General features: G+C 35.5%; 1 protein-coding gene across 1 annotated transcript; it reads left to right on the top strand.

Annotated features, from left to right (window-relative positions):
* Positions 1-27030: 27030 nt before the first annotated feature.
* On the top strand, positions 27031-90146 carry LOC115453998. The gene is made up of 8 exons (XM_037442221.1): positions 27031-27850; positions 30530-30716; positions 46506-46605; positions 53232-53340; positions 71325-71416; positions 75692-75884; positions 77637-77791; positions 82190-90146. The coding sequence occupies exons 1-8, from the start codon at positions 27031-27033 to the stop codon at positions 82319-82321; spliced, it is 1788 nt and encodes a 595-aa protein (XP_037298118.1). The 3' UTR covers positions 82322-90146.
* Positions 90147-120750: the final 30604 nt, after the last annotated feature.

The raw sequence follows: 120750 nt of genomic DNA, 5'->3' as shown, positions 1-120750 counted from the left end.
CGGACTGCCGAGAGGAATGTCCGCAGGTTCAAACCCCAAGGGCACACACCTCTGAATTTTCTAAAATCATGTGTGTATTCTTTGTGAATTTTTTCGCTTTAACGGTGAAGTAAAACATCGTGGAGGCACCATGATCCTCATCAAGGATGGTGTCTCTCACAAGGATAGGCAGGATATTGTAAAACTTTCTGTAGAACGAGTGTGTGAGGTCGCGTGTGCAGAGACCAGTGGTTATATTATATTGTGTGTATATAGGCCTCCTTCATCAAGTATATTGGCATTTATTTCTAAAATGGAGGATATTCTTAAAAACTTAAAATGAATAATAACATTTTAGTCTGTGGGGACTTTAATATAGATTTGCTAGTGGATTCCACAGATAAAAGACTTTTTGAATTTACTTCAATCATTTAATCTAAACTGTCAATTTCTCGAGCCGACTAGATTAACTACAACTTCAGCTACCTGTATTGATAATGTTATTTCAAATTTTAAAATTAACTCTAAAGAATTATTAGCTGGCGTTCGCTCAGACCACACATGTCAAATGGTCAAACTGAATTGTGAAAGCAATAGAAGTAAGAACATAGTACAATTTAGACCCCTAACCCAATATAATCTACAGAAATTTAGTGCTAGGCTTAATTTGGTGTTGCCTATGCTGACTTGCGGTTCAGACAACCCAAATAATATGTTTAAAACATTATTAAATGGTATTACAAACATATTTAATAAAACATGTAGTGTAAAATCAGTGCCACTAAAAAATAAAATATCATTCAGTGCTTGGGCAACAAACGGTATTAGACGTAGTAGAGATGTTCTCTATGAATTATATGACAGAAGGTCCTTTACACCCAATGTCGAATTTAATAATTATGTGAGAACGTACTCTCAAATTTTTAAACGTGTATGTAGGTATGCTAAAGCTGCCCATATCAGTAGTCATATTAAAAACTCAGATAATAGAATTAAAACTACTTGGAAAATTATTAATACTGAAACTGGCAAAAATAAAACTAATGACAAGATTTTATTGAACATTAATGACGAGCTAGTTTCAGATAAATATAGAATAGCTAATTACTTTGAACATTTTTTACTAACATACCTTTTGAAACGACAAAATGTCTGCCATCCTCACCAGGGGCAGCTGAGTCGTTCTTAAAACAAAATGTTGATCTGTCGATTCCAAATTTCGAATTTGAGTTTGTCACGCACTCTGATATAATAAAAGTATTTAAGAGCTTAAACATAAAAGCACTGAAGACCTATGGGGTTTATCTGTTAAAGCGTTGCAGTCAGTAATAGACAACATTGCCCCAATTCTTGCGGAAATCTTTAACTGCTGCGTCAGAGACGGCATATTTCCTGATCTTATGAAGGTTAGTAAAGTAGTACCAATTTTTAAAGCAGGTTGTTCTAACACCCCTCTAATTTCAGACCTATTTCTATTTTACCAGCCTTAAGTAAGGTATTTGAAAAACTAATGCTTAACCAAATGCTGGTGTTTTTAATAAAAATGGGATCTTACATAATAGACAATTCGGCTTTACAAAAGGCAGATCCACGCAAGATGCTGGACGTGCTTTAGTCAAAGCTGTGTTAGATGCTTGGGAGGGATCCCAGGATGCACTGGGGGTCTTTTGTGATCTTTCCAAGGCATTCGATTGCGTCGATCACAAAACCCTCATTTTAAAGCTTCATTATTATGGTATTAGAGGAATTGGACTTAAACTAATATCTTCATATTTATCAGGTCGAAATCAAAAGTATTTATCGACAACGTCTCCTCTGCCGGGTCCGCAGTTAGAATTGGGGTTCCCCAGGGTTCCATATTGGGTCCATTCCTATTCTTAGTTTACATAAATGACCTGCCTTACATGGTTGATAATATGGCAGATGTAGTATTGTTCGCTGACGACACTTCGATTATTTTTAAGTTAAATAGAAGGGATGAGAATCTCGGTGAGCCACATAAAGTACTTAGTTTGATTTCTGACTGGTTCTCTTCTAATAATTTACTTTTAAATGCCGCAAAAACGAAATGTGTCAGATTTTCGTTACTGAATAAAAAAAAGGAACTAAATATTGATTTAGATGGGGATAAATTAGAATTAGTTCCCTCAACGGTCTTCCTCGGGGTTTCAATCCATAGTAAATTGCAATGGGGCCCCATATTCAAAAAAATTCTAGTAAACTGAGCTCTGCCGTGTTTGCTATTAGGAAGATTAGACAATTAACTGACGTGGCTACGGCAAGGCTAGTGTATTTTGCATACTTCCACAGCATTATGTCCTATTGTATTCTTCTGTGGGGCTCTGCTGCAGATCTGCAGACCATTTTTATCTTGCAGAAACGAGCGATTAGAGCTATTTACAACCTTCGCTCTCATGATTCCCTTAGGCAAATGTTTAAGGAGGTGAATATACTGACTTTGCCGGCCGAATATATTTTTCAGAATATAATGTACGTACGTAAAAACCTTAGTACTTTTATTAAAAACAGTGACTTGCATAGTCTAAATACCAGAAATAAAAATAAATTGGTTGTCCCTAATCATAGGCTCTGTAAAACCAATAAATCTTTCTTAGTTAATAGCATTAAGTTCTATAATAAACTTCCCTTCGAAGTTACCAATTTGACCGAACAAAAATTCAAGTGTTATGTTAAGCGTGAATTAATGTGTAAAGGATACTATACTGTATCTGATTACCTTAATGATAAGACGGTTTGGAAAGTTTGTCCTGCACACAATGACCCACCATGTTAGCACACATTAGTAATTAATTAACTGCCTAAAATGTCTTTGTTACATGTCTCACATGCTTTTTTATAATAATGACATTTCTATAGTTCTAATTTGACATAATCATATCATATCTTAATGAAATGTAATTTTGAAAGACGACCACCCGATCATGTTGTGTTTTGCCTGCTCAATATCACTATTTTTTTCTTTTCTCATGATTGAAAACTATGATTGTAAATGTAGGCGAATGCACGCTGTACGCCGTTATTTAAGTATGAATCTATGTTCTCTTTTATTTGCTATCGCTAATTTTATTTTATGCCGCTCCAGGTTTAGTCGATTGGATTTCATCTTATCCCATGTTAACGGTGATGTGCGTGCATTAGCTTATATAACTATTGTGACTATGTACAAGAAAGACTTGGAAAAAATACAAAAGAAGTACTGAACAATTGATGACAAAAAGAAAGCCCGGAGTTTCTTTCTGCCTTTCTTCTTCGGGTAGTCATCACTTAGGTAGCTAGTGAAAGGCTGGTAGGTTAGCTAGGTTAGGGCTCATGTCCTCGCCGGTGAGGATCGCGACGCGTTACCCTTCTATTCCCCCTACTTGCCAGCCCGAGCTGGTTACTTCGGTTTGTACCTAGTCTTTTGTATAAACTTTATCCCTAATTTAAAATCACCATAGTTATATAAGTGATTTTAATAGTTGTTTAGAAATAATAATTATTCTTATTCTTTGTTTTGACGTATCATAAGTGCAACTTTGTTCGCCTACGTGATAAATAAAGTATTTTATTTTTATTTTTTATCGTGAGGAAACCTGCATACCTGAGAAATTCTCTATAGGAATTTTCGAGGGTGTGTGAAGTCTACCAATCCGTACTAGGCCAGCGTGGTGGACTAAGGCCTAATCCCTCTCAGTAGTAGAGGAGGCCCGTGCCCAACAGTGGGACAGTATATTACAGGGCTGATATTATTATTTATTAATTATTGAGCAATGTAGCTGTTGGACTCAGTTTAAATTTACAAACTAAGATCCCCACGATTCACGGCTTACACAACCCTCTCTATGAGTAAAAAAGCACGTGTATAATAATAATAATAATATCAGCCCTGTATTATATACTTGCCCACTGCTGAGCACGGGCCTCCTCTACTACTGAGAGGGATTAAGGCCTTAGTCCACCACGCTGGCCTAGTGCGGATTGGTAGACTTCACACACCTTCGAAAAAGCACGTGTACTACATGATTAAACATTATATGATGTTGCGCTTCGGAAACAATTTATGCAAACGGTATATGAAGTAAATCTAATTCCCGCCGAGCGTAGCGTTGTTTACATCGTTGTTAATTAGTTGAAAATTGTTCTACAGACCAGATAGTGAGCGAACTAGCTAAAGTTTTGGTCTGTGGGTTTCTGATTCAGAGTTTGGTTACGTTTAAAACTATTGAAAAAATAATGTTTTGTTTCGTTGTTTAATGTTTATTAGTATAATCTGTACTATTATAAAAAGTTGAAGAGTTTGTTTGGACGCGTTAATCTGAGGAACTACTGGTTCGAATTGAAAAATTATTTTTGTATTGGATAGCCCTTTTATCGAGGAAAGCTATATAATATCACGCTGTGACTAGTAGGAGCGGAACATTAATAATAATGTTGCATAAACGGGGAAAATTGAATTTGAAAGTTTTTTTTCTTTAGGTATCCGATGGCGTACATTTTACTTAAATACCTATATTTTACTAAAGATTGTCAACTACCATATTACAGAAACCTGTATGAAAATTTGGCGACATTCCAACCTACACACATGATATCACTTACGTTAACAATTTCACGTTTTAGAACCAGCAATGTGAAATGAACCGAATATGCGATAAAATCACTCCATTATCTAGATCATTTGGTAGGCGTGTGTAGTAATATGATTGTCTTCAATATTGGAGTTAATGACATTTATAAGTTACTCATATTTCTTACTATGATTTTGATAATTAATGTTAACGAAATACATAAATATTTTGCAAAAGAATCATGTCATAAATCTTTTATAACATAAACATGCATCTATGCATCAGTGGCGAAGGGTGAATTGTTTCAAAAGGTAATCTAAGGCAAACAAAATTGCTTTAAAAACATATCGCGGCGAATTTAACAGAAAAAATGAAACTAAGACAAACGTAAGCAAACCTAAAAGGGAAGCCGATGGGAATCGAGGTGTCGCTTCGCCACTGCTATGCATATTACTACCTATATTGTAACGGGTTCCTTTTCGAAAAATTTCACCGTTCACCACAGAGAGTATTTACAATTATAATTCATGCGATTGTATTGTATCAGCCTATAATTTCCCAATGTTGAGCAAAGGCCTCCCCAAGATTCTTCCATGAATCACGATCCTGCGCTGTAGTGAACCAGTTATTTTTAAATGAATCCAGTTCGACCTGCCATCTCTTCATTGGTCTGCCGTGACGCCAACGAGCAGTGTCAGGGCTCCATAAGGTAGCAATCTTGGCCCAAAATTCGTCAGGCATACGACGTACGCGACCAGCCCAGTTCCACTTAAGTTTAAATAATAATTCATGCACACCAACAATTTCCGGAACGGGATAGGCTTTCATAAAACTCACCACGTGACGTTTGCAATCAATATTTTTATCAGATATCGTATCTCGGATGAATATTGCGTGATATTGGACGCCAACGAAAACGCTCGCGTCGCCTGCAGATTAGATTTTCTCTATAATTATGTTGCGCAGTTTATAAAATTCTGCGTTTATAACAATTTTGTAACTACGCCATAGATTGTAGGAACCCTTTTAAATAATTACAAGATACGGTGGAACAACACGGTAGTTTTATATACAGGGCGGCCAATTCCGTCTATGAAGGCAAATGCGTCTTTTTGCAACTACGTGACTTCCAATTGAAGAAAAGCTTTGTTAGCCGTATAGGTAAATAAGGGATTTTTTACCCTTTTACCTACATGGCTACCAAAGCTGTCCTTCGATTAGAGTGCCCGTAATTGCAAAAAGACGGATTTGCCCCAAAGGCGAAATAAGGCCCTTTGATCTTATTTTGTTTTTTAAACAATATTTTTAAATGAGGCACGCTTGTTGGCGATTTAAAAGAAATACACGAAACTATAAGTTTGAGTAACTTTTCTAAACCCACAGTTGCGCAGTATGCGAGTAGTAAATGAAATGAATCGCGAATTAGATTCTTGTTTTTCTACTCACCCTTATCCTCATTGAATTAGAGGTCAATATATTACAAGCATGTAACAGGACGGAATTTCACTTAGTTGTTAAGACTGGTCGGACTTCAACAACCTTTCTAGGCAAATCAGTCCGAGGAAAATTAACATAAAGTGTTGTCCGTACTATGTTTCGCAATCCGGAATCCGCCCTACACAACCCCTATATCTATATTTATAAGTCGCGTTGCATATATGTATAGTTGCGTCCTTATATTGGGTATTTATATATAACTTTTGGTTTTTTTATTGCTTTGAATGACGAGACGAACTTGCCGTTCGTCTGATAGTAAGCGATACGACCGCCCATAAACAGTAGAAACACTAACACCTTGAATTACAAAGTATTGTTTAGTATTCCACTGCGCTCGCTATCCTGAGACATGAGATGTTAAGTCTCAATATGTCCAGTAGTTACACTGGCTACAATGTCTATTAAGCCAGAACACAACAGAAATTTAAAAGAGTATTAGAAATATAGCATTAATTTATTTTTCTTGCTATTTACAAATAATATTTTGTAGGTGGCCTCCCTTTTGCAATACATTGGGAAAGTCGAAATCTAAAGTTTTTGTTTACTTTATCTAGTACTTCAGCGTCGTTCTCGGCAATAGCAAATGTTATTCTTTAGCTCATCCAGGGTTTAGGGACCGAACCAAAACTTGTATATACTTATATGTGAGTAATGTACGATTAATTTCTTATGTTTACGCGAAAGTTGATATGGAATTAAATTAATTAACTAGTTTTCAGATTTTATTGCGGTTTTTATATTATAATTTACTTTCGACGTTTCGAAGACTGCAGCCTTCATGGTCACGGGGCAAACTGAGGTGTAAGTCGTCTAAAAATTCAACGTTACAATGTCTAAATACAATGGTGTAGACAGTGGTATAGGCAGAGGCACAAATTTCAGATTCCGGACTGATACTGAATAGAAAGACCCAATATCACTTCGATCAATCATCGAACATCAACACTGCACGTATTGATACAACCACATCACCAAACATCAACATAAACTCTTGCATTTATTCACTTTGGTATAGAAATATAAATACATTCAAATTTCCTTTCGCCAGCGGATCGGAAACTAACCGAGTGCTTCGATCTCGAATGCCTACGCGCGAACGCGAAACGAGTCCGAAAGTTAATTACGAGGTGACGAACCCCAAGCGGAATATTCATTGGTTTTGTAATTGCGTTATCGAAAATTTTGAGGGCTATCGAAATTATATTTAATTTTTATTCGTTTAAAATGTAATTTAATCTTTGCTTTCACAAGCTGGTTGGATATTTAAAACTAAATTTGATCTTTTTATATTTGAATTGATTTTATTATCAAATTGGTTTTATCATAAAGATTTATGTTTACGTGAATGTTAGACATTGAAATAAAACTATTTTATCACGGTTTTTTATATTATAATTTTCTCCCGATGTTTCGAAGACTTTGCAGCCTTCGTGGTCAAGGGGCGGACTGAGATGTTGGTTACCAGAAAAGTCAAAGTTACAATATCTAATATTAAATATGTTTCTAGAGGGAGGAACTTCAATTTAATATATAATAATTATATTTACTTTGTATTGTCAGAAAGATCATCTCTAGAAAAATATTATATCTAGCTTTTGTTCGTTAATAAAAGTGCGTTTAATAGTATAGCATTTAGGAATAATGCAGCAATCAATTAATGAAAAAAAAAAGTAGATTTGTAATTACAAAACTACTTCTAACTGAAAATACTGACTGTCTCGGTGGCGTAGTTGTATTCCATGTGCAGTAATACACCATTCTGCGGTCCTGGGTTTGAATCCCAGGTGGCCAAAAGTGAAATGACGTTATTCTACTCAATATGAGACGAAATCTAGAATTTGTGACCTAGCGATATGCTCGCCACGTATCATAAATGGGACGGAATTCCAGCGAAAAGTTGATGCCGTGGTTGCATCCCTGCCTACCTTTTCGGGAATAAAGGCGTGATCTCAGATTTGTATGACTCATAATTAATTATAAAAAAAGAAATGATATGAAAGAGAAAGCCAGAGACTTTCCCGCCCTCACACCCACCACTACAACTCCTGTAAGCCAGGATCAACAGTGGCACGCATGATGACACCGAGCGGTGAAGCTCCTCGAGTCACAGGGAACACTAATATGTCATTATCCCGCAACGAAATCAAATAGAAAGATAGGGAGGAGTTGGAAATATACAGAAAGTCAGAGTTCAATATTTAATATATCCTCCGAGGCAATTCTTGTGCGCTCGGTCCCCACACCGAATGCACGCCCATGCACGGGGGGATATTTGATGCGGCCTTAGGCGCACAGTTAAGTGTGTATACCTCATGGTTGTAAGTACACATCGAGGCCTATGAGGGACTCGCGAATATTTCCCTTGTTCCGCTCCGTCCAGCCTAGGATGATCCCTTCTCCTTCCTCAACATTTCCTTCCGATTTTCCTCCAGAGCCCTACAGTCGCTAAGCTGGGCGATTCTAGTATCCCATTCGCTTTTTTCCGCCGCTGTTGACTACGGAGTCGCTACCTATAAAAAAAAAATATAAAAAAAACTACTGCCTTCTATTTTGCGTCCAAAAACAGTCTCAGGTACAAAAAAATGTTCAAACTGATGGCTAAATTGAAATTTTTGTTTACCATCCGTTCTCGATAAAACAAAACTTGTCAACGTTTCATTTTATGTAAATAGCCCCTTTGTGGAAGGAGAATTGATAATTTTTTCGTTTTGTGAAAACGGACCGATGTGGATTGAATTATGTGCCTTTTGTCACTTTTGCAAATCTTGTTTCTGGATGTTATGAAATGGAATTTCTCTTTGGCACGTTGATGCTTTAAACTTAATTAAAGCGGCGATAGCCTAGTTGGGTGTGGAACGGACTGCCAAGACGAATGTCCGGTAGTTCAAATACCAAGCGCACACACTCTGACTTTCCTAAAATCATGTGTGTATTCTTTGCGAATTAATCGTTCGCTTTAACGGTGAAGGAAAACATCGTGAGGAAACCTACATATCTGAGAAGTTCTCTATAGGAATTTCGAAGGTGTGTGAAGTCTACCAATCCGCACTAGGCCAGCGTGGTGGACTAAGGCCTAATCCCTCTTAGTAGAGGAGGCCCGTGCTCAGCAGTGGGCAAGTATATAATACAGGGCTGATATTATAAAGCGTTGTGGGGTGGTAACGTCTTTTTCTTTATTATTAAGCAGACATTAAATAGTATAAGTTGTAGACTGGATATCAGGACCAAATTCGTACTCCATAAGTTATTGCCAATTGGTAATAAGTCGTGTTATTTAAAATGTCCGTGTGACAAGATGTCATAGCGTCCTTAGGTTTTAATACAAAAACAACATATTTACAGAAAATGTGTTAAACTGCGCATTGAAAACGTGTAAATCACACGGGAAACAATGTGAAGTATTTTACATTGGTGTTTTGCTATTTCACGGTAGATTAAGTAAACGTAGCACGAGCGCAACATTTTTGTATGACAATCTTTCCAATGTCCATATAATCTAAGAACTCTTTGTTATTAGGCCTTAATTAGTTAAAGTATATGTTTTATTTTTGTTTGTATACTGGCATAACTGTTTTCTTCTTCCTTTTAATTTTACACACCAAAAAAGAAAATTACCCAATGCGTCCATTTTATGTATTTACATCGACAACTATTTACGTCGTCGTCCGATTTCAATGTTTCTTTTTGAGTTAGATTCAGTATAGATCCAACGTGGTCCCATTTAAAAATAATTTGTATTTATCTCTTACAGTTCAATATTCAGACGTTTAAATGCCAGAGAAGGTTAAGTAATAGGACTCTGTATCGGGTAATCCTAAATCCTTTATTAGGTACCTTTATACAAGTCTATTTAATATGCAAGCCCGATTTGTAATAAATAGACGCGTGCACAATTTATCAAGCTAGCAAGTTAAGTCACCTGTCTAGGTCAGAATCAATAATGTCTGCATTAAGATGTGATCTCATTGAAGTCTCACCTTTAACGACCTAGACTATTGGGTCTATTTTACGTTGCTTTGTTTGATTATATTAAATTATTAATGTTTTTGTAAAGCGTTCATCCAGTTAAATGTAATTAAGTATTATAATGTAATATGTGACACAAAATAAGCAAAATTAATTCTGAATTGATTAAATTTATGATCACTTATTTATTGTGGTTTGTGGAAGAGACACTTAAATATTTTCGTTATGAAAGTCGACCGACGAGCGATGATTGCCTGTCTTCAGTCGACACAATTATGCCAGCCTTTTGAAACCGGGTATACACAGGCTGATCCCGGAGCGACACACTTACGTGGGCCATGTGGCCGGAGAGAGATCAGGTGCAGGACCAACGGCTTTACGTGCATACCGAGGTACGGGAGTTTCATACCTCTAGCTTTCTGATTCTGAGCTACTGAACAATTTTTAAGATGGTAAAACCCAGTCACAGTTATTTTGGCATAACCAGGGATTCTAACCCAGGACCTCAGCGCGGTAGTCGTATCTTTACCGTTTCGCCACTGAGACAGTCAAATTATATACAAATAAAATATATGTAACAGTAATTTGTCTAACTGCATTAAGTTCTCAATCTCACCTTCTAGAAAGTTCATTTCTAAACCCATCTAGCAATGGTATTTTATCTACACGTGTTACTTGTGAAGTAGGAATGGTATATTCTTCGAGACTCCATTTGAAGATTGCGTAGTGTACCGAATGCAATATCGTGGAGTACTTTACACAATGTACGTTCGTGGCTATAGATTGGTTCGTGGTTTTAAAACAATTGTTAAACGCTCTTTTCACAGTAAACATTATATTAGCAAAATAATTACAGAATAAAATTTTAGACATTTTTTTGTCTACGTGCAACCAGAGATAATAATAGAATAGTCGCCGCGTGACATATCTTCTCCTTTGCCAGCCTGCCCGCGCAGCCGAATACTTCCGGAAACGCCCGATGTCATCGGCTAGGATAGCGGCGCGTAACACAATATATTTTAGTGGCGAAAGGCGATTTTTTCCGAAAGGGAACTCGACTAATATGGGTAGTCTGCAAATCGTTCTAATGATAATTAGATTTTACATAAAGGAAGGTAGGAATCGGGTTATATGGACCTATCGCCACTGATATTTATGATAAACTAGCTGCCCCGGCGAACTTCGTACCGCCTAACAGTAATTCTTCAATATTTTTTTAATACTTTTTACACTTTGCTGTTCGGGACACCGAGTCAGCTAGTAAGATAAAAAAAGAAAAAAGAAAGTTGATAAGTCAACAATTACATTACCTATGTAAAAAAAAAAATAATTATTAAACACTTAAAATTCTTTCCATCGTATAAATATTGACATTAAGGCGATACCTCAAGGTCCATTTTCATACATTTTGTTTCACCTTTAATCTGGGTAACTAAACAAGTATTGGCAAGTAAAGAATTTAAATTCACGTCTAGTTAGTGATTAGTTCTCGCAGTTGAAAGAAAAACGTAAAAATAATTAATAATCATGGATATTTCGGCCTTTAAAATTTAATATGACGAAATTTAAAGGTGAAACAAAATGTATGAAAATGGACCTTGAGGTATCGCCTTAATATTTATAAGATACAAATCACTCAATTGTTTTGCTTTCCCGGAACCCCTCCACTAACACTTAAACTTTATGGTATGATATTAAAGTTCAAATTGACTTTTAAGTATTATTACGAATATTTTGTATGGGAATATAGAAAAGTGTTGTTTTTAGACTTTTTCAGGCATGTTTTATATTTTTCTCTCCGTAAGAACCATCCTTGTACTTAAAGGAATATTATAAAAAAAGAATTAGCGAATTCGGTTCAGCTGCTCTCGAGATTTGCGCTTAGTAAGACATTCGGCGATTCATTTTTATATTATAGATTTCTGTTTCTGTAGCGTAGTTCCTTACAGTGATAAAATATCCCTAAAAAATCCTTATTGTATATTGGAGAACAATTGTTACATTCGATGTAGAACTTGGTGATGTGGATATGTGCAGAGATGAAATATTTTAGCCTAATAAAAAAATAAAAAAATAATCTTATTGTATCCATGAACATTCGAATTAGAACCAATTCGATCCATTGGTGGCAGGTATCTCATATGTGTGAGTCCGCCTGGGTAGGTACCGCCGCAATGTCTATTTCTGCCGCCAAGCAACAGTGTGTAGTCACTGTTGTGTTCCGTTTTGAAGAACATTGTAGCCAGTGTAACTACTAGACATAATAAGACTTAACATCTCATGTCTTAGGATGGCGAGCGCAGTGGAATACAAAACAATACTTTGTAATCCAAGTTTCTGGATGTTGTTTAGACCACACCTTAGGCGAACGGCAAGCTAGTTTCGTCATTAAAAGCTATAAAAAAATAAATATATAAATTAAAAAAAAACTCCAAGAAAACTACAACACCTCTTTCTGGGAAATATATTTATAACTTATCAAATTTACAGTCATTACTTCGCTCTGATAATTCCAAGTTTAAATTGCGTTCAACGAAAAAGGTTCTAGAATGTGTATTTTTATCACTTATAACCTATTAAGGCTATTTTGAGGCAATTACATACCACTCAACCTGACATAATAGATCAATAATGGAGCTTCGTATTGTGAAAATACGGTCTGAAATTGCGTGTTAAGCAAGTTAAGTATATGTATTTCATTAAAATCTTAAATTTAAGGCGCCGAGTATACATCATCATACAATCATCATATTTCACCATATACCAAATATATAAGTTGAGTAATTAGTTAAAGGTTGAAGCAATTGAATTTATAGTAATAAAAGCGGAATCAAATGTCTGACTCTGCTATGCAAAAAAATATATCAACTTCTATCAGTATCTATCTACTGCCTTTCGTATTACATTTTGATTTTTATTATTTTAAGGAACTGCTTTGGCTAAATAAACAATCAAAGGTTTAGGTTGAATATTTCTTCCTGACTCGGCAAAAAAATCTGATCCAGATATTAAGTACTGCGTATTATGAATTTAAGGACCAAAATACGTTGCTACGATAGTCGCAAATATTATAGCGGCCCACTAGATAAACATTGGCAGACCCGAATGCAAATTCTCAGAACGACCGACTATCCGCCGATTTCAATAAACGATCTCGATCCCAATCCTTTTTTTTGTTCGTGAACATTATTAAATCAGAATGAACATCTTTGAAATGTTTACTAATTAATTAATTTATTGGTTTTTAAACATACAAGCCATAAAGAATAACATAAAGTAAAGCAAATTAGGTAGCACATGGCTAAATTAACTTTCCACATATATGTGTATTATGCATACGGTGGTTCTATGTACGCTTGAGCAAAATATATCAACGGGTGAAAGACTAATTGACTGAAGCGATATTGTTTGCGACACTTAGTTTCATATATAACTAGTTGACCCGACAGACGTTGTCCCGTATTTACTATGAATTTGCAGCGCGCATTCTGTCAATCGCTGACAGTTATTTCAAACAATTGACATGTATATAAAATTAATATTTTCGTAAGTTTTCTAATTCCCCGCGCAATTTTTTGATTTTTTACTTCCATAAGAACTTTCTCCCGACAATAACAAACACAACAAAAAAAAGCAGTGAAATCGGTCCAGCCGTTCACGCGTGATGGCGTGACCAAGGGAAATAGGGACTCATTTTTATATTTATTGATAATAATAATAAATAAGTAAAATCGACAATTATATATTTTTTTAACCTTTTAAAATTTTCAAAAAAAAACATATCGCTAAGTCAATTAGCCTTTTTACCGTCGATATACGTTTACTGAAATTCGCCATTTTATGTACGGTGGTAATTTGGCGTACATAATGTACACAATACATTAACTATGAGTTTCGCAATCGATCGCTAGAGGAGACCTATCGCCATGGATATGTACTATGCCTATCTCAGCTTGTCCAACATGTTATTCGTCCATTTAATGTAATAAAAGTTGACGGCCCGTACAATATCTGACAGTTATTTAGGTGTTAAAAGGTCGACAAAGTTTTTAAACGTTAAAATGAAAATCCAAGGTATCGACTTATATAATGTTGCCTGGTTGTAAACTAGGAAAGGTCGAAAGTGGGTGTTGTAAATATTATTGAAGACAAAACATTTTTGTAGTAACTACTCTTCTATTATTAAGTTTGTTTAGAGGGCAATATGTAGGGAATAATATCCCCGAGATGGATTGCATCGTGACTGGCGAGTCTCATACTGCTGCTGACGCAAAGCCGCTTCTGAACTCTCCACAATAGAAGATAGGCCACACCGGGCGGAGGCGGTTGCGGATGATGACGAGACACTTTCCGTCAGAAGAAGACTGCAGCCGTACCTAAAGCGCCTGAAGATGGCCGCCACGGAGTTTTAATTGATATTGCCGTGTATAGAGTGTATATAGTATTTAAATCCCGGCGCGGACCTACGCGACGGTCGCCTGATGTTTTCCATCTCCGGGGGGTTTAACGGCTGGTCGTAAGGCTGTCAAACCCAACATAACCGTCCAGTAGCCGCCCATGAAAAAAAGAATGATGTGTAGGAGAAAATATCTGGAACTGTTAATCCTATCCTAAACGAAATCTTTTACTAATAAATGAATTTCACTTTATTTTATAAATGTAAGATCAGTAGTGGCCCTAAACGATGCAATGCTCTAGGCGAAGCAAAAAAAGTTCCCCGGTTTTAGAAGTTTCGTCGGTAACAACGAATTAATGACATTGACATTACAAGAATAAAATGACTCATAATTAAAACATAAACGTTAAAAGTTGTTATTTCGCAAATTATTTTCGCCAGTTGGTCAAGCGTAACCTTATACATTTTCTAACTGAGAAGGATGAAGGAAAATATTAACTTTGGCCCACTAATTAAGCCTTGAACCCGTTGGATCCCGGATGTAATGTTATTTTAACCTGCCTTGGCAAAATAATGTCTACGTATTTACTAGTTTATTTTTGGACGGCAAAGTTACAAAAGGATTACTGCATAATAGTGTAAGAAATAAAACGAGATTATGGAGAAAAGATTGTTATGCTGATAAGAAAGCTGACCTCACTACCGTCTGAAAACCATAGTTGAACAAAAGAGGGAAAGAGAAGGAAAGGAACAAAGAGCCAGAGAGTTTTTCTTGTTTGTATACGTGCGCGACAATGTGACCTCACAGCATTTGAGCAAAAATTTGGCTCTAATGTTCGATCTATAACTATATAATTTAATGTCCTTGGGTAAAAAATACAATACTTACCTTGTTATGTAAAGATGTTAATATAATTTTTGTCTTCGGCCAACGTGCGGACTTTTCGGTCGTGTGGTCTTTAAACATACATACTAATATATAACTTTATAAAACTCACCCCATTTTCTTGTTCCTTTAAAAACATTTGATCTTGAGCCCTTGTTATTCCGATTCCGCAATCGTTTTTTCCAGTAGTAATGTCAATCTGTTTCTTCTTTTTTAATCTATACTATTATATAAAGCTGAAGAGTTTGTTTGTTTGTTTGTTTGAACGCGCTAATCTCAGGAACTACCGGTCCAAATCGAAAAATTCTTTTTGCGTTGGATAGCCCTTTGTTCGTGGAGTGCTATAGGCTATATATCATCACGCTATACCCAATAGGAGCGGAGCAGTAATGGCTCATCTCAGGAAATACCGGTCCAAACTGAAAAATTCTTTTTGTGTTGGATAGCCCTTTGTTCGTGGAGTGCTATAGGCTATATATCATCACGCTATACCCAATAGGAGCGGAGCAGTAATGGCTCATCTCAGGAACTACCGGTCCAAACTGAAAAATTCTTTTTGCGTTGGATAGCCCTTTATTCCTGGAGTACTATAGGCTATATATCATCACGGTATACCCAATAGGAGCGGAGCAGTAATGGCTAATCTCAGGAACTACCGGTCCAAACTGAAAAATTCTTTTGCGTTGGATAGCCCTTTGTTCCTGGAGTGCTATAGGCTATATATCATCACGCTATGACTAATAGGAGCGGAGCAGTAATGAAACATGTTGCAAAACAGAGAAAATTATTAGTTTTGAGAGCTTCCGTTGCCTGCGCTGCGTAAACGGTTAAAGTTATGCAACAATGATGTATGACGGGATTGTTCCTCTTAAAAAGTTCTAAAAAATATATTATAAAACAAAGTCCCCCGCTGCATCTGTCTGGCTGAACGTGTTAAACTCAAAACTACCCAACGTATTAAGATGAAATTTGATATGGAGATAGTTTGAGACCCTGGGATGAACATAGGCTCCCGGGAAACTACTACTTTTATAACGGAAAACTTTAGCCTGAAAAACTTTATAACGCGGGCGGAGCCGCGGGCAAAAGCTAGTAATATATATATTGACAGTTCCTTTGTACCCCCACCGCAAAGAGTTTATATTCGAATACATAATATATATTTATGTGTGTTATGTGTAAATTAATTTGGCCGAATCTGTCCGCGCTTCCAATAATGAACTAATAAAATTGAACATACCATATATAATAAAAAAAAACACATGCGTAAGCCTGCATATTAAGAGTCAGAGGTTAAAGTATATTTTTCGGTTAGTTGACCCTAATTACCATTGTAATGGGATTTTGAGGTCAAGCCATACTCTACCCCATTTCATAAGTAATGATTATAATTTCTCATTGCGACCGGAAAATGTATTCAAAGTAATCCGTTATTTAGGCAGGCAAGATTTATGGTGGAAACGCCACCGGTGACAAAATGTAGCTTTTTAGCCTAAATAAAAAAAACCTTTGGGTTTATAATAATACTTACCAATGGCACGATTACCAGTCTAAAGTCCCGGGTTCGTATCAAAGGTTAGGAAAAATTATAATATTGGGCTTTTCTGCTTAGTTACTCGGAGGCTGAAATTATTGCCCCATATGATAGGATTGCCTATTCTATCATATCCCTCATCACAACATGGGACGGAACAGACATGGCGAAAAGTGGGTGTCCTAGCTGCACCTCTGCGTACCCCTTCGGGTATATAGATGTAATGCGTTTTTATAATGTACACTTTTTTCAAATGGCTAAAGTATTATAATATATGCGAATTGGCCACCGGAAGAAATTAATGAAAATAAGTCATCTGTAAGCGAACAACTTTTATTCTGATTGGACCATTTTCGTTGTCGATCTAAAGGTAGCAAGATCTAGAGAGAGTATTGTGATCGCTTATTGAAATCGGCTGTAAGCTAAGAGTTCAAAGATTATATAGGGATGACATTGTGAAGATTGTCAAACGAAAAAATTTCGTTTATGTGATGTGTGTGGTTATTCAATCTGCCGCGAAATAGCTAAATACCAATGTAAAATACTTCATACTGTTACCATATCTCGACTTTCACGTTTTTTAAATATATTAGGGTTTTTTTTAAGTATGTTTTTTTGTATTAATATTTAGAGACTCTGTGATAAAGACTTATTACCAATCGGAAATAACTTTTGGGACACAAATTTGACCCTGAGGTCCGGCCTATAATTAACTACACTGTTTAATGTCTGCCCGTTAGTGAGTTTCTGGTTTGAAACAGGCGTATCCATTGTCCGGGACTGAGGTCCTGTATGATTTGTAATTTAAGTTGCTCATAAAACAATATGTTACTAAGTACAAAGAACCATACATTAATATATTTAACGTCTTCCCCAGTGCCAGATTTATATTTTTTATGAGTGTAAGCCACTTTATTTCCGCCGCCCCATGTATGTATGTAATATGTATGTAAGTTTCTAAAATACTTAATAATATTCATTACAAAAATATGTTTGTATTGTGGAAGGCACTGAAGTTAAATAAACGAATGATTAATTAAATCGAGTGAGCGTCCTCTGAAATCTGCCGCCTCTAAGAGGCTGCCGCCCATAGGCCGCGGCCTTTACGGCCTATTTACAAAACCAGGACTGGTCTTCTCTATGTTGAGATTATGATGAGGGGAAGTGGATATTGATTTTACTTTATTTAAGTATGAAGCAATGTAAATAATCTGCGGTTTCAGATAAACCATTAAACGAGCCATCGGTCATGCGATTTACCGCGAAGTTTTCATCATTCCAAAATCTATATGTGATTGCTTTTTTATTAAAATAAATATTTTTCATTAGAAGTCAATATTTTTCCGTATTCATTTTACGAAAAGTTGATTGTGTATGTTTTATTTATTTCTCGTTTGTTTGAATTTGAATTAAGAATTTTCTATTTTAAACTGAATCTGTTTCGCTGGCAATTTATTTAAAACAAAAAAATGTAGTCTTTTTTTTACAATTATACAGGCAAAAAAAATTAATTGAGTGTGTTCAGTGTGTAAGTTTGCTGATTTTCTATTCTACAATAATTATAAGTGCCTAAATAAAAAAAAAGTAAGTGATTCTGTTACAGTTTGATTATCTTTTCACTATTCATCTTGAAGTATAAAAACTCATTTTTAAACTTTCATCATACTACCTAGTGCCCACAAAAAATAACACGTTAAAAGGCAGCATTGTTACCTCATAGTTCAGTAGTTTCCAATTTGAGTGCTGAGCAAATGTACACGGTGTTATGTTAGATATGTTTGCTCGTCATATTGGATGCAAGAGCAAACATTATGTTTAGAGTGTTTCGATTATTGGCCTTAAGCTAACAGTGTTAAAGGTTAGTCCACAGCTCATGTTGTTGTTTGGACTTGCGTTGCAGTTCCTTTGCGTATTTGGAAGTTTCGATGTATAAAGTTTCAATGTATTTAGTTATTGCTAACTTTAGCTAGATGTTATTTGTTTATTTTTAATTTAATATATTTTAAAAGAATAAAGGCCGGGTTTAAAAATAAATACATACATCTGAATTAAACTAATTCACTTACGCGTGACTCTTTGAAAGTCTTATGTCCAAAGGAATTGACGCATAAACTCCATTAGACGGCCAAATTAGTCTCACACTTATTTCATTGTCCGTATGATGTCGACAACAGCTGTTACGTAATGGACTGGGCTGTTAGATCTTCCATTTCTTTTTTTACTGACTTGGCTCTATAGGCTTTCATTCCTTTGCCTATTTTTTTAAGAAATAAATTGTTAAATTGTTACTGGCCATTTCACAGACACCGGTTAATTAAGACTATATTTTAAATTTCGAATGTTTACAGAATCAACAGTAATCCACCATGGCACCACATAATAATTATTATGTCAGTAATTTGAAAATTTAATGCATGTAAGTTCCGTAATGAGCGAAAAATAATTAAAATTCACGTAAAGGCTACTTACAATGCAAATAATTAAAATGTCCATTTCGAATTCAACAAATATTTTGCCTTTGTGCTATGTTTCGACTTAATTAAAAGGTACGGGTTAATTTTGTTAACTTTTAAAATAAAAACATATGCACATTGTTTTCCTGGACCCATATTGAAAATTAAAAAGAATCACTGCTATTATTTACCTATCGTATATTTTGTTTTTACATTATTTAGTGTTGAAATGAATTTTTAATTATTGTTTAAACTAGGCCAGTGTGGTAGACTAATAGTAAATAATAATTTATTCTTTATTTAAATAAAATTATATACTTATGGCAGATTTTTAAATCAACAGATAAAATTTATCGTAGGATAAAGTACAACACAAAAGAATTAATCAATCAATAATTTATTCACTTGTGATACATAGGTAATTACATTGTTGAAATAATAATATTATGCTTAGTGCTCTACGATCAGCCTAATATTAGCATACAAGTGTAATTAATATATATAAGACAATAAACAGTATAGTCTGAAATTCTTCATTAAGCTAAATTAATTAAAATAAGTAATAATAATAATCTATACTATTATATAAAGCTGAAGAGTTTGTTTGTTTGTTTGTTTGTTTGAACGCGCTAATCTCAGGAACTACCGGTCCAATCCGAAAAAATCTTTTTGCATTGGATAGCCCTTTGTTCGTGGAGTGCTATAGGCTATATATCATCATGCTATACCCAATAGGAGCGGAGCAGTAATGGCTAATCTCAGGAACTACCGGTCCAAACTGAAAAATTCTTTATGCGTTGGATAGTACTTGGTTCGTGGAGTGCTATAGGCTATATATCATCACGCTATACCCAATAGGAGCGGAGCAGTAATGGCTAATCTCAGGAACTACCGGTCCAAACTAAAAAATTCTTTTTGCGTTGGATAACCGTTTGTTCGTGAAGTGCTATAGGCTATATATTATCACGCTATACCCAATAGGAGCGGAGCAGTAATGGCTAATCTCAGGAACTACCGATTCGAACTGAAAAATTCTTTTTGTGTTGAATAGTCCTTTATTTGTGGAGTGCTCAAAGTTATATATCATCACGCTATGACCAATAGGAGCGGAGCAGTAATGGCTAATCTCAGGAACTAACGGTTTCAACTGAAAAATTCGTTTTGTGTTGGATAGCCCTTTATTTGTGGACCGCTATAGGCTATATATCATCACGTTATGACCAATAGGAGCGGAGCAGTAATGAAACATGTTGCAAAAACGGGGAAAATTATTAGTTTTGAGAGCTTCCGTTGCCTTCGCTGCGTAAACGGTTAAAGTTATGCAACAATGATGTATGACGGGATTTTTCCACTTAAAAAGTTCTAAAAAATATATTATAAAACAAAGTCCCCCGCTGCATCTGTCTGCCTGAACGTGTTAAACTCAAAAACTACCCAACGTATTTAGATGAAATTTGGTATGGAGACGGTCTGAGACCCTGGGAAGAACATAGGCTCCCGGGAAACTACTACTTTTATAACGGAAAACTTTAGCCTGAAAAACTTTATAACGCGGGCGGAGCCGCGGGCAAAAGCTAGTAAAAAATAAAAGTTCAACATTAATACAAAATAAATCAATATCAAAATTACATTTTATAATTAATGTCTCATATAGATAAATGTCTCACATTAGGCATACATAATATGAAAAAAGAATAATTCATACAATTTACAATAGATTATATTCAAAGGAGCTATGTAATGCCCATGTAGAAATCACAATATCAGCCAGTATAAAGTTAAATGAAAGTATCATTTAGAAAGTCGCACACATCATAGTAACACTTGTTGTACAGAAGTTTCCCCAATTCTTTTTTGAATTTATTTACATTTAATACTTTTAATGTAACTTGGTATACTTTAGGTAACTTGTTGTACAACACTGGTGCCATATAAAAAACACTTTTACGGACTAATGCAGTATTACACTTTTGTATATATAGTCGATTTGGGTCTCTTTGTGATCTTTTGTATACTTCTGAGGCCATCTCAAAAAACATGGGTTGGATTTTACAAATACGCACATTTCATATAAATATAAAGATGGTAAGGTTAGTAGTTTGTGCTTTAGAAAGTAAGGTTTACAACTATCATCACTTTTTAATCCAAACATTGCTCTTACACATTTTTTTTGTGCTTTGAAAATAATTTCCTTGTCTGTTGAGTTTCCCCAAAAAATTATTCCATATCTTAGATTAGATACTGCTAGTCCATGGTATGCAGATAACAGAGGACTTCTGTCAGTAACGGTAGCCAGTTCATGCTGAGCATATGCAGTCTGGCTGATTTTTTTTTGTTAGTTTTTCAATATGTTGTTTCCATTTTAAATTACTATCTATAATTAGTCCGAGAAATTTTGTAGTCTTAACTTCATCGACAGCTTGACCATTATAGCTTATATTTAAACAATATTGACTGGTTTGCCTTTGACTGAAGGTCATCATTTTGGTTTTTTCGATGTTAGCCTTAAGATTGTTGTCATATAACCATTTAATTATGGAGGTCAGGGTGCTATTAATATCTTGTTCAAATGTCAATTTATTAAAGCATCTAATAGACACAGTACTATCATCTGCAAAAAGCGATATAGGATTATGGGTTGCGACAAAAAACGACAGTTTTATTTATAAGGCTGTTAACTTGTCTCACTTTCATATTAAGTCGGGTTATAATTCATTTGATGATTAACATTAATCTGACGACTGAGAAATGAGGCCTGAAGGAATTTTTTAGGATAATTTGTTTAATTCTTACTCTCAGTGTTTTGAAGACTTTGTAGTCTTTAAGGTGACAGGACGGCCGAAACGTCGGCAGTAACATTTTTAACAAAACCGTTAAGTATGTAGTTCTCCCTTCCCTCACACTTCACTTCCTCAACAAAATGAAAATTAGCATTTTGCCAAATCGTAACCCTAATATAGTAACATTTGGAAAGAATATAGTTTTATTTCAATGTTGAATATTCGTGATTATAAGAAAGAATTAATCTTTAGTTAAAAAATATCTCACCCAATATTCACTGTAGATAGAAAACTCTTTACACGAATGTAAAAAAAAAAATAACCATTGTACTGTAAGTCAAGCCACTCCGTCCATTTTTGTCCGCAAAAAAATCCGAATACCTAAATGGAAGTCATTAACGATTGATTTACCCAGCTCAGCGCGGACATAATGTCCCATTTCACGCTTGCGTCAGAACGAGTGGGCACGTTGAATAGGCGCGGATTACTTTGATCGCCACAATTTTACTACGCATTCAAATGATGCGAGAGGTTTGGGGAGACTGGGGAATGGTGGAAAATATTTTGAGTAATATACACGTTTAAATGTGTGGTCGTAAGGGATTTAGGGGAAATGTTTTATGTTAGGTGTGTTTTTTATCAAATGACGTTTTTGTGATGAGGTTTGCGTGAGGATAGTGGGGATATCATACTCACGTTTGATATTAGAGAAATATTCATGTGATTTTTTTGCACTAGATTGTTTTGTGGCAGATCTTTATTTCAATTTAATTTTTATTATTATACCTATGACTAAAACAGTGTTTATTAGTTTTATTTTTAAGAACTATGACACACGTTGAAATTTATGCTATTATTGTTCTCTGTTCTGTATATCGGAGTCTGGACTGCCCGATATGGCAAAATACTCCTCTCTATCACATCATGGGACGGAATATATGGATAAAGGGATAAAAGACATAATTTTGAACTGTTCCTTTCCCTAGTTTTTTTTTTTAAAAATGGCGGTGTAAGTACGTCTGTAAGTGTCCAGTGACATTGACTTTGATAACCCACGTGGGACTTGAACTAAAAGATACGTACTTACAAAGGACAAAATAGTTTTGCCTAATTCAAGGTGGTTTAATGCAAACCTCGGGAGGCTGAACGTGTACTTATGAATTAACGTTACTTTAGTACTTAATGTTATAAAGCTAAAGTATTTTTTTGTTTATACACGTTCATTTTGGAAAAACTGGACTGATCTAACTGAACGAGAACTTATAGATTAATGTAACTTTAGTACCTAATATTATAAAGCTAAAGTCTTTTTGTTTGTACACGTTTGTTTTTTGGAATACTGGTCCGTTAATGAAAACAATTTTAAAAGATATATTCATCCTCTTTCTCGTCCACAGGTCTCTCATCAACAACATCGTATCCATCGAAAGTGTGTCGAGCAGGGTAGTGTACCTTATACTCAGAATATCAAAACGATATTCGTTGAACATACAGGTATACGCGCCGACCTCGACACACCAGATGAAGAAGTAGAGGAGATGTATGAGGACATAAGTCGGGCCATACATACTTCCCTAAACCTACTTCAATGTTGTTATGGGGAACTTCAACGCAAAGTTAGGCAAGAGAAGCGATGCAGAGTTGAAAGTGGGGAAATTTGGACATGGGCAACGGAACCTCAGGGGTCAGAGGCTGGCCGACTTTCTGGAAAAAGAGGGACTCTTTGCGATGAACTCTTTTTTCCAGAAGCCGCCGCACAGGAAATGGACCTGGCTGAGTCCTGACGGTTCTACGAGAAACGAGATAGATTTCATCTTGTCGACGAATAGACGGATGTTCAGTGATGTCTCTGTGATCAACAGGGTGAAAACCGGCAGTGATCACTGAATGGTTAGAGGCTCATTGAATATCAACGTCCAATTAGAAAGGCGTCGCTTGATAAAGTCTACGCTCCGACCTACTCGCGTCCATGTCCAAAACCCCGAAAGCTTTCAACTTGAGCTGGCAAATCGCTTTGATTGCTTAAAAGAAAACCTTGCAGTGGACGAGCTAAACAGCGGTTTGGTAGAAGCTGTCCATACGGTGGGATCTAAGTATTTTAGACCTCGCCGTAGAGATAGACCACAAAAACTCTCGATCCACACTCTTGACCTCATGGCCGAACGTCGATCAATGGCGCTGCAGTCTTCCGATGACGCCGAAGCATATCGGCGGCTCAATAGACGGATCTGGAAGTCCTTGCGACACGATGTCCGTGCTCACAATACTGTGAGTATTAAAGAGACAATTGAGCGGAACGGTGGCTCCAAAGTGTTTGCAAGAGCTATGAGCTTGTCTATTGGGCAAAGCCAGTTGTCTAGGCTGAAGACGGACGGCGGCCGCATGGTATCGACGAGGGCAGAGGTATTAAGGGAGATCGAGAGGTTCTACGGACAGCTTTACACCTCGGTTGCCAAACCGACTACTAGCTCGGCTGAAGACCCGAGAGCCGAGTTGATCCGACACTTTAGCGATGATATCGTGGACATCAGCCTGTGTAAGATTGAGATGGCTCTGAAGCAACTTAAGAACAACAAGGCGCCGGGTGAGGACGGAATCACGTCAGAGCTTCTGAAAGCGGGCGGAACGCCAATACTGAAAGTCCTTCAGACGCTCTTCAATTCCGTTCTCCTCGAGGGTTCAACGCCAGAGGCATGGAGCAGGAGCGTGGTGGTACTGTTCTTCAAAAAAGGTGATAACACTTTGCTGAAGAATTACAGGCCCATCTCGCTCCTGAGCCATATCTATAAGTTGTTTTCACAAATCGTCTCGAACACAGGTTTGATGACTTCCAGCCACCCGAACAAGCCGGTTTCCGAAAAGGCTTTAGTACTATAGACCACATTCATACGCTTCGGCAAGTCATACAAAAAACCGAGGAGTATAACTTGCCGCTTTGCTTAGCGTTTGTGGACTATGAGAAAGCCTTTGATTCGATCGAGACCTGGGCTGTGCTACAGTCTCTCCAGCGGTGCCACATTGACTATCGGTACATCGAAGTGTTGAGATGTATATACAATAACGCCACCATGTCGGTCCGAGTACAAGATCAGAGCACGAAGGTTATTCCACTACAGAGAGGCGTGAGACAGGGAGATGTTATATCTGCGAAACTGTTCACTGCCGCGCTGGAAAACGCCTTCAAACTCTTTCAGTGGAAAGGATTCGGCATCAACATCAACGGCGAGTATATCACTCACCTTCGATTTGCCGACGATATTGTAGTCTTGGCAGAATCGCTGGAAGACCTTAGCACTATGCTCGAAGACCTTAATCGAGTCTCCCAACAGGTGGGTCTTAAAATGAACATGGACAAAACGAAGATCATGTCGAATGTCCATGTTGTGCCCACCCCCAATCGAAGTTGGGGGCTCGACTCTCGAAGTTGTAGACGAATATGTCTATTTAGGACAAGTGGTCCGGCTAGGCAGGTCCAACTTCGAGAGAGAGGTCAATCGTCGAATCCAACTCGGTTGGGCAGCGTTCGGGAAACTTCGCAACGTCTTCTCGTCCAAAATACCTCAGTGCCTTAAATCGAAAGTCTTCGATAGTTGTGTGTTACCAGTGATAACATACGGCACCGAGACGTGGCCTCTCACTGTGGGCCTCATTAGGAGGCTCAAGGTCATTCAACGAGCTATGGAGAGGGCTATGCTCGGTATTTCCCTACGAGATCGAATCAGAAATGAGGAAATCTGTAGGAGAACAAAGGTTACTGACATAGCCCATAGGATTAGCAAGTTGAAGTGGCAGTGGGACGGACACATAGCTCGAAGAACCGATGACCGTTGGGGTCGAAAGGTTCTAGAGTGGAGGAAGCCACGTACAGGCAAACGAAAGGTCGGACGCCCGTCTACAAGGTGGACGGACGACCTGGCTAGGGTCGCAGGAAGTCGCTGGATGCAGGCCGCTTCCAACAGGTCGACGTGGAGATCCTTGGGGGAGGCCTATGTTCAGCAGTGGACTTCCTGTGGCTGATATGATGATGATGATGATGATATTCATCCTCAATACCATTGGCTTCTTTTCATGCTGGGGTAAAACCTTACGCCGACGAAACCACGTGCTTAATCTAGTATCTCAATATGGTTAATACATTGACGTATATTCTATAGACACGAACGTCCATATAAACTATTTGTTCAAAATCTGAACTAAAATGGCAACCAAAACGTCACTGTTATAACCTATTCATTCATTTGAACAACAAATAATTTTACTTATTTGACTAATATTTTTATTCACATCCAGGTTCGCATTTAGACTCGCGTTTTTATATTATGAGCGCCACTCCGTATACAACCACAAGCATCAATATTGATACCATACTAAAATCAGTTTGAATGGATGACAGTTCAATTCAGTTGAACACTGTGAATGTTCGTAATGCCAAATCTAGTACGTAGTACATATATATCGATGGGTTAATAAAAGAAATCTCAAGTACATCTTTTATATTTTTAACAAGTTTATTTTTATTTTATACTTAGACAGAGATGTGATTTTGTATACAAATTTATTTTTAGATGATTTATAAATATTATATTACTTATTTTCGTTTCATCAATATGCTAAAAAGGGTTTCGAATAAAGGTCTCTATGAACAAAGCGAAATCTGCATAAAATATGATAATGACATACATGCGTAAATAGCATGTTTTTAACTTTTTCAGGAGTAGGCAGAGATGTAACATTCACTTCTCGCACGCCTAGGTCCCATTGGTCCTATTACCATTTACGGGGCGTAATTTCGGGCTGATATAGACCTTGTAAACTTAATACATACACATGTACTCCACATGGGAATCAAATCTAAACCTCAGTACAGCATTAGCTATTATACTGCGTATGCACAATAACGCGACGGAGGCAGTAATATTGTATTATTTTTTTCTTTTCAGGTCCAAGTGAAATGAGTGTGAAGCAGTGAACATGGCGGTGAACAGCCCTGGTGGATATCCCCCCGTCTCCCCCAAGCCCCACACCCCAAAGAGCCCTCGCCACTTCGTCTTCCCGCAGAAAAGTCCATCCATCACTTCCAGCACCTCGTCTTCTGGTTATTACACTCCGCAATCCGGCTGCAGTTATGACAAGCACGCCCCTCCCCAAATCTCCAATCGCGCATGGACACCGGAGTCCAATCAGTCCAAGGCACTTCAACTTCCCCAAAAATCACCGTCAGGAAGAGCCAGTCCTTGCAACTTTGATCGAGCTCATGGCCTGCAGTACACGACGTCACTCAAACACCACCGCAGAGAGAAGTCCCGCTCGCCGAATCCACCACCAGTGCACATCCACACCAACCCTGGTTACGTGTCTCCAAACCGGACGAGGAAACTATACGGGTCTACTTCCACAGTGAGCTCGCCGCGGCTGGTGACGTCGCCGAGCATCGTGTCAAGCCATACTGACGACTCGATTGACGCGATGCCTGGAACTCCTTCTGCGATTGTGCATGACGCGGATGATGAGGCGACAACTACGTCTTCAAGGATCTGTAGGAAGTCTACGTCTGATTTGACGGATTTGACTGATGATACGCCGCAGACTCGGTCGACGAGCATCAGTCGGCCCTGCTCTCCGATGCGGCGGGGGTCTATGAAAGGTGGACTGGCGTACTTGGCGAGTAGGCGAGGATCTCGCGAGTCGACTGTCTCGAACTGCGACTCTGTGGAGGACATTGGCCCGCTAAACTTCCAAAATACAATGCGCGGCAGACAACGTAGGACTTCGAACTTTCTGGAATTGCCAGGTTAGTAACTTTCAACGACATATTGATGTGGGTTGTCTGGTTAATTATTCAAAAGGGTTCTGTCTATTTTAGATACATTATTCAATGTTATCAAGCGGTAATGACGGTTAATCCCAGTATGTCGGTAAATCAAAAATAATGTTGTGTTTTGACGTATTAGTTTTGCGTGTGCATTGTGTTTATTTGTAGAACCATTTTTCATCAGTCTATTTATTTTAGTGCCTTTTTTATCTTATTATACAAGTCTAAGTTTGTGAAGATTATTAGACGTCGTTAAGTACTTGAAAACTAAAATAGCTGAATGCCTTTTGATTTGCTAAGAATTTTCTGTAAGCGGTAGTTAGCGGAAGCAAACAAAGATCGCCGAATTCAACGAAAGACCTGTACCACACAAGGTCCCTGTAGGCGAAAGGTTTTTTCTAGTGTCGGCAAAGACATGTCTCAGACTTCCCTTGGATTGGATTGCTCCCCCCTAGCTACGTCAATACCTGCCACAAAGATAAACCATAGCCTGAATTAGCATGTCGCGGGCTCAATATTATAAGGTTGTATAATTATATTATTTGCACAGTTTGATTTATAAAAAAGTTAATAGTAGGACTTCTCCGAGAAAAGGCATTCACGGGGAGTGAGCCGTATGCCGCACACCTAATTAATCGTCAATTTATAAAGCATCCTGATTGTTATCAAAATGTGTATATAATTAGTCGAAGTAATTTTAAAATGCCTTTTCGTTACAAAAGTTGTTTTAAAATAGGCAAAGACACGAGAAACACTAGTATAACTCAAACTAAACTCGCAAACGGCAGTTATTTATTTAGATCTGTTTATTAAACTTGATGGATACCGAGAAATTGTAAAAAATATTACTGGCGAAACGGCAAGCGAAATTACACGACATGATCGTAGAGCTAGACTTTTACTTAGGCAGTGAGATGAATAAACTCTGGGCTAAAGATTTTAGTTGTATAGAAGTTTTAGTAATGAAGACGTAGTAGGCAACATCATACTAGATGGATTAAAAATAGGATAAAGTAACTTAACTCTGCTGTTCACATTTGGGCCGGTTATAAAAGTTCAAATAAGGATAATTCGACGTTCAATGATATTAGAAAGTTAGTGAAAATATTATTCGTTTGATTACCATTTATTTGATAGTATAGAGTACTTTGGGTTGGAAAGAAAAGAATGATACTGAGAATGGCGCGTAAAAACACATGAAAACTTTCCAAACCGTCGTGTTTTTTGAACTTATTATTAAATACAAGACAAACATTAATGTAGGTTTCTTAGTAACTGAGTTGGAAACTTGCAAACCGCACTCAAGTATATTCGTATCAATAAATATAAAGTTTCTATACTTGTTGACAAAGTTTTCTCATCATTTAACCAACTTGCGAAGTTACGTGCCTCGCTCAATGTAAAATGTGTATTATTTATGTAAATTTAGGGTTTATATTATAAGTTAATTATGAGTTTTATTGCTTCAAAATATTCGAAAGCGGTTCTTTGTGCACATATTAATGATTAATTTATAAAGTAATGAATAAATTAAGAACAGTAAGTAAAAGGGATCGATGCTACGATAATGTACATCGACTGTAGTTACATACACTATTATTTCTCAATGAAATAGGAAATAAAAAAGTAAATTTAACGGAGATCGCATACAATGCCAATAATCCCCATAATATACAAAAGTTTCCGCCGCATCTCTGTCTTTCTGAATGAGATAAACTCAAAAACTTCTGAACGGATTTCGACGAAATTTGATATGAAAATAGTTTTAGACCCTAGGCAGGACGTAGTCTACTGTTACCCCGGGAAAAAAAAAACATGACTTCCCAGAAAATCTTTTTAATACAAACGAAGCGGTCAAAAGCTTATTATCTCTATAAACAAATTTGCAAACTTACGCAATTAATTTATTTATATTACTGCAACAACATTGGTCATAAAATGAAATCTATTTGTTCTGACAATGATAAGTAAAACTACATTGTAGAAGCGACGTTTCCTGGCTGCTAGAGTTGAACAGATCTCGTTCAACTAAGCCGCCCACTGCGCATCTTCCTTAAGTAAAACTAAATTGGCCAAGTCGAGAGGCAAGCTGAGAAATTACTTGACTATCTTTTATGTTACTATGGATACGACTGACGATGTGTACCTAAATTTTTAGATTAACCTTCATGAAGGTCGATTTAGTTTAAGATATTTTGTATTTAAGTGTTCCAGTGCTCTTATCTTACTAATATTGTATGTTTATTGTTTTGATGTTTGGGTATTTGTTAGAAGTAGGTACATACAGAAACTGCTTAACAAATTTGGATTAAATTTGGCACATAGTTCTATCTATATAGGCTACTTTTATCTCGGAAAAGTCAAGTCGGTATAGGTCTTTCGTGTGGTTGGAGCTGTGACCAAAAGTAACACACAGTCATACAAACAAACATAGGCTCACTTTTAATCTCTGTAGGGGTAAGCAGAGGTGCACCCACTTTCCCCTATGCATGCCTCCCATTATGTGATGGGGATGAAACTACTGCTATATCAGGCACATTTCCAAACTCCTGAATGACCAAACAACCCAATATCACTACAGAACCCAGAATCCTTAACATAAATTCAATCAGTCTTGTTCTTGTTGGAATACTTACTAATATATTGTTTGTTGTTCAGTGGTGGAGCACTCCCGCCCTCGCGTTTGCTCCCTCCCCGAGAAGCCGTACAACCCTCGCGTCTCTGATGACCTGTACCGGCTGAGGACGTTCAGCATCACCACCAAGGGCGGCGTGGTGAACTGCGGCGACTCCATCTGTAACAGGCGAAGTCGGTCGAACACCTCCGTTAATTCAACAAACAGCAGGTGAGCATGCATTCTGTACATTATTATTATGAGGCTTATGTCTTCTGCCGTATAGCGTGAAGAAGTTTGGTAAACCGGCATAATTGTGCTGATCATCAATAGATTTATCTCTTGCCGGTGTCCGTGTCGTTTTTACATTTAAAGCAATAAAAAAATTTACTGTTGTCAACATTTCAAAAGATTCCTCGTAGTTCGCGCGGACTGTATTCAAGGAAGACACTATGCCGAAGGTCCCTAGATTTGTGATTAGGTCGCGTGTCGCGGCGACCTACTTACCCGTTGCTTGATTAATGGTGAGTCTTCAGATAGGAATAGGCGAAGCACGTGTTGGCTACCATAATTAAGATGGATTGGTTTGAAAGGTAGGGTGCGGACGCCAATTTATTATGTTTTGTGTGTTGAATTGTCCGTGTAACTTATTAATGGTAATTTTCTTTATTGACAGTTAGAAAGTTAGTGTTTGCTTAAATTATGACGTTTGTATTTTGCCTACTTTTATGGCAAAATTACTTTAATTGTTCGTTTTACAAACTCGCTACTAGTAATTTTTTGTGGCTTAAAATCATTGCCGAAATTTCAATATAATCTTATTTCAATGTAACTACTGGAGATAATAAGACTTAACACCTCATTCTTAGGACGGCGAGCGCAGTGGAATACCGAACAATACTTTGTAATTCAAGGTGTTGGATGGTGTTTCTACTTTTGTGGGCGGTCGTATCGCTTACTATCAGGCGAACGGCAAGCTCGTATCATCATTCAAAGCAATAAAAAAATAACTAACTACGTAATATTGTGTTCGTTTCTTGATGTTTTGTTGGTAAAAACTGTCGACTTTTTACATGAAATTTGGTAAATAGACCATTTCCTGGATTAACATAGAGGCTACTCTGTCTGCAGGAAAAGTACATTTTGTTATTCCAGGAAACAACATAGTATAACTAAACCCTTACGTCTCATTGGCAGGCGGCCAAGGCCGAACTAGAGCCGCGGGAAGTCAGATACCTTCGACAAGAGGGCTTGATTGAATCGTCCCTTACTAATGTACAGACCGGCCTCCTATTGAGACCGTCCTTCCGGCACAGTAATCACGCCTTTACAACTTAATTATTACACGGAAAAAGTTTTAGTTCCGTGACACGAATAATAGATGGCGTTGTTTGCGATTTATCGCCATTTTCAATAAACGATAATCGCCATTTTCGATCTTATAAATGAACCAATCAGAACAAAGGTTTTAAACATGCTTACAAATGAGTTATTTTGATTGGTTCTTTCTCGGAATCGGATTGAAGATTGAGATGGGAATCGTTTATTGAAAACGGTTGTTAAGGAAAATAGCTCTCTGGATCAAACAGTTTCGTTTTCAAATCTACAACAGTTTTATTTAATAACAAAGAGTGAGAGGTTTCACTCATCGTACCGTCTCCGATTGAGAGGACTCAAACACTCGCGTGCGCTCGAAAATGCTCTTAGTGTCAATGGTATTAGGACTAATTTATACTGCTGCCCATTTCAAAAGTTGCAATGTACTTAGTAGAACAGAGTACTAAGAGCTCTGTTAGTTCTTATTAAGTCCCATTTAAGGCCTTTTAGTCGACTTTTACGACAGACAGGGGAAATCGTGGTGGGTCTCCAAACGCTCCCGAACTACAGGGCACACATTGCGATGATACCTGGACAGGTTGCTACCGATCTACAGGGCAAACATATCGGTGACATCTGCATAGGTTGCTATATGAGACCTAGGTCAAAACGACAAAATTTCACATAAAATGCACGTAATATAAATGAAGTTTATTGAAATAAAAAAAAAAGCGGCGATAGCGTAGTTGGGTGTGGAACGGACTGCCGAGACGAATGTCCGCAGGTTCAAATCCCAAGGGCACACACCTCTGATTTTTCTAAAAAATCATGTGTGTATTCTTTGTGAATTTATCGTTCGTGAAGAAACCTGCACATGTGAGAAGTTCTCTATACGAATTTCGAAGGTGTGTGAAGTCTGCCAATCCGCATAAGGCCAGCGTGGTGGACTAAGGCCTAATCCCTCTCAGTAGTAGAGGAGGCCCGTGCTCAGCAGTGGGCAAGTATATAATACAGGGCTGATATTATTATTATTATTATTATTATATTTTAACAACATTATTCTCCCATGCGAATGGGGTAAATCCATTTAATGCGGGCTTTTTAGCCAAGCGAAAAATGGTTGTTTGTATATTACTGGTGAACAATCTATGTGGACAAAAATTTTCTAACTATTCTGCAAGTGTTAAGAATTGTTGCTTTTTTGGAGGAGTATGTACGAGAGCTTATGCATTCCAAGGGATTGGAGACTGGTGTGTAGGGAGTGAGGTATGACACCTGTAGAAGAAAGAATGACAGGAACAGTTTTAACTGTGTGTACTTTCCATTGGTTTTGAGTTCTATGGATAAGTCGGCATATTTGGCAATTTTTTCTGTGAATGTAGATGCGAGGTTGTGGGTGTTAGGTATAGCAATGTCAATTAAGTATATGGTGCTATTAGTTTTATCGTAGAATAAGATATCCGGTCTGTTATAGTGTATTGTTTTATCAGTAATAATTGTTCGATCCCAGTATAACTTATGATTTGCAGATTCTAATATTGATGTGGGTTTATATTTATAATATGCGGTTTTGTGTGTGATAAGTGAGTGGTTGAATGCTAAATGTTGGTGAATGATAGCAGCAACTTGATCATGTCGGTGCTTATAATCAGTCTGTGCGATTGATTTACAAGCACCGGTTATATGCTGTATCGTCTCCGAGGCACTGTAGCAACGTCGACACTGTTCAGATGTAAGGTTAGGAATTCGGAGGATGTGCTTCTGATAATTGCGTGTGTTTATAATTTGGTCCTGAATAGCACACATAAAAGCTTCTGTCTCTGGAAACAGTTCTCCACGCCGCAGCCACTCGTTCGACGCTACTTTGTCGACGTGTGTTTGGCTCAGATCGGCTGGGTGCCTCCCGTGTAGAGATTTTTGAAGCCATATGTCTGCCTTGTGTTGTGCAGTGGTGATGTGATGATGGGATTCAGTGCTTTTATTGTGTAAGTTAAGTGGCGTTAGTCTTTTATCTATATCGGTTACGTGTTTATGAAGTTGTGTATGCTCAGCTTTCCAGTGAAAATAGTGTCGTAGTTTAGTAATCAGGCTATTGTGTAGGTTGCGTATATCAATTACTCCTCTGCCGCCATTTCTGCGTGGCAAAGTAAGTCGTTGTATACAGGATTTGGGGTGATGTTTTCTATATGTGGTTAGGTGTGTATTAATAATCCGTTGTAACTTTGTGAGATCTGATTGGGACCAGCGTATAATTCCGAATGAATATGTAAGAGTTGGTATAGCGTAAGTGTTAATAGCCTTAATAATATTGCCAGAATTTAATTGTGTTCTTAAGATTTGATTTAGTCTGAGTTTAAATTTCTTAGTGATTTCTGATTTAGCTCGTTTCTGAAGTATGTGTTTAGACTGATGGAAACCTAGATATTTGTATGTAGCGTGTTCATCCATGGGTTCAATTGTTTCACCCGTATCTAGAATGTAAGTATTTTGTATTGTTTTACCATGACTGATGGAGTGGACTTTACATTTATCAACCCCAAACCGCATTTGTATGTCAGCAGAGAATAATTGTGTGATATCCGCTAGTTTCGTAAGTTCGCTGTTGTTAGAAGCATAGATTTTAATATCATCCATATACATTAAATGGGAGATAGTATAGTGTGAGTTTTCGTGTTTTAATTTAAATCCTATACCGGTATTATTGAGCAATTCGGACAAGGGGTTGAGGGCCATGCAAAACCATAAGGGACTGAGCACATCTCCTTGGAAAATGCCTCTTTGTATTTTAATCGGATTTGTAGTTGTAGTTGTATTGTTTATATTTAGTTTTAATTTTGTTGTCCAGTGAGCCATAATCGATTTGAGGAATTCTATTATTTGAGGGTGAATTTTGTACCGTTCTAACACATGAATCAACCAACTATGAGGTACTGAATCAAACGCCTTCTGGTAGTCGATGTACATTGTGTGAATGTTTCTATTTTTTATTTGTGCTTGTTTCATAATTACAGAGTCTATCGTTAGTTGTTCTTTGCATCCTTGACTATTTTTTTTACAACCTTTTTGTTGTTCTGTTAGTATTTTGTGTTCATCTAGGTGTTGATAAATAATGTCACTAATGTATCCGGTTATGATTTTGTATATGGTTGGTAAACATGTAATAGGTCGATAATTAGCTGGTTTTTTTAAGTCTGGGCCTTTTGGTAACATATACGTGATTCCATGGGTTATGAATTTTGGTATTGTATGTGGTGCCTGTAAGAATTGGGTAATATGATAATGAATGTATGGGTGAATGCATGTCAGTTTTTTGTACCTGCATGTCAGTTTTTTGTACCTTATTATTATTATTATTATATACGAAGTTTAAGAAAAATCAAATAACAACGTTTTGCGTAGGTGCCATTTAGAACCAAGAACAGTGCGATTAATTCTATTAAAATTTTAAATGGTTCTTTCATTAAAACTTTTATGTAACAAGAAAACCCTTTTAATGTTATAAAGTGGTGTGATCTGCGTAGGCAATTTAAGCATTTATGTTTAATATAAAATTTATACGATACCATTCGACAGCGCTCTGAGGTCCTGGGTTCGAATCCCGGGACGGGCAAAGTGATGTTTGGGTTTTTCTGCTCAGTATCAGCTTGGAGTCTGGAATTTGTGCCCGATATGGCGATAGACCCGCCCTATCACATCATGGGACGGAACACGCTTGGCGAAAAGTGGGTGCCCTGGTTGCGCCTCTGCATACCTCTGGATAAATGCGTGATGTTGTTATTGTATAAAATTATTATTTCTTACTTTACCCTAATAAAAGATTACTTGTCGCTTGGTAGGCTACTAGTATAAACCTTCTCCATGACCTCTGGAAGTTAGGAGAGGCTGAAAACAAGCGCTGGTGGAACTACTGCCCCGGTCAGCATAAGCTGAACCGCTTCCTTTGCCTTTATACTTTTACAATGTTGCTATATTTAATAATAATACATGTAAATAGATAATAAGTCCATAAACATCAGTGTGTAGTCACTGTTGTGTTCCGCTTTGAATATATTGTAGCCAGTGTAACTACTGGACATAATAAGACTAAACACCTCAAGTAAGCAATAGGATGGCTGTTGGAATTTCTTCTACGATACTTGACTAATTTGCGAGATTAAAAGTACCTGTATATTGAAGGGCAAAAGCGGCATTAATCTATCCTAAAGAGGGGTGATTGGGAAAGGGAAGGGGGTCTCAAATGATAAATATCTAAATCAAAGCCTTTGGCCATTAACTTCACCTATTTCTCTGTATGTAAATTGTACAACTAAATATAAAGTTGAATAGATTTTTTGTTTGTGCAAATTTCAGGAGCTACTAAACCTATATTTTCATTAATAAGCTACAATACTTCTGAATGCTATAAGCTTTTCATCTCGGGAAAATATTTAACGCAGACGGAGTCGCAACCAAAAGCTAGTAAGTAAATAAAAGGTCACCCAGAACTTTAATAATATCTGGACTTATTAAGCAGTTCTACGAAGTTTGTCGGACTTCTACGTAAAAGTAATTAGGTACAGCATGTACTTACTGAGCCATTTTTATAATATTTTTTCTACCACGGCAAAGGCAGTAGGCATACTGACTTGATGTGAAGTTGGTTTTTTAAGTCTGCCTTTATGTTCATTGCAAAAAAGATCCGACATAGTTTATATGTCGGCCGCCATATTGTGAACGTTATTTTGGCTCTAGAGCATCTTATTTACGAATCATTACACTAATCTGTTACTACCCGCTAATTTTAATAATTTAATAAATAAATATGTTATCGTTGGTGAAAATTATAAAACGGAGAATGGTTTCACCTTCTATTTGATTACTTTATTTTGTTGCGAGATACAAACAGATTAGTGGTTCCCTGAGACTCGCTTAGCTTCATCGCTCGCTGTCAAAACGTGCCACTGCTGATCTTGGCTTACAGGACTTGTATTTGTGTGAAGAAAAATCTCTACAACACCATTCAGAACAATTGCACAACAATAATTATAAATTAGCTTTTGCTCGCGGCTTCGTCTGTGTGAAAGAGTTTTTCCGGATAAAAGTCCCGCTATATAATTTCTTGGGATAAAAAGCCTATAAACTTCCTAGGGTCTTAAATTATCTCCATACCAAATTTCATAAGAATCCGTTCAGTAGGTAATTTGGGAAAATTGATAAAATACGGATAAACAGAAAAAGGGACGTTATTTTATAATATGTATAGATTTATTTATTTCCAAACCGTAGTAATACATTAACTTAAGTATGAGTTGAGGGGCATAAAATACAAGTGGCGAAGATGAAATTTACCGAAAGAGAACCGACACAAAAAATTATAAGTATAACAATAGGCATCAATGCGGCCTGCAAATCATTATTTATTCTTATGATAAATAGTTTCTACATAAAAGGAAGCCGACAGGAATCTCAAATACTACATTTTTTATAAAATATAGGAGTATCCGTAGCCGATCTAAAGAATCTGTATTTCGGTCTACAGCGATATTTCTATAATATAATATCAGCCCTGTATTGCCCACTGCTGAGCATGGGCTTCCTCTACAACTGAGAGGGATTAGGCCTTAGTCCACCACGCTGGCCTAGTGCGGATTGGTAGACTTCACACACCTTCGAAATTCCTATAGAGAACTTCTCAGGTATGCAGGTTTCCTCACGATGTTTTCCTTCACCATTAAAGCAAGCGATAATTCACAAAGAATACACACATAATTTTTTAGAAAAGTCAGACGTGTGTGCCCTTGGGATTTGAACCTGCGTACATTTGTCTTGGCAGTCCGTTCCACAGCCAACTAGGCTATCGCCGCTTATATTATATTATTTCTATGATATTTCTATGAGATATAATGATCTAATACTGTCTTAGTTAATAAGTATATTATTACAATTAAAACTTAACCGTATACAAGTGTGTACAATAGTAATTAACTAGTTAGCTCATTCAATTAGTCAGTATCCACCGTCCCGTAAGCTGATGATCAATTGGGCCTTTTGAACTCCAATGGCTCCACGGATCTAATATGCCATAATGAGATGCCTAGTTCAGCGAAATGCGAAATTGGCTTTTCAGTAAATTCTTGGAAACGGTTTTGTTTTCTTTGACGCTGCTTTTTTTGAGGCTAGTTTTGTTTTGACTACCTAGTCGTTTTAATAGGTAATCAGTTCCGCACTCAGACTCACACTCTACTTCAGATTTTACTTAAAGCAGATCACTGGTGGTAGGTTTCTCATATGTGAGAGTCCGCCTGGGTAGGTACCACCGCAATGTCGATTTCTGCTGCCAAACAGTAGTCTGTAGTTATTGTTGTGTTCCGGTTTGGAGCTTGTAGCTAGTGTAACTACTGGACTTAATAAGACTTAAGATCTCATATCTTAGGATGACCGAATACCAATGAATACTTTGTAATTCAAGGTGTTGGATGGTGTTTCTTCTGGTTATGGGTGGTCGTATCAGACGGCAAGCTCATCTCGTCATTCAAAGCAATAAAAAAGAGTCTATTAAAGTCTAATATAGTCACAAATATTATTATTTTTTAAGAATAGCAATCATTAAGTGTTCCGAGTAACATATGAAAGAATAACTAACTGTTATGGGCGGCCGTATCGCTAACATCAGGCGAACGACAAGCTCATCTCGTCATACAAAGCAAAAAAAGCCGCGATTAAATATGACTAGTTTTGTTTTTATGTCTAAAATTCGCGTAAACATAAATTATTATCTATTTGAATGAATAATGTTATTTTTATTCATGGCCTTGTCCTATATACGTAACCCATATCGGAGGCCTCGTAAAGGGTCCGGCAGTCGGCATTGAGTGTATGCGATTAATCTCTTGTGTGTAGTCGTGGTGTGTAATAGTTACGACTTTGAACTTTGTAATTAAGTAATAAGGTGTGATTTTAATGTGTTATATAGTGGTAAGTAGTCGTTGTACAGTGTTCGGTTATAGTTTGAGGCTTTATGAATAGATACGACTTTGAACTTTGTAATTAAGTAATAAGGTGTGATTTTGATGTGTCATAAAGACGTAAATGAACCTAAAAAAATATATTTTAAGTATTTCAGCGACCGAAATTTAGTAAATATATAATTTTTTTAAATAGTTTAGTGTATAGGTAGTAATATTTAGAAGTTTCAAAATGTTTCTAATAACTATTAATATTAAGATATATTCTTCCTGACAGACTACATTGATCTGGTTCTGATTATCTCTTTCCAGAAAAAAATATCAGAAACGATAAAAGCTATCAATACCTCCACTCCAACAATACTAACTAGAAATCTAGTTAACTTCCTCCCACACAACACACTTTGACATCCTCATACTCCGGAACAACTCACAAAAATGAAAGGAACTCTTGAAAAGTCAATCATACCGACTGACGGCGCGAGAATTGAAATTATTTGATAAATAGTGACGTGACATTTCCAATTCTGACTTACGCGAAGGCAGTTTAAGTACTGTCAGCCACAAAAGTCGCTGAATTATTTCAGAACTACAAAACGCTTAACTGCAATTAAACTTCATTTAGTAAAGAAAAACTGTTGTTGATATAACGACAAAAGTTTAAAGGTGATTTGAAATTTTGAATTTGTAAAGTTACTTTTGTCAGTCGACGGTACATAGTCAGAAATTCATAAATCGACGGTCCGTACGTAAAGTATCGAATCTGCAAAATTGCATTTTGCAGATGCAATACTTTATGTAGGAACCGTGAAATAAACACCGCTTGTTTAGTGTTAATTACCATGGCAATAAGAACTTCGATCCTTATTGTCTCAAATAAATGCAGTTCATTTTAATAAGGACCGTTTAAATATCGACAGCAATTTTGGAGATTCGATACTATACGTAGGGACCGTCGGAATCAGAAGTTCCTGAGGTTAGCGTGTTCAAACAAACAAACACTTTAGATTTATGCAATAGTATAGAATATTAAAGGACAGATAAAGATTTAAAAATGCAAGTCGGTAAGTAGTTTTGTATTTTTTTAATCATTCGAACTAGTAGTTCCTTAGATTAATTCTAAAAAGAGTATTAATTTGAATATCAAGTAATGGAAAATATTTTGTTGTGAGTTGATTCCAGTTTGCGTAACCTTCCAATTAAGGTACAACTCTTTTGTTGGGGACAAAGTCTTTATTTGCGTGGGCTAGTAGGCTACCCAACTGTGATATTGCGTTGAATATTTTACTATAAATAAGGTGTCTTGTATACAATGGGCTTTTGTTTGTAACACGCGTGGGTTATTGTCAATGTCAGCATATTATGTTTTATAGTTCATTATATAATAATAATATTAGCCTTCTATTATATACTGTCCTATTGCTGGGCACGGGCCTCATCTAATACAAAGAGGCCTTCGTCCACCACGCTAGCCTTATGCGGATTAGTAGACTTCCACCCTCAAAATTCCTATAGAAAACTTTTCTCGTATGCAGATTTCCTCACGATGATTTCCTTCACCGTTAAAGCAAGCGATAACTCACAAAGAATACACACATAATTTTAGAAAAGTCAGAGGTGTGTGCCCTTGAGGTTTAAACCTGCGGACATTCGTCTCAGCAGTCCGTTCCATAACCAACTAGGCTATCGACGCTTTTACATAAAAAAGATACACTAACTCAACTTAAAGTGTAATTATTTTTAAGCAGCCTGAGCTGCGAAAAGGTATGCCCAGTGGTTTAAGTTATCCGGCATTTGAAAATTGATAACATACGATACATAGCTACACGCCTTTTTCCTGGACAGTTGGCCACTTATGTAAGGTTCCATATAATAAGAGGCAGGACTGTTGCCAGACTATGGGTTGATACTAAGCAGAAAAACCCAGCTTAATAATGCATAAATGTTAATTATAAGTGAATACTTTCATCTTACATAATGCTGTTCACATTAGGATAAATAAAAACAACCCTACATTAAACATACTGCCGACCACAATCAGCCAAAAGACAAAAGACTTTCACAAAAGAACAAACTGAAAAATTCAAAATTCACATCATCCGGACCGCATGAAATAATTTCGCACGACCCTTATGTGACGTCACTACACACGTCGACTGAATAATTTATACAGTGGTACGCACTACATCAAAGACTTACGAATAACTCGAGCTAAAATATTTGCGCAAAACCCGTCCACTTTCTTATACATTAGCTTAGTACTCTATTGTGCCGGGTTATAATGTAGCCAAGGCTAATATATACACTTTCGACTTTTAGTCGTGCGACGGTTTTGTCGTTTGTCAGTAGATTGTAAATTGCAATGTAATTTGGTGAATACATTTTACTTTATTGTCCGGGTATTATGTTAATGTATTTACTAAGTGGGCATCAATAGACATACGAATACTGGCGTAATATATGTAATGTTGACGTAATAGTGCATGTCTCAGGACAAGCCCAAATTAGTGCCATACGGAGTTTGATACAAGAACAGTTTGATGACAGTTATTGATATCTTTCGTGGGTAGTTATTTCGTTTACATAAGGGTGAGAATGTTAAACATCATATCATTCGCCTGTAAATATATCTGAATAATCAATATTTATCATACATCTTTTAAGTCTGAAAAATACTTAAAATAACACAAGTTCAAGACATATTTATCAAACATTTATTATAATCTTATTTTTACACTAGCATTTTCCAGCGGCTCCTAACGTTTTTCCGGGATAAATATTTTCCTAGAATAAAAAGTACCCTATACCATTCAAGAGTAATGTAGCTTCCTATTAGTGAAAGAATTTTCTAAATCGGTTTAGCAGTTTTAGATATTGGCCTCTACAAACAAAAAAAGTTACATACTTTTCTTCTTTAAAATATTAGTATAGAATATAGATAATAATAATGTCGACTAATAATCGCCCGTGTGCGCTATCTCTAAAGCTTTTCAATAAGTTTCCATTAAATAAATCTGGGTGCGATGACCCTTTTTGGAAGCAGCCCGATCTATCACGGCCTAGTGACTAGTCCATTAGCATTTTACGATAAATAACTTGTAACAAATGTTCCCGGTAAGCGAAAGTGTTGGAATTTTACTCAGTGTATTTGCTCACGCAATCATATCTATTCCCTGGGTATTAGGGTATAAAATGTTGATATAATTACTCGTAGGTAGTTGTGGGTATCGGATAATGGTACTGTAGCAGTGGCGAAGCGTCCATACAAGCCGATTCCCGCCGGCTTCCCTTTTAGGTTTTCGGTAATACTAAACAAAATATTTAATAGGCAAATATAAATTTACAACATACCAGACAGTGGACAAAAATTATAATAGCTTAACTTATTAATTAATGATCACTTAATAATGACATCTATCGGCGAATAGCTCATTGTTTGTTAATTTAATCAATATCGATTACCTATTTTAAATAACGTTAGATGGCGCACCTTGTATTTAGTTCCCCAGAAATTCCGTTACCAAAGCGAAATTGTGCCGCCACTGGCGCAAGGTAACCCGCTGTCAAGCGGCTTAATGTCGTAGTATGTTTTTTAATATAGATGGCAGCACTTTGTATGACTTTCTATGCCAGTGTTTGTCGGAATCGCGCGGAAGATATGGGCAAAGGGAACCCGAGCATTTTCGGCTTCACGTTAACCGACTTTGTATAGTTGTCACTTTTACGTCCATTAAGGTTAATTTAATACGACGAAATTTTAAAGGCCGAAATATCCATGCATATTAATTATTTTTACGTTTTTCTTTCAACTGCGAGAACTAATCACTAACTAGACGTGAATTTAAATTCTTTACTTGCCAATACTTGTTTAGTTACCCAGATTAAAGGTGAAACAAAATGTATGAAAATGGACCTTGAGGTATCGCCTTAAACGTCATAATTTATTATGCTACTAAGTTGCGGTGTTTGTAAATTGTCATATTCATTTTATTTTTTGATAGTTTTGTGATATTAAGTAACCAGCGCTTTGTTTATTTAGAAACTACAAGTAAATGTGTATTATAATGGAATTAACTACCTGTGATCAGTTTAATGTCTACCTTTACGTAAGTATATTATTAGTCTGTAATTTCACATATTAGTATTTAGATGGTTAAATATTAAAAGTAGATCTGAAAGTTTTTGATTTTAGACACAAAATGTGTGTTAGAAGAAAATAAGTACTTACTTATTATATTTTACTGAATTTAAAACGATACAAGCAAAAGTTAACGAATAACCTTTCTTTATTATTTTAATTGATAATTATATACGTTTATCATGAAAGTTTCTTTAAACTGTTGGTCTGTTTGACGATCGTGATACCTATTTCTATATGGGGTAATTACATTTAAAGTTTTATTTTGAAAAAAAAAAGAACAGATATTTATTTGGAGGTAGTGTGGTTATAATATGAATACTTACTTTTGTTGCTTTTATAACAAATTAATAGGTAAGTACTTATATTTGTGATTAATGGAAGGAGAATTATCTACATTTATTGTTAGATTTTATAAATGTTTCAATTATTTACGCATAATAGGTAATTTAGTAGGTATGTCAACGTTAGACGATTTCGAAGCAAGACCGATGCGTTGTCTTAGTTTTTGTTTTCCCATAAATTGCTCCCGATATCTTAACTGACGCCAAATATTTCACACCAGGTTACCTTTTGAAAAATTTCACCCTTGCCACTGTACTGTAGACTTAATTTATGTATTAATTTTGAATAAATAACTAGTAGTATAGTGAAAAAAAAATTACTGCCGCCATTTTCTTTTAGTAGCAGAAAATAGTGGGAAGTTCTTGGTTTGCATCATGGGTCGAAACATACTGCGTGGCAGTGGCGAAAGGTGGCTTACCTTTATATAGATTTTTTGTTGAATCTAATTGTCATTAGAACGATTTGCAGATTGCATTCATGCATATTAGTACCTATAAGTTGTGTCGGGTTCCTTTTCAGAAAATTTCACCTTTCGCCCCTGCTGCGTGGGTCTACTTAGGACAGTTTCTCTGCGATAGAATTCTTTAGAGGGTTCACGTCAGGTAGGCGGACGGAAATACACCCAGCCTGCGTAGGCCCATAATATCAATAGTACTAACATAAATATATTGATATTGAAAATTATTATAGTTGTTATTCTTAATGTCGATGAGATTATATTGGATTATATTGCAATATATTGTAAATAAATAAATGAAATTACTCAAAAACTTAGTGTAAGTGCATTGAGACTAAATTATTCTAATGTGTGAATAAAATATAAGAAACTGAACTAAACACAAGTTAGAAATCCTGAAAAATGTTAGATTTTAGAATAAAAATGGCTACATTTCATTAATATCGTAGCGCTTTGTGGTGTTGTAACAAAAGCGCGTAGAGACCAGCATGTAACACGGCTACGAGCTACGGCGTGTAGCACTCACAACGCTGCGTAGGTACTCTTTAGGTTATAACTACATAATATTATAAATAATGGCCCCGATTGCAGTGGCGAAGGGTCCATATAACCCAATTCTTGCCGGCTTCTCTTAACTTATGTAAAATATAATTATGATTGGAACGTAACTGCATTAATGCCTATTATTAGTACCAATTTTATCAGTTTTACCAACAAAAGAACGGCGGTAGCCTATATAGTTAGATAGTTGGTTGTGGAACGGACTGCCGCGCCGAGACGAATGTCCGCAGGTTCAAATCCCAAGGGCACACACCTCTGATTTTTCTAAAAAATGATGTGTGTATTCTTTGTGAATTATCGCTTGCTTTAACGGTGAAGGAAAACATTGTGAGGAAACCTGTATACCTGAGAAGTTCTCTATAAGAATTTTTGAGGGTGAAGTCTACCAACCCGCACTAGGCCAGCGTGGTGGACTAAGGCCTCTCAGTGGTAGAGGAGGCCCGTGCCCAACGGTGGGACAGTATATAATACAGGGCTGATGATGATGATTAGTACCAATATGTTTGTCGGGGTCCCTTTCGGAAAATGTCACCCTTCCCCTCTGCCCGATTGACATTGTTTTGTTATAATAAGAGCATTAAATTAAAAACCCGATTACAGCAACTTATACTGGGTTCAATTGTGAATCTAAACCATCCAGGGACTAATCTGAAAACACATAAAAATTATAAAAATCGGTCCAACGGTTTAGGAGTTTAGTGTACACATGTTACTGAGAATTATATTTATGTATTTATTATAATATTTATCCGATAGTAAAACACAATAACTCTTGTCTGCTGAATTCATATTCATCACACGTGCAAACTGTGAAACGTGCGAAGTTAAAATATTCGTTATATTAAATTTTTATACATTTTTCCTTTTGTAAGAACCTTCTAAAAATATTTAAAAATACCATGAATTAAAGACTTGTATGCCGAACATCTATATCTATTATCGTTCAAATTCACTTCTATTCATCAACATCGAAATAACTTAAAGTTTTATATTTATATCAATAGTAGTACCTTGTTAATTCATAATATAATTTAAAAAGACAATTGCAAATAAAATATATTTAATTCATCAGTTTTCAGCAATCAGTGGCTGTCACACCATGAGCTTCTCTGACATTAAGCGGAAAGATAGATTTATGGGAAACTGTCCGTCTATTGGGACCGCTCCCTTACGTTAAATAACACCCATATGTAAACCATCTGTCATACCTGTCAGAAACACATTTTAAAACAGTGTATACACGCGTGCCTCTGACATGTGAAATATTGATATTGAAAACTAGTTTATATTCCATCAATCATAACGTCTACAAAACGCTTAAAACTCTTTAGCGTTTTACTGAACGATGGATGAGGATTTTCCCTATTCCATTTTCAAAATTTAAAATTCCAGTGACTTATTTCGTAATCCGAAGGTAATAATTTGGTAATTTCAATACTTTACGGACTTAATAATAATTTTTAACTAACCTTAATAATCAACACTACATTTTTTTCTCGTGTTATTTGTCAAAATGTAATTAATAATTGTTATTACCGAATTTAATGGTTATTTAAGTCGCTAAGGTGCGTATAGCGTAAGCAAACAAGTAACAAAGATTACTTCATGTTCAGGGGAAAACTATCCGAGGAGTGGGTAAATAATAACAATGGCTGTTGTTATACCAATAATTTCTCCGAGCCTCTGATTTTTTTTATACGGCCAAAGCAAAGTGAGGCCACTTTTTCTGATTGTAAGTGGAGTGAAGTCCAGATACATTGTCGAGAGATGATTTACATCGCCAGTTGACACAATTATGCCGGCCTGTTTGAAATGATATACATAGGCTGATCCCGGAATTTTACTCACTTAACGTAATATTTGAACGGCCCCTTACATGGACTACTATGGCGGTTTGTACTCCTTGTGTACGGTGGTGACTATCCGGCCGGATATAAAATTCTACCACCAACTTTATGATGGTGGTATATAATTAATTCGATGGGTAGTGTTAGAGTCTCTAATTTATTTATCAATTCACCTTTTTACGCACGAGTACATCAACATATAACAAAAAAATAGAAAGAATAAACATTACATACTTTATGAAAAATGGACCTAGACCGAGACTATAGTATTGGCTTTCATCTAATATTTTGAAGCATCTGAATGATTGCCGGCAAACATGACAGCTACATGACATTACGCGTGTCACCTTATTATGAAGTATATAAGGTTATATTCCCGTGACCAATATATTGACGTATTGTTCTCTGCAGGGCGTCCGACAGATCTCCGTTCGACGGGTCGTGCTGCTCCGGCTACCGGCCCGTGGACTCCGCCAGCCTCACCACGCCCGACGACGACGAGCTCGATCCGGTAAATTATAACCTAGACGCTTATAATTTGGTTTCAATAAGTTCGATAGTATCTGCGTGACGTCTTGCATACGATTTAGCTTTACATCTTTAGTGCAGCCCAAAGAATTAAAAAAATATATTGAATCTTAAGTCATTCATTTCAGGTCTGATTTTTTGATCGTCAGATAAAAGTCCGGAAAATAAATTATAACCCGACTGAATATAAAAGTGACACCATTGTATAACTATATTCGTAAATCAGAAATTTTTAATTCGTTCGTGTTTAACTTTATTCTTTAAATAAGTTTTATTTACCATACACTAACACTGTGTACATACACTAACACTTGACTGCCTCGGTGGCGTAGTTGTATTGCATGTCCGGTACAATAGCGCTCTGAGGTCCTGGGTTCGAATCCCGGGTCGGGCAAAGTGATATTTGGGTTTTTCTGCTCAATATCAGCCCGGAGTCTGGAATTTGTGCCCGATATGGCGATAGGCTCGCCCCCTATCATATCATGGGACGGAACATACTTGGCGAAAAGTGGGTGCCCTAGTTGCGCCTCTGCATACCCCTTTGGGGATAAAATGCGTGATGTTATGTATGTACACTAACACTTTTATAGCTGAAGGGATAAGTAGAGTCCAGAGACGCAACTGCACTCACTTTCCACCGTGATTACTCCGTCCCATCATGTGATAGGACGCGAGCGTATCGCCGTATCGGACACAAAAACAAGACTCCTGTCTGATACTAAAAAGAACAACCCAATATTACTTTACCCGACCCGGGGATCGTACCCTTGACCTCAGCACTCCAGTCGTTCAGTAACACAACTACGCCGCCGAAGAGTCGAGAAGAGTCTGTAGCTTTATTCCAAGATTGAACAATCAACCCTATTGACGTATATTCTATCGCATGCTGTACGTAGTACAAACAATCAACCCTTAATCCAATAAGCCAACTTATGATAACAAATTCTATGTATTACATTTCTCTTATACACGATCAATGATTATAATGTATAAACAAACGTGAAACTGTAAAGTCATTGGCCTCGAGTGTATCAGTCGTCGCTTACCGACTTATCCGTCGCGCACACAGCGGAACCGGAATGCGATTATCGCATTACTAGAGATGGGAAACAAAATCGACTATATCGATAAATGTATCAATTTTAATTATTATTAGTCATTCAATTCCTGCTAAAATTTTACGCATTATAATTGCCATAACAGCTAGGGAATATATGTGAATGATCATGATAATCTAAACAAAAGTGTAAACTGTAAAGTCATTGGCCGCGAGTGTATCAGTCGTCGCTTACCGACTTATCCGCCGCGCACACAGCGGAACCGGAACGATAGGCGACTATCGCATTACTAGAGATGGGAAACAACAGGTACAATATCGATGATTTAAAATTTTATTGAAACTTACAATCTATATATAGCAATAAATATTTTTTACATGAAAATTAATCTGGCTTATTAAATTCAGTATATTACTTGCATATGATAGGACCAAGAACAAGTTTCAACAATTAATATATATGTAAAGACATTGCGAAAGCATTTAATTTCCGAACAGCTTTATAACAATACGATAAACCAAGGGAAATATACTTTTGTGCACTTGCGTTGAAACAAATAGGTATATACTGAAATCGATCGTTGTGATAGTCAAAGTATAAAAAAAGTCTTCAGGAGTCGTACATAAGGTGCCTTCCCACAATCGTTAACACAAACGTTATGTATAAGAATGACATATCCAAGCCATAGACTTATCGATTGGATATGTAATTCCATGCATTTTTCTGTTTTCTATTAGTGTTAACAATTCGTTAACACACTATAACAAGGTTTTGTATATAGTGAAAATTTCCAATAAATAAAGGAGAATTTATACCATTTTTTTTTATCTTCATAATATAAATAAAAATGATCATAGAACTTTGTAGTAATAAGCCAGCGAATTGTAAAAAGGCATCATGGTGCCATCATCTGGAGTTCACAGCGAAAACTGAGCCCATTAACAGTACCACTATCTCAAACATTAATATATTATACACGACTAGCTTTATTATTGATTTATTTATTTATATATTTGGTAAACCTACAATATTTTGACTCTTATAGACTAGTTAAGGCAATTAAAAATGCATAAATCATTATAGTCTCCACTTATAAGAAGTTATTTTATAGTACAGTAGATGTTATTGGTAAAAGTTATTAATCACAAACAAAAAAGATAAAAATAATAATTAATAAATAAAATAACAAGTGAATGCCAAACGTAATTACAAGTTCACAAGATATTAATAATTACATGTAAAAAAGCGGCGATAGCCTAGTTGGTTGTGGAACGGACTGCCGAGACGAATGACCGCAGGTTCAAATCCCAAGGGCACACACCTCTGACTTTTCTTGAAAAAAATATGTGTGTATTCTTTGTGAATTATCGCTTGCTGTAATGGTGAATGAAAACATCGTGAGAAACCTGCATACCTGAGAAATTATCTATTAGGAATTTTCGAGCGTGTGTGAAGTCTACCAACCCGCTCTAGGCCAGCGTGGTGGACTAAGGCCTATTCCCTCTCAGTAGTAGAGGAGGCCCGTGTCCAACAGTGGGACAGTATATTATACAGGACTGATATTATTATTATTTATATGTAAAAGAAAATTACTAGACCAAAGTTATCAGTTTAATTATAAAAATAGATACTTTAATACCATCAGAATAGGAACTAACTGTAAGCTACTACGATATAAGTCAACAGTCCCTTTGAATCCAGCCGACATCGCCTTATCGATTACAGCGGAACCGAGCGAAATGAGAACCCGTGTCGGCCAGTCACAATCGTATTACTAGAGACGTACTCAGAATATCGACTGTTTATCGATATAGCATTTTTAGCTTGGTAACTGCTTTAAAATTGTTTTTATTGATCCATCGAAAACAGTTTTATTGTTTATATGATATTCTGTAAAGTAGTTTAGTAATTTCATTATCGTTTAGTATTTTTACTGTTGGTACTATTATAATAATATAATAATATCAGCCCTGGTATTCGAAGATGTGTGAAGTCTACCAATCCGCACTAGGCCAGCATGGTGGACTAAGGCCTAATTCCTCTCAGTAGTAGAGGAGGCCAGTGCTCAGCAGTGGGCAACTATATATAATACAGGGCTGATATTATTATTATTAATATCAGCCCTGTATTGCATACTGTCCCATTGCTGGGTACAGGTTCCCTCTACTACTGAGAGGATTTACTGCCAGTAGAGCTGGATAATTCTGGTAAAGTTTCATAATTGTAAGAAGATTCATAAAGTAATATAAGAGTGCAGTTACGTTTCGCACTAAACAAGAACAAATATGTCGCTGCGGAATACCTTTGTTTCAATATAGTTTTCTAAGAACATACTTAATATACTGAATCCCTTATAATCAATGCAACAAAGTTCATTTTGAATCACAATATTAATATTATATCGATAAAATTGTACAGCCCTATGCTTAACAGATATAGACGACAGTCGATTTGAAATTTCATTTTAAGTGTAAATTGAGCTTTATTGAAAAAGTCACTACCGACACCCCTGTGCCTGCTGTGTATTTAATAGTGTTGCCACGTTTAAGGGTTTATGATGAATTCCCCCATTATTTAATGTTTTTCTTTTTACATGAAGGGTTTTTTTTTTAATCTAATAGGAACAAATTATAAATCGGGAATATTAAAACACATTTTGAATATACCGCTTTTATCAACAGAGCCATATAGGTTACTATAAGTAAAAAAATAGATGTTTATGAAATATGAAGAAACATTCTGCAAATGACAAATGAGTGAAATTACTTTCCAATTAAATAGCCATAAAAATCATTTGATCAAATATTTAATACACTATTAATTTATTCCTAAATGAAAACTAGATATACATAAAGAATTTTGTAAACAGATATCAGGACTTTTCCCATGATTAATATGGCAACACTAACCGTAAATGCGAATGATAACGGCTTATCGGTAAGCGAGTGGCTTCCCTGTTCCTCGCTTATTTGCATAAAAAATATACTCCAGGATTCTTTTAACACCAAGCTTTCGTAATGTTTTATTTTCACTTACTTTTATATCCAGAGTTAACAGCTATTATGGGGCAATTCTTGATATGGTGACATTATCATTACAAATGCTATGTTATTTTAATTTGCCAAATTAAATAATATCATGATTCTATGTTTTTAAAGTAAAATTTGCAATGATCTGAAGTCATACAAAGGGGGAACCATGACTTATTAATATTATTGCCAGCCCAGTCTAGAATTTGTTTCGATACGGCGATAGGCTCGCCCCCTATCACATCATGAGACAGAAAGTACGGCGAAAAGTGAATGCACTAGTTGCGACTCTGCCTACCCTTTTGGGGATGTAAAGTGTGTTTTACAATTAGGCTATTTTTGTTTGCAAAAGCTATCTGTAAAATAGCCTCAAGGTCAAGTCTGTGTACCATTGCCCCAAGATAAGTCAGTGCTCTTCTTCTCCGGGACTCTTAAGCCAGGTGCCCGTGGCTTTCTCCAGCGTTTTTTTTTATACAGACATATCAAAGTGACCCCACCTGATGGTAAGTGGAGTGGGGTTTAATAAAATGTCGATTGACGAGAGATGATTATCCCTCGACAGTCGACACAATTATACCGGCCCTTTGGAACCGGATATACACAGGCTGATGCCGGAACGCGACACACGTGGACCACTATGGCGAGTTTTAACATCTTGTGTACGGTAATGAAATTAAACTACTTTGCGGATTTTATCGCGGTTTTTTATATTTTAGTTTTCTCCCGACGTTTCGAAGTCTGCAGCCTTCATGGTCATGGGGGGGGGACGACTAAAATATAAAAACTAAAATATAAAAAACCGCGATAAAATCCGAAAAGTAGTTTAATTTTAATGTCTAACATTCGCGTAAACATAAAAAATCATTGTGTACGGTAGTTGCTATCCGAGCGGATATAACATATATCTTACCGTCAGCAAATCCTATGTCATGTTATAGTAACTAAGGGAGTGTAAACTCTGTTTCTAATACGATAAATGATTGTACGCGGAGGAGGGCGCGCTAAATATCAAATAGCAGACCTCGCCCCTCTCCGACACCCCACTGTTGAAGCACAAGTGTAAGATTACCTCTGTAATTTAGCAAAAATTATCTTGTACCCTGTGTATTCATTTGGGAAAATAATCTACGCGTCCGTACAATATTCACATTTAGGATATATATCTATTATTCAAAATATATACTTCCCCTATAATAATATCTACTCTTATTCCGGTCAATCTAGGCCTAAAAATGAGAGCGAAGGTACATAAATTACCATCAAGCAGAAAATCAGTAAGGTTGTTAAAAATATGATTAAAAATAAAATTTTAAAGTTCTTTCCCCTCTATGGAAAAACAATTATTCAAGGTGAAAGGTAACAAAAATGAGTTTTTCGCGATTTTCAGCGAAACGGTAAGTTTTATCATAAAAATATTTCAGACAAAAATTGTAGATCATAAAATAATCTACAAAAAATGTATCAATACTTTTTTTCCTACGAGCTACCGTTTTTGAGATATAACGTATTTAAAAAGTTGTTCATGTTGTTATCATCATCCCCCCAACCTCCTATGTAATGCGCCATAACTTTTCCTGTTCGCCCCCGGCCCTCCAAAAATTATGTAACTCGAAAGTGTCAATTTTTTTGGAATATTCACAATTATTTTACGCGAATTACCGGAAAATCGCTATAATACCTTTGTTATTGTTTTAAAATAAAAAAAATAAATTACATAACGCTTTGTATGAGACCCCCCTCCCGCCCCTGTCACGCATTGTAACGTTTTAGAACACCCCCTAAAATTGCGTTACCTAATACTTGAACGGCCCCTTAGGAGGTAGAGACTTACGTTCAGTGGGGAACTGAAGGCGCTGTTCAAGTACTTAAGGTTATAGCTTAAGGTCCATTTTTCATACATTTTGTTTCACCTTTAATCTGGGTAACTAAACAAGTATTGGCAAGTAAAGAATTTAAATTCACGTCTAGTTAGTGATTAGTTCTCGCAGTTGAAAGAAAAACGTAAAAATAATTAATATGCCTATAAATTTCGTCCTATTAAATTTTAAAGGCCGAAATATCCATGCATATTAATTATTTTTACGTTTTTCTTTCAACTGCGAGAACTAATCACTAACTAGACGTGAATTTAAATTCTTTACTTGTCAATACTTGTTTAGTTACCCAGATTAAAGGTGAAACAAAATGTATGAAAATGGACCTTAAGCTATAACCTTAAGCAGAATTTTAGTATTGTCAAACTCGTCGCCCGCGACAGCAAAAGTAAGCAAGGGTCTTATCTTCCTCTCCCATAAGCATAGGTATACTGTCTACACAATTTATCAATGGTTAGTTATTTATGAAAAAAAAATGACAATAATTATTGTTGAGTTAACTCTTAGGACCCTCGCCTCCGGCCTTCCCCCCATTTAGTACATACGTAATGATTGAACCACTCCAAATGATTATGATCATGATCAATGTGGTCCCAAGTCTTAGTTAAGTATTTAGGAAATCAGTATTAACCAATGTAATGATTTCAGATACCAAAATACCGCGTCGTGTTGCTCGGAGACGCTGGTGTGGGGAAGACCGCGTTGGTCTCCCAGTTCATGACGTCAGAGTACATGAACACATACGACGCGAGCCTCGGTGAGTTTTTATACCAATTCTAAATACATTACCGGTTATCTTAATAGATGTCTTGTTTTTTGACATACATAGCTGAGCATGGAATGTGAATGTTTTGATTCTATTAATGATAATGTAAACAAATGTACTGTTATACATTACCGATTACGATAAATGTATTGTAAATATTAGAGCATGGAATGTAAATAGTTGGAGAGAACTGCTCAAAGAATGTCAATTTGTAAATATTGGACATTATTGGTCGCATAAGTTAAGTTTTAGTAGTAATATTTGTATAACAGAATGGAATGTGTTATTTCTTTAAAATGATATAATGCATGCGGTATGAGAAGAGCTGTATTCGAATTTTAAAACATTTTTTTTTTATTTAGGGCCTGTTTCACAACTTAATAAATGCTACAAATCACATAAAAATGTATAAGCTGACGAAATACAAAAGTCACACTCTTATATATCCTCCTAAATAAATGCTACTAAATTAAGTACTATCGAAATTAGTTGCTTAATACAATAACAGTCAAATAAAATTTACTTGAAATTTGTGAGACATGCCCTTAGTTTCTTATTAGTGCAAATTATAGATGCTAATGGGGCTCCCACGCAGCAAATTGTGTTATCTATTTCACATGCTACATCATGTGATATTTTGTTAACCAAAAATTGTTTCTGTAATGTGGATGCACCATAAGATTAAAACGTACAAAGTGTACATTATAATTATTAATTTAAGCTGACATTATGTTTAATTAATCCATTATTATTCGCTATCAGTACTGTAAATATCGTTATACATTTTTATTAATGTTAAATATTAAAATTATTAAAGTTATTTGCGGATTAGCAAGCCAAAATGGCAGAGGGTACATACTTCACAGAACTGACGGCTAATCGGGCAAAAGAGTTCTCGAATGGAAACCACGCACTGGCAAAGACAACGTTGGACGTCCTCCTGTAAGGTGGACAGATGATTTGATATAGGTCGCAGGAACACGTTGGATGCAGGCCGCTTTCGACAGGTCCGTCTGGAAGTCTTTAGAGGCCTCTGTTTAGCAGGGAACTAGGCTTATGATGATGATGATGAAGTAAAGTGACAACAAACAGAAACTTCAAAAAGATGCAAGTCTGTCTTGGGTTTTAAATCTGCGATCTTCGTCTCAGTAGTATTCTATAACCAATTGGACTATCGCCGCTTTATGGATTTATATTAAAATTCGGGACTAAACGTCACTTGTTAGGCATTCATTATAAATCACTTTTCGGACGCATAACGTAATGTTATTTTAATTGTTACTGTATAATAAAGTTATATTTAAAGTAGTAAAGTTAAAGTTAAAGTTAAAGTATATGTAAAGTTTTAAGGAACAATTAGGTTTAGTTATTTTTAACTACAGTAGCAATAAACTAGCTGCAAAATATTTGGATTCTTCATAGAAGAAATCGCAGGAATCACTGAACGCATTTGTGTGACGGCGTCAGTGACTTGGTCGTATTACTGTTAAGTTTTTGGGTTCGATTCCTGGGTCGGGAAGTGTTACGTTTTTCTATTCAGTATCGGCACGGAGTCTAGAATTAGTGCCCGGTATAGTGCTAGGCTCCTCTGACTTTTCTAAAATCATGTGTGTATTCTTTGTGAATTTATCGTTCGCTTTAACGGTGAAGGAAAATATCGTGAGGAAACCTGCACATCTGAGAACTTCTCTAAAGGAATTTCGAAGGTGTGTGTAGTCTACCAACCCGCAATAGACCAGCGTGGTGGACTAAGGCCTAATCCCTCTCAGTAGTAGAGGAGGCCCGTGCTCAGCAGTGGGCAAGTATATAATACAGGGCTGATATTATTATTATTATTATAGTGCTAGGCTCGCGATCTTTCACATCATATCTATACAAATAGCGGAAAGTGAGGTCCTGTCGCGCCTCGGGCTACCACTTCAGCAATAAAAGGCTTATGTATGTGAGAATTTAGATGTTCGGCAGATATTTAAGATTTTTATTCAACAATAAGCTTCTATTGTTTTGAAAAGTGCATAATAAGACGCAGTGGCGAAGCCTCCATACCCGATTACTACCGGCTTCCCTTTTAGGTTTATTTACGTTTGTCTTAGTTTTTGTTTTCTGTTAAATTGGCAGCGATATGCTAACTAAGGCAATTTATTTGCAAAGGGTTACTTTAAAAAAAAAAACACTTTTTCGCCACTGATCGGACGCGTATCGAGCAAATCTTTCACGCAAGTAAAGCCGCCGGCGAACACTAGTCTACGATATAAATAAAACCGGGTCGCATGCAGTAAAAGCAGCATTAAGTAGTAAAAGCGTGAACTCGTAAAATTTCATATTGCTATTTAATCAGAATGTATGGCTATTTGATGACTGATATTTGCCTTTAGAGTTTAGAATGGATTACGAAATTTGACACACACACACATCACGCATTTATACCCGCAGAGGCATGCAGAGGCGCAACCAGGGCACCCACTTTTCGCCAAGTGTGTTCCGTCCCATGATGTGATAGGGATCGAGCCTGTCGCCATATCGGGTACAAATTCTAGGCTCCGGACTGATATTGAGCAGAAAAATACAGATATCACTTTGCCTGACCCGGGATTCGAACTCAGGATCTCAGAGCGCTGCTACACCGCGCATACAGTACAACTACGCCACCAAGGCAGTCACGTGATTTGACGTACTACCATAAAAAAAATCTATACACTTTGACGATTGTAATGTAGCCTCACCAAAAAAATAAAACCCTCGTTATGTTATGGTAAAAAGTCTATGGAAATTATTTCTTGTACTAAACGTGTACTTTAAAATGGAAAAGCAAAAGTGGCTCCCACAGGGCTGGTTTTTTATTTACCTGGTCAGGGTAAATGATTTGACTTTTACAAATAACGGCACATAATCTTAATTTCTTCTGGGACATCCAATCCTCGGAATCAGAGTTCTATAATTATATAGGGCGGGCATTGGGAAGATTGTCATACAAAAATTTTGCGCTCATGCGATGGTTACTCAATCTACCTTGAAATAGCAAAACACCGATGTAAAATACTTCATATTTATTCCATATAATGATCAGCACTTTTTTAATGCAAATATAAGCATAATATTTTCAGTTAATATGTTATTTTTGTATTAATATCTAAGGACGCTGTGACATCTTGTCATACGGATATTTCAAATAAGACAACGACTTATTACCAATAACTTGGAGCACAAAGGTGATGATGATGTCTAATCTATAACTAACTATACTTACTATCTCTTGTCTTCGCTAGAAATATAAATCTAGCAAATTTAATTCGAGTAAAGGGAAAATACCAGTGGCGAAGCGTCCACACAACCCGATTCCTACCGGCTTCCTTTTTAGATTTATTTACGTTTGTCTTAGTTTTTGATTTATGTTAAATTGGTCGCGATATATTATTAACTAGTGCTATGTTTAATTGCATCGGGTTATCTTTTGAAAAAAATTACTGTTCGCCACTGGAAAATACATTCCTGATGTTATTTCCGAGGAAGACCTAGTTGATAACATCTAGTTTATAGTTCACACTCGCGGACATCACTATTTGTCCCAACTTACGCAGTACAAACGTAACTAGTTTAAGAAGCAATTAAAATGAGCGACCGACCGCGCCGTCAGAACTTCTGCTCGAACTATATAGCGAAATGTATCCTTCCTTTATATCAGCCCTGTATTATATACTATCCACGGTGGCACGGGCCTTTTCTATTACTGAGGGATTAGGCCTTAGTCTACAACGTTGGTTTAGTGCGGATGCGTAGACTTCACATACTCTTAAAATTCTTATAGAGCTTCACAGGTATGTAGGTTTGCTTAGGATGTTTTCCTTCACCGTTAAAGCAAGCGATAATTTACAAAGAATACACACATTACTTTAGAATAGTTGATGTGTGCCCTTGGTTTTAAATCTGAGGACATTTGTCCCGGCAGTCTGTTTCACTCACAACAAGGGTATTGCTGCTTTTAACCCTTCCTTTAATAGGTTCAAATTGAAAAGTTGCGAAGACTAATGTATACCTTCTCTAGTATTTTATATTTTATTAGCTTTTGAACTGCAGCTTCGCCCGCGTGAATAAGTTTTTTCGGAATAAATATTTTCCCAGAATAGAAATTAGCCTATAGCACAGGAGAGTAATGTAGCTTCCTATTGAAATAAAAAAATCATAATCGGTTTAGTAGTTCTTGAGATAGCCGCGTACAAACAAACAAATAAACTCTTAAACCTTGAAGCATCTGAATGTTTGCCGGCAAACATGACAGCTACATGACATTACGCGTGTCACCTTATTATGTAGTATATAAGGTTATATTCCCGTGACACACGTAAATGCTTAATATAATAGCAAGATACGGGAAAGTGACTCCAATACACGTGATGGTAAGTGGAGTCGCGTCCAGACTCGACGTCAGTCTCGACTGATGAACATTCGTTATCCCTTGCCAGTCGACATAATTGTGCTGGCCTGTTCGGGAACGCGATCCGCTATGATGAGGTTTTCTCTTTAGTGGTCGCTATCTTGACACAGCATCAACAAAATGTTGCAGATTTTTTAGGATTTTCTTTAACTTCCTAGTGTATAATAGTTGCTTTATTATGTAAATGGCCCTTCGTTAATATGATAGCATTCAACTTTGTTACTGCCTCGGTGGCGTAGTTGTACTGCATGCGCGGTACGACAGCGCTCTGAGGTCCTGGGTTCGAATCCTGGGTCGGGCAAAGTGATATTTGGTTTTTATTTATTTATTTAGTTAGCACTTTATATACAAAAGTATATAAAGTGTTTGAAATTTGTGCCCGATATGGCGATAGGCTCGCCCCCTATCACATTATGGGACGGAACACACTTGACGAAAAGTGGATGCCTTGGTTGTGCCTTTGCATACCCTTTTGGGGATAAATGCGTGATGCTGTGTGAACTTTGTTATATTTTTCATAAATGACTCATAGATTTTCGGCATCACAAAGATGAAAAATCAAAAATACTGTAACAAATGTCTCGTATTCAAAACTTCAATAAAAACGATTCATCCTTGTATAAGAAAAAAAGTAATCAAGTTTTCTCGTTCGGAAATTTCTATAGAAAATGATTTAATATCAGAATTCTTGGGTTTCACCGGGTATAATGAAGGGAATGTGAGATATTTCTTAATTAATTTACTTAACTTGACTCTAAAACCTGTGCAATACGCGCTTTTATTAAATTATGAGAAGATATTTTAAGGGTTGTTTTTCTAAGAATTAAATATGCTGGCTTCCCCGCCCGAGTGAAAAACGCACCAGTTTATCCGTCTTATGATGTGATAGAACTTGAAATCACTATATTTATAATAATAGCAGCCCTGTATTATATACTGTCTTACTGCTCAGCACGGAACTCCTCTACTACTGAGAGGGATTACGCCTTAGTCCACCACGCTGGCCTAGTGCGTATTGACAGACTTTACACACCCTCAAAATTCTTATAGAGAAATTCTCAGGTATAAAAGATTTCTCACGATGTTTTCCTTCACCGTTAAAGAAAGCGATAATTCACAAAGAATACACACATATGTAACTTTAGAAAAGTCAAAGGTGTGTGCCATTACATTTTGAACCTGCGAACATTCGTTTTGGCAGTCCGTATCACAGCCAACTAGGCTATCGCCACTTTTTTCATACTATATCGACACTTATTCCAATCTTAGCCAATCACGTGTCACGCAGTTTAGTTTTACTGAGTAATCGAACCAAGGCTTCAGCTTTCTTTAATATGCTGTCACTAATCCATAACCCTCTAGACGATTGCGTATATCTAGAATTATACAGATTAATTTCGACATTACTTTACTAAATAAAGCCGCGTACTTATCTTCTTGAAAATAACACTTTATATTAAGTCACTCGAATCATAAACGTAAAATATAAAAGTGTAAGTGTCAAACAAAATAAATATCAAAAAAAGGTTATTTAATTTACGCGCCCTAATGCCACTACTACTACTCTAAGAGAATTTGTCTCACCGGCAACATCATACTTTCAGTCAGAAATACTCACGCTCGCGCCCTACTCGCACTAAACTAAAGCCACCAAAATTCAAACATTTAAAACCAATATTTTTGGTAAATATATCCGTCATTCATGAATATTTTTGGCACAATGTTAGCAGAGGCAAAGACGAGTATGTGGTTTAATTTATTAACGTAAAGTCAAAATGTCCCTGTATATGTTTAATCGTGTTTTCATCGTTCCGGCCGAGTACTGTAAACTGTTATTAGAATGTCGGGCAAGCCTGATGACACAATGGCGGTTTAAATTGCCTTGTCCGAGCCATGTATGCGATTATTGTGACCATATGTCGTGTTATAAGTAGGATAATAAAAATAAATTTTGTTGATGGCAGATACTTCGGGATAAAAAAGAGACGTGGATTAATAATCCTGTATTCAGGTCTTTTTGTTATTTTTTTGGGGGGCACGCTATTTCTCGCAAGTTGTAAATTATTTTTTTGTACCCCTCTTCTTGTATTTTTATTTCTTTTATTGCTTTAAATGGCGAGACGAGCTTGCCGTTCGCTTGATGGTAAGCGATACGACCGCCCATAAACAGTAGAACACCATCCAATACCTTGAATCACAAAGTATTGATTGGTATTCCACTGCGCTCGCCATCCTGAGACATGAGATGTTAAGTCTTATTATGTCCAGTAATTATTATTATTAGTTTTAATGGCATATTTTTTATATTCTAGAAATTTCCTTTAGAGGCACCACGTACCCCCGCGTGTCCCCACAAAAAACCTTTGCCTATATTAATCCGAGATTCGGTTTATCTGTGAGCAAAATTTTATTTAAGTATATTTAACAGTGTCTACTCATAAAATATTTACATCTAAACATTTTCATGAATTTCGCACCAACGGTTTTAGCTTAAAAGCTTCTTATCTCCGAAAAGTAAGCCGTGGCACCTTTAATTCGTTAATCTATGGACAAACTGGGAAAACAAAATGATTAAATAAGTATAATAAGTAAGTACCAAAAATACATACGCTTTGATATTATAGATGTTTAAAGCTGAAGAATATTAACATAGAGTTTAAAAACGTTGCTTCCACTAGAAGTGGACTGAACTACTCCACTAGAAGAAGTGGACGTATTTATGTGATCTATCGGGTATTTTTTTTAATGAGATATAAATTGAATCCCCTTCTACTTAATGTCTATTTTTCTTTGAAAAGATGGTACCCCTACAGTCATGTTATCGTCGAATGGTCAATTACACAGCCGTCCCTTTTGTGGCACGCGTTGACGTGACGTCATCACAATCTATGTCCAGTCTATCATAAAGTAATTAATAAGGAATTAATTAGGTGTACTGCCTCGGTAGCGTAGTGGTCACGACTGCAGTGCTCAGGTCTCGAGTTCCATCCCGGGTAGGGCAAAGTGATATGGTCTGGAGTTGTGTTTGGTAAATGGCAACAGACCCGCCCCTTTTACATGTGACTTTACATAGCTAATGGAATGTGGGTGTAACCTCTGCCTACCCCTGAAAAGGGAAAACGGCGTGATGCAATATATGTAATTGAAATGATTACCATTCTTACTTAAAATAAATGCGAAGGTGTTCGCTTCAGGCAACAACCGATTTTCGAATCGATTACATTATTACATAATTTATGAGCCAAAAAGAGACAAGGCTTTTTACTGCGAATCGTACAGATACATACTCCGAGAAGCGAAAACCGTTGAGACTTCTCTATAAAACATTACCACGTGAGAAAAGGTGATGAATAATAAATTATCTTATCCGTCAAAGTTGCCAACGCTTTATGCAACAAAGCAGTGTTAAAATGTAACAAAGTGCCGTTACAAAGGTACTTAGTACGTTTAATGGACAATTACTTGAAGCCTAGGTCTAGACTAGCTGTATAAGTCATAGTCTTTTTCTCTTAGTCTAGAAAGTTATTTGTATTAATTCCTTTGTATCTACGACGTAGGTTTTAAGCTGTCTAAGATTTGAAAAAGCTGCGATAGCCTAGTTGGGAGTTAAACGGACTGCCGAGAAGAATGGACGCAGGTGCAATACTCAACAAACCTCTGACTTTTCTTAAGTTATGTGTGTATTCTTAGTGAATTATTTGCTTTAACGGTGAACAAAAACATTGTGAGGAAACCTTCAAACCTGAGAAGTTCTCCATAATAATTTCGAAGGTGTGTGAAGTCTACCCACCCGCACTAGGCCAGCGTGGACTAAGGCCTAATCATAACCTTAAACATGTCGCACATGTAATATTTTTAACATAATTTATACCATGGTTTTTGTAAAATAAATTGGTTTTGTTTAAGATTTTAATGATACTACGTTCATAGTTCTTATTTATATCGAATATCTCTGTTTTATGTACCGTTTAAGACTGCAGCATGATTTTGATCCAACTTATATAAAGGTTCGCAATTGATTCTTTATTGGTAGAGCATTACTTTTAAATAAAACTATTTTTCGGATTTATTAGCGATTTTCTATAATATTATGATTCGAAGACTGGAGCCGTCATAGTCGGGGATTCACGAAACAGGGAGAAAATCATAATAGAAAAAGTAGTGATGAAATCCGAAAAACAGTTTGATTTTGATGTCTAACATTCGCGTAAACATAAGAATTCAGTAGAACATTTCTTGTTATATTAAAAATAATTTGCATGATGTATAACTTCTTAGTGTCTGTGTTGAATTAGGAATGTCTTTACATCTATTAATTTAATTATACATACAGATGGTGGCAGAAAGGAGGTTCACTATTTATCTTGCATTTATTGAGGACTAGCTGTATCTGTGGTTCCGCCAGCGTGGAAATCAGTGCATCACAAAGTTTTTCCCACGTAAATCCCGACTCACGAGATTTTTTCAACCACGCGACCTCTTCAACAGTAATCGTTATATTTCAGCCAATTTACATAAAACCGTAATGTATTAACCAAAGCCTTCCATAAGAATTGCACTATCTTTTAGTAAAAACCGTACAAAAATCCTTTCAGTAGATTTTGAGAAAATCGATAACATGCAGATAAGGAGACTTTATTAATAGGGTTTTGTACCTCAAAAGGAAAAAACGGAACCCTTGTTTAATATAGATAGACTAGCGACCCGCCCCGGTTACACACGGGTACTTATCCATAGCCAAGTGCCTTCTGGTGCTCTGATTGCTATCAAACTTGACGAGATCACTCGCTGGACAAATCTGAAGATTAAATAAAATTGCATTAAAATCGCTTCAACTGTTTTGAACTATATGGGGAAATTTTTTCATAAATATAGACTTATGTGTTACCACCTTCTTTCTGGAACATTTTGTAGATAGTAATGCTATCCATAAAGTTGTGAAACTAATTACCTCATAGCATGTTGGAGTAACTGCAAACAAAAGTATGTTCTGAACTTTACATTAAATTAAATGCATTGTTATTATAACCCGAGTAATGTTTCTCTTGTACCGTATAATTGAATATTCCGTTTGATTTCACGTTGAAATATTGCATTGTGTAGACTCGTATTTAATATTACAATAGTGTAGAGAACATTTTGTATTGTTAGCAGTAAACGCATGAAGCTCTGGACAAAGTTTTACAAAAAGAAATGAAACTAGAAATATATATCGAACGTTGAAAAGTTAATTGATTTAGCGTCATTTATTTGCGACATTCAGTTTTATACATATTTAAAATCAGCACGTTTTTCTTTTTTTTAAGCTAGTTAAAACTCTTCGAAAAAAAATGTAGTTTAATATAAGCTAGTTAAATGTTTCCAAAAAATGTCGCTTAATATAAGCTATTTAAATTTTTTCCAAAAAATGTCTCTTAATATAAGCTAGTTAAATTTTTTCCAAAAAATGTCGTTTAATATAAGCTAGTTAAATTTTTTCCAAAAAATGTCGTTTAATATAAGCTAGTTAATTTTTTTCCAAAAAATGTCGCTTAATATAAGCTAGTTACATTTTTTTCCAAAAAATGTCGCTTAATATAAGCTAGTTAAATTTTTTCCAAAAAATGTCGCTTAATATAAGCTAGTTACATTTTTTCCAAAAAATGACGCTTAATATAAGCTAGTTAAATTTTTCCAGAAAATGTCTTTTAATATAAGCTAGTTAAACTTTTTCCAAAAAATGTCGCTTAATATAAGCTAGTTAAATAACTCCAAAAAATTTCGCTTAATATAAGCTAGTTACATTTTTTCCAAAAAATGACGCTTAATATAAGCTAGTTACATTTTTCCAGAAAATGTCGTTTAATATAAGCTAGTTAAATTTTTCCAAAAAATATCGCTTAATATAATAAGCCAATAAATTTTTTTCCAAAAAATGTCGCTTAAGTTAAATAGTCTTAACACCTTCAATATATAATTTATTGTTTTTATTACTATATGATTATTTCTGTTTATTAATAAATTGCGTGTATTAGAACTAGTGAAGTGTGCATGATATTCCATTGTGTTGCGGGCAGTCAGAGATCGCTTTTGTAAATCAGAGAAATTTCACCTTGACATGGTTGTCGGATTTAGTTATATTTGAATTAAACTAGAGGTCAGCACTTGCATTTGGCTTTGAATAGAGATTTTATGTGTGAAGTGGGATTTATATTTTCACTTAAATGACGTGTAAAGTTTGTGTCGAAAATAGAATTCAAGTTTTCATTTGGCTTCGAATAAAGGTTTTATGTTGTGAACTGTAGTGGGATTTATACAATTAAGTTTTATTTAAATGTGTAAATTTTGTGTGGAAAGTAGAAGAATTCGAAGCTTTTTATATTCAAAAATAATCAAAAATCACTACAGAGAATCTATAAGATAGTTAAGTATAATGAGTGAGTAAATTATTTCAACTTATGTTTCTTTGGTGCTAATTAATCTTGACTTCCCGCAATGCTCTGTAGTTTTAACATAATAATTTATAAAATAATCTCTAAATAATGACTTATATATAAACCATAAATATTATAAATAATTGTTAATATCAGTCAATTTCCAAAAAGATAAAAATTAGCTCAAAAGATGAATGTACAATAAATTGAAAGTAACCCTTTATTATCTATGCAACTTAATCATGAAAAACTCAGCCGTACTCTACTGTACTCCACTGTTGGGCAATGGCCTCCTCTCTGGGATGGTTAGACCTTCACATTCGAACGGTTTGGCATATCACCAAGCATAAGTTGTTAAAAAAAAACAATTTTTGACCTGATTAAAACTAAGGCCTAGATGGTTGTGATATGGACTGCTGAAACAAATGTCCGCAGGTTCAAATTCCAAAGGCACACATCTAATTTCGTTATATTAAATTTTAAAGGCCGAAATATCCATGATTATTAATTATTTTTACGTTTTTCTTTCAACTGCGAGAACTAATCACTAACTAGACGTGAATTTAAATTCTTTACTTGCCAATACTTGTTTAGTTACCCAGATTAAAGCCGAAACAAAATGTATGAAAATGGACCTTGAGGTATCGCCTTAACATTTCGAGTACAAGGCACGTATCACAATGGCCCTTTCTGGACATCTAATGGAATTTGAGGAAATTGACTGGTATATAAAAGTACTAGATATAATGATAATGTAGAGAGGCTGGTGTGAGCTTTGGTCATAGTATTGGAGCGAGCGGGAGAGGGTTTGCTGGTGTTTTTTTAATCGTATAACATCTAGTTTGGCATTTAATTTACTATGCTCGATATAATTCGTTCATTTGTTTGTAATTTATAACTGTTATATGTGTGATAATGTTCTCACTATTCGAGTAATTGCAATCCTTTTTGTATTATTTAATATACGGGTCGTTAAAAAATGGTCGGTAATGTAAAATTGCTATTTCTGTACACAATAATGCAATAGGAAATTTGGTGGTGTAGTGGCGGGCATTTTAAGAGGAACACGCTTATTCAGTTCGTTCGATTTTTAAAATTGTTTTTTTTTTGTATTCGTTCGAAATTTAAAAAAGTTTTTTTTATGATGTTCTTTCAAATTAACGTGTTCTGAATGCAACCGCTCCCGCCCGCTCATGTGAGCGCAACCTACGTGATTGTGGCTGAGCTATCTCTTCTGGAATAAACACACGAATTCTTTTTGCTTGCTCACTTGGCGAAGCCAAACGTGGTAAGTCAATACACAAAGTCCGCTTGGCATACAACCCGCTTTCTTAATAGACACGTTAAGTTTGTTGTATTACAGTTTATTTTTCTATGACAATTGGCTTATAGGTCGCATTAGCTATTTCTGTATGAAATAGTAGATTTAATTCATTCTGATCGGTGTTTTAATTTTTAGATGCGATATTGATTTTTAAATTATATTATTAATTGTAAATTTTTGTAACGCGTTTCGCTTTTCGCATAGATGTTAGATGATCATGAGTGGATAAAAAATGTTTATATTAAATGAATAAAATACATAACATTTATAACGTATAATGACGTCCGATCAACGCAAAAACGTATTTACACGTCGCAATCAAGATTTACACAACAATAAAATAGTATTCAACACTTCCAGGTAAGTATAACACGAATTATAACCTAAATGATCCATTTTTGCTCCTTCTCTCACAGTACATTATCCTCAATTTACAAAAGACAGCACACTTTATCCTACATTATCCTTATTAAATTTTTTCACCTGTGACGATGAGACGGTAAATAAACTGAGTACTAGACAAGCAAGGAATGGCTTATATTATATGGATTAAATGTTACTTTTCTACAAGTCTGCGAATCGTCAAATATAAAGTTGACATTTATTACGTCACATGAGAAGTGTAAATATTTGGTTATTGTTACTTTAATAGTGACGTACCTAGATGCATGGGTTGGGCATCGTTCCGACACCTGAAAAAGGGTGCGGCGGGTTCCGAATTTTTGTATAAATAGTTAACATCAGGGCCCTTTTTTGATCTCGCCCAAAGCCTCACGCTGGCTAAGGACCCCACTAAAATACTACTGTGTTAAGCGCAAAAGCGGTATGTCAGGGAAACCTTATTTCGAGATAATCGAAGTTTCGTAAATATAGTTTTATAGTTTTTTATGTAAAACTGAGATAGAGAAAACTCCTTAAGCTCCTGAATTTTTTAACAAGTTCTAAACAAGATATTGCTATTTGGGTAAGTTCATTGGATGGGTATTGTTTTAAGGTATCTGAGGACAAAAAAATCAAGATTTTGTTTTTTTTTTAGGATAAGGTTTTTTGAGCTTAGCATGGCAGAATAGCGCGCGGCAAATTTTTGGTGCCCCCTGGTAGTATTAAATATTGGCAAAATTAACAAAATAAAGGGGCTAAATATGACGTCTTATCACGTCTTTCGATTTAAACATCAACTAATTTTCATGTAATAATTTCTAGGATTACAAGTTTACGGCAATTGAACTAATTTATCGAGACATTTGGTAAGTATTGTCCTGAAAAATTACATCGCCTTTCCCCATAAATTACACCGCCTTTCCCCATAAATTACACCGCCTTTCCCCAAAAATTACACCCCTTTCCTCAAAAATTACACCCCTTCCCACAAAAAATTATAACACTCTACTCCAATACCGAGAAAGATTTAGACGTGTCACGGCGGAGCCTTTTCACTTCTTTACAAGTAACGAGCACATGGCTTACGTTTATGAGTTTAATGGTCCCTTAACACGAGTTGATATTTGCCAAATGTTTGTGACGTGTTATCACGTCACGTCTATTAACGGGAAGAAATATTAATATCGGCCTTTTTCTTAATTTTTAAGTAAATTGTCTTTGACAGATATTGTATTAAATAGCTAATGTAGGTAATATTCATTTTATTAACATTTATTTATGTAACATTTTTTTGACTATTGCGTTTCGTGACTCCATAGATGTGAAAGAGAGCCTTAAGCTTCTTTGCTGAATTATCTAAAAAAATATTGTGTATTAAATAAATTATTTTTATTATTCTAATTTGAACCGTATTTATGCAAAACACGGTTGATATATAATTGAATTTATACAAAATTAACTATCAGTTTACACTGCATAACTAATTAAAATCATTTGAATGAGAATAGCTTTGATAGTTCGTGCTTTCGGTTGAATTGGCTAATGGCAATCATTGCCAATTAATTAATTATTAATTCGATGGGTTAATAGCAATATTAATTATGAACGCATCTCCCGGTTTAGATTCATTGTTTTGTTATGTTTATTTACGTATTCAATACCATCGATATACATGTACTACGTACTAGATTTGGCGTTCCGAACATTCACTGTGTTCAACTGAATTGAACTGTCATCCATTCAAACTGATTTTAGGATGGTATTAATATTGATGCTTTTGGTTGTGTACGGAGTGGCGTAATATAAAAACGCAAGTCTAAGTGCAAATCTGGATCTGAATAAAATATTAATCAAATAAGTAAAATAATTTGTTGTTCAAGTGAAATAATAAGTTATAATAGTGACGTTTTGGTTGCCATTTTAGTTCAGATGTTGAACAAATAGTTTATATGGACGTTCGTGTCTATAGAATATACGTCAAAGTTCAATACTTTTTATTTTATGATTTGGTGCCACGGGTATTTGGGATTGACTCGAAAGACAGAAGAGTCGATGTTACTTTTATAAGTTACTACGATGCACTGATCATTTTTTTTTATTTATTATTATATAACACTAGCTTTTGTACAGCCCTTCGCTCTGAAATAAGATTTTTTCCGGCATAAAAGACCCGCTGTACATTTTCCCGGGATAAAAGTAGCCTTTGTCCTTCAGAGGGTCTCAAAGTATCCCCCGCAAAGAGCTTTTCCAAGATATATGTCCAGCTGTATCTTCTCTCGGAATAAAAAGTAGTTTATGTCCGTCCCATAGTCTCAAACTATCTCCATGTCCATTTTTGTCGAACCGTTCGGTGGTTTTTGAATTCATAGCCTACAAACAGTCAGGAAGGCGTGCGGGAGGAAGGGGGGGGGGGGCTTAATCTCATAATCTGTAAGTGAAATATTTGGGTTATAAAAACTATGGCGATGTTATACAAAATATAAATTTAATAAATCGGTACCCTTTCAAAAATTGTTTACAATACATCTTTGGACCATTTGGAAAAGCTGATTTAAAGTAAATAGATTCAGGATTACTAAAAGTTTGTACCACATTATATTATAAAAACATTTCATATAAATATAATAGGTATGCTATATCGTATTACTTGAAAAGCGCATTTCCAACGTTAGTTCGACGAAAAGGTAGTTTCATAGTGAACCGGTTTGTTAGTGCAACGTAATCTGTGTTTCAGAGGAAACCTTATATAATACCGTGTAAAGGTACGTACACTCTGGAAGATTAAAACATGTTTTGTGCATTACTTTACAAAAATATATATACAGGGTAGTTTGAAAATTTAAATCAGCTACTCGCATTTACCTTTGCTGACATTGTACCAAAAATCATCCACGAATAACGAATATTTTCACCGAAATTCTCGCGTTTACTTTTCTGATTATTTTGTAGTTTAATGCGAATACGGCGTGTGCGTAAGTGTATTTATGAATGAAATGGTGATGTTACCGCTTCGATAATTTTTTTAGAGTATTAGTGACATTGGGTCGTGTAAAACCAAAAAAAAATCATAGATTTTTTTGCTCGTTGACTTTTTTATTTTATATCTACGTGTCGAGTAATTTATGGGAAAGTATTATTTTCAAGAAGACAATTACAGGGTTTTTTATTTAGTAACGCAATGTTAAAATGATCCTACAAATTTCTACAAAGTTTAATCTTATCTTTATTTCACCGAGTATAGTGTGAGTATAGAGTGGGAAGTAACAATCGCAATCAGAGTTGATATTGCTTTAGAACGACGAATTTTTTTAAGAGGAGCTTGAACAAACCTCTGCATTGTAGTGAACTGTCTTCGTAAATTCAAGATGACTAAGAAACTCGTATTACTCAGTAATGACTCTGGCTTTATATTTTTGCACGGGGAATACAACAGTGCTTGTATAAAAATATTTTGCGCCAGAATTATACATAATACAAAGTCGTAGAACTTATCTACTCAGATGGAATAGAATCCATCCATAAAAGCTCTACTGTGTGAAATTTAAAAATACTGTAAATTATATGAAAACTATCCTCTAAATAATATTATTTATCGCATTCTCAGTTACTCGTAGTGAGCTCTAGCAGCTCCATAAAAAATATATAAATGAAATACTCCCGTGTGGAACGACCTTAATAATTATGCTCGAGTTTGCTTTAAAATCGATAAATACGAAGCCCTAGTGCAATGTAGCAGCGACGGTGTAATATTCAATTAATTAACTTTTGCCGATAATTTTAGAACATAATTTACCTTGCAACATCCTTATTAGTTTCATCTAGGTGTAGTAAATTATATAAAACTATTGTATTTACTATCAAGTAGAGAGGTCATTTTAGATTGATTAAAAATTCAGTCTGATGCATTGTTATTTTTAAAGGAAAAAAGATAAAAAAATAGAAGGAAAGTAAAGCAATAGAAGTTATTTAATTTAAATACAAATGACAGATTTGTGATTTTTAAGGTCCTCCAGCAAACACATGGCCTTGAGCATTCGCGCCACTTAGGGCGCATGAGTTCCGGCGGGTAATTTGCAAAGATTTACGAATGAGTGCTTCAATAAAATAATTTTAGAACTTTTTGGTTAGTTTTAAAATATAAATGTTCCTTATTAAATTGTCTTTCTAATAGTATTGGTTGCAAATAAAAATAATGGCATTTTAGTAGGAGATGCACGTCATTAACAATTTTAGTAGCAATTCCATTATGAATTTAATGAAACAATATTCTGCCGTGCTAAGATCACAAGCGGTATCACATGGAGAATTAAAAAAATAAACAATATTTGCACACGGAATCCTAAAAAAATAAACAATGCTTAACATAATAAAAAAATCATTCCTTACGAACTTAATTGGACAGCTTCAATAAATTCAGACTCACAAGTTAATTAGGTTGTTATTAAATGACTGTATGGAGCTAATATCTTGGTCTATTAGAGAATATCTAGGAATAATGAAGGCGTGAAGAATCCTATGAACGTTCTAGGCAGGTAATTTTTAATCTTAATATTACGTAATATATTTTTCCGTTAAAGACTGCATATCAATTCCAATAGAAAAATGATTTCTAAACGAAGAAATTTAACGAGGTAATGCAAAACAGAACCAATGACAAACCAACCAATGACAACTTTAACGAGGTAATGCAAAACAGAACCAATGACAAACCAATGACAGACCAAATGACAGTTAAATATAACACTTTATCAGTCTTATAAAAAAATCGCAAAATGCTTATTTAAAACATAAATTTACTCGACCAGCTCTAATTCAAAACCCGCCATCTTGCCTCTTAATAAGGTTTAAACTAGGAACCGGTGATGCTTTGACAGCTATTCTTGACCACAATTATACTAAAACAAGTTATAAGTAAGACTGTATATGGGCACATTAAGATATTAGCATACATCAAATTTCACCAAGCTTGCTTTTTATATTACAACCTTATATAAAGTTATGCAAATTACTTTACTGGTCATAGGTCTCTCATACGTGAGAGTCCGCCTGGTTAGTACCACCGCAATGTCTATTTCTGCCGCCAAGCAGCAGTGTGTAGTTACTGTTGTGTTCCGGTTTGAAGGACATTGTAGCCAGTGTAACTATTGGATATAGTGAGACTTAACATATCACGTCTCAGGATGGCGAGCGCAGTGGAATACCAAACAATACTTTGTAATTCAAGGTGTTGGATGGTGTTTCTATTATTTATGGGTGGTCGTATCGCTTAATATCAGGCGAACGGCAAGCTCGTCTCGTAATTTAAAAAAAAAAAACACATCCATTAAATCAATTTCTTGTTTTAAACAAGCCATATGCTCGTTACTAGTACCCCATCATTGACTAACTTTCAAGATTCGTGTCGTAATGTTGTTGTTTGTTGCAGACGACGAGTTTGGGGAGAAGTCTGTGTCAGTCCTGTTGGATGGAGAGGAATCGGAGCTGATATTCATCGATCATCCTAGCACTGAAATGTCTGTGAGTATCTTACTATTTGAAGTAGGGCTGTGAAGTAGCTTAACTAATTAATAATAATATAGTAATACCGGCTCTGTATTATGTGTGATAGGACCCTTTCCTTTAATTTTTATCAGTGGTGCTTTACAACGGGCTTATTTAAACGTAAACGTCCCAATTCTTCAGGTTAAAATGCGTCCTAAGTTCATTATTTTCTTTCCAGCTTTACTATGGAGGGAAGTGGACAATTAATATTTCCAACTCCTCCTTATCTTTCTATTTGATTAATTTCGTTGCGGGATAACGACAAATTAGTTTTCACTGAGACTAGCCGAGCTTCACCGCTCGGTGTCATCATGCGTGCCACTGATCCTGGCTTACAGGATTTGTAGTGGTGGGTGTGAGGGCGGGAACGTCTCTAGCCCTGTATTATATGTATTGCATATTATTGTACCGCAACTAGGCACAGCCCTTTTCTACCATTGAGAGGGTTTAGGCATTGTTCACCATGCTGTCAGTCGAAACAATTATGCCGACCTGTTGGAACCCCATATACACAGGCTGATATCGGAACGCGACACACTTACGTGGGCTACTATGGCGCGTTTCAACACCTTGTGTACAGTGGTCGTTATCCGAGCGGAAATAAAATATATCCTGACCAGCAATAGTGCCGGCAGACTTCACATATCTTCGAAATTCTTAAGGAGACTTCCTAGGTATGTAAGTTTCCTTGCGATGCTTTCCTTAATCGTTGAAGCCTACGTTAGTTGATATATAATGCATATGTGTTGAGATAATAAACACATTTATTTCTTCTAATTAGCACTTTATTATTTGTTAATACAAAATATAACTTAGACGAAAAAACGTTTTACATGTCACAAGCCGATCATAGAGGAAGAAGGACATAGACCATAGACACATATTACACCTTTTTTTTATAGTGACGTCCTTAGTGTGATTTAGTCCTTAATATTGTAACAATATGTATCTTCAAAGTCTGAGGTGTGCCTAGAAATATGAATCTGCGGACATTCGTCTCAGCAGTTCGTTCCATCCCTAACTAGGCTATTATGTATTTAAGTGGTCTATAAGTGCACTCTAACATCATTGTGGCTGAAGCGGTTCCTGTCGCCAAAAACCGAATCAGATGGCACAACATCGTGCGCGACGGACTGTTTCCCTGATGACTCACGACCCTCAGCATTGGGGAATCGATGCCAGGAGAAGGAGGAAGTGCACACTAATTAACAATTTACCAATTTTGATCTTTCATTTAAAACAGAGTGTCATTCCGTCATAGTTATTCCGGTATTATGCGTTTCTGCAACATTTAAATAATTGCACCCTTCTCGCATAAGTCTAAAGTTAGCTCAACCCTCGATGTTGAAATAAAAACTATTTAACGGATTTTATCGCGGTTTTTTATATTGTTTTTTATATTGTTATTTTCTCCCGACGTTTCGAAGACTTTGTTAAAGAACACCGATTCCTGCCTAGGATGATTCGCGAGGCTATTGAAATTAAAAAACACCCAAATTTCAATAGGGAAGATGGTTGGAAGCTTGCCGAAGCCTGGGATCCTGTTCTACATTTAATTAAATCGGATCCCAAAAGACCGGCTGCCAGACCTCAAGACACTGTGAGCTCATTCTGCGTAGATCGGACCGTCAACAGCTAAAATTTAAAAAAGTTGTATATTTGAAAAATGTAGGTAGATATTGTAACTTTGACTTTACGGATGAATAACACCTCAGTCCCCCCGGCCTCGTGACCATGAAGGCTGCAAAGTCTTCGAAACGTCGGGAGAAAATAACAATATAAAAAAAAGCGATAAAATCCGTTAAATAGTTTTTATTTCAATGTCTAACATTCGCGTAAACATAAGAAATCAATATGTCAACCCTCGATGATTGGTACAATTATGCTGGTCTCCGTCATTTCTTCTTCACGATGAATTTATTTAAGTTTGAATATAATTCTCTTCGAGAAATATTCATTTATTTAGAGTCTAAAGTTGTGCTGCGTTCTGGCCGTTCGCCAGAGTATTGTGCGAAGTCTCATACAAAATGTATAGAAGAGTGCTTTTCACGCCTGATACGCGGCAGTCGGGTTTTAAAGAATTGTAAAATAAAGGAATTGCGATTTGTGAGGCTATTAGATGGCATACATACGGGTATGTTTGTTAATAAAGGTTCGACTGGAGTTGAATCAATGAGCAATGAAAAACTGATATAAAATGCTAATTTTCCAAAGGCATATATTCAGTCTGACTCGTTATTAATCCCTTTTAACCTTTAAAAAGATGGAGGTTTCATGTTCAGTATGCTTTTGTTTCATATTTGGTTTGTCTTCTTTTTTACATTTGTAAATCGTATATGTACAATAAAGAATTATGTATGTATGACCGTAGACAAAAAGTGCGTTCCCCAAATTGTTTTTTTTTTTGTAATTGTCATATTCAAGGTTAGGATGTTTATAGGCTATCTTTATTGTTTTTATAGAGTACCGTGCGCTAGCTTTCAGTCCAGTTGAAATAACTATCAACCATAAACATAGATTTAATTCTAAAGCATAGATATTGTTTGTTAAATATTGTCTGTGGTGCGCTCTACCGTTTAATTATACTGGACAGTGTAACATTCTAAAGCTGTTCATTGTGCCGTACACGTGTAATTTGCATTTCCAGAGCGGTCCAGTAATCAAGGGCTTTGTTTGCGTGATTGTGTTCAATAGGCTAACAGGCGCTTGGAAAATATACGTCTTGGTTTAAGATTGTGTTTGAAGAAGATTGAGTAAGAATCAGTAATTGTTCGGTTTGTATAAGTTTTGATTATCTTATACCTGCCTATAATGAATTACAAATTTTAAACTTTACGATGAAGGCGGGAAAATCTATTAAATATTTAAAAATTATTGTTCGGTCATAAGACTAAAGGTCATCAATAGCCATTAACAAACTAAAGAAAATCAGTTAACAGCTAGAGAAGAAAAGGTTCCATCATTTTATAATATAGATGTGCAAATATTATATTTATATTGTGCTTTATCTGACGTTTTTGTTTGTCCGTTTACTATTCTTATGGGACTGACGAGACGAGCTTGCCTTTCACCTAATGGTAAGCGATACAACCGTCCATAAACAGTAGAAACACCACCCAATACCTTGAATTACAAAGTATTGTTTCGTATTCGACTGCGTTCATCATCCTGAGACATAAGATGTTAATTCTTATTACGTCCAGTAGTTACATTGGCTACAATGTCTGATTGACTACACACTGCTGCTTGGCGGCAGGAATAGACATTGCGGTGGTACCTATTCAGGCGGACTCACACATATGAGAGACCTACCACCAATAATCAATACACTTCTATAGCATGGAACTGTCGTAAGAAGCATTTTCAACTTTAAATCTATGTAATAGGCGTTCAAAATCAATAGCTAGCAAATATCGTAAGTACCTATCCACTTATTCCTCGTTGGTTAATGTTTTAATATTCATTTGAACCCAAAACGCTTATCTTGCGTGGGCTTCGCAGAACCTTTACCTGAATTATTAATTTATGCGCAATCTAAAGGCGATCGAAACAAGATCATTGAGTGGTTAAACCTTTTACGGATAAGGACTTCTCGGAAGTTGGATGGTTTTTATTTACGTCAGGTAATCTTATTTATTCTTAATAGCATAAATGTGGAAATGTTTGGACGATTGTTAGACGAAACGCAGTAACAATAAAGATGAAATATGGCTCACGGATCGATCATATGCAAATTCGTAATTATTATCCGTAATTTCTCAAGTATTCGTAATAATCAGGGATAAATTAACAATAGCTCAACGTTCTTGGAAGATTTACCAAGTACCCAGAAAATCTAAGCAGTCATTTTGGTAGGTAACACCCGCTATAACGATCCACGTGTGTCGCGTTCCCAGATCAGCCTATATACCCGAGTAAAACAGGCCGGCATAATTGTGTGTGGCGAGGGATAATCATCTCTTGTCAGAGACATTTCCCGCCCTCACACCCGCCACTATCACTCCTGTAAGCCAGGGTCAGCAGTGGCACGCATTTTATGACACCGAGCAGTGAAGCTCGGCGAGTCTCAGGGAAAACTAATTTCATTATCCCGCAACGAAATTAATCAAATAGAAAGATAGGGAGGAGTTGAAGATATTATTTATAAATTGGAAATATTATCTCTTGTTAATAGACTATTAGGACTCCACTTCGCTTACCATCAGGTGCAGTTCAGTGCCCGTATATAAAATAATCATTTTTTGTCACCAGATCGAGAACTGCCTCTCCACATACGAGCCTCACGCTTGCGTGGTCGTGTACTCCGTGGTGGCGAAGAGCTCGTTCCTCAGGGCCGCGGAGCTGCTGTCGTATCTGGCCAGGGAGCAGTTCACAGTCGAGAGGACAGTGGTGTTGGTGGGGAATAAAGCTGACTTGGCGAGGGCAAGACAAGTGTCTACTAATGGTAAGTAGACTTAGCTGGAGGGTCAAATTGCTTGCAAATTCATTGCTATGTTTTTTTATGAATAGTAAGAAAATTAAGGGTTATGTAGGAAGAATAGTATATGGAGAACTGTTCCGATGGCGTTGGTGTACTATGGAACGACTGCAGTGGGGTGTCTTGTTCGTTTCTCGGGCCTTCCAAAGTGTTACTGAGGTTTTCTACTTAGTATCAGTGCGGAGTCTGGAATTTGTGTACGATATGAAGACAGGCTTCGTCCTTTTTCACGGGACGGAATAACACGGCGGAAAGTGGCTGCACCAGTTGCGCTTCTGCCCACCCTTTCGGGAATAATAAGCGTGAATGTGTGTGTGTTAGTGTGTTAGGAACAGTACTTAATATAAATGGAGATAGTCAAATTTAATTCCACGTTTTCAATGCCAAGCGTATAAAAAACCATATTCCCCAAAAATCTAAATTTAAATCAAACTTCAACCATTCCCTTCCCTTCCCGAATTCAACGTTTCACGACTCCCGAAACGTTTAAGAACATAAGTTACATAACGAAGGAAGCAGATGTTTTAAATTGAGGAAAAAATCCGCGTGTTTTTATGTTGTAACTTTTTTACTGCAAGCATTTTCTTAATTCCAACGGTACGTCAAACCGACGGCCCCTTTGAATTAGTCGACCGCTCTCTTTGAAATAAATCTATTTAATATGAAAACGAAGCCGTTTTACTTCTGTGAAACAATTTTTAAAGAATCAACTCTTTTCTATTAGAAAGGAGTTCGGATTTCTGTTAAAATATACTTTTTTGAAGATTTTGTTTTTGTTTTTTATAAGTAGACCATTCGAAATTCAAATATATTATCACGGAAATTGAACAAAGAACTTTTTTAATCAGAACATTTTTAAAATTAGAAAAAAAATCCTTTTTTTTATCATCCTCTTTTATTAAATATTTCTATATTTAGAGAAAGAGGTTTTATATCAATGGAATTCCCAGTCGGCTAGATTAACTTATAAAGAACCCAGAGGGTCTCGTTACGAACGGACCTCGGCCTCCTGATTACATTTGTTGGACCGCCTTGGAATATATTGAGCGGCCCAAAACAACACTAATATAACCATTCGATTATAAATAAGCTACTGAATAGATCCCAGGAGGTATCGTGTCCGAAGTTGAATATACTGACCGCTTGATGTTGATAAATTGATGACGTTGTGTTTCTCGCGGTAGTATAGAGTATAGCATACCATTTCCATGAACGGTTGATAACATTTTAATGTTAAAATTAATAAATCCGAAAAATCTACTAGTTGTAGGTCTCTCGTATGTGAGAGTCCGCCTGGTTAGGTACCACCGCAATGTATATTTCTGCTCTCTAGCAGCAGAGTGAAGAGACTGTTGTGTTCAGGTTTGATGGACATTGTAGCCAGTGTAACTACTGGACATAATAAGACTTAACATCTCACGTCTCAGAATGGGGAGCGAAGTGAAATACCAAACAATACTTTGTAATTCAAGGTGTTGGTGTTTCTACTGTTTATGGGCGGTCATATCGCTTACTATAAGACGAACAGCAAGCTCGATATCAATCAAAGCAATAAAAAAAATATAAAAATGTTGTTGCCCTATAATGTCCTTCGAACCAGAACACACTAATGCATTGACAATGCTGCTTGGTGGTAGAAATAGAGAAGCGGTTTTATCATCTAGTTATTAAGTCTTATTTTCCCTACACCATAATAACTTTGCATATCTTGTTATACAGAGGGCAAGGCGCTCGCCACGACAAGGGACTGTAAGTTCATCGAGACATCATCAGGCATACAGCACAACGTGGACGAGCTGCTCGTGGGTATTCTGAAGCAAATCCGACTGAAGGAGACCAGGGATAAGAAGCAGGCCAAGAAGCAAGGGAAGCAGGTGAGGATGTATCTCTTTTTACAACCTGTATTTAATTTGTTACTTATTGGACCGGGAGACGCAGCGTAGGCAGGCCCCCACGAGATGGACCGACGACCTGGTGAGGGTCGCCGGAGTCCGATGGATGAAGGCTCAGAACCGGTCCCTGTGGCGCTCAATGGGGGAAGCTTATGTCCAGCAGTGGACGATTCCCGGCTGAAATGATGATGATGTAATTTATAAAATTGCCAAAATATCAGACATTGTGGGTCAGGCGAATTGGAAGCATAGTAGTAGGATAGCGTATACTGGCAATATGCTAGTAGTACGACCGGGCAGGAAGATTTTAGGTTATTTGAATTACATTTTAAATCATTTTAGTCATTTCGTGTAACCATGATGACAACAAATATAGTTGGTAAAAGCCGATAGTAAAGAAAATCATAGCAGTATTGTCTTCGATACTCCATTCTCGCTCAAACAAAAATGTAGGCTCTTTACAACTCAAAGCATCGTACTATGAAATGAGAAATACTTGTGAAGCAACAACGCGAAACGCTACGTGAAACTTTACAGCGCGAGTGAACGGGCATTTGTATCGTTCGTTCTTTGTTAACCGTCGTTCTGTCCTCATCGATAATTATCCATTGTCTATTATCTGTGGAGTGTACTGGATGATTTATTAAAAGGCTGGCTGTATCCGGAACTTCCTTTTTATATATTTTTTTAATTGCGGCAGTATTTTTAAAAATGGAACGTTTTTTACTATAATTAAAATATTATTGTAATATCTGTATTCAATAATTATGCCGATGCCGATCAAATAAATCCAAGATGGAGGTAACCTATCAAAGAGTTATAAACCGTCTATGAGCGTGTTAGCTTCAAGATTACACTCCAGTAAAAATGATAGTTTATTGTGATTTCCGAGGCCTGAACTTGATCTACCGCCAATCGTAGTCGCTCCATTGAGATTCGAAGCTATAACTAGAAGCACAATTGCAATAGACAATTTACTTTGACGCCTAATAACGCTAAAATTAACTAAGGGTGATTTCCATTGAACTTCAACTTTAGTAATAATTCCTTTTTTAGTAATATTATCAGCTTTGTCTCAATGCCTAGCACGAGCGTCCTCTGCTACTGATTTAGGTCTTAGTCCACCACGCTGACTAGTGGTGATTGGCAGACTTCACAAACCTTAGAAATTATTATTAATAATAGGCAGGTTTCAAGATATTTTCCATTACTGTTAAAGTGAACAATATTTAACATAGATTTCAAGTTCGTTGGAATTAATCTGTAAGAAGCCTTGTCTTTGATAAACATGAAATAGCTCTGCGTCGTTATAAATTACTTTTTTCTTTAGAATTTTTCCTCGTTCTTTATATTATGGCACATAATGATGTTTAATTCTTTTGTTTTATTTTCGGTATACTTGGAATCGGTCGTGGAAAACAAGATTTTTATGAAAGGCAAAGAAAAGGCAACGGCTTCAAAAGATTATTATAATGTAAAGGTATAGGCGTGGGCTTCTTTTATGAAGCCATGTATCTAATTAACATAATTAAATAAAAACTGACTGATAATGCCCAAATTAATTATTCTGGTAATATGAAATTTCGCACATATTTCATTTATACAACGTGGGGAAGAACTTCATAATTTTGATTGTAAACAAAATCGAAATTGAAAATTTCTGTCAATGATTTTAGCAGCGTGGTCACGGGCTGGTGAATAACTATTTTTTGTTTTATTTTCTTCTCTTTGAAGGCTCTTAGCCATACATTCTAGTCCGCCGGAATAATTACTATGTATATAAAAAAGTGATCCATTTGTAACCTTTTTTTTTTACTTGAATTATGTAATTACAAGTTTTTTAAATTAAGTGCTTCTTATTTTTTTTTATTAAATAGAAAAATCTTACCATAATTGTATTCTAATTATAAAGTAACAGAATTAACATTTAATAAAAAGGTTGTCCCTTTACTTGGTTATATTAATACATAAAGTTTAGATATCACCCGAGGCTGTATAACCGCAGTTGCCTTTGCCCGGTGTAAACTTTCGTGTTAATTTGAATTTTCTATAAAAACACTTTGGACCTACAGAATTTCGTATCACTATAATTAAATATAAATTTTTAGTACTAAAGGATTGTAATAAATTATGTTTCATTTATAAAAACGGCTTATTGGTGTAGTCTAAACGTTTCTTTTGTCTAGATTATAGAAAAGTATATGACGTCTATGAAATATAGTTGTTTGTTCTATAATGAAACATTCAAATTAGGTATGAATTTACGGAAAAAAAATTGCATTATTACTTTAAATAATCATTACTATAAATAAAGTATTATCAAGCTCAGTATAGTAGGTTTTACTTTTAGGAGTCAGCTTGCTACACTGTTTCATTTAATGATTGTGTGATGCAAATATTCTTAGTATTGAAAAGTATAAGACCATGTCCATTACACCCTGTCGTTATTTGCGTAACAACAAATGATCTCTTTGGGGGGGAGCTACGGGGACCAAAAACAGCTCGTTGAATTCAACAGATGGTTCGCACCACTCGAGGGCCCTGTAATCGCCAGACCTTTTCTAAGGTAGGCAAACGTTTCTTTGGTTGGCGCTGAGACCGCTCTGCCCGTTCCGCCACCGTCTAGTCTAGTCTCGTACTTTTTAATACAAAGAATATTTTTCTCTCTGACACGTTGCTAGCACGATCATAATATGAAATGATTTAGTGGACAGACTTCTTTATCTTTACTGATTATCCAGACGTATAAAAATATTGGTTTCTATCCGCACCACTTCTACCACCGTTAATATTTGAATATGGAATAATCATGCCGCGACATTCCACCTTTGTAATCATTATCAACAGATTATCTGAATGTGTTGTATAATTCAGTCCTCACTCATATACGAAACCTCAACAGTATTAGTATGACATTAATTAGTAAGGTGTATTAATAGACTTCAAATACGTAGGATCAGTTATTTAGAGGTCTTTAACCTTCGTTCGTTAATTTATGTCAATTTTGGAGACGAACTATTTGTTTGTGAGCCCACTCTTAAAGCTAGCGACAACTAGAACAATATCAAAGCGTGCAGAATCGAAACGCATTTTTTTTAAATGCGTGGTGAATCGCTTCCGTGTTCAAACATAAAAGACAAAGTTTCATGATTGTTTGACTCCTTTCAACCGATTTTCGGCCACGGCGGCCCAACAACAAACATCGTCCACGCAGGAGATTTTAGAGTGCACAAGTGTGTTCATGTTCACTCTCGTGGTCCGGTGAGACGGTAATCTGACATGACAGGAGAGAGGTCAAGCGCAGGATCAAAGGCTTTACATGCATTTAGAGGCACGAGGACTGTCTCCGAGCTGCGACTGAGTAACTTTTTAAGATGAAAAACCCCTGTCACTAAAAAAAACATAGTTTCACAGTACATATATAGTAGGAAAATTGATTCGGTGCGTCTAAGCGACAGTCCTGTTGGCGACGCAAATACTTTTTGTTGAATTTGGTTTTGTTTTTTAATTATTTAAATACTGATCCCTCTATAAAATGGTGTTTTTATGTGCCTGTCACTTGGAGCTTGTCGTGGTATTATAAATATTTTTCTTATAACGCCTATTTTTAATTTAACGTGGTTGAGTGGGCCAGTGCCCTTCGTCAACAAATCCTTATACTTCTATATTTTTATATTGTGTTAACTATAGACGAAAATAACAGCGACAAATAGTCAACAACTCTGACAGAAGATTCTTTAACTTTAATTCGCGTATTGACAAATATTATTAAATTGACTCGACATCGAATAAACGCCCCGAGTTAGAGAGATTTGTTAAGAAGTTATGTATTGATCGAGTTTTAAGCAACTTACAAACTGTTAATTAACTTCGGAGTGAACGCCCTTTATGATTAATATTAGGTGTTCGTACTTCGTCTCGTGGAATGATGTCGATGGATTGTTATTTCTGAATGGCATTGGAAGGTGTTTGAAGGGACTTAAATCTCAAAAACTGTTTAACTTTAGGTTTTAATTAAAATATATTTTTAGTATATACGGTTGTCAATTTATAGATTTTGGTGTTTTGAACAGTAATTATTTTGCCGTAGAAAAATAATAAATCTAAATAATGACTACTTCTATCAGTGGCAAAGAGTAAAATTTTTCGTAAAGGAACCCGACACAACATAGGTACTAATATGCATAAATGCAGGCTGCAAATCGTACTGATGATAATTATATTCTACATAAATTTAAAAAAATGGGAAGCCGACAGGAATCAGATTCTTCCTCGGCACCGACTTCCATTTATCTTAAAACGTAATAAAGAATTTCACTATTTTAAAAATTGCGTCCCATTTACTGACAATTATGACTAAAATTTATATTCTTGCAACAGGAATCGAAGCCGTCTAAACTGGCCAGTTCGCGGACACACATCTCGCTGAGCATCGCACGCGAGCTTCTTCAGAAGATTTGCATCAACGACATCTCCAAGTCGAAGTCTTGTGAAAACTTACATGTCCTGTAATCTATGGTTTGTAGATAAACTATTTCGTCATTGTCCAATCAGCTATTTTAAACCAATCAGCCTTTCTCCCTTTCTAGGGATGTAATATCGCCAGCTATGTTAGGTCGCATTTAATAACTGCGGAGCTATGGACATAATTTTAGACTCCGAATCAATATTGAAGATCGAACTCAAAAACTTAGTATGGCAATAGCGCCTTGTACGCAAACTTCGCCATCAAGGCACTCTTGCACATAAATAGATTCGTTAAAGAAACAAGCTATGAATTAACGTAAATACACTCTATTTTGGCCATTCGAAACTCAGCTAACTTCGTTAAAGTATATCCTTGAGATGCTCTTAGTTTAGTTTGAAAGTTGCTGAAATTATGAGAATTCTGAAGTTTGTTTTGGACACTAAATCTGTCAGTAGTGCTGAATGAATAAAATATGAATGTTTTAAGTTTAAGGCTAACGTAAGGGTTGATCTGACTTATTTTCTTTTTAATCGATGCATTTTTTTTATCTGACAAGCTAAAATTTTGCCGTGGACTTTTAAATCGGTTGTTATAATTTTTTAATTCAAACACACGGATGTAAATTTTTTTTTATATGCAATGCGCTATTATCGTTTTTGGCACTTCGTAACAAATCGATTTTAATATTTAAAGAATTTTCTATCTTGAAATTATTCCTACTCAAGGTTTCTTTTTGCATTTTTATTCCATTCGTTATTGTTATTTTAATTGTCACCTCGAGTAAAGAAGTTGTGTGTCTTCTGCTTTTTAAACATGACATCGGCAAAATTATTATAAAAACAATGCAGCTAATCACAACAAATTGGATTTTATTATTGAGATACTTGACTTTAAAATAGCTGATTTTACAATTTGTAATAACAATCGTTTTTATTATCTTCTCCAGTAGAAGATAGTCTATTTAAAAGTTACATTAGGGCAATGCTCCGTTGTACCTTGTTCAAATTTAATCTAGCTTTATATTCATGCAAGAATTTCTAGACAAATGTGTGGCCTTTTAGAAAAAAGAATCAACAAATGTTTTCAGAAAATGGCGAGATAAAGAGTTTTATGGATGTCGTTCCATTTTATGCGTTATAATATGAGAATAGCGTATCGTTTTTAATCTGTGCACATTGTGTCTCAATAAAAAAGACATGCTTTCAATGTATTTTGAATAGAAAATCTTCAAAAAATACATGAATATAATACATGTATTTAATAGGATACATATTAAAATTTTGCATTTACTATGTTGATTATTTTTATAAAATTGGATGAAGTGTTGAGGCAAAGGAATAATATGCGTTAATAAATCTCAAAATTGTCTATATCATCAATGTATCGAAAAATAAATTGAAAATGGTTGTTCTTATTTTCTCGGTTAACGGGGCTGCCCTTTCAGATTTACGGTTACTCATTCATTCCTTTAACAAAATGGCGTCATTATTTCACCACCTACATTTTCGATCTTATTTGTTAGTTCGTAAGATTTTGTATGGACAAAATTCTTTTATTTCTGGTTGTGGTATATTCTTCCTCTATAAATTACTATCTATTTACGTAGAACCTTCTTTGGTGTTAGCAATGACATTATATATTCTTTTATTTAGGTGAAAATAACATAAACCTTTTTAAAAGTTTTTATGAATCTTCCTTTAAGAAATTGCAGGAGATTCTCAAGATTTCCATATTTGTTTTTAAGTTGTGTTAATACTTGAATGTAAGATTATGAAATTCCATTTTTTTTTCTTGTCTTCTTTATAAAATATTATAAGAAAAATGTCATTGCGATTTTTAGAAGGTTAGATATCTTTTAGGCTAATGTACTACTGAAATATGTTAATAATATTATGATTAACCTTTTCTGAAAATTGACGTTAATACTGAAATATTTAAAAGGATTTTTTTTTATACTTTCGGCTCTGGTGATTTGACTTCGAACCATATTTATAATTTAGTTTTTTCGATATGCCAATTCTGAAAATTATTTATCCTTAATTGGCTTCATTTTACGTGATTAAATATTGATTAAAGTTTTTTTCCATTAGAGTAATATCGTGTAACGTGTTTGATCAATGGGGATGGTATTTTAAGGATTTTCTAAGTAAGTACTATGGATGTATATTTATATATTACTTTTAGTTAAATCGGTTTATATTTAAAAAAAAAACATTTTTAAGGTATTATTATTGCATTTTTTCCGCCACAATGTATATTGGACCTAATTATACTTTCTATTAAAGTTATTTTTGAGAAATCGCTTAAAATACGATTCCCAATAAAATAAGCCCACGGATAATCTTTAGAAAAGTAAATGTCAGTATTAGTAGGTACGTGTTTACATGTGGAAGGAAATAATTCATATCTCTTACTTTTTCTGCAATGTTTTTATTACAGTTAGTATATGTTTGCGACACTACAGCGCAAAATGAAACCCTATTTCATTAAATATAAAGCTAACTTCTCGTTTCGACTCAAAATAAAAACTAAAAATATTCTCTGTTGACTTACTTATTGCTCTTTTCTAGAGAACACTTCAGTTTAAGACCTGTCTATTTGCTGGCTTAACTTTCGCAATTCGATGTTTAATAAAAATGGTTTCTGTATAAAGAACTAATGAATCAAAAATATGCAAATTAAGAAAAAAGGCATAACCTTAATTGAACTTCATAACAATAATACCAGCCCTATATTAAACAAGGTCATTTTGACACATTTGATATCGAAATGTCAAAATGACCCTGTATACTGCTCACAGCTGGGCTCGGGCCTCTTCTACGCAGAGGATTTAGGCCTTAACCCACCACGCTGGCCTAGTTTGGACTGGTATACATCAAACACCCTCGAAATTCCTATAGAGAACTTCTTAAGTATGTAGGTTTCCTCAGGATGTTTTCCTTCACCGTTAAAGCAAGCGATAATTAACACATCATTTTAGAAAAGTTGGTATCGAGTGCCCCTGGGATTTGTTCCCGCGGACATTCTTCTCGGCAGCCCATTCCACATCCAACTAAGCTATCACCACTTTTTACAAAATACAGGGTCATTTTGACGTCACGTTACTAAACGAGACTACATACTTATCTACTTGGAAATAAAAGTTTACAATAAATTACTTGGGCCGTAGATGTGAAATAAAAAAGTGTAAGTTGTGAACAAAATAAATGTTAATAAAAAGTAATTTTAATTTTATGCACCCTAAAGCCTCTACTACTACTCTAAGAGAAATCGTGGCAGCGGCAACATCATACTTTCAGTCGGAAATACACCTACGCACAAGTCATCTTAGCATTAAACCACAAAATGGTCAAAAAATCAGAAATCTAAAACCAGGATTTTTCGCGAAAATATTAGTTATTAATGGATGATTTTTGGCACAATGTCAGCACAGGTGAAGACGAGTTTGGTTTCATTTAGTAACGCAATGTCAAAATGACCATGTATATAGTTGTTTGCAATTTTATGTACATGAAAGTACAAATTAAAAACTCTATGGGATCTTAGTTGATTTAAAGAGTCCTTAAAAATGCCTCGTCAAGTGAAATCGTGCTCTTGCAGCTTTGAAAGCAGTATAAAAGTTGTCAAACTTGTCCTATCGCGAAGTAAGCACACTCGCCAACTTGAAGAAGAAATACTTTACAGCCGTCTGTTTATATGTGGGAGAATTATGTTGGAAAGTTGATGGAGAAACTTCTTAATAGCGAATGGGTAATGTAAAATTTACCTTTATTCATTGTGTGGTGTTTTATTATAAAATGTAGGTAGATATTGTAAGTGACTTTTTGGGCGATCAAAACATCAGATCTCTGCGTGACCATGAGGGCTGCAGTCTTCGAAACAAGAGAAAATTATAATTTAAAATCCGCGATAAAATCTTGACAATAGTTTTATTTCAATGTCTATCATTCGAGTAAACATAAGAAATCATTGAAGTAATATTATTTACAAAAATACGATATTATCGGTGTTTTTGTTTAAATATAAATATTCGATTATTTATGGACGTAAGTGAGTATTTCGTCATGTACCTCCATGCTTGTGTTTCTTAATTTTTGTCATCAATAATTCGTTTCATATAATTTCAGTCCAAATTGAAGATATGTCTTTGGCTTTATTATTTCAAACAACTACAGACGCAACTCCCGGCCCTTGAATTTTAATAAAGATTTTGGACGTGGAACAAAATCTATGGACTAGGCTGCAGGGCTGAGAGCCTTTGCCATTTTTTAAAAACAAGGAGAAAATAAAACAAAATAAATAATCATTCCACATGTAAACATTTTAGTATAAGTTTAAAAAACATACAAAGGTTATACGCTTGTTGTAAAAACTATTGGATTGTATAGATGTAATACGTGTTACTATTAGAATAACTAACTATATTTTTCTATAATGAAAACTTTCTACTACACTTTTATAGCGAGTTGTTTTAATTTTATTTACGTCAATGATGTTGCTAGCTTGAAAAAAACTTCCAATTGTGTTGCCAATTTAAAAATGGAATAAAATTCAATAAAATACTCTTTCATTCATTCCTGTGTTTGATCGTTGACGTAAATAAAAAGTTGAGATATCTTTTTGACTGAGTTCTTGGGATGTAAAATTGTTGAATGTGTTCTTATGTGAATAATTTTCATATTCTTCGTGTTCATGTATTATGTATGACTTCCAGCTGTGTACTATCGAGAGAGACTTCTAAGGCTTAAAACGTGGCTGGGCTTGGTATAAAGAACGCTTAAATATTTAAACAAACTAATATTTTACGCTTTACAAAAATATTCATATTTCCATATATTCAAGTTTATTGTTTACTAATGATTAGCGCATTTAATTTGTTTATAAATTGAATTGAATTACTGAACACAATTTTTTGAACTGTAAAAGTAAAATCCATAAGAATTGCAATGGCAGAAAGGATTTAATTTGGGCAACATTATTTACCTTTTTCACTATCTATGAGGGAACTGACCAGTAGTAACACGCATATGTATAATTGATTAGACATCAATGTTGCCAACCTTACGATATTACCATAGATAATCCGTTTTCAAACCATTCGAAATTCAATTTTTCGCGCCATTACTTAAACCGCGCGTTCGTATCATGAACAATGAATCTACCCACTTATCTCTCCCACATTGTTATTAGTAGACTGCTTCGAAACATTGCCACATAAATTGGTTGAAACTAACGAGTAGGCGTGGGTATCAAAGGTTATCCATTTAAAAAATATATATGATAAACCTATTTGTTCATATACATTAATGTTATAAATCAAAAATAGATTTACCTGATGTATAATTTCTACAAAAGTGAAATAATTCTTATTCTAATATAATTAACAGAATGATTATTGGAGCTCTATGAGCAATTAAAAAAACGCTGTTTTTAAGACAGCTAAATATTTCGCCGAAATCATAGCCAATAACAAAAAATCAAACTCAACACACCATAACATACTTGAAAAAAATCCATTTATTAAAATTCTTTTGTAACATTCCTTACAAAACTGTAGACAAAGTTATATCAATAATGAACTGTTCAATCGTGAGTAAAAGAATTTCATTCCCTTTAGTTTTCATACATTTTAAACACTTTGTGAAACTTTTACGACATAACAACTTCCTAATAGGGTTGGCGCATCTGGGTATTTTTGGACCGGAGTTCCTTCACTCTGGTTATTTATTATTTAGGAACTTTATGAGAAAAACACAAGTGTTTCTATGTTGTTTATGGTAAAAGTTAAGGCACCTTTCACTTGTCATGCGAGCAATAAATTTTTAAATTTAGAATTTATTAATTTCAAATTTTCGGAGATTTTAAAATATGGTGGGAGGTCTCTCATATGTGAAAGTCCGCCTGGATAGGTGCCACCGCAACGTTTATTTCTGCCATCAAGCAGCAGTGTATAGTCGCTGTTGTGTACCGGTTTGAAGGACATTGTAGCCAGTGCAACTACTGGACATAATAAGAATTAACATTGCAAGTCTCAGGATGGCGAGTGCAGAGGAATACCAAATATTACTTTGGGCGGTCGTATCGCCGATCATCAGGCGAACAGCAAGCTCGTTTTGTCATTCAAAGCAATTAAAAATAAATGCTACACAAAGAATTAAGGTGCCATTTACCCTCCCTATTGTAGAATGAATGAATTAAATTCTACTGCTTTTAGAATACATCAATGTCCAATATCGTTTGTACACGTATATATTTCCACGAACTGACAAAATGCCGTGAACTCCCAAAATACCGCTATTTCCAATCACACAGGTAGGGCTGGTTTAGATTAGGTCGGACCGAAAGTTTTATCGGTACGACAAAGGTGTCGGATGCTAGTAGCACTTGTATTTCAATAGCGCTTGTGGTGGTACAATTAGTGCATACACTGCCATCTCATCAACATCAATGGAACTACGAGAAGAACTATGTGGTATTGACATAATTGTGATGAACGCACTACAATCACTCTAGATGGCGAGAGACGAAACTGACTTGCGATGGCAGAATTTGCGCGACATGCAACATATATATCACCTCCGTATAGGAACCGTCGGAGGCGGTGCAACATCTGCCTGACTGGAAATCTTCCCTTCCATAGAGGAACGCAACCATATGTTCCTCTACAGTGGCGTCAACCTTTACGCCGCTGAACGTTGTTCACATTACAGCGACCCGATAAAACGTAGGCGACGATACATTTATCGGACTTCAGCCACGGGTTCAATCAGTCCGACCTAATATTGGCATATTGCTTTGACCTAATGTGAACCAGCCCGTAGTGTATTGAATACTGCCGGTGAAATTTACGCGCGTTAAATTCTCATCCAATAGCAATGCACTACCCGGGTAATACCTGCAAATCTGTTGAATACCCGTTTCATTTGAATGCCGTTCTCGTTCGTATTTCGAATGTAACAGATTTTTGGAGGCTTTTCAATTAAATGGGTGAAAAATTGATTGAAAGAAAAAAAGAATATGTTTAAACAAAAAGAGGTTTTATTCAAATGTATTTTAAAGTTTATTGATACAATATTCCATTTTTAATTATACACTTAGTTTTTTTTCTCCACGCAAATATGACTTCCCTCTCGTCATCCATCATATTACCTTACAATATTCTTAATTGAGTGTAAACAAGGGTAAAATTAAACGCTTCGTAATGCCACGTCAGTCATTGTTATATCACTTTCCATTATGCTTATTATGTTGGCTCAAGGTTCGTTTTAGCGTAAACAACTACATTACATAGTAAATTTTAATGACATAACTTTCACATCGCACCAGTATCATACATATACATCACGCCTTTAAACCCAAAAGGGTAGGCAGAGGTCCTACCAAGGCTACTTTTCGCCATGTGTGTTCCATTTGTAGGTGGGAAATACTGAGTGATTTTTTTGTCATATACTTTTCTTAGAATGGTGTCACTAAAAGTCAAAGAAAAAGAAAATATTCCTTTGAAATGAATCAAATTAATTTTATTATAAAAAGAATATGCCGTCTCTATGTTGGAGTGGTATAAGGTCGATCGTTGTAATTGTCTCATAAAAATTTGTTTATAAATAAAAACCTAACCTAACCTAACCTAACCAATTTCATAAAGCAGTGGTATTTCAAAGGTAATTATGGCTATTGCTCTGTTACCAAAAATAATTAAAAATAAATATATATTGTATATATTTGTCATTCGACATGTTTGTACTAAGCTCAGCCCACGTTATTCTAAAATTGTAGTTGCCTGTTTACTGCGTAGCTCTCTATTCGTTTAAGTTTTATTCGATGTTTTTCCTGTTTAATATTTATGTGATTTAAAATTATAGTTGGAAATAAATGATTATAAAACAGTTGTCGTTTTATTTTACGTAATCAGCGACGGTATCTAGACTTTAACATAAGTTAACGATAGTAAAGTTCTAACTATACAATTATATTAAATATAACCGTCAAAATTTAAATCGAATTGACATGTCACATCAGTAGAACTTTGCCATTGTTAATTTACATCGGCCCAGTTCAATTTTGGCTGCTATAAGGGCCAATGCACAGTTATATACGTGTCGCTAACAGAGTTTTTTACTGTTCCCCACAACTCGTGTCTGGATGATCCTGTAGAGCTTGCGGAGAAGAAAAAAACAGTTTTGAAGTTACGTTTTTAGCGAATATGTAGGTAGCTCTATTTTATATATGACTAGTTTTTGCCTGCGGCTCCGCTCGTGGGAAAGGTTTATCTGGAATAAATATTTTCCTGGCATAAGAAATAGCTTATAACACTCAAGAGTAATGTAGCTTCGTATTAAAAAAAATCTAAATTAGTTTAGTATTTCCTGGTGTTCAAATAATAAACTCTTCAGCTTTATAAGTATAGATTTTTGACAAAATTTGTATGCGCATAGCTGAGAAGGAAAATGCAGTCACAAAATATTCAATATATTCTATTATGCTGAAACGGGAGCGGCAGGAATCAACTCGGGGTGTACAAAGTATCTTATTAGCATATTGCCAAAATATTCAAGGCATTGAGCTTTAGGATTCCTGACCTAGACGTAGTTGAAACATATAAAAACATGTAGTATAATATCAGCCCTGTATTATATACAGTCCGATTGCTGGGCACGGGCCTCCTCTATTACTGAGAGGCATTAGGCTTTACTCACCACGCTGGCCGAGTGCGGGTTGGCAGACTTCACAGACCCTCAAAATATAGAAAATTTCTCAGATATGAAGGTTTCCTCACGATGTTTTCCGTCACCGTTAAAGCAAGCGATAATTCACAAAGAATAAACTTTAGAAAAGTCAGTAGTGTGTGCCCTTGAGTTTTGAACGTGTGGACATTGGTCTTGGCAGTCCGTTCCACAACCAACTAGACTATCGCCTCTTGTTCACAACAAATGTATTAAACCAAACAATATTATTTGAACATGGTGAAACAAACTTTTATCTAGGTTTATAAGGTTGCTATTACCTAATGAATTCTTTCGAAAATGGACATCTACTACAACATTTTAAAATATTTTTTCAAGGCACCATAAAAAACAGTCTAAACCAGCATTACCTATTCAAATGTTTTTGGCTTAATATCCTCTATTTCAAGATACCTAGATCATATCATTACTTGAAAATAACACCCTACTGTTATCAATTTATAGTACAAAATCAAAAATCGCTAAGAAGCACGGCATTTAAATAACTAGTTCACTCAAGTACAGTTCGGAAGAAGTCAACTACAATCAATCATTTTACTCGGTAAACACATTTGTCAAATGATAAGTATTTTCGCGAAGAATAGACGCTTCTGTGGCAAAAGAATATTTGCGTTTTGGAATATATATTTCCTATACAGGGTCTTTTGACGTTGCGTTACTAAATGAAACCACATACTCGTCTTCACCTTTGCTGAAATTGTGCCAAAAATCGTCTAATAATAAATATTTTCACAAAAAAACCTTGTTTTCGTTTCTTTAATTTTGGATAATTTTGGAGTTTCATGCGAATAAGGCGTGTGTGTGAGTGTAATATTGCCGACGAATTCTAAGTAAGTAAAATTAAAATGACTACATTAATATTTATTTTGTTCGAAACCTACACTTTTTTATTTTACATCTACGGCTCAAGTAACTTATTGTAAAGTGTTATTTCTAAGCAGATAAGTATGTGGTTTCATTTAGTAACGCAATGACAAAATGACCCTGTACATGAGTAGTTTTATGTAGCTATGAATGGGTATACATTGATACAATGCTTTGTAATTTCAGGGTTAATTAATTAAACAGAGTGCCAAATGATCCAATCTACAAACTGGTTGATATTGATGTATTGATACCAAAGCATTGTAAATATTAAAAATCAATCAGGAAGGCATGATTGTATACATTATCACTAATGAGAAACTTTGTTATGTAATAAAACATGTAATCCTATCAAAAATGCTTCATGTAGGTATATTATTGTTTCATTTTATTAAGATTCCCAATGTTTGAATCCATCGTGAAATTGAAACATGGAGAACAAAATTTCTTTAATATACAGATGATTTATTTTGATTGTAATATTCATGTAATCGAACCAAAGAACTTCGATGAATACGATGATTTTTTTAGAATGCAACCATGCTATTGGCTATTATTCCAAGCCGAGGAGCGAATAAAAGCTAAAAGCTAGTCTTACATAAAGGCTGGATGCTGAGACAATCGCTCGCTTGTAATGAATAACAACTGGCAGACTTCAAGACAATGTGAGCTCATTCTGCGTAGATCGAACCGTAAAAAAAAACTGCATTATTATATACAATGTAATTAGACATTGTAACTTTGACCTTTCGGACAACCAATACCTCAGACCTCCGTGACCATGATGGCTGCAAAGTCTTTGAAATGTTGGGAGAAAATTTAAAAAAAAAAAAACACCGCGATAAAATTCGAAAAATAGTTTTATTTCAATAACATTCGCGTAAACATAATAAAATATAATTCATAACTGCCTATAAACAGCAGTTTACAAAATAAACAAGCAGAGATACAATTAATCCAACTTTTTGCCATATATGTGTTCCGTCCTATGTGATAGGGGCCGAGTAGCAGTTTACACAATGTACCATACTAAAACAAAGGAACAAAAATTCAATTTATACACATCAAAGAAAACGTGCAAAAAATACATTCAAATCTATAAATCGTGATCAAAGAATACAACGATTTTTCGTGTAATCCGGCCCCAGGGGACTGGTAAAGGCATTAGTAACCGCGCCAGGGGAAATAAAAACTAAAATGGGACCGTTATAATTCAATGTCTCAAACATTCACCTGGAGTTAGGTTTTTTGTGCCCGCAATAAGAAACATGAACTTTTTTTTGTGTCTTCGTCTTTTGCCAAAATAAAACATTAAATTAAAACAAATAGATGTCGTTTCACTTAAACGCTAGTCTCAGCAACTATCCTCATTCCAAAAAATTTCATCACAAGAAAGTGGTTTTAGACCTACATTCCGGTACATTATACTTACTTTAAGGACAATATCTTTAAACACATCTACTTAGATGATAGTTTTGCTTATATGATTTATTTATTTAATTAAGACGCAAAACAGATTACAATAAAAATTTGTACAACTTTATAAAATATACAAACTTAAAACTAGATTCTATTGCAAAACATACGCCCTTATACGAGTTAGTTACTTCAAGTGCGGACTAAGATGATAGTTTTGCTCAGATGATAGTTTTCCTTAGACAATTTTGCTTAGATGACAGTTTTACTTAGATGACAGTCTTGCTTAGATGATAGTTTTGATTAGATCATAGTTTTGCTCAATGTAAATTTTCCTTAGATGACAGTTTTGCTTAGAGAATAGTTTTGGCTTAGATGACAGTTTTGCTTAGATGATAGCTTTGCTCACATGATCATTTTCCTTAGATGATAGTTTTCCTTAGACGATAGTTTTGCTCGTAGCCCTACTCCTAACTAACAGAAAAGCAGAGCCGCGAGCAAAACTAATACAAAATGTTACTTAATGTTTAACGTTACATTTAGTTGAAATCAGAAATTGTGGTTAGCGTGTACAACAAGTTGAAGCACTCGTGGTTAAGTTTCGCTGTAGTATCTAAACTTACACCGCAGACTTTAATTAACTGCTGTTTATTTCAATATCGTAGATTAACTAAATATTATATAATTTCTAATATATAATATTTATCGCCTATTGTTTATCAGCCATAGCAAAAATACTATTGCATGTGATGGTAATTGGTGAGTAGATTCTAGAGTGTCCACTGACCAGAAACGATTATCCCTTGCCAATTATTACAGTTATGCAGGCTTGAGAGAATATATGAAAGTATATATTGTATAGTATAGTGTTGGTAAGCACGTTATTTTCTATATAATTCCTATAATCGATGTATCAAAACAATAGAAATATAACAATTACACAACAAATTCCATCATCCACTGAGTAAATGTAAATTTATTATCATAGAATTATTACAAATATATTAAAAACTAGTTAACACGACAGACGTTGTTCCGTCTTAACTATGAATTTACAGCGCGCATTCTGTCAATCGCTGACAGTTATTTCAATCAATCGACAGTTATATAAAATTAATATTTTCGTTAAGGTTTCTTAAATTTTCTAATTTTCCGTGCAATTTTTTGAATTATTTATAAAAATAAAAAAAATCAGTAACAAGCACAACAAAAAAATATTAGTAATATCGGTTCAGCCGTTCACGCGTGATGACGTGACCAAGGGAAATAGGGATTCATTTTTATATGTACAGATTATGTTTGGCTAGTACTTAAAACAAGAAGATCTGAGCTATAAGTACTAACAACTTCCCAATGCCTCAGTTTAATGTACTGGAATAAAATCAAGTTTCATGTACGACTTAACTTCCCATAGATCTCTATTTATATTAAACGATGGACTGAAACAATGATACTTATAAAAAAGTCAAAACAAGACAACTAATTGAATAAATAACTATTATTCATAAAATCAAGAGAAAACCTAGCAGAAAGATTGTTTTTATGGACCCTATATTTAAAAGATCCCGCGACTATGCGGTACACAAATAATTACACTCAGTCACACCCGTTTAATAAAGCGATTAAACATAACGCTAATTGTGTTTACCTGGGGGCTAATTCCTGTGCAGTAGACATATATCTAATAGACATTTCGAGTATAAAATAACAGGCGTTGTATAAAACTAGTATTCTATATATACCATTGACGTATATTTTATAGACATTAATGTCCATATAAAGTATTGGTTCAAAAACCAAAACTAAAATGGCAAACAAAACGTCACTGTTATAACCTATTTATTCACTTGAACAACAAATAATTTTACTTATTTGACTAATATTTTTTATTCAAATCCAGGTTTACACTTACCCCCTTTTTCATAGACGTTTTTTATCTAAGGACGGAGTAAAGCTGTGAAAATAAGTCTATTTCTCAGTGCTGACGACATGGCAGCCTTCGCAGTGCGTGCGTGCGACATAGGGCCGTTGTGAATGGCTAATATTGTTGAATTTCATTATTAACAGCCAATAGCCCCTCTCTGTACACAAACACAAGCTGTCAGTATTGACCATACTAAAGTCAGTTTGAATGGATTGCAGTTCAATTTAGCTGAATACAGTGAATGTTCGGAACGCCAAATCTAGTACGTAGGATATATATCCTGGAATAAATAATAAAATTATTTCATTACCTTTTTATTCATAATTAAATCAAGCTATAATTGATAAACAATACCCATATAACTTGGGAAAGTCAGATGTATGTCTTCAATTTTGATTTTCAAATTAGTTTTGTCAGTCCGTACGATTCGCAACCAAATTATCACCGCTCTATGTCGAATCGACACTATCTCTACATCTTGAGAATTACCCCCTCCCCGGGGTGAAGCGACATTTTAATTCAAACTTTCATTATTTTTTCATCAAAGTAAACAACTTACCCCCAAGTAATATCAGTGGTGGCAACAACTACAACTCTTTAATTATTCAATCTTGCCTTTAAACGGTTTACGCGAAGTTTAATTATTATTCTCTTGAGGAGTGTTTTGATTTGTGTTGAGTCTATTTACTTCCTTACTGCGTGGGTGGTGACTTATTTTTTATACGGACACAGCTACTTGACTCCACTGTACCTGAAGGTAGGTGGTGTGGGGTCCAATAGAATGCCGGCTGACGAGAGATGACCCTTCGGCAGGCGACACAATTATGCCGGCCTTTTGGAACCGGATATACACAGGCTGATCCCGGAATACGACACACTTGAGCCCCTATCATGGCGGTTTTTAACACCTTGTGTACGGTGTTCGCTATCCGAGCGGATATAAAATATATCCTACCACCTGAAAGGTGTTACTGTAAACTATTCACAAAGTTGTAACACTAGTAGATTGTTTGCAAATAAATGATGTAAAATGTTACAAATATGATGCCCGGTTCAAACTTAGTCTTATATAGTAGTTTGCATGCTAAGTCCAACAGACAAACATAAAATATTGTTATTAAAAAAGATTTTTTGTTGACTATTAATTCTTCACAGCGAATCCCTTAACTTGATATCCATATTATAGGAGTGCGTAAAAATAAACAGTCCGCCATCTTGGGCAGTCCGCCTTATTGGATTTAGAATGACGTCACTTATTAACCATGCGTTGTCATCTAAACTAAACCTGTGTACATAATTCCATCTCAAATCTTTTAGGATAACAGCTTTAAAAGTCATTTGCACGGTTTGATCCAAACATACACACATACAAACATTGCAAGTTAAATAAAAGCTTCAAAGCATAAAATTTCTCAAACCCTTCCAAAAAAGCAGTCGCCGATAACGCCTTACAGCATCATCTGTTGCTCGGGATATTGGGCCGTGACGGAAGTTTGATCCCAATTCAATCTCGATAAGTCGAGTGTTTTCACGTTTTACGAAAAATATGTTTGGTAAACTTTTTAAGTATTTACGCATGTTTCAGCAGTTTTTTTATGGTATTCGTTTTTTTTTTTTATGTTTCCAGTCCATTTTTCCATCCAGTTTTTTTTTTATATTTATTATTTGGCATTATGAGGTATATATAGGCTTTTGTTTTTCTCTAATTAAAATATTTTGTTTAATCTATAAAATTAAATGTCCGAGTTTCGTTTTCATACAATTATTGTGACATTTATAATTAACCAAAGCTCCAAATTATGATATTTGAAACAATTGTTACTGATGGTTCGTTTTGCAATTATATTGAATACGGTTGAACAATAAAAAGGGGAATAGTAATTATTAGTGGACAGCCTTCATTTATCTAAAAAGGTTTTATATTCCACAAAAATAACAGGCTGTTTGATGTTTAAGGGTTTATTTTTGCTGGCAATTTAAAAAACAAAAAACTGGATATTCGAAATTTAAATAAATAAAATTTATGGAACATATTCCGAGGCTCCTTGAAGTAATTTGTACTGGCTGTTGATTGTTGAAGGTCAAGGATAGCATAAAGGACATACCAGGGATTCCGCGTAAAGAAAAAATAAAATAAATTCTTGAAAGAATGATGCGATAAATAATAAATTACAAGTGCGCTCGCTTTATAATTGTATTTAACTCGTTTGAGAAGCGAATGGAGCAGAAAGCGAAACGTAATTTAGTATTTGTAAAATAGAGCATTAATAATTTAATAAATTTTGTATTTGTGATAATACATTCGATGTGAAATATAATGTGTACTTTATTTTATACGCATTTATACACATTAAATATTCAAACATATTCCATATCTATATGGATATAAGTTTCGCGCCGCGACCGGGGTATCAGAAATTATTAGGAGTTTCTATATAAACAGCATCTAAATTGCCAGGATTCATAATTATCTATCTCATCGTCTCTACGTCGCGGTGAGCAAGCATATCTTAGTAATATAAGTGATTTTATGGAATCTAATATGTCGTAAAATAAATCAATTTTAATTCGCTGAAACTAGTTGTAAATTCCCTTTTATTTAAGCAATATTTTTGCATTACTCGACTCTCACCTTGACTTCGTTCTTGACCTTGGCCTAGAAACAATATAATCCCGGTCCCCGAAACGCTTTTGTAATGCACAAATTATAATTAAAGTCTCCCGTTGCCGTTTGGCAGCGGGCTCCGAGATACGGCAAATCAATACCGTGTACCTGAGGGCCAATTAGTGAAATGACGTGGGTAGCGCGTGTGGAAACGGCTTTATAATATACCTACGTATTTATGTGCTCCTGGTACTTTGGATTAGTTTCGGGTATGATTTTGTATACCTTTGTAGCACCTATATTGTAGTTTATATAGCTTCTGCGATCCTGGTACACTGAGATTTTAACTTCGGGTATAATTTCAGAGTGGTTATATTTATGATAAGATTCGCAGTATTTCTGTAGTCCTAGTACGTGTCAATTTCGTCTGTTTTGAGATACATGTTATTTTGAGTACTTCATGTACGTACTATGAAATAATTTTTATCTGGCATTAATTTCGGTAACACGGTTAACGTAAAAATGATAAACCAGATATTTACCCCGAATGCTAACTGGTGCACGAATTATCTTTAACTTCATTAAACTCCATCATTGTTTTATGACGCGTGTACAATCAATTTCGGCTTCAGTTGTTTTTAAGGCAGAGGTAGATGCCCCTCTCCCCGACCTTATCCTTATAAACGGTGATAGAAAAAAAAACAAAATTGAAATAAACGCAGTTCTATCTAACGAGTTGGGCAGAGAAGCAAGTAATGCATCCACATTTCGTCTTGAATGTGATAAGTATGGCGAAACAAGTAAAGTACGTTTTATCGAGTCGAAAATTGAAAATAATCATTAATACCCGACCTGCGAATCAAACCCATAATTTATATCCCAAAACTACCACTAGACGAAGGAGGTGACTGTTTTAAAATATTATTTCTGACTTCAGCTGTATAGACCTTCAAACCGTAATTGTAAAGTAACATTGTAGCTTAAAGAATATAACATTGTATTTGTGAATGTCGTAAACGTTTACAGGACAAAGTTGCATAATGGTCGACAGAATTTCTACATAATAGTTATAAAACTGACCTCTCTATGCTCTTTATAATAATAATAATATCAGCCCTGTATTATATACTTGCCCACTGCTGAGCACGGGCCTCCTCTACTACTGAGAGGGATTAGGCCTTAGTCCACCACGCTGGCCTAGTGCGGATTGGTAGACTTCACACACCTTCGAAATTCCTATAGAGAACTTCTCAGATGTGCAGGTTTCCTCACGATGTTTTCCTTCACCGTTAAAGCGAACGATAAATTCACAAAGAATACACACATGATTTTTTAGAAAAGTCAGAGGTGTGTGCCCTTGGGGTTTGAACCTGCGGACATCTGTCTTGGCAGTCCGTTCCACACCCAACTAGGCTATCGCCGCTATCTATGCTCTTTGGGTGTATGTTATACTGTCAATATATCTTGGTCACAAAATATACTGACAGTTTCTGAACTAATTAATGTTATGTCTCTTCCCCATTGTTGGTATATTAAATAGTCAATATTTCGTCCCTCGTCCCAGGACCGGCCCGTCTATAGAGGGAACGGACTGACGAGGGATGATTACCCCTCGGCATTCGACACAATTGTGCCGGCCTGTTGGAACCGGATATACAGGCTGATCCTGGAACGCGACGCACTTACGTTTGGCTACCTCTGGCGTACGAGAATTCTACCTAAGAAGCGTCCATGACTATAAAATTATTTGTATTTAACTTTGCATGCAATTATTTTTATTAGATCACATAAATCAATAAACGTAATAAGGTAAATTCCATTATAGGGCGCAGTAAAAAATAGGTCGACACGGTCGCATCGTATTTCATTTACATTGTCCTCAAAATTTCCTGTGGAAAGATGAAATTGGCTGTAGACAAAAGTTTTTCGCTCACTTATTTGCAAATTTATAAGTAGTCAATATCAGTTTACTATATATATCAATGATATTAAATGCTGTCTGTAACTTGTCAAACTCCCGGCTGATATTTCACTTCTAAGCAATACTTAGTTAGCTCTAAAATTGTATAAATAAAAATATTCAGTCTTACTTATAAACTTGTTTTAGCGTGAAGTGGTGGTTAAGAATTGCTTAAATAGCTGTCAAAAACAACCGTTTCCTAGTTTAAACCTTATTAAGAGACAAGATGGCGGGTTTTGACTTACAGCTGATTGGCCAAATTTGTGTTTTAAATAAGCATAGCTTGGTGAAATGTTTATAAGTAAAACTGTATGTGTTTTGAATCCGTGACAAAAATTCTATGTAGGTTTTATAATTAACGAAAATGCTTAATAAAATTTAACGACGTCAGTTTCGTGTCGCCGATCCATTGAAGCTTCCTCATTAATAAACACCCACGTTTACGAAACGCTGATTTTTTATCAGTTTATTTAGAAACAGAAAAATAAGTGAAAGTTTTGGGACGTGTAGAATTTCCCTAAATTTAGATAAGATCAGGAGTTTAAATGATAATATTCTATCGAGTTGCGATAAACTATTTGGGATTGGAAACCTGAAGGCACCTCTGACTTTTCTAAAGTTATTTTTGTATTCTTTGTGAATTATCGCTAACGGTCAACGAAAACATCGCGAAGAAGACCTGTATACCTGTGAAGTTCTCCATAAGAGTTTTGAGGGTGTGTGAAGTCTGCCAATCGGCTCTAGATCAGCTTGGTAGGCTTAGGCTTAATCCCTCTCAGTAGTAGTTGAGGCTAGTGCCCCATGGGACAGTATATAGTACAGGGATGATATAGGCAATGCCAAAAACGAAACCATAATTTCGACTGGTAAGAGATAGTCTCTCAACAATAGATACTATACCAATGGCTGTAGTAAAGATACCTTCCCACAATAGATAACGCTAACAACAGCCATACGAAGTCCACTGCTGAACATAATGAATGAATCCTCCTAGCCGAATATTCGGCCACGGCGGCCAATCTCAACGGAGATCAGCCAGGTACGCAGGAGATATTATAGTGCGCAATCTTCGTTTCTTCACTCTCATAGTTCGGTGAGACGGCAATCCGATATGACCGGGGAGGAATCAGGCGCAGGACCAACGGCTTTACGTACTGCTGAACATAATAGGCCTTCCCTAAAACCTTGCATTAATTATTGTAAATAACCGCCATTAGAAAAAGTCCGAACAAAAAAAAAAAAGAAAAGGTCTTAAGAGTGGACAATGACCCAAGCCTTAAAAATTACCTCGATCACTCAGAACTTCCAAAAGCATACCTGTACAAACAGTACCAAAAGAAAATGAATTACAAATTAAACCAACATTAATATTTCATTGTAATATACACTCAGGGACGTAATTACGACTTCGCTTGGGACCCACGGGACCCGTAATTAAATAATGATTACTGTACAGGCGCTCTCGGGGGACCGTTTCAAATGCCGGGTATTAACTTGGGAAACTTTTGCAGTACGTTTAAGCGAGTTGGGAACTTCGACTAAGTTAAAGAACTTTTTACAAACGCTCTCTTGTAGTGTTAGGTTTTATTTCACCTTTACAACTTGATAAATAAAGACGTTTTAAGACTTTTAATCGCATTATTAGATTTTATGATAGTATCTTTAAAATATAGTTTCGGTGGAGTACGCGTGCAAAAACAAGTGTATTGGGAGGGACATAAATTAATAAAAACCGACAATTTCGAGCAATTTCCTCGCATGAATCATAAAATTTTAACACGCGCGTCCATATTTATTACACTACATAAATGCAAAAATACTTGTATCACAACGTGATAAAATCCAATAAAATTATATTATCCCACCGCGATGCGGGCACAAATTATTTATTATGGCACTTTTATAACGTATTTAAGTGCCGCAAGCGGGTGAACAAAATGAATAAAACGCCTACAACTGGGCCGCAGTTGGGGAGTTTGAAGTGGGTGGCGCACCCCCCACGACAATAAGACGCTGACAGGTGCAAAAATAAATGAACAACAGGTATCTTCTCAAGTAATTTCTCGAGTGTTAAAAGTAAAGGAAAAATTTTGTGATAACATTTTCCACGTAAAATGTATATTTAGCCATGTTTATATGGAAAATAACTTATTTATATTATGAAAAATACAGATAATAAACATAATATTAAACTCGTAAGTTCATACATACCTTTATCGCTGAAGGGTAAGCTTTGGTACAACTAGTGCATCCAAGATTAATAAAATCAATGTCAGCCCTGTATTATATACTGTCCTACTGCTGGGCACGGGCCTCCTCTACTACTGAGAGGGTATAGGCCTTAGTCCACCACACCGGTGCGAGTTCCCATAAGGTGACAGAAGCGAACTACAAAACTATGAAGCTAAACATAGCTGAAAACTTGTCAAACAGCGGACGGGCAGGACAGGGGAAGTGACTTTGGCGCTCGATTCTATGAGACGTGTTCTCAATTTAATTTACAAATATTCACTTCCCGCCAGCGTAGTTTTGAGGTCCCCATCCGCTGTTTGACGAAAGTTTTATAATTCATCTCGTTACAATATATATTAATTACACTCACTAAAATATTTTGCTGGTGGTAGGATATATTTTATATTCGCCCAGATAGCGACCACCGTACACAAGGTGTTACAACCCGCCATAGTGGCCAACGTAAGTGTGTCGCGTTCCGGGATCAGCCTGTGTATACCCGGTTGAAACAGGCCGCCATAATTATGTCGACTGTCGAGGGGTATTCATTTCTCGTCAGTCGACATTCTATTGGACCCCACTCCTACCATCACTTTGCTCACTTCACTGTGCCCGTACAAAGCATTCAAATAAGAATATTTTTTTTACCGATCTTGAACACTGCTTAGCAACAGAAATTGACTCGGAGAGGTTTACATAGTAATGAATTACACCAAATTCTCAAGCTAGTTAGACCCAAAGCAATCCGCCTAATTACCATCCTGCGCGCCATAATACCGCGAAACCACTAAAGCGTCCATTAAACAATGTAAATACTAAATGTATTATGGCCGTCTATTCTTTTGCAATTTATACCACACAATACCGCTGTACTCTCAATTAGCTAATGGTTGGATCAAATTAATACGAACATATGTAGTAATTTGCTAGTTAATGTCGATGGTAAGATGAGGGTATTTTATATTTGAACTAGTTGATCTGACAGACGTTGTCTGTCTTGACTATGTATGCACGCGCGCATTCTATCGATCGCTGACAGTTATTTCAAACCACTGACAGTTATGTAAAATTAATATTGTCGTTAAGTTTTCTTAAATTTTCTAATTTTCCGCGCAATTTTTTGATTTTTTTCTTTCATAAGAACCTTCTACATTTTTATATATATAGATTGACTGTAACAGACCTGGGTCCAGCAGTGGGATGGTATAACACAGGACTAATATAAGTTTATATTCATGCCGAGTGCAAAACGAGTTTTTCCATTAAGTCATATTTCCTACCTCGTAAAGTTCAATAAAAATAATACTCTCTGCATTATAGTTTATGAGTTGCGAGACGCCATCAGGAATTTATAACGAAGCAGGTTTGCTAGAATTTTCTATTCCTTCTATTATTTTTATATAGGAATTGAGTCGGATTTTATTTTATTTTATTCAAAAGGAACAGAAAACAGTTACACATTAAATAAGTAAAGGGTAAAATTATATAAAATTATACATTAATAAACATGTAACCAACAACACTGTTCACAGTTTAACAGAAAACTTTACAAAGAAGCAACAGACGTCTATAAGTCATAAGTATGAGAAAAGCTCAAGCCTGCGATATTCAGTTTAAAATACATTAGTAAAAAGTAAGTTATAAATAGATTTTTTAAATTTTTGCTTTGTAAATGAGAAAATATCAACACTGTGATATGATCATCTGGATTGATTAGGGATTCGATGGGAAATGTTTGTAAGTAATTCCTTTTTGTGTGTCCGCTGTTCTTCTGATATGAAATACCTTTTGCCGATTTTGTTTTATTTTCCCTTTATATTCGCGAATGCCAATAACTGACAGCTACGTCTGTAAAAAAAAAAACAAAATTTTAGCCAGTTTCCTATTCCATCACTTTTGACGAATCAATGAAGTTATTTTTAAAAGTTACTCCGCCATGACATTTATTTCTTGTTTTTCTTGTAAATGGAAGGGTCTAAAATTATCTTTTCATTATGCCAAGCTCCAAATTTTCGCCACTTTATTATCTAATAAGTTTTAGGTTAGAATTTGTTCGTTATAAAGAACCAGCGCCCATACAAAAAGCGGAAATGTCCTTTGAGATAATTTAATGCAAACTTGTTGACAGTTATAAGCGCATTAACGTCTCCTTTATTTTGGCAGCCGTCGCACATAATATAGCGAAGCGCGAGTGCCGCTCTTGATATAAGAACTCCAGTCTAAGTGTTAACCAGGATTTGAAATAAAAAATATTTGTCAAATAAGTAAAATAAAATTTTGTTCAAGTGAATAAATAGGTTATAACAGTGACGTTTTGGTTGCCATTTCAGTTCAAATTTTGAATAAATAGTGTACATGGACGTTCGTGTCTATAGAATATACGTCAATGCGTTAAGTAGTTTCCGAGATGTTCGCTAACAAACAAACAAAAGACTCACTAAGTATCCCTGATTCGTATTCTGTAACTCTTATTTCATTTTTTACTTTTCTTTCAATACACTGATCGAAATCTGCTATCTTATTGAATAGATATGTAGAAAGATTTTCCACTACATTTTGCTCACGGCTCCGCCGCCGTGAAAGAGTTCTTCCATGATAAAGTTCCGCTTTATATTTTCCCCGGATAAAAAGTACAGCACTCAAAAGCAATATAGGTTATAAGGGAAAAATATCAAATTCGGTTCAGTAGTTCCTGAGATTGGCACGTTCAAACAAAGTCTTCAGCTTTATATATTAATAGATTCTATGCTACATCCCCGAGATTACAAATTTACGCTACCTCATGTATATTCATATCGACTTAACGTATTACACGAGAATAACTTAAATCAATAAAGCCTTATAAGCTTCTCGATTAAATAATGCCATTACTTGGGCGATTTGGATAGAAGCGAAATTAGAGTATCAGGGTAAATATTTTGAGCATGGACAGATTCTAGGGTAGACAAGGTCAAGGATGGGTATCGCTCATTCTTGATACCGCCCCCGCCTCCCCTAGTTATGTCCTTGTCCAGAGAAAGTGAGGGAGGAAGAGGAAATTTTAGTTAATCCGAAAATTTAATAAATTTTAAATTTGGATTAGTCTCCCGTTCTACACATACATACATGACTTTATTGCCTCTAAAGACTTGGCAGGACTGCGTATACTATTTGTCTTAGTGTACTTTGAGAAATAACTGGACAAAGTAGCTTTTGCTTTTTAATGACAATTCTTGAAGAATTTAAAAGCCGAAGAAAATACTATTATAATTAAAGTCCTGAGAGACTACACTACTCTGAAATTGATAATTCATGAACTAATGTAAATTTTTATCAACCAGTCGCGTCATCTGCGAATTTTAAAACTTCACGTACATAGATCCTTTCGCAATTTTCACTACAAGCATTACAAGATATTTTTTGGTTTTTAGTGCATTAATACTAATGAAACTAAAATATAATAAGAGAAATGAAACCATACGCCACAGTATCCAAAGAAAAAAGTAAACACACGAGAAGAGATTAAAATAAGGTAACGAAGTCGAGCTCCCTATCTCTGGAAAGAGTAATAATTAAATTTTCACAACACAATGTGAAAGCGAAATCCTTAGAACAAAGATGTAATATCAATGGATATTCTTTTAAATATATTTTTTTAGAATAGGGTAATTTACGACTTTTTTTAAAATACATTTATCAAAAATGTATTTCATTCAAAATTTACACAATAATAAATAAGTTATAAATTTGGTGGAAGGGGAAGTAGTCAAATTACAATAATCTTGAAATGTAAAAAAAATGCGTGGGTGAGAAAAGACAGCGCGATAACTTAACCATGCCATCACTTTTGCTAACAATATTTCAAACATGAATAACTGCTTTATTTTTCGACCAATTTTGATACTGATTTCACAGAAGATTTTTTTTCATATCATATTCTGTTACCTATAAAATAATATACTAAATCAAAGATAGGAAACTCCTCTACTGGCAACCAATACGCATTGTAACTGGTGGACTAAAGGTCTATGCACGCACTTTATATTCTAGTGGAAAACGCGCAATAAATGCTTTCTGCGCTTGTTTAGCGCGTTTATACCAATTCAATAATAATAGATGAATAGAACATCGTATAAAACTTTTTAACGAAAGAAAAACTGACTCTAAACACCCCTACAATAAAAAAAAAATCAGCTTTATACACAATAATTTTCTTTTCAATTCGTGTTTTTCTTTATATGCACAACATATTTTTTACAGTGGGTGCCTAATTTAAGTTAAACATCGTTTTTGTATTTTTGTGTTAATTAGATTAGCTGACAAAAAAAAATCGGATTTAGGGTAAAAAAATATCGCTGAACATAAAAAAAAATACGACATATAAATAAAACGGCCTCCTTTGGAATCTGTTCTAAAATCCTTAACTTTTGTATCAAGAAGGAATTATCATTTAGTCTGTCTCAGTAAAGGATGAAAAGTCTTTATTGAACTCTTAAATTTTTTTATTCAAAATATGATATTTGGTTTAGACCTTTGTAACAATGGGCACTGGGATTCCCATAGGTTTATCAGTAAAGGTGATGAAAACTTTTTATTGAACTCTTTCATTTTTTTAATAAAAAACTAGCTTTTGCACGCGGCTTCGACCGCGTGGAGGAGATTTTGTCTGGGATAAAAGTCCCACTATAATTTCCGGGATAGTAGCCTATAACCTTCCCAGGATCATATACTATCTCCATACCAAATTTTGCTTTCTTATACCACGTCTTATGACACGTCCCGTTCCCATGGGAACGGGATAAAAGTATCCTATGTCCGTCTCCTGGTTCTAAGCTACCTATCCACCAATTTTCAGCTAAATCGGTTCATCCGTTCTTGAGTTACAAATAGTGTAACTAACACCACTTTCTTTTTATATATATAGTATGTGGTTTAGGCCTTGTAATAATAGGCAATGAGATTTATACCAGTCTATCGTCATATCTAGTTTTACTGAATCCGAGCCCGTCAACAAAAGCAGTCTGGAGTCGCGACATCAGGACAAAGAGTTTTTAATATCATTCCATTTGTTAAAACTTGGCTATTGGAAGGCCTCCTTTTCACTCGCAGTTATCTTTGGAACCTGAGTCTGGTCTTTTGTGTGTGGAAAGAGCAATGGAGTATTTGCAACTTTATTTTATACTAGCTACGTCGATAATGTTTCAGTTTAATATTTGTCTTGCTTGAAGGACCAATTTTTTATAAAATTTCGATTGTATATTAAATAATATATTAACTAGGTACTTAAATCAAATTTAGAAATATTAGCAGACCTATATTATATTCCACTGCTGGGCACGAGCCTTTACGGAGGTTTTTGTCGGCTTAAGACTACACTAAGCCAGTACAAACTGGTAGACTTTACATACCCTAGATTCTTATGGAAAAAAAATCTATGTTAAGATGTCATTGTCAACTTCTTCAAGCAAGCGAAAATTTGATAGAATTCGTACATCTTAGAAAAATCAAATAACGATATCGCCTGTCCCTATTAACAGAGTCGGAACTGCAAATTAGCAATTTTACAGGAGAGCGCGTCAAAGTTTAAATTGCTTATAGTTTTTAAGTTTACGAGCTAGGTTTATAAAACTGTATAATACATTAATATATGTTGAACAGCGTATTTACATGGCAATTCAATATTATTTTCTCTTTTCTTAATATGTGAAAATTCACAAATGACTTTCATAACGGATCGGGATTCATTGTAATTTGTCGGATCTGTCATATCCTACAAAGTTACTTGGACAAACTAATTTATTATTAGTTGTAAGTGCCGCATACATCTTTGTTAATTGTAAAACCCAGACAAGTATATGTCGTATTTTAATATATTTTTTAATAGAAGACAATTTTATTATGATTTGTTCATATAATTATTTTTCAAATATGACTAATATTAAAGAAATACTCTAAAAGAATACAAATAAAAATTACCTTACTTTTATAGGCTTAAATACATAATAAAATCACGAATGTTAAACTGAATTAACCTTATTAAAGTCACAAGTATTTTATTATTACAATTTGGTAAGAAAACGAGATCAATATTATATCTATGTATGTACTAATTATAAAATTTAAGTATTTACCACATTTCAGGCCTCACATTAGAGAATCAGTCTTAATAGCGGTACATTATTTTATTTTTAATATTTATTGTAGAAAAATAGAGGTTTTCCAAAATATTATAAAATAATTCTTGTAAAATAAAAATAAAAAACACCTTAACCTCTAAACAAAAAACTTACAAAATAAACTGTCATAAAATAATCACAAAGTTTTCAACAAAGTCTATTAAAATAATAAGTAAAGAACAAAATGGCAATACAATCAACCTTAAACCTAATATGACCGTAAGAATGGCAATGAATTATTAAAATTAACAACATAGACAGTCTTATCATTAATTATCCCCCTCTTCTGAAATAGTGTCACGTACCTCTTGAGCATTGTTACCAAATTTTAAGTTTTCATAAAAGCTGTGGTACTTTTCCGGGATTATTCCACTCTAGCATGGATTCATCAAATCTTTATATTTATCATGAATTATGAGAAGATTTCCATCATAAGCTTGCTTGATTTGAAATTCACGAGACAGTCTATCTGTGTTTCAGGTACCAGATCTCAATACAATTGTAGTTTTCAATCCATCTTCCAAGTTATATTTATATTCAATCCTATCATAGAGCTGTACTGTTACCTCTCTTATTTGAGTCCTTTGTATTTTTTCAATTTCAATTTTTATTAGCCAACAAAGACTTTAATTGAAATATATCGGGAGTTGTCATCTGTTTCACTACATAAGGTTTACCTTCTACTTTAGTCCAACGAACGAGACAATACCATTCTTCTGGAACATAAATGAGCTTTCGCTCGCTAGCACGCTCAATAGTGGAATAAACACTATCTCCCTCGTTCTGAGTATGACCCTTCTCCATAAATCTATGGGTAATTGTCACCCCAAATTCTTTCGCAGCTAGAAGATAAAGAACAAAAACTATACGATTTCTGTTCTGCCGAGTGCAGTTATTAGACCTAAAATCTAATGACTTTATTTCACTATGCAAAGCTTTTGTTCTTATTGGGAAGAAAATAGTGGAATGTATTTTGCCGATCGTGTTTGAAGACCTCTCAGGTGTGTGGCGATTTTCCAAAAATGATTTAATAACATTAATGATCTGTCTTTTATTAAATTTCCTGGAACATTTTCTTTTTATTGCTTTAAATGACGATATGACCGCCCATAATAAGTAAAAACACCATCTAAAAAACTTAAATTACAAAGTATTGTTTGGTATTCCGCTGCGCTCTCTATCCTGAGACATGAGATGTTAAGTCTTATTATGTCCTGTAGTTACACTAACGACATTTTACTTTATATGCTTCTTTGAACTTCTGTCCTTAGACTTTTTTTCCTCAAAACTTAGTAAAGCCATATCCTTGATTCTTTGTCTCATTAATATCTAATTCTCTGTATACTGTAGTATTTTCTTACCTTTATCATCTTTAAAACTAGACTGGCGAGTTTGAACACTTTTAGCGAAGGTGGGTGTATCAGCACTTATAATGGAAGTTACAGAAGGTGTAGATAGGTTGCCATACAAGTCATGGCTAGTCAAGATTGCGATTATATTTATCTTCATTGAACGTTACGCAGAAAATGTCATTGCAGGTTTGATGTAAATGTGGCGCTAGCATAGGAGTCTTATCTAAAATATTACATTCACAAGCAAAGATTATCTGATAGCGTAACAAAATTTGTAGATGTAATTACAACAAGCTTATTATTTTCGTGATTAAAGATGTAATTCTCACTAATTACATCTCGAAGCATTTCCTGCAACTGAATTAAATCATTACTATTTGGCACCGGGAATTTTCGATTAGCTGAAAAAGAAGCAATAATTAAGACTAGAAGTTATAAATAAGATAAGTAATATTAATCTTATTGTAATTTATTTAGTAGGCACACCAGCGTAAAAATAATGTAATTTTAACAGAGCCCAAGAAAAAAAAGCAGTGCAGGCAAAAAAGAATCCCACAATTGTATTTTATTATAGCAATATTAACAAATATTTTTTTTAGCCCCACAACCGACACATAAAATATATCATCTATCGTTTAACAAAGCAATATGTACCATATGCCACTAACAGTTTTACGATATATATCATTAACAATGTAGAAAGTACCTCATATGACAAGTTGTATTTATATTAAAACTAACAAGAAAGTCGTATATCGTACTACCGTCATTATTTATATAACAAATGGCGGTTAACAATGTGGGAAGTGCAACATCCTACAAATTGGACAAATATTTAAACTAACAAAAAAGTCGGATATGGCACTACTGACATAATTCGTATTACAAATGCTAGTGAATAATGTCATATATGGTACAACATACAATTTTAATTGGACAGTTAAATATATTTCATTTACTAATTAACATGCTATAATATTATTATGATATCACAATATTTTTTTACTATTTATTGGATAAGGCAAGTTTATAAATATATATAATAAATAATTTACCAGTTTCTTCTTATTCATCTAAATTAGATGACAATATTTTTATCAATAACCTTCTGACTGGCTCTAAATTGCTCTTCAAATTGTTCAGTCGCAAGGTTTATCCAACGGGCTGCGCTGCTTATCATTTTGGTTGACATTAAATTAAAAAACTCTCAATAATACGAATTAACACAAAACTAACACGTGATGTGTATACAACCCTGAAACATAGTACGTACTGGCACAACCGCGCGCGTCTCATTCCCTCGCATCCCGCTAAAAATGTCATTAGTTACACATCGAGCATTGTGAATCGACAGCCGTGCCTTATACGACTTTGTTAACGTGGCTATATCAGAAACTATGAAGAAAATTTAACTTTTTCTTAAATCTACTGAAAGAAAATACCTTTTTAGGGTAATTAGTGCAATAAAACCAAAATCCGTAAAATGTCATATCCGACATTGTTAATAGGGACAGGCGATATTATGGGAATCATATAATAATCAAAATTCAAAGTCCAATAAACTCATAAATATGTATCGCTCGGGTCAAACAGCGTAAGAGCGAAACAATTTGCGATCTCAGATGACGTCACAAATCCCGTGACGTCACCCTTAGAGCCAAGGACAAGTTCGCTACATTTATATTCGTAGATCGAAATTGCGGTCGCCTCAAATTACATACATTTCACATTTGGAGCCAATGTTGGCGCTATTTTGTTTTGTTAATGCCGCGGTCACGCAATGGGCGTATTTGTTGGAGCCAAAACACCATTATCGTTTAAGCGAACCGATCAAAAGTAAGTAAGTTAAAGTGATTCCTTTAACACTTTCGAAGCGACACGGATTTTTGTATACTTTCCATACCTGCAGTACAAGACTTTTCAAACTTGGTCATAAATCCAGTGGCGAAACATCCATTCTACCCGATTACTACCGGCTTTCCTTTCAGGTTTATAGAAGTTTGTCTTAGTTTTTGTTTTCTGTTAAATTGGGCACGATATGTTAACTAAGATATTTTTTTTTGCTTTGAGTTACCTTTTGAAATAATTATCCTTCACTACTACATAAATCTATACTTTTCTTTGTCGCACTGTTAGCAAGAAATGCATAAGATGTTTCAGACCTGGTCTCACATTAAACGTGTTAAAATGGTCAAGAATATCTTTATCCTCTTGACCTTGGCGAGACACTTTGTAGGTAGCTAGTAGTTTTAGCAGTTACTAGGTACTTTTACCCTACAAATTATCCAGAACATGACCAACCTGAGTGGCAAATTTCATCCAAATTCGTTCAGCGATATCCGTGTTCTAATGTCTAAACCTTTCAAACCCCGAGGCAATTCTTGTGCGCTTGGTTCCCACACCAAATGCACGCCCATGCATGGGGGACATTTGTCGCGGCCCTAGGGACACAGTGCGTTTATACTTGGTTGTATAACACATTGAGGCCTATAAGTGACCGCGAACATTTCCCTTCCCACTTCACTCCGCCCGTCCTGATATTTTCTCCTTCCTTCTCTTTCGCTTCACCCCCCTTTTCTCCTCTTCCTCTCTCCTCCAGGGCTTTGCAGGCGTTAAGCCGGGGGGTACGTAGTATCCTTGTATCTTGTCTCCCCGCTGACTGCGATGCCTGTACTGATAAAAAAACCTGTCAAACTATCATATCTAAAATATCAGTCAGATGTTGTAGCCAAGGGGAGCCTTTAAGCGAGGTCTTTAGCAGTGGACTTCCAAAGGCTAGTAATGTTGTATATATATCCTTTGGAACAATCCTAGGATCCAAAAATAGAGCCAATTTAGCCACTGTATTTACCCTTTCCACAAAGCCAAGCTTGCCAATTTGGCGGACCGCCATTTTGTGAAGTGCTTGCTCCACTTGGTTACAGACATTTTTATTGTGATCTAATGTGCTAACATCGATCTGTATTTCACCATTACTGTAGAAGAAAAAACAATTGTTTATTACGTAGGCGAACAAAGTTGCACTTATGATAAGTCAAAACAATGTACAAGAATATTTTTATTTCTAAATAACAATTGAAATTACTTATATAACTATGGACATTTTAAATTAGGGATCAAATTTATAATGAATATAAGGTACCAACCGAAGTAACCAGCTCGGGATGGCTTGTAATGGCATAATTGGGGACATATTTAATTACTGGAACAGCCTCGGTGGCGTAGTTGTATTACCACTGCAGTGCTGAGGTATTGGGTTCTATCCCCGGGTCGAACAGTAATATTGGGTTTTTCTTTTTAGTATCAACCCGGAGTTTGGTATTAGTGCCCGATATGGCGATAGGTTTCGCCTCATCATATCACACGATGGAAAACAAGGTGGAAAGTTTACCAGTTCCTGTTCTGCCTACCCCTTCGAACATAAAAGACGTGAGTGTGTACTTTGTATTAAATAAGGTACATATGATACGAGTTTGTTTACCATTCAACGCTGAAGAATAAATATTTGATAAAATCGGTACATTTCGAATTATTTCTACAAACAACTTTAGCCAATAAAAGCATCAGACGCTGTAATCTTTATACAAACGTGTCTACTTTGTAAGCCACTTGTAGATCATAAACACATTATCTGCAACAGAAAATATCCGCGCTGGCTCGTACATTCTATTATAGCCTTTATGGATTAATGAAATGGAACGAACTGGCAAGACGAAGACTCGCACGTTCAAAACCCGAGGTACTACAAGCTTTGCGAAGTTACGTGTGTATTAATGATTTCTTATGTTTACGCGAATGTTAGATATAAAATAAAACTATATTGCAGATTTTATTTCGGTTTTTATATTATAATTTTCTGCCGATGTTTCGACAGCCTTCGTGGTCACGGAGTGGACTAAGGTGTTGGTCAACTGAAAAGTTAATTACAATATCTACCTATATTTTACAATTATACAATTTCGTTTTTTAAATTTTGCTGTTACGTTATTGCCAATGACGGTTCGTTTTTAAAGTGAAACAACGTGAGTAAACTTACATAACTAAGAATCCTTCATAAGAATTTCCAAGGTACAAGAAATCTTACAACTCTCACTAGCCAAGTGTGGTGGACTAAGGCCTAAGCCCTCTCAGTAGTAGTCAGCCGAGCGGGACAATATATAATACAGAGCTGATATAGGCAATGCCAAAATCGAAACCATAATTTCGACTGGTGAGAGATAGTCACCAATGGCTGTAGTAAAGATGCCTTCCCATTATAGATAACGCTAACAACAGCTATATGAAGTCCACTGCTGAACATAATGAATGAATAAATCCTCCTAGACTATCCTATCTTCATCAGTGAACAGTATAATACAGATCAGGTTTCCTGGCCTTCTCTCCGCCCATCAGATTCTTTTTCCTTCCTCCCACTTCCCTTCCCAAGATATTCCCTCCCAACTCGCCTCCAGGGCCCTGCAGTCGCTAGGCTGGGGATTCCAGTAGCCTATTCGCAGGTTGCCCCCGTTGTAGACTGCAGGGTTAGATACACAAAAAGAACTCCATATTCATAAGGGCAGGTAATGGTGTATTCTGTCTATGATTGGAATTTGTTTTAAATTTTAGCCTCCGCATATATACCTACAAAGCTATTGACGTATATTCTATAGACACGAACGTCCATATAAACTATTTGTTCAAAATCTGAACTAAAATGGCAACCAAAACGTCACTGTTATAGCCTATTTCTTCACACGAACAAGAAATAATTTTACTGAAGTCATACTAAAGTCAGGTGTACAGATAGCAGTACAGTTGGGACGAACACAATGAGTGTACGGAACGTCAGATCTAGTAGTACATATATATCGACAACAAAAACAAACAACATCATAATTTTCGCGGTTTTTCTCCGACGTCACAAACTACTAAAATTCCTCCATCGCGCCAATTGTCACTGACAAAAACAATTCGCGTATTTGCGAAAAACAAAAGCATTAATCATGAGAATTAAGAACTGTAGTTTGTTTTAAGTTAAAGGGATGATATGCAAATATTCTTACGTTTTGACTAGTTTCGGAAGAATTTTGTAAACCAAAAAATTTTAATCTTGGAAAAGGTTGGCTTTTTTACAGAACATAATCAATTGTCTGATTTACGATATAAGCTAGAAAATTTGCGCCAAAAAGCTAAGTTGTGGTTAAAAACAAAAGCGATAATAATTGTAGAAAATCCAAAGATCCAAAATGTGGTTAAAGTCTCATAAATCAATATAAGAGTGGCTCGTAGAAATCATAATTGCCAGCTCATAATTTCATCATCCATTTACACAGAATACGCAAAGGTTTAAAAGCTTGAATAAATTATATTAAATTTCCCTTTCAAGGGCGATGAATATTTGATTCTGTCACTCTTCGTATTTGATTCACATTTAGTGCCGGTTACTTCAAACCATCAGTAAACTTAAGCTTTCATTGGTTGATATTTCACAAAAAATATATAATAATAGTATTGTAATATCAGCCCTGTATTATATACTGTTCCACTGCTAGCCACGGGCCTCCTCTACTACTGAGAGGTATTAGGCCTTAGTCCACCACGATGGCCTAGTACGGATTGGCAGCCTTCACATACCCTTAAAATTCTTATACAGAACTACATAAGTCTGCAGGTTTCTTCACGATGTTTCCTCTGTCGTTAAAGTAGTCAATAATTTACAAGGAATATACATAACTTTAGAAAAGTCAGAGGTGCACCCTTGGGTTTGGAACTTGTAGACATTCGTCTCGGTAGTACGTTCCACTACCAACTAGGCTATAGATACTTTAATATTAAAATTGAATGAACCAACGCATCAAAACGTTAACAAATGGTTTAAAATTTAACTAAACCGGCCCCGAATTTGTGAACTTAAATTGAATAAAATAGGCTTAAACAATGGTTTTGATTTGTGAATAGAGACAGCAAATTCATATATCTACATGTACACTATTATATATAGCAGCGTTTATATCGTCTGTTCGAAGGATAAATTCTGTAAATAATGCTTCAATAAAAAAAAAAACAAAACTAAATTATTTTCGAATGCTATGTTAAATATTTTTTTTATCCCGAGATCATTTATTGATAATTCGTTTTGAATCAATTTCAGTCACGGCGACCTATCTCAACGGCGATCTGCCAAATACACAGGGGATAATATTATAGTGTTGTAGTGCACAAGTGTGTGTGCAATACACGGGGCACCCTCTGTTCCTTCACTCTCACAGTCCGGTGAGACGGCAATCCGACATAACTGGAGAGAGATCAGGCGCAGGACCAACAACTTTAAGAGCTTTCCGAGAATTAGAACTTACACGAGAATATCACACCACCAGCTTCCCGACTCCAAGCTGCGGCTGAGTAATTGTTAAGATGGAAAGATCCAGTCACATTTATTTCGGCCCGAACAGGGAATCGATCCTAGATCTCAGCGCGGTAGTCGTACTCGTACAACTAAAACTACAAACGAGGCTTTCAAATACATAATATGATATACAAAACATATGTCACACGATTCAATAAGCAAAGCACAAAGAGCACTAGAAATATCCGTGCATTTTAAAATCACATTCTGAATGCGGGAACACAATGACAATGTAACAAAAGCGTACGTACACATCGATCTTTTAAAAGCAAAGTTGTTTGTTGAGTTATTTTATATGGGCACTGTAATACTACACTTACTCAATTGGCAGCAGGTCTCAGAGTCTGAGTGCAGCTTAGCAACCGGCCCATATTCGTCTTCAAGATCACTACAGCAAGCGCTCAAATTGAATGCGTTTGTTTATAGAATTAGTGTTATCGTCTAAAAATTTTGAAGTTTCTTGAGTAATAATATTGGTAATTGACGTAATTTTTTCAGTGCGATTTATTGAACCATGTTTTTGTCGGTAATAGTAATTAATGGAAGCGGAGGAAGGTTTAAATAGCTTACCTACCATGATTACTCATAGCTCGTATTGTAGCAGCTTAGCATTCTCTCAACTTTTAACAATGTAGGTCAGATTAAACTTTGTATTAGCAATCACGTGATAATATACTGGTGGTAGGTCTCTCATATGTGAGAGCCTGGGTAGTTACCACGGCAATATCTATTTCTACCGCTAAGCAGCAGTATGTAGTCACACAGACTTTGTAGCCAGTGTAACTACTGGACATAATGAGACTTAACATCTCATGTCCCAGGATAGCGAGCGCAGAGAAATGCCAAACAATACTTTGGGTGTTGGATGGTTTTTTACTGTTTATGGGCGGCCGTATCGCTTACCATCAGGCGACCGGCAAGCTCGTCTCATCATTCAAACCAATATTAAAAAAAAGATATCAGTAACATGTAGGTATAAGCAAGCGATCTAGGAATTAAGTCAGTCTCTGTAACCCTCTGGAACATAAGTTCGTCAATAAGTCGCCACTTCACGAACCTTAGACTTTTCATTCGGCACCCCGAATATAGTCTTATACCGACATAGGCACGCAAATTTCGCCAATCGTAACAGCTAGTGTCTACAGACGAGAGATGATTATCCCTTGCCAGTTGAGACAATTATGCCGGTCTGTTTGAAGTGCTTTACTGGTATAGAACTTTATAAAAACCGCTGTTAACTTACTAGTAGAAATAATTATGCCGGCCTGTTTGGAGTCCTAACTAGTATGCATCATATAAACGTTGTTAATGTACTGACAATCAATAGTTGAAGCAACTATTAGTTTTATAGTGTAGTGTTTCGGCAACAAGTTGACAGTACCTGCAAAGTGAAGTCCAGTATTTTTTGTGAAACAAATTAGCATAGACGAATAAAAATAATTTAAAAGAATCTAGGTTTTTGAAAATGCAAAAGTCATATACAAAATGAAAATTACTCTTTGAGCCTTACAGCACCCGTGCATTCGGATTTTGACATAAAACAAATATCATCAAATATTTGTACGTATATTTTTAACCTATAATAATTTTGTCATCATGTTTTTTAAAGATAAATACTTCACGATCAAACGAGTCTTTGTTTTTACCAAAAAACTGACACATTTTTATTTATAAATTTACGTAACTTTAACCGTTTATACGGCGCTTGCAACGGAAGCTCTCAAAAGGAATAAATTTTTCCCATTGTTGCATCATTTTTCATTGATATTCCGCTCTTATATTTTTTAAGTATTGGCTGATTTGATATTATGTACATCAGTGGTGAAGGGTGAAGGTTTCCGAAAGGTAACCCGACGAAATATATAAGTACTAATATACATAAGCAACGATAGCCTAGTTGGGTGTGGAACGGACTGCCAAGACGAATGTCCGCAGGTTCAAATCTCAAGTGCACACACCTCTGACTTTTCTTAAAATCATGTGTATATTCTTCGTGAATTATCGTTCGCTTTAACGGTGAAGGAAAACATTGTAAGGAAACCTGCACATCTGAGAAGTTCTCTATAGGAATTTCGAAGGTCAGGTCAGGTCCAGCGTGGTGGAGTAAGGCCTAATCCCTCTCAGTAGTAGAGGAGGCCCGTGCTCAGCAGTGGGACAGTATATAATACAGGACTGATATTATTATAATGCATAAATGCGGTCTGCAAATCGTTCTAATGATAATTAAATTTTACATAAATTACTAAAGCCGTTAGAAATCGGATTATAAATACCCTTCGGCACTAATATGCATTCTCTACCAACCAGAAGTTAAATACAAAATTATAGCAATACAAAAACAATATAAGTCTATATATAACATTGCTTTTTTCTTTTAGTTTTCTAGTATTCATCCAACCGAAGGTCTTGACCTAATTTCGTTGGTTCGCGCAAACATGCCAATAATAATAACATGAATATGAGGACATCTTAGCAATACTGGGACCCTTCCGTTATATAAATTCTTACAAACTTTTATGAATATGATACGGTATTGAATCTCATTTCGTATTGAATATTTTCATTCGAATCGTGTTAGTTTGAATTCGAAATTTGAAAAGAGAATGGGGTAAATGGAATGGTGAGCGGTGGGTTTATGGAATTTTATTGATTTCATGGTTTTGAACGTGAATTTGGTCAAAAGTGACATAAAAAAGGAAAATACTGGGAACTCAGAACAAGAACAAGTATAGAAGGAATCTAAATTACCCTCATATACTTATCCTATTTTTTCAAATAGGCCAAAACCGTTGAAAAGAACGAGACAAATATTATGTTGCTAAGGTCGGCTTGCGTACACTTTAAAATAATCAAATGGTTACCTTTGGTCCTCTTTATGATGCCGAATTAAAAAACCAATAAAATGTCAAATGTTCCAACTTGCCAATCTCAAAACAATGTCACAAATGCGCTCACACAATTTAGTTACGTTATACTTCAGCGCGTACTTTTCTAAAGTGGCTACATGTTGTGTAAAATTATTGTTGTTAATTTTAATAAATACGCAGTGCTGTTTAAGTAAAATATAGCCCTAGGAACAAGCAATGGCCTGCGTTATTGTGGAGTGTAAATCTCATTCTTCTCGTAAAGAAAATGAAACTGAAATCATCAGCTTCCATCGGTGAGTAAACAAAAAACCTAATATATTTGCTTAAACCCTGTACATAAGTGCAAAAGTGTTATTAATTATACTTTATTATGCTCTAGTCATATTATAATCTGCTGTTGGCCATTCGATCCAGTCATTATTAAGTATTTTTCATTTTTTACCAAGTTACGTAGTCGTGTTCAATAGTGTTGTGCTGCATATTCTTTCGATAACATAAATGTTGGTATATTGTAGTTTACTATTTTGCATAAATTGCCTTTTACTTTCAATATACGGTGGTGTAGTGGTAAAAGCCACTTGGAAACCGTGCGCGAAGGCTGGGGTCGAGGAAACTATCTGATTTTCATAGTGTGTTTCATTGCAGATTCCCTACAGATGATGCTATGAGGCAAAAATGGATCGTGGCCATAGCTCGTCCCAATTGGCATTGGAAAAAACAGCACCGTGTTTGCTCTAAGCATTTCGACAAAGTTTTATTAACATTGCAATAAGTTATCAAACATATGTGACATGAATGATACCGCTGTGTTTTAATTTTACTGTCCCATTTTAGTAGCTTCTGTCAAATCCCACCTCTTGGGTATCTTTTAATGCCTAAGAAAGTCAGAAAAGAACAGAAGGCGTACTGGCTTTCTCCTAGACGAAATTCCGGCCGATTTCTTGTTTGTTACTTACAGCGGTTTCCATTCCTTTCGAAATTTCTAACAGTTTCTTAATTTAATAATCTAAATGCTAAACCATTTTTGTGTTTAGTAAATGACGTTTCGGAAGGCATGGAAACTGCTGTAAATAGCAAATGAAAATTGGACAAAATTTAGCTCGAAGAACGCCGGTAGTTCTATAGTTTATTGTAATTTAACAGCTTTTACCAAGTGCTTTTATATACCCAGACTTTTTTGGTACTTGAATACCAAATCAGGGTTTTGATATCTTTTTTTAGCCTTTAAATAAAATAGCAATTTGCAACGGTTTGTAGTTGACTGACCGAATGGTGTTTATTTTAGCAGGTCTGTGAATTTACCATAGCCGATAGACAAAGCATCTATCGATATCGATAAAATGTCAGAAGGGATCGCAACACAATTAAATTTCTTGCTGTCTAAGACACAGTACACTCAAATGTCATAGTGTTACTTCTATGCTTGTCATTGTTCTGAGACTGGGAATGATTGACGGGATTCTAACTCTTTTTAACCGACTTCAAAAAAAGGAGGAGGTTATCAATTCGACGTGAATTTTTTTTTTGTATGTTTGTTACCTCAGAACTCGCTCATTTATGAACCGATTTAGAATTTTTTTTTTATTCGGAAGAATTTCTCTCCAGATTGGTCCCATAAAATTTTTTTTGACATCGCTTCAGTAGTTTGGTTTTAAAATTAAAAAAACTAGAATAATTATGTCGTCCAAGAAAACGAAATCGCGAATTTAGCTTTCCTGTGACGTTTTTAGTTATGTTTTTGCATTGAGTTTGGTTGACTGTAGTTCTCACATACTTATACATATAGCATAACACCTTTCCCCGTGTCAGGGGTAGGCAGAGGCGGAACATTTCATCGCGATAGTCGTACTGTGTGTGAAATATATCAGTTGTGTTTTTGGGTTGGGTTTAATTGACTCTACTTCTTACATACATACATATATGTATATAGCATCACACCTTTTCCCCTTTTTAGGGGTAGGCAGAGATG

Source organism: Manduca sexta, chromosome 4 (assembly GCF_014839805.1).
Source record: "Manduca sexta isolate Smith_Timp_Sample1 chromosome 4, JHU_Msex_v1.0, whole genome shotgun sequence".
Classification (NCBI taxonomy): Eukaryota; Metazoa; Arthropoda; class Insecta; order Lepidoptera; family Sphingidae; genus Manduca; species Manduca sexta.
The sequence above is the reverse complement of the archived record's forward strand: the minus strand, read 5'-3'. Positions and strand labels throughout refer to the sequence as shown.

What these genes read in the sequence shown, in the direction of transcription:
- LOC115453998 (XM_037442221.1), top strand. Translation starts at nt 27,031, where the DNA reads ATGGCGGTGAACAGCCCTGGTGGATATCCCCCCGTCTCCCCCAAGCCC. An exon ending in ATCCTAGCACTGAAATGTCT is followed by an intron (nt 71,417 to 75,691) that starts GTGAGTATCTTA and finishes TTTTGTCACCAG; the next exon opens with ATCGAGAACTGCCTCTCCAC. An exon ending in CCAAGAAGCAAGGGAAGCAG is followed by an intron (nt 77,792 to 82,189) that starts GTGAGGATGTAT and finishes TTCTTGCAACAG; the next exon opens with GAATCGAAGCCGTCTAAACT.